Genomic DNA, 121,896 nt, shown 5'->3' on the forward strand with positions numbered 1-121,896 from the left:
ATGATGTTGTTATTCAGTGGAAAGTTGGAAATTGAGATTTCGCTTATTGTTTTATCAGTCACAATTGACGTAAGAATCATGGATTGACCATTGTCATAAAATATTGCATTATGAGATGTGAATAGTTTTTACTTGCAGTTATGCGTGGCTTGAGGCAGTCACAACTAGCGTGCTATTGATGAAGAAATTGCGTTATCATCTTTCTAATTACTTCATGATTGTAGATACGATCATACCCGGTTGTGAAGTTATTGTTATGACAAAACGATTTCCTAAGGGACCAGAAAGTTCTTAAGGGCGCAAAAACAACTGTAACATCACACAAAAGGGAAATTCAATATTAAAGCTGATGCAAGATGACGATAAAACAGTTTTCTTTTTATCAATGTAACACGCACATTGGACTGCTGATCTCGGCGTCTGTAATCTTAGCAAAATGCATAATTAAAATCAAAATAATACTGAGGAGATGATAGGAATGAGCCCTGCTAAATGATTCAGTATTCCCAGAACAAATATTTATTATAACTAAAGCATATACTGTACCTTAAGCTTAGTACTACAATGACAGTAGATTTTCATGTCCGTATCATGTCCACTGAGCGCTCTTTTATGTATCCATTGTGCTTTTGAGTCACCCATGCGTCGTCACGATAAGTCATAACAGTTCTTCTTACACTTCACTCAAACTTAGACGGAACACGTTTTTATTTATTTGGTAAAAAACTAGATCAGACCGCCACAAATCTGCGTCCGTCTCACTTAAGAAAAAAACAGTACAAGACTTTAGCGCTCAAGGTTTCATTTGTTCTCCAGCGAACAAAATAGTGAAGGATCGCATATCTATCCGTATTTTTCTGTTTATATTGCCGCCCAAAGACGACGAATTACATTATTTAGAAAATTCCACCTTCGCTATGCGACGCCTTATTGTACGTTAATCATTATTTATAAACAAGTATTTGCCTTATGGCTGAAAGTATTAACTACTTGTATTTGCTGTTTTAATGAAGTAAAAAACAGCAAATATCACAACACAAAAATGGTTCAAATGGCTCTGAGCACTATGGGACTCAACTGCTTAGGTCATCAGTCCCCTAGAACTTAGAACTCTTAGAACTACTTAAACTTAAGTAACCTAAGGACATCACACACATCCATGCCCGAGGCAGGATTTGAACCTGTGACCATAGCAGCCACACGGTATCACAACACACACATTGTTAAATCAATAAGCAGTATATATATATATATTTTGGGAAAGAAGTATTTGCTTATGTTGACAAACTGACAGCTGTTCAGCAACCATATGTTTTGATGTGGCTTGGCAAACACTGGTCTCGACATGATGACTATAATGTTGACTAACTACTAATGACTATTACACACTGCTGCCAGCCACTACTAATCTTGATACACATGTTACACATCAAATTTTGACAGAATTGCATATACACAGTTAACACTGTTCAATTACACAATAGTACTTAGTACTGTTGGAACTGCTAATATTGATGTGAGTTTACTCATTCCTGCTTGCATCTGCTTGCCATTGCTGGGTGCCACTGTTGGAGCTGATCAAATACTGCTGATGAAATGTTATGGGACTGGTATTTGCACCCGTTGACCATTGCTGGGTGCTACTGTTGGAACTGTCAACTACTCTGAGGAGTGCTACTAGTTGATTGAACTATTGAAAAGATTTTAAGTGAATATTTCTGTAAACTTATTTATTGTGTATTTACTGTTTACAAAATGTTATAAGACTCTTATCTGAACCTATTCGTCATTGCTGGTGCCATTGATTGAATTGATTAACTACTCTGGGAAGTGATACTTGCGTAAACTATTATGTAAAATCAAATATATGTAAGCATATGTATTCCTTACTGTATTTATATATATTAAGTTATTGAATTGTCAGTGCAAAGCAAAAATTTATTTAGTTATATGATATTTACTTATTAATATCATTTTTTATTTTTGTCTGTGTTTTTTTGGACGAATTTGATGGTATTTTCACCACCAGTGCTGGCAAAAATACCACCAAATTCTAGCATGAGGGGGAGGGGATTATGAAAGGTGGCTGCACTGAGTTACAGCGCCAGAGATTGAGCCAAAGATTATTATTCCGCCACCTCCACTGGCACAGTAGTAGTTCAGAGGATGTTGAGAGCAGTCGTTGTTCTGTTGTGTGAGAGAGTAAAATATCTGAGTGTTGACTGAGATGTTGTACTGTTCGGTTGCTGTAATGTATAGATGGAAGAAGATACAATTGTCAGAACATATTTAAGAAAGGAGACAGGCTTTTGATTTATGATGCTGGTGTAATGGAATATTTTCGTCAATATATAATGAGATAAAAAGGTATTACAGTTTTCTTTAATAACAAATCCTCTTGCTCACAGGTACAGTCAACAAAGTATCTGGCTCTTGTTTATTTATTAGACTTGTAATTCTGATTTCTATGTGCAATTATAGTATTTCTGGTTTTTATCAATTAGTTCATTGTAAATGGTGTTTAAAATATTTTGTCGCAGCCAGATACATGTATGTTGAGTCACACTACCACACACAGAACAGTTACACTTGTGCTTTGTTGTTTTGTGGCTTTTATAGTTGCAGGGGAATTAATTAATCAATTGTGTTAATGGAATTTCCTTGTCATTCTTTATTTTAATTTTATGCAGTCATATTGAGTGCTAATAATAGTCAATGCCAACAGGTTACGAGACTTTGTAACTGGTCACAATCTAGTAAAATTATTGCATTTATTCATTAATATTAGTCTTTTCTTTTTAATTAAGTCCCCATGCAACTTGTACTACTGTTGTAGGGGTGGGCTTCATGGCTAACACGCATTAAGTATGCTGTTCGTAGTAGCTTATCTGCGCTCCTACTTTTTTTTCATTAGTAAGTGAACCTACTGCTGCCTTATCTCTATTTCTTTTTGTATTTATAACCCTTTATCACCCGACCAGAAGTCCTGTTCCTCCTGCTACCGAACTTCACTGCTTCCCACTGTATCTAACTTTAATCTATCTGTCTTTAAACTTTTGAAGCTACATACGCAATTAAGGGATCTGACATTTCGCAGAATAGAAGTTTTTTTTCTCCTGATAACGACGTCCTTCTGAGTAGTACCTGCTCAGCGATCCAAATGGGGGACTGTTTTATCTCCGGAATAGTTTACGCAAGAGGACGCCATCATCATTTAACTATACAGCAAAGCTGCATGGCCTCGGGAAAAGTTATGGCTTTCAGCCAGTCACAGTACCAGCACAACAAGATCGTTTTGGTTAATGATACAAGGCCAGATCGGTCAGTCATCCAGACTGTTGCCCCTGCAACTACTGAAAAGGCTGCAGCCCCTCTTGAGGAACCACATGTTTGTCTAGCCTTCTAACACATACCACTCTGTTGAGGTTGCACCTATGGTATGGCCACCTGTATCACTGAGGCACGCAAGCCTCCCCACTAACAGAAAGGTCCATGGTTCATAGGGGAATATGTATATATACTTTGTTGAGGAACATAATGCTTAGCTTTTTTTACTGTGTATACAAGCTATGTAAAAAAATGTATGCACCATGTTCATCAACAAAAAACCATACTTGTAATATATCTATACACCATGTACACTGACAAAAGAAACGGTATGTCAGAAAGACATATATTCACCTTACACTTCATGTAAATGGAATATTTTTTTGAAGTTTCATCTTGTTCTGTCAGACCAACTCTGATTAGTTTTTAGAAACTCCCAGAATTGTAGATGTATATCACAATGTAACTGCTACTATTGGAACTGTGGAATTTAATTATAGTAAAAGAATAAATGTATCTGTGCTTTACTTCTTAGCATAGACTTAGGTACCTGAAAATTTTATATATTTCCACTAGTGAATTTTGTTGTTGGTGTCTTATAGCAGAGGTATCACTCCACTGAATAGTTCAACCAAACTGAACTTCAAAAAAGCAAATTTTATCTCAAGAATCAAATTTTATCTGTGAGAACTGAATAAATAAAAAAAAAATCATTACCATACATCAGTCTTTGTGTATATTGAGCACAATAACAAGAACCATACATCTTTGTTGTTGTTATATACAAAAAGCCCATCCCAGTTATTTACAAAAAGGGTGTGAAAGACACAAATGACATTACTCTCAACCATGAAGATTATGTTTAACATGGAAGATAACAAGGTATATACTCAGAAGCACAAAAGAAATGGGTATGGGCAGCCGTAGACAAATACAGAGATATGTAAACAGGTGAATACGGCACTGTAGTCGGCAATGCCTGTGTAATACAACACGTTGCACAGTTGTTAGATCAGTTATTGCTGCTACAATGGTAGGTTATCAAGATTCAAGAGAGTCTGAACATGGTGTTTTAGTCAGTGAGCGAACGATGACACTGCCGCTCCAAGGTAGCAATGAATTAGGGATTTTCCTTTGCTACCATATCTGGAGCATACTGTGAATATCAAGAATCTGGTAAAACATCAAATCTCCGACATCGCTGGAAAGATCCTGGAAGAATGGGACCAGTGATGAGTGAAGAGAATCCTTCAGCATGACAGAAGTGCAACCGTTCAGCCAGTAGCTGCAGTTTTCAACACCGGGCCATCAACAAGTGTCAGTGTGCGAACCGTTTAACGAAACATCATCGATATAGGTTTTCAGAGCTGAAGGCCCACTCGTGTACCCTTGATGGCAGCATGACACAAAGCTTTATGTCTCGCCTGGGCCTGTCAACACTGACATTGGACTGTTGATGACTGGAAACATGTTGCCTGATCAGAAAAGTCTTTCAAATTGTATCGAGCAGATGGATGTGTACAGGGATGGAGACAACCTGATAAGCCCATGGGCCCTACATGTCACCAGGGGACTGTTCAAGATGGTGTGGGGCATGTGCAGTGTGAGTGATATGGGACAACTGATACGTCTAGATACGACTCTGACAGTGACATGCCATAAGCATCCTGCCTCAGCACTTGCTTTCATTCATGTCCATTGTGCATTCTGATGGACTTGGGCAATTCCAATAGGACAATGCGACACCCCACATGTCCAGAATTGCTACATACTGGGTCCAGGAACACTCTTGTGAGTTTATACACTTCCGCTGGCCACCAGACATCCCAGAAATGAACATTATTGGGCATATGTGGGATGCCTTGCAATGTGCTGTTAAAAAGAGATCTCCACACCCTTCTACTCCTACGGATTTATGCACAACCCTGTAGAATTCATGGTGTCAGTTCCCTCCATTACTACTTCTGAAATAAGTCGAATGTATGCTGCGTCATGTTGTGGCACTTCTGAGTAGATATGTTTTGTATGTTTTGCCGCACTAACGCAATTTTAAATTAAATTCTGTATTTTATAAGTAAAACAACTGATTTAAAAAAATCAGTATCTTTAATTAACTAAACTGGGTTTATAACATTAACTAAATATATATTTTTTAGAATAACTTCATTATTTCATTTACAACATGATTGTAACACAATAACATATGTTAGTTAACAAAGGTGAGTTTTTAAAAAAATTACACTGTGAATGTAAGTAAATTAATTAAAATGTATTAGTTAACAGATTACATTATTTTAAAAAAACACATTGTGAATGTATGTAAATTAATGAAAATTTGTATTAGTTAACAAGAGGAAATTATTTTTAAAAAATCATCTTGTGAACATAAGAACAATAATTAAAATATATTAGTTAACAAAGTACATTATTTTAAAGAATTGCATTGTGAAATGAGTTAATTAATTAAATTGTATTTGTTAACGTAAGTAACTTATTTTAAATAATTCATACTGTGAACATAAGTAAATAAATTAAATGTAATAGTTAACAAAGTACACTATTTTACAACATCACATTGTAAATGCAAGTAAATAAATAAAATGTATTAATTAATAAATTAAATTATATTGAAAGCTTACATTGTTGATGTAAGTAAATTATTTTAAATGTATTAGTTAAGAAGGCACATTATTTTAAAAAATCACATTGTGAATAAAGTAAATTAATTAAAATGTATTAGTTAACTAAGTACATTATTTTAAAAATTTTACATTGTGAATGTAAGTAAATAATTAAAATACATTACTTTACAAAAGTAGAGTATATATTGAAATTTTCAGTTTTTAGTTTTTCTATCTTTCTTTAAATGGTTCAGAAATGTATATAAGCATGAAGTTAACACTTTTATAAATTTGTAAATTTTACATTCATTTATATAAAAGCAAAAGTAAATAATGCAAAATTTTCAGTAAGTAATCTATGTTGCATATCATATGTAAGATTTTTTCCATACATAATTACATAAGCAAGTGTATCATTTGAAATTTTATCATTAAAAGTAGTACAATATTTCATTATTGTTTTTTGTCTGGCTATAACATTCTTTCTGTGTGTCATATTGATTACATAAATTGGATAATTAGTTATAAAACTAAATGGATTAATATCAGTATCTGATTTTTCCAAAGAAATTGTTTTACAACGTAGAAATTCGTCATATGCTTTTTGAATATTTTAGGGTGTTTTAATATTCCACATATCTTGAGGAAAAACTTCATTTTTACAACTTTTTAAATATATATTCTGTAGTTTAACATGATCAAATAATGATGAATCAACTAACTGATCATTTTTACGATTCCTCTGAAATACAACAACAACTAAATATGCCATATCAAATACTGTAGAGTTATAGTAATTTGTTTTATCTAGTTCAAAATTGTTTTTACTAAATAATCCAGCAACTCCTTCTGTTTGAAGTTCATAAAAAGAACTAGGTATTTCCGGATTTTTGGAATATTTTCATGTTGTTCAAGTTCGTAATTTGTACAACTAGTACATGTATTTCCATTGATTCTATAACTATTTTGTTTTCTTTAGGAAGTGTATCTTTTATTTCAACACCAGCATCATGAAACCAACATAGAATTGTAACTCCAGAAGATGAGCTGCGTGTAAAAACTACAGTTGAGTTTCCTTCAAACATCAGTATAACCCTTAAGAAACCCACAAGTAATGACAATGGATAAAGTACTTCATTTCTTTTACTATTTATTTTCCATTTTTTAATATCCTTCTAAACTAATTTTGTCAGTAACAGATGAAATTAGATTTAGTAAAAATATTGATGAAATAAAAGTACCTTCAATTCCAGATAATATATTTTTTCCTTTTTTATTGTTACAAAGACAATCAATTTAATTACTTAACTATGAATGAACTTTATGTTTGATTTTCCATCATAGGTTGGAAAACCGGTACCATCATTTCCGGTAATACTAAAATTCATGTATAATTCTGCATGATTTGTGTGAAGCCAATCATCACCAATATTTATTTCAATTTCTGTATCTTTGTTAGGAACATTTAAATTATTGTTAGTTTATTCATTAACAGGAAACGATCAATACTGATAACTTTCAATTTTATTCATGATTGTCTTAGCAGTAACTTATTTATTAACACATTACTGGCAAAAGCTCTATCAGATCCTTTCTTGCAAACTTTTATATATAAATAAGTCACATTGAGTGATTAATTGAATAAAAAGTTGTTTTGAAAATTTTCAGTTTACTAGAACAAAAACTACAGACTGTCCCATTTTTGGGACATTGGCCAAATGCGCTATCCAGATTCACAACCTTATTCTCCATGCACAATATTGTAAGAAACAACACAAACAATAAATAAGGAATCTTTTAATATTATTGAATATCTATTCAGTATGAAATGAAGCAAAACACTTGTCGTGTACACCAACATTGCACCTATCAAAAATTTTTGTTGTTTTTTTCTTGCAGTAAGCACATCTCTTCTGTGTTTTACTTGGCGCAATGAAATGATTTCCTGGATCTAGTCATACATCTGTGATCACCCATCCTCCCATCAATTTCCTTCCTTGTGGTCCTCTGCGTTTTGGTACTGATTCTGTTTCCTTTGATAGGTAAAACATCACTATTCTCCGTCTTACATGCAAAAGTGAGAGCTTCTCATTAGAGTTATCAATTTGTTATGCTCGCCATGTGTTTACCACAGAGATATCTATCATCTGTGTGAATAATGGCCACCACCATTTCTTTGACCTTATCCTCGTCCTGTAAAGTGATATCTGCTTGTCCAGTAGATCTATGCTACCCATATGGGCATTGTATTCTTCAACGAGATGTGGCGTTGTAACAGATATTTCCTTTTTCTTTGCCTATGAGTATCTTTTAGTAGAACTCAGAGAAGTACTGTAATTTGTCATTACACATACTGCTTTGTTGTCACTCCATTTCACAACCAGAATTTCGTTCTCTTTGTCAAACATGTAGTCATAGAAACCTCGTTCCTTTCCTTTTGCCGTTCTTTTCGAGTCAATCAAAGGACATGCATTAGTTCGGATCTCTCCTACTGTAGCTTTCATTTTACTCTTTCGAAGTGTGATGAGTGTGTAAACACTGGTGAAAAAGTTGTAAAATAAGAGCTTATAATTCGGATACTCTAATTCTGGAATAATGCTGGTTAGTTCATTTATTACCCTTCCATCTAAAGACTCCTGTTTGTTGTCAGTCTTGCTACAGTATGGCGAAAAATTTTAAATAAAGCCAATGGAACGTGTAAGACACCAAATTTTATATCCAAATTTGATAGGCTTTCCCCTCAGAAACAGTTTAGCTAAATGTTTGCCATATTAACGGACCATCATTTCATCAATTGAGAGTTCTGAATGAAATACACCAAATTTACCAAATTCCTGTTTCAGCATTTCAAAGTACAACCTCAAATTGTACAACTTGTCGTTTCTGTCTATTTTGGAGTTGTCATTGAGATGAATGAATCTCTTTATTTCCTGAAACCTATTTTTTGACATGGAGTTAAAGACTAAAGGAACACCGACATCAGGAACCTGTTCCCAGTACATCATCTCATGGGGAAGCTTATGACAACCATTCAGAAGTTGTATACCAATAAATGGTTTTCCTTCTTCTTTTGTTAGCAGAAAATTTAATTTGTTATGTTGGCAAGCATAGATTTCGCTTCGTTCAATAACAGTATCCATTAGTTTTTCAGAACAAAAATCCTCAAACACCTGGGGCACTGTCTTCTTTGCTAGACATTCCGCAACATAATGTTCATTGCTCTTCCCTGGTTCACCAGTGTTGTTGTACATTGGTTGACATTTATATCACTTACATTTATATTTTTTGTAGATAACGTACCACTTTCTACTCCTTCTCCCAATGCTTTCCTCCTTTTGGCTTCTGGAGGAACAATTGTAGCATTAGCTTCATCTTGGCTGGTTGTGAGCTCTAAAGTACCAGCTACATATTGTACAACAGACTCATTGTTCAGTATATTTTCGTCAATGTCTTCTTCATCTGTTATTACATCTGCATTGGGTGGAATAATCCCAAATTCTACGTCATCATTTTCATCGTCACTCTCTTGATGGTTCTCTAGTCCTGCTTAGAATTTCTTCAAGTGTAAGTCCACACAGCATGTTTTTATCTGCTTGTGAATCATAAAATTAGCGTATAATTTGAACAAAAGCAAATATAAAGAAAGTAAAATGCAATTCTTCTCTGTATAATACGTGTATACAAGAATAGGTCACATCAACAATAAATGATGGTGTAACATGCCATTGTCCCATTATTGGGATGCATAAAAATATCGATATTGCACTTACTTGAAAAAATCTTGAAAAAATAACAAACACGCCCAGACAACAAAACCACATCTGATTGTCGTCCAGTAACTACCAGAAGACCTACAGTGCTGCCAAGAACAAAATATCGGCAAGTTTATAATTTTCCTGACGTGGAGAGCTTAGAAAAAAGTTATTTATTTTACATTTACAGGCATTATAGCAGTTCGCTGAATCTACAGGTGCAACAATAAAGGCTAAAAGCTCCGTTGCTTATGTAGAAATAAGTAAAATATACACATCCGAAACAAAGGGACAATGGCCAGTAATGGGTTAAGGAAAAAATTTACTAAGATATTTCTAAAATAACTGTTACAGTAGCACCATTAAAGTCAATTAAATTATCATTTACATCAGTTATAGTAACTTCTAAATCTTGAATTGTATTAAAAATAGAAACATTCATAGTATAATTTGAAACATAAATTATTGGTCTACCAAACTCGGCATTATGTTTAAATGAAGCAATAATATTAGTTTCTTTATGAAAAAGACATTATGTTTTACATATAATCCTTGAACAAGATTCAAATTTATATTGGTTAGTTAAAAAGGAATTATTTTAGGAACATCTTTACCTACAGCTCTATCATTAGTTTCAACAACTTACTTACTAAAACCAAGTAAACTTCCAATGTTGTTGTTGTTGTGGTCTTCAGTCCTGAGACAGGTTTGATGCAGTCCTCCATGCTACTCTATCCTGTGCAAGCTTCTTCATCTCCCAGTACCTACTGCAACCTACATCCTTCTAAATCTGCTCAGTGTATTCATCTCTTGGTCTCCCTCTACGATTTCTACCCTCCACACTGCCCTCCAATGCTAAATTTGTGATCCCTTGATGCCTCAAAACATGTCCTACCAACCGATCCCTTCTTCTAGTCAAGTTGTGCCACAAACTTCTCTTCTCCCCAATTCTATTCAATACACTGCCATAAATATTATTCTAAAACTTCACAATACATCACTTAACAATAGTACATTAGTTTTAAGAAACAAATCATGATATTCACCAAGATTTTTTTAATATTGAATTTATAATCTTCATCAGTTATGTTACAATCATTTAATTTATAGCAGAATTTTTCTTTTGTTGGTAATTCTGTTTCTTCAAATTTTCTCAAGAATCCATGTAATCATATGGATAAACACCTTTTCTATTCGTCATCATCCTTTAAGACTGATTACGCCTTTCATCGTTCTGTCTGGAGCATAGTCCCCCTTATAAAATTCCTCCATGATCCCCTATTTAGTGCTAACATTGGTGCCTCTTCTGATGTTAAACCCATTACTTCAAAATCATTCTTAACCGAATCCAGCTACCTTCTCCTTGGTTTGCACCGACTCCTCCTACCGTCTATTGCTGAACCCATGACTCTCTTGGGTAACTGTGCTTCTCCCAAGCATGTGACATGACCCCACCATCTAAGCCTGTTCGCCCTGACTGCTACATCAACAGAGTTCATTCCCAGTTTTTCTTTGATTTCCTCATTGTGGACAACCTCCTGCCATTGTTCCCATCTACTAGTACCTGCAATCATCCTAGCTACTTTCATATCTGTAACCTCAACCTTATTGATGTTGTTGTGGTCTTCAGTCCTGAGACAGGTTTGATGCAGTCCTCCATGCTTGGTCTCCCTCTACGATTTTTACCCTCCACGCTGCCCCCCTCCCCCAATACTAAATTGATGCTCCCTTAATGCCTCAGAACATGTCCTACCAACCTATCCCTTCTCCTAGTCAAGTTGTGCCCCAAACTTCGCTTCTCCCCAATCCTATTCAGTACTTCCTCATTAGATATGTGATCCACACATCTAATCTTAAGCATTCTTCTGTTGCACCACATTTAGAAAGCTTCTATTCTCTTCTTGTCCAAACTATTTATCGTCCATGTTTCACTTCCATACATGGCTACACTCCATACAAATACTTTCAGAAACGACTTCCTGACACTTAAATCTATACACGATGTTAAGAAATTTCTCGTCTTCAGAAAAGCTTTCCTTGTCATTGACGGCCTACATTTTATATCCTCTCTACTTCGACCATCATCAGTTATTTTGCTCCCCAAATAGCAAAAAGCCTTTACTACTTTAAGTGTCTCATTTCCTAATCTAATACCTTCGGCATCACCCAACTTTATTCGACTACATTCTATTATCCTCGTTTTGCTTTTGTTGATGTTCATCTTATACCCTCCTTTCAAGACTCTGTCTATTCCGTTCAACTGCACTTCGAAGTCCATTGGTGTCTCTGACAGAATTACAATGTCATCGACAAACCTCAAAGTTTCTACTTGTTCTCCATGAATTTTAGTAACTACTCCAAATTTTTCTTTTGTTTCCTTTACTGCTTGCTCAATATACAGATTGAATAACATCGGGGTGAGGCTACAACCCTGTCTCACTCCTTCCGCAACCACTGCTTCCCTTTCATACCCCTCGACTCTTATGACTGCCGTCTGGTTTCTGTACAAATTGTAAATAGCCTTTCGCTCCCTGTACTTTAGCCCTGCCACCTTCAGAATTTGAAAGAGAGTGTTCCAGTCAACATTGTCAAAAGCTTTCTCCAAGTCTGCAAATGCTAGAAACTTAGGTTTCCCTTTTCTTAATCTTTCTTCTAAGATAAGTCGTAAGGTCAGTATTGCCTCACGTGTTCGAACATTTCTACGGAATCCAAACTGATCCTCCGCATATACCAGTTTTTCCATTTGTCTGTAGAGAGTTCGCCTTAGTATTTTGCAGCTGTGACTTATTAAACTGATAGTTCGGTAATTTTCACATCTGTCAGCACCTGCTTTCTTTGGGATTGGAATTATTATATTCTTCTTGAAATGTGAGCGTATTTCGCGTGTCTCATACATCTTGCTCACCAGCTGGTAGAGTTTTGTCATGACTGGCTCTCCCAACGTCTTCAGTAGTTCTAACGGAATGTTGTCTACTCCCGGGGCCTTGTTTTGACTCAGGTCTTTCAGTACTCTGTCAAACTCTTCGCGCAGTATCTTATCTCCCATTTTGTCTTCATCTACATCCTCTTCCCTTTCAATAGTATTGTCCTCAAGTACATCGTCCTTGTATAAACCCTCTATATACTCCTTCCATCTTTCTGCTTTCCCTTCTCTGCTTAGAACTGGGTTGCCATCTGAGCTCTTGATAATCATACAAGTGGTTCTCTTCTCTCCAAAGTTCTCTTTAATTTTCCTGTAGGCAGTATCTATCCTACCCCTAGTGAGATAAGCTTCTATATCCTTACATTTGTCCTCTAGCCATCCCTGCTTAGCCATTTTGCACTTCCTGTCGATCTCATTTTAGAGACGTTTGTATTCCTTTTTGCCTGCTTCATTTACTGCATTTTTATATTTTTCCCTTTCATTAATTAAATTCAGTATTTCTTCTGTTACTTTATCCTCTGCTGCCTTCACTACTTCATTCCTCAGAGCTACCCATTCTTCTTCTACTGTGTTTCTTTCCCTCATTCCTAACAATTTTCCCTTATGCTCTCCCTGAAACTCTCTACAACCTCTGGTTCTTTCAGTCTATCCAGATCCCATCTCCTTAATTTAGCACCTTTTTGTAGTTTCTTCAGTTTTAATCTACAGTTCATAACCAATAGATTGTGGTCAGAGTCCACATCTGCCCCTGGAAATGTCTTACAATTTAAAACTTGATTCCTAAATCTCTGTCTTACCATTATGTAATCTATCTGATACCTTTTGGTATCTCCAGGATTCTCCATGTATACACCCTTCTTTTATGATTCTTGAACCAAGTGTTATCTATGATTAAGTTGTGCTCTGTGCAAAATTCTACCAGACGGCTTCCTCTTTCATTTCTTCCCCCTAATCCATATTCACCTACTGTGTTTCCTTCTCTCCCTTTTCGTACTGACGAATTCCAGTCACCCATGACTATTAAATTTCCGTCTCCCCTCACTACCTGAATAATTTCTTTTATCCCATCATACATGTCATCAATTTCTTCATCATGTGCAGAGCTAGTTGGCATATAAACTTGTACTACTGTAGTAGGCATAGGCTTTGTGTCTATCTTCGTCACAATAATGTGTTCACTATGCTGTTTGTAGTAGCTTACCTGCACTCCTATTCTTTTATTTATTATTAAACCTACTCCTGCATTAGCCCTATTTGATTTTGCATTTACAACCCTGTATTCACCAGACCAAAAGTCTTATTCCTCCTGCCACCGAACTTCACTAATTCCCACTATATCTAACTTTAACCTATCCATTTCCCTTTTTAAATTTTCTAACCTACCTGCCCGATTAAGGGATCTGACATTCCACGCTCCGATCCGTAGAACGCCAGATATCAACGTCCTCCTGAGTAGTCCCCGCCTGGAGATCGGAATGGGAGACTATTTTACCTCCGGAATATTTTACCCAAGAGGACGCCATCATCATTTAATCATACAGTAAAGCTGCATATCCTTGGGAAAAATTAGGCCTGTAGTTTCCCCTTGTTTTCAGCCGTTTGCAGTACCAGCACAGCAAGGTTGTATTGGTTAATGTTGCAAAGCCAGATCAGTCAATCATCCAGACTGTTGCCCCTGCAACTACTGAAAAGGCTGCTGCCACTCTTTAGGAACCACACATTTGTCTGGCCTCTCAACAGATACCCCTCCGTTGTGGTTGCACCTATGGTACAGCCATCTGTATCGCTGAGGCACATAAGCCTCCCCACCAACGGCAAGGTCCATGGTTCATGGGGGGAGGAAACTTGCAATACTATCTGCTATTTCCAAATACAATTTTACATTACTTTCAATAGATATTCTGTTTAAAATATCATTTGCTTGAATGTGTATGTGTAGATTTAGAAAAAAAAGACATATAGCTGATAAAGAACTTCAGTTAGGTCCAAAAGAAAAGATGTATGGAAATGATGCTTCATTTGGTGAAAGAAATGCAGCAACAGCAGTTAGAGGAATAATGTATGGAAAACGAATAAAGGTAAGAAAATTAATGTTGATATTGATGAAAATGTTAAGGGATTATAGAAAACTTTACAAATTTTTAAACTATATAAGAATCTTAAAACATTTTTAAAGTATACAAAAATCTCTACAAAAGTTTATATATATATACATTTTTAAATCTAAATAAAGATCTGTATACATTTTTAACTATTTAAAAAATCTTTATACATTTTTAAACTATATAAAATAGCATTTAAATTTTTAAATCTATATAAAAATGTTCATAAATTTTTAACTATAAAAAATCTTTTTAAAATTTATTACTGTATCAAAATCTTTATAAAATTTACAAACTATAAAAGAAATCTTCATACATTTTTAAACTATTAAAAATATATCTATAAATTTTCTTATAAATTAAAAACTTTTTACATTTTTGACTTTTTAAAAATTCTTTATTAAATTTTTAACTATATCAATGAATATGGTTACAATTGATTCTATCTGGCTACACAGTGGTAGCAAAGCTAATTCAATTGAATTAAAGTAAAATAATGAACAATGAAATGTAATTGAACCACTTTTAACTGACCCACAAAATGTAAGAAAGAGAAAAATCTAGAAATTTTCTATTTACGTTAGGTACTCGGGTTGTAAAATTTTTCTTTGAATATTTAACAAAAAGGAATTTTGTAAAGGATTAAAAGAACAGGAAGGTGGATATGTTCCTTTATTATTCGCTGCATTACCATTTTTAGCAACAATTGGTTCATTAGCTGGAGGATCTGAAGCAATTGCAAATGCAGTATTAAACGAAAATAAAAATGATGAAGAATTAGAAGAACAAAAATGACATAATCAAGCAATGGAAAATAGTTGGTAATGGAATGAAGAAAACAAAAGAAAATTTCACAAAGTAATTGACAAATATCCTAAGTCATGAAGTAGATTTTTATGTAGAACAACTTACTAAATAATAAAAAATTAAACACTTTGGTGCAATACCAAATATACCATTTAAAACTGAAAATGGTATAGTAAATTTAGATACATGTGATAATCCTGGTACTCATTGGATTTGTTCCAATAAAAATAATTTTAAAAACTTGGTTTGATTCATTTGGTGGTAATATAAGAAAACAATTAGTTAACTATTTAGGAAAAAAGAACTATACTACAATACAGAAAGGATACAAAATTTTGATGAATTAATATGTGGTCATTTATGTCTATTTGTTTCAAGATTTCTATGTGTGAATTATAATTATGATGATATTTTAGATTTAATAAACGGACATTTATGGAAATAAGATACATTTAACTAAACAAACTGAACAAGTATATAATACACAAACATTAAATTTAGAAAATATTAAAAATATTATTAAACAACTTCAATCATCAATAGATCTAAAGATAAGTGATGCAATTAAACAATTTAAAAAAGAATTAATACTATTTTTAAAGAAACTAAGGATTATATTGCTTTGAAAGATATGAACCTTGACAACGTTATGACATGCAAAAGACGGAAAAAATGTTGTTACCAATCAATAGCTGTTTATCAAAAAAGAAGTAGAAAAAGCTTTTTGGGATTTAGAGCAAATAAATAAAGAATTGGTATTACCGATGCTATGTTGGAAATTTTAATGAAGCTATAAGTGAAATGCATAGAAATTTCCTTAATGCCTTTTTTATAATAGATTCACTCGAAAGTAAACTAAGACCATTAGAAGCACAGATTAATGAAGGTACACAAAACAAAGAAGGTGACAATATAGAGTGAACAGAAGATATATTAATTTGAACTTTATTAAATTTTTTAAAGTATATATATATATATATATATATATATATATATATATATATATATATATATATATATATATATATATGATTATCATAATTAACATTTACTTCTTAAAAAATATCATATTGATTGTTTGAAATGTAAAACGTTTACAGAAACACATAATCCACATGATGTAACAACTATAAGTGGAATGAAATATTTGAAGGTATGTCTAAAAAAAGAGCAAATTCATTAAAAGAATTTGTAAAAGGTGAAAATATAATTATTGAAGTACAGAAACTAAATCTAACGAATTGTAAGAGAAGAATTGTTGTTTTACTTGGTATAGATGATCTATGGAAAGCTGATCTAGTTGAAATGGAATCTCAAAATAAATAAAGGTTATAAATATATATTAACTAAAAAGTAGAGGTTTTTTCAAAATATGCATGTGCTGTTCCTATTAAAGATGAAATATCTAAAAATATTGTTGATGTTTTTCAAAAACTTTTAATAGTTATACAGTCAACTAATTTACAAACAGAGAATGGTAAGGAATTCTATCACAAAAATTACAAAGAATTAATGAAAACTTTTGTTAAACGATTTAACAGAACTCTTAAGGAAAAATGTTTTAGAAATTTGATTTACAAGCAAATTATGAATGTTAAATTTAGTTATAAATCTAATTGATGAATGCATAACACAAAACATTCTAAAATAAAAATGAAATTGAAAAAATTTAATAATAACTAACATTGTATCTAATGAAATAGCTAAATTTAGAAGGTGATAAATTAAGAATTACTGAAATTAAAGGTCTTTTTGAAAAAGGGTATACTACTAATTTTTCAAGAGAAATATTTCAAATTGCAGATGCTATTCCTTGTAAACTTATTACATATAAATTAAAAGATAAAAGAGGAAATTTTTATGAAAAAACAGAAAACGAAATATCCAGATGTATACTTAGCTGAAAAAATTTTGAGATAGAAAGGAAATCAAGCAAATGTTAAACGGTTAGGTTTTTATAAGTCATATTACAGTTTGAATAAATAAAGATAAAGTAATTTTATAAAGTATTTGTTTAGTATTTTTTTAAACATGCAATTAGTTTTTAACAATTATTTTTTATTAAACAATTAATTTTTAAAACAATTAGTTTAGTATTTAGTTTACACATCATTTAGTTTATAAAAGGTAGTTTTTAAAATGAATTAGTATTCTATATAGTTTAAAAATTACTTCGTTTTTCATAATTATTTTTTTAAAAGAATGACTTCACAATTTAGTGTTGCAATTAGTTTGTTTTTAAACAGTTAATTTTAACAATCAATTAGATAATAAACAATTAGTTTTGAAAATCATTGGTTTTCTATATATTTTAACATACAATTACTTTTGAAACCATTAGTGTTAAGAGATTTAATTTACTATTTATTTAACAATCAAGTAGCATTTAAGGAATTCCCTCTTTAAAATAATTAGTTTACTATTTAGATTTAAAATCAATCAGTTTTTTAACAATTATTTTTTAACAGTATTGTTGTTGTTGATGTTGTCTTCAGACCTGAGACTGGTTTGATTCAGCTCTCCATGTTACTCTATGCAAGCTTCTTCATCTCCCAGTACTTACTACAACCTACATTCATCTGAATCTGCTTAGAATATTTATCACTTGGTCTCCTTCTACGATTTTTACCCCCCACTCTTCCCTCCAATGCTAACTTTCTGATCCCTTGATGCCTCAGAACATGTCCTACCAACTGGTCTCTTCTCCTAGCCAAGTTTTTCCACAAACTCCTCTTCTCCCCAATTCTATTCAATAGCTCCTCATTAGTTATGTGATCTACCCATCTAATCTTCAGCATTCTTCTGTAGCACCACATTTCGAAAGCTTCTATTCTCTTCTTGTCCAAACTATTTATCGTCCTTTCCCAACCACTGCTTCCCTTTCATGCCCCTCAACTGTTATAACTGTCATCATGTTGCTGCACAAATTGTAAATAGCCTTTCGCTCCCCGTATTTTACCCCTGCCACCTTTAGAATTTGAAAGAGAGTATTCCAGTCAACATTTCAAAAGCTTTCGCTAAGTCTACAAATGATAGAAACGTAGGTTTGCCTTTCCGTAATCTTTTTTCTAAGATAAGTCGTAGGGTCAGTATTGCCTAACGTGTTCCAACATTTCTGCAGAATCCAAACTAATCTTCGCCAAGGTCGGCTTCTACTACTTTTTCCATTTGTCTGTAAAGAATTCGTGTTAGTGTTTTGCAGCTGTGACTTATTAAACTGATAGTTCGATAATTTTCACATCTGTCAACACCTTCTTTCTTTGGGATTGGAATTATTATATTATTTTTGAAGTCTGAGGGTATTTCGCCTCTCTCATATATGTTGCTCACCAGATGGTAGAGTTTTGTCTGGACTGGCTCTCCCAAGGCCGTCAGACTGTCGTCTACTCCCGGGGCGTTGTGTCGACTCAGGTCTTTCAGTGCACTGTCAAACTCTTCACGCAGTATCGTATCTCCCATTTCATCTTGAACATCCTCTTCCATTTCCATAATATTGTCCTCAAGTACATCATCCTTGTATAGACCCTCTATATACTCCTTCCATTTTGCTGCTTTCCCTTCTTTGCTTAGAACTGGGTTCTCATCTGAGTTCTTGACATTCATACAAGTGGCTCCCTTTTCTCCACAGGTCTCTTTAATTTTCCTGTAGGCAGTATCTCTCTTACCCCTAGTGACATAAGCCTCTACATCCTTACATTTGTCTTATAGCCATCCCTGCTTAGCCATTTTGCACTGCCTGTCGGTCTCATTTTTGAGACGTTTCTATTTTGTTTTGCCTGCTTCATTTACGGCGTTTTTATACTTACTACTTTCATCAATCAAATTCAAGATATCGTCTGTTACCCAAGGATTACTACTAGCCCTCGTCTTTCTACCTACTTGATCCTCTGCTGCCTTCACTACTTCATCCCTCAGAGCAACCCATTCTTCTTCTACTGTATTTCTTTCCCCCATTTCTGTCAACTGTTCGCTTGTGCTCTCCCTGAAACTCTGTTCAACCTCTGGTTTAGTTAGGTTATCCATGTCCCATCTCCTTAAATTACCACCTTTTTCCAGTTTCTTCAGTTTTAATCTACAGCTCATAACCACATCTGCCCCTGGAAATGTCTTACAATTTAAAACCTGGTTCCTAAATCTCCGTCTTACCATTATATAATCGATATGAAGCCTGTCAGTATCTCCAGGCTCCTTCCATGTATACAACCTCCTTTTATGATTCTTGAACGAAGTGTTAGCTATGATTAAATTACGCTCTGTGGAAAATTCTACCAGACAACTTCTTCTTTGAGTTCTCTCCCCCAGTCCATATTCACCCACTATGGTTCCTTCTACATTTACATCTACATGACTACTGTGCGATTCACATTTAAGTGCTTGGCAGAGGGTTCATCGAACCACAATCATACTATCTCTCTACTATTCCACTCCCGAACAGCGAGCGGGAAAAACGAACACCTAAACCTTTCTGTTCGAGCTCTGATTTCTCTTATTTTATTTTGATGATCATTCCTACCTATGTAGGTTGGGCTCAACAAAATATTTTCGCATTCGGAAGAGAAAGTTGGTGACTGAAATTTTCGTAAAAAGGTCTCGCCGCGACTCAAAACGTCTATGCTGTAATGACTTCCATCCCAACTCGTGTATCATATCTGCCACACTCTCTCCCCTATTACATGAAAATGCAAAACGACCTGCCCTTTTTTGCACCCTTTCGATGTCCTTCGTCAGTCCCACCTGGTAAGCATCGAACAACACGGAGCAATATTCTAACAGAGGACGAACGAGTGTAGTGTAAGCTGTCTCTTTAGTGGACTTGTTGCATCTTCTAAGTGTCCTGCCAATGAAAAGCAACTTTTGGCTCGCCTTCCCTTCAATATTATCTATGTGGTCTTTCCAACTGAAGTTGTTCGTAATTTTAACACCCAGATACTTGGTTGAATTGACAACCTTGAGAATTGTACTATTTATCGAGTAATCGAGTTCCAACGGATTTCTTTTGGAACTTATGTAGATCACCTCACACTTTTTGTCATTATGCGTCAACTGCCACTTGCCACACCATACAGCAATCTTCTCTAAATCGCTTTGCAACTGATACTTCTTCAACCAATTAATTTGTTTAAATTTTAAAGCTTTATCTATTTTTGTAAGTTGCAATACAAGAGATTCTAAATCTACTCCAAATATATAACAATTTTCACAATTGTTTGGAATTTCACTTATTTTTGTATGATTAAAGATACTTGGTTCATTACTTTTAAATCCACCACATTGTAAACATTGGTTCATATAATAACTATACAAGTTTTTTGCATCTAGATATATTTTAGAATTTGATATTTTTCTATGAATAAAATCTTTTAAATTTTTATTATTTGCTTTTATGTATATTTTACAACATTGTGGTTTACCTTCTCTTATTCCATTTTAAACCATCAGAAGCATATCATAATCATATAATAATTCAAGTTGTTGATCAGTAATTTTTAACATTGCATCACAAGATAAACCTTGTTGTTGTAAAATACCAAGAAAGATCTAGATTTTATGACCGTATAAATGTTATTCTAAAATTCACAATACATCACTTAACAATAGTACATTTGTTTTAGGATATAAATCATGATAGTCACCAAGATTTTTTTAATGTAGAATTTCTCCAAGGTATTTTTTCACGTTTATAATCTTCATCAGTTATGTTACAATCAGTTAATTTATTGCAAAATTTTTCTTTTGTTGGTAATTCTCTTTCTTCAAATTTTTCTCAAGAATCCATGTAATCATGTGCATAAACACCTTTTCTATTCGTCATCATCATTTAAGACTGATTATGCCTTTCATCGTTCAGTCTGGAGCATAGTCCCCCTTATATAATTCCTCCAACATCCCCTATTTAGCGCTAACATTGGTGCCTCTTCTGATGTTAAACCCATTACTTCAAAATCATTCTTAACCGAATCCAGGTACCATCTCCTTCGTCTGTGCCGACTCCTCCTACCCTCTACTGCTGAACCCATGAGTCTCTTCGGTAACCCTGCTTCTCCTTGGGTAACCCTACTTCTCCCAAGCATGTGACATGACCCCACCATCTAAGCCTGTTCGCCCTGACTGCTACATCAATAGAGTTCATTCCCAGTTTTTCTTTGATTTCCTCATTGTGGGCACCCTCCTGCCATTGTTCCCATCTACTAGTACCTGCAATCATGCTAGCTACCTTCATATCTGTAACCTCAACCTTATTGATGTTGTTGTGATCTTCAGTCCTGAGACTGGTTTGATACAGTCCTCCATGCTACTCTATCCTGTGCAAGCTTCTTCAGTTCCCAGTACCTACTGCAACCTACATCCTTCTGAATCTGCTTAGTATATTCATCTCTTGGTCTCCCTCTACGATATTTACCCTCCACGCTGCCCCCCCCCAATACTAAATTGATGCTCCCTCAATGCCTCAGAACATGTCCTACCAACCTATCCCTTCTTCTAGTCAAGTTGTGCCCCGAACTTCGCTTCTCCCCAATCCTATTCAGTACTTCCTCATTAGTTATGTGATCTACACATCTAATCTTAAGCATTCTTCTGTAGCACCACATTTCGAAAGCTTCTATTCTCTTCTTGTCCAAACTATTTATCGTCCATGTTTCACTTCCATACATGGCTACGCTCCATACAAATACTTTCAGAAACGAATTCCTTGTTTTGCTTTTGTTGATGTTCATCTTATACCCTCCTTTCAAGGCTCTGTCCATTCCGTTGATGGTCATCTTATACCCTCCTTTCAAGACTCTGTCCATTCCATTCAACTGCACTTCGAAGTCCATTGCTGTCTCTGACAGAGTTACAATGTCATCGGCGAACATCAAAGTTTTTATTTCTTCACCATGGACTTTAATACCTACTCAGAATTTATCTTTTGTTTCCTTAACTGCTTGCTCAATATAGAGATTGAATAACATCGGGGAGAGGCTACAACCCTGTCCTTTCCCAACCACTGCTTCCCATCCATGTGCCTCGACTCTTACAACTGCCATCTGGTTTCTGTACAAATTGTAAATAGCTTTTCGCTCCCTGTATTTTACCCCTGCCACCTTCAGAATTTGAAACAGAGTATTCCAGTCAACATTGTCAAAAGCTTTCTCTAAGGCTACAAATGATAGAAACGTAGGTTTGCCTTTCCTTAATCTTTCTTCTAAGATAAGACGCAGGGTCAGTATTGCATCATGTGTTCCAACATTTCTACGGAATCCAAACTGATCTTCCCCGAGGTCGGCCTCTACTAGTTTTACCATTCGTCTGTAAAGAATTCGCGTTAGTATTTAGCGGCTGTGACTTATTAAACTGATAGTTCGGTAGTTTTCATATCTGTCAACATCTGCTACCTTTGGGATTGGAATTATTATATTCTTTTTGAAGTCTGAGGGTATTTCGCCTGTCTCATACATCTTGCTCACCTGATGGTACAGTTTTGTCAGGACTGGCTCTGCCAAGGGTGTCAGTAGTTGTAATGGAATGCTATCTACTCCCGGGGCCTTGTTTCGATTCAGGTCTTTCAGTGCTCTGTCAAACTCTTCACACAGTATCGTATCTCCCATTTCGTCTTCATCTACATCCTCTTCCATTTCCATAATATTGTCGTCAAGTACGTCGCCATTGTATAGACTCTCTATATACTCCTTCCTCATTTATGCTTTCCTTTCTTTGCTTAGATCTGGGTTTCCTTCTGAGCTCTTTTCTGCAAAGGTCTCTTTAGTGTTCCTGAGGGCAGTATCTATCTTACCCCTAGTGAGATAAGCCTCTACATCCTTACATTTGTCCTCTAGCCATCCATGCTTAGCCATTGTGCACTTCCTGTCGATCTCATTTTTGAGACGTTTTTGTTCCTTTTTCCCTGCTTCATCTAGTGCATTTTTATATGTTCTCATTTCGTCAATTAAATTCAATATATCTTTTGTTACCCAAGTATTTCTACTAGCTCTCGTCTTTTTACCTACTTGATCCTCTGCTGCCTTCACTACTTCATCCCTCAGAGCTACCCATTCTTCTTCTACTGTATTTCTTTCCCCCATTTGTGACAATTGTTCCGTTATGCTCTCCCTAAAACTATGTACATCCTCTGGTTTCATCAGTTTGTCCAGATCCAATCTCCTTAAATTCTTACCTTTTTGCAGTTTCTTCAGTTTTAATCTACAGGTCATAACCAATATCAAGTCAGGTCAGACCCCACATCTGCCTCTGGAAATCTATTACAATTTAAAACCTGATTCCTAAATCTCTGTCTTACTATTATATAATCTATCTGAAGCCTGTCAGTATCTCCAGGATTCTTACATGTATAAAACCTTGTTTTATGATTCTTGAACGAAGTGTTAGCTATGATTGAGTCGTGCTCTGTGCAAAATTCTAGCAGAAGACTTCCTCTTTCATTTCTTAGCCCCAATCCATATTCACCTACTACTTTTCCTACTCTCCCTTTTCCTACTGCCGAATTCCAGTCACCCATGACTATTAAATTTTCGTCTCCCTTCACTGTCTGAATAATTTCTTTTATTTCATCATATATTTCTTCAATTTCTTCGTCATCTGCAGAGCTAGTTGGCATATAAACTTGTACTACTGTGGAAGGCATGGGCTTCATGTCTATCTTGGCCACAATAATGCATTCACTATGCTGTTGGTGGTAACTTACGCGTACTCCTATTTTCCTATTCATTATTAAACCTACTCCTTTATTACCCCTATTTGATTTTGTGTTTATAACCCTGTATTCACCTGACCAGAAGTCTTGTTCCTCCTGCCACCGAACTTCACTAATTCCCACTACATCTAACTTTAACCTATCCATTTCCTTTTTTAAATTTTCTAACCTACCTTCTCGTTAAGGGATCTGACATTCCACGCTCCAATCTGTAGAACGCCAATGTTCTTTCTCCTGATAATGATATCCACTAGAGTAGTCCCTGCCCGGAGATACGAATAGGGGACTATTTTACTTTTGGAATATTTTACCCAAGAGGACGCCATCGTCATTTAACCATACAGTAAAGCTGCATGCCATCGGGAAAAATTGCGACTGTAGTTTCCCCTTGCTTTCAGCCATTCGCTGTGTTACAAGGCCAGATCAGTCAGTCATCCAGACTGTTGCCCCTGCAACTACTGAAACGCTTTCTGCCCCTCTTCAGGAACCACACATTTGTCTGGCCTCTCAACAGATACCCTTTGGTACGGCTATCTGTATGGCTGAGGCCCGCAAACCTCCCCACCAATGGCAAGGTCCATAGTTCAAGGTTGAGACGTTATTGATAAGGCAACCTGAACCCACCCAGCTTTCGCTCCCATACAACAAATTTGGTCGAAAGATTGAATGGTGCACAGATAGTCTTGATGCTGACTTCCTTTTTGCAGAAGAGAGTAGATCATAGCTGAACGCTCACTGCATTAACTTTGCTACACCTCGCTTCAGTTCCTTCACTATGTTGCCATCCTGTGAGGATATGCATCCTAAGTACTTGAATCTGTCCACCAGTTCTAACTTTGTTCCTCCTATTTGGCGCTCAATACGTTTTTATCTCTTTCCCACTGACATTACTTTTGTTTTGGAGATGGTAATCTTCATACCATAGTCCTTACATTTCTGATCTAGCTCTGAAATATTACTTTGCAAACTTTCTATCGAATCAGCCATCATAACTAAGTCATCCGCATATACGAGACTGCTTATCTTAATCTCACCCAGCCAGTCTATTTTAACATGTGATCCAAAATCATATGAACAACAGTGGAGACAGGTTGCAGCCTTGTCTTACACCTGAAACTACTCTCAACCATGAACACAATTTACCATTAACTCTAGCTCCTTTCTGACTATCTATATAAAGGCCTTGCAAAAGTTATACTTCTATTCCGTAATCTCCTAGAACAGACAATAATTTCCTCCTAAGACTGGCCATATGCTTTTTCTAGTTCTATAAAGCATAGATACCTTTTCTGTTCCACTTGTAACACTTCTCCATTATATGCCGTGAGCTAAAGATTTTGACCTGACAACCTATAAGAGGCCTAAACCCACACTGATTTTCATTCAATTTGTCCTCAACCAATACTCACACTTTCCTTTCAACAATATCTGAGAAAACTGTACCCACAATGCTGATTAAAGAGATACCTCTGTAGTTGTTACAATCTTTTCTGTTTCCTTGTTTAAAGATTGGTGGGATTACTGCTTTCGTCCAGTCTGATGAAACCTGTCTCGACTCCCACGCCATTTCGATTATCCTGTGTAGCCATTTAAGACCTGACATTCCACTGTATTTGTTGAGTTCCGACTTAATTTCATCTACCCCAGCTGCTTTATTGCACTGCAGTCTATTGGCCATTTTCTCCACTTCCTCAAATGTGATCCTATTTCCATCATCATTCCTGTCCCATTGTACATCGAAATCTGAAACATTAATTATCGTATTTTCACCTACACTGAGCAACTCGCCTTCTGCCCAAGTCATCAACAGGATTCACCAGCAGTTTTCCTGACCTGTCCAAAATACTTGTCATTTCCTTCTTACCTCCCTTTCGAAGACTGCTAATTGCACTCCACAATGGTTTACCAACAACTTGACACAAAGTCTCCAACCTGTTTCCAAAGTCTTCCCAAGATTTCTTCTTGGATGCTGCAGTTATCTTCAACATAAATTTCTCTGTAAACTGAGTTCTAGTATGTAGCCATTTTTGATACGCCTAATTTTTCCTTTTACGAGCTGCGTTGACTGTGTCATTCCACCAAGCTGTTTGCTTCATCCTACCTTTACACACTACTGTTACAAGACGTTCTTTAGCCACTTCTAGTACTGTGTCCCTGTACCTTGTCCATTCCTTTTCCAATGACTGTAATTGACTACATTCAACTAACTGGTACCTTTATGAGATCGCTGTTATGTACTTGTGCCTGATTTCCTTATCCTGAAGTTTCTCCACTCTTATCCTCCTACATAAGGACCTGACCTCCTGCACTATTGGCTTCACAATCCCAATTTCACTGCAGATTAAATAATGATCAGTGTCATCAAAGAATCCCCTGAATACACGTGTGTCCCTCACAGCCTTCCTCAATTCCTGATCTGTTATTATGTAGTCAATGACAGATCTGGTTCCCCGGCTTTCCCAAGTATACCGGTGAATGTTCTTATGTTTATAAAAGGAGTTTGTGATTACTAAGCCCATACTGGCACAGAAATCCAAGAGTTGTTTCCCTTTCCTGTTGGCCCCCATATCCTCCCCCAATTTACCCATAACATTGTCATACCCTTCTATTCAATTTCCAATCCTGGCATTAAAATCACCCATGAACAGAACACTGTCCTTGTCCTTTACTCTAGCAACTACATCACTGAGTGCGTCATAAAAACTTTCCATCTTATCTTGACCTGTCCTTGTACAATCCGAATATACTGACACATTCCTAATTTTCTTGTTAGACACTGTCAAAATTATCCACATCAGTCGTTCGGGTTCCATTTCTTTCCTGATGTAAAGCCCTACACCCCATTGTGTTATTCCTGCTTTGACTCCTGACAGGTGGACCTTGTATTCTTCCACTTCCTCTACTTCCTCGTCCCTTACCCAAATGTCACTAACAGCTAAAACGTCCAACCCTATCTTACTTGCAGCCTCTGCCAGCTCTACCTTCTTCCCAGAGTAGCGCCCATTGATATCAATAGCTCCCCATCTCGTTACCATTTGTTTTTCGAGTCATATCTTAGGAGTCCTTGGCTTCTCAATTAGAGGTCGGACTCCATCACCTCCAAAGGTCTGAGGCATTTTGCTCTAATTGTTGGCAGCATCATATTTAAATTACCAGGGAAGCAGGTTGATAGCCTTACTTGCCCCAGATCCCATTGAGTTTTACCCCTAATGGTTGAGGGACCAAGAGGTGGATTTGTTAGTCATCGGCGTCTGAACACAAAGGTGACCGCGATTCAGAATATGTCTGAGATGTCCAGCCTTATTCCAAAGTAACTGGTATCCTGACTCTCAGGACCACTTACTTGGCCACTCATATGTTGTCCATGGTTCATGAACTAGTTTGTGACAACAGGAACCCGTACCATGAACCACTCCTTTTCTATTTACTAAATTAAATAATTCTGGTGAAAAATAATGTTTAATATTTCTTAATACAGTTTTGTTTGAATTTATTAAAGTTTAACAAGTGAAGAAGCTATAAATGTAAATGTATCAACAAATCTCATTTTTAAATTTTTTGTTCATTTACCAAAACTAATATATTTATTTTCATTACATGGCATTAATTCCATTTCTTCTTTATCATAACAAAGTTCTTTTGCAAAAAGAAATGAATCATAACCAGATAAATTATGTAAATAAATAGGTACAAATCAGGTTGTTGTAGTTTTAAATTACAATTATAGCACAATGGTGCAATATATTTTCCAGTTACATGATCGTGATGATGAACTTTCTTATTACTTTCAGTGTAATGATATTTACACGATGTGCAAAGTATAGAATTATTATGTATTTTGTTTTCTTCAAATGTAAGTGGTTTCATTTCTTCAATTGCAGAATAAAATTTTCCATTTTTTAACTTCTTATTTTGTACTTACAGCTAATTTTTTTGTGAAATCGGTTCTCTAAAAATACACAATGTTTATAATTTCCATACATATATTTTATGCAGTAACAAAATCCACTTGGTTCATGTTTTTGATATTTCGTTGTATATGGTGTTTCTGGATTTGGTTCACAATTGCCCATATTTAAAAGTAATTTTGATAATTTTTAAATACACTTTTTAAAATACACTTATTTTCCTTCACTTGGCATTTCAACTTTTACTGGTTTTTTAGTTAAACATTTTTGCTATGGAACTGTAGTAAACTAAAATCACAAATAAATTTTCTTCACTATGTTTAGTCATTTGACTTGATAAAAGTCCAGATAAATTTATATGTTACAATAGTGTGACTTATCATTTTTCTTGAAAAAAGTAGATTTAAATGATTACCTGTTTTACATTTTGTAATTTTTAATGGATACACATCCTTTATCATTAAATGAATAAACATTAATAGATACATTAATTTTATTTTCAAGTTTATAATCGAAAGCAAGGCATTGTTGTTCTTTCAGCATATTTATCTACAGGAAACAAAGCTTTTTTGGTAGATCTTAGTAAACCTTTTTCATCATTATTTCTTACACTAATACAAGCTTTCTTGTTTCTTATTTTACATAAATTACTGTAAGATGATGGTTTTTAGTGGAACTTATTTATTAACTGCTAATAATAAACCAATAATTCGTTTTAATGACCACCCTGATTCTTGTGCTTGAAAGTTAGATATTTTTTGAGACTATCTCTTTTACCTTGTTCAAATTTTTTACTGTTGTCTATTTGTGTCATAATTGTGTAGTTTTGTGTTTGTTGTCCAAATTCCTGAACTTTTTCATTTATTTCATTCGTTTGTAGTTTACATTCATATTGTAAATTAAAATTGATCCTTAAACCACTCTGTAGTTACAAACAGTTTTTAACAATACAATATTTAGCTTTGCTGTAGTTAAAAATGATTAGGATCAAGTATATCTAAACTATTTTCAAAATTTATAGACTCTAATCCGTTTTCAAAGTTTTTTCAACTAAGTAATCTTTTAATTGTATTTCTATCTCTTGGTTTTGAAATAAATCTTTATAAAAATATATAATACTTCTTTAAAAGTTCTAGTTTCTGTTTTACAAATATATCTGTAGAAAATGGACATGTTCTTATTAAAGTTTTATCTTCTTTAGTTAGCAAAACATCATCAAAATATGTAATATGTTCACTGTTTCCAAAAATTATCATTTACTTCAGATGTATAATTTCTTAAACATTTGTATGGTTTTCACTTACTTCAAATGTGTAATTAAAACAATATTTCTATGATTTTTACTTACATGAGGTGTATAATTACTAACAATATTTTCATGATTTTCACTTACATCAGGTGTATAATTTCTAACAATATTTGTATGATTTTCTCTTACTTCAGATGTATAATTTCTAACAATATTTGTATGGTTTTCACTAACTTCTGTTGGTAATTTCTAATAATAGTCGTATGACTTTCACTTACTTCAAGTGTATAATTTCTGACAATAATTGAACCGTTTCTAATAATAAATTTATTTAAATCAGCTTTATGTTAATTTGAATAATTCTCATGAAGACTTGCAACAGTTAATTGTTAAAGTTCATTAGCAATATATGTTTTTAGTTTGCTCTTTTATTTATTACAAAAAAATCGTTAGATTTGTAAAAGATATTTTTTAAGAAAATGATTTTTTTGTAGATGTATAAGGACTATTATTTAATAGATACTTAATCAAAAAGAGAATCAATTATTATTTAGTTTACCAAACAAATTTATAAACATTGGTCAATCATAGTAAAAAATAAAAAAAATTAATTTACTATTTAGTTTATCAATCAATTAGTTAAACAATCAATTACTTTTCAAAAATTTGTTTTTGCGATCTATGTAATTAATCAAAAAGGATTATTATTTATTGAATAATAAATTAATTACTTAAAGTTTTCTTATTCTTAAAGTAATCTAAAGTACACTTCTTACATTTATTAATATGTTTACCTTTATTTGAAGTGTTGATGTAAAAACAATTTCAATCTTTAATTTCTTAACAAGTTTTTACATATCTTTGTAGATGTAGATGTTTCTTCAGTCACCACGTTTTCGTTATACATTGTAGATGTTTCTCGATTTACAACTTCTTTGCTGCTCATTGTTAATAATATTTTTTATATCTTCACTTGGATTTACTTGTATATGTACCTTGAAATAATATTTAGCAATGCTTTCCCATATACACAATGAATTTCTATGTATATTGTAATTTTTTTACAAGACATTTATTTATAACTTGTCTACATATAGTTCTATAACCATCTTTTTTACGTTTCTGTAAAGTAAAATAATCAATTGATTTCGTTATAATTCAATATTTACAAAATATAGATTTCACAGAAGACTCTTATTGAACTTGTTCCATTTATATATAAAAATTTGTGAAAAAGTAAATTTTTTATAATTTTTATAATTTTACAATTTAAATATATAAATAATCACCATACTATGCTGCTTCATCTTGATCATCAAAGATAGCACAAATATCAATTATTTTAAGTGTTTCTGGTAGTTTATTTATAATAATAATGCTACAAATTGAACAATTTTCTCTTTCCTTTAACGAATCATCAATACATTTTTTATGACATGTATGATTGCAATTTGTTTTAACAAATTAATTATTATTTTCATTACTGAAACAAACAGGACAATCAAAATCTGCTCCAGATTCCTCAGTTAGTTCATATGTTAGTTTAATTTGCATTTCATTTAGGTTTTCAATTTCTAAAAATAATATTTATTAGATTTTTAAAACAATAGAAAAAGGAATAATTTTTAATGAATTGTTTAGCTATAAGTTCAAAATTACAATTTTTTAAAAAAATATGGTGAATACTAATTTATCTTTGTAAAACTATTAAAAATTTTTTCCTACGTAAATGGAAACTACTTTAATGAAGAAGGGCAACAATGTAAGTATTTCTAAAGAAATGAAAAAGTAAGTGAGGTAGAGATAAATGTTTTATATAATATTACAAACTGTGAATATTTAAATATTAGATATGGAGAACAACTTTGTCTAGAACTCAATAATGATTTTAAATTTATTTTACCAAACAAATTTTATAAAATAATTGATGATTTTGATTCTGAAATATTTAAAAAGGACAAATGAAAAACCTTAGAAATAGAAATATCGAATTTCATGATATAGAATTCACAATTTAAAATGTTTAAATAATGTACTTTTATTGTAATTAATTTATTTTATTTATTTGGTTATGTCACAATGTAAAAGTTTTGAAATAAATTACTTTTGTCAACTGATACATTACATTTTTTACTCACTTCACAATGTGACTCTTAAAATAATGTACTTTGTTAACTAATACATTTTAATTGATTTACTTACATTCAAAATGTGTCACCATACCTTAATAGAGTAATTGGGGATCTTCCTAGTAAATTCTGTTTCAGAAACGTGTTAACCACGTCTTACTCCTCTGTGTTTTAGCATACTTCACATCTGTGAAAGTCCTCAGCCATGCAATGTTTGTTTAGAATATCTATATTATTCTGGCATCTGCTGTGTATGCTGTGAATGCAACATCTTCAAATATGAACTGTCTATACTCATCATCATAGAAACACTTAGCACCTGCAATAATGTTCACACCTTGAGATACCATTGGGAAATAATTTGCTTAAGGTGCAGCACCTGTTCATTTATATAGTTCGTTGCACAACACCAGTCAGGGAGCATATAGAACTAGAGCATACTCTGCAGTTTGTTCTCAGAACTTTACCAGGGATTTAAATTCAATTAATACATTTATAGATTTAACTATCTGGTTCTGTTTCGAGCAGTCTGTTACAATGATTGGCACCAGATTTTTGAATTTCTGTGAGCTGAGTAGATATCCTTCCTGTTCATAGTAACAAGCATGGAGTGTTGCATACATGTCATATGTATAGACTGTACACATTTTCATTCCAGTGCATGTGTAAAACATCATGCAAATAGAATTCAGAGTTCATATTCTAGTGTTAGTTAACCTGTAGTCAAATTTGGTGGAATCATGTGCTACATCCCCGCTTCTGTTGTTCTGACACCCAATATGATGAACCAGGGAGTCTACAATTGAGACGAGGCTTTAATAAGTCGCGTTTATCTTTGCAGTGGGTAGCAGTGGGTGCTCAAAAACCTCCCGTAAACAGAAATATAGCGGTAGAAATACATCGCCATTCAGAACTTTTAAAAGCTTCAAACACTGCTCATCTGATAGAGTGATGTGTAATATTATCCATATTATTTTATTGATAATGATTTCGTTCTCCTCTTGAGCATCTTGAATGTTGTTGTGGGCCAGGATAATCTACAGTTGTTACCTGTTGTACTTTGTACTAAGGTAAGTTCTGGTTTAGCATTCATGACAATTTGCCACATGTCCTCAAGGTATCCCATAAGCAGTTTTAAAGGTATACATGCAGTAAATCCTTGCACTCTTCCACTGTTCTACCCACTGGCTGGTCTATGAACCATACAGCATTTTCTAAATCGTTCAAATCTCAGAGAGAAGCAGAGACATACGTTTTAAGAGTTGGTGATATGCCTACATTGCATGTAAGCTCAGACTCGCCCCTATTAAGCTCGTATCATATCTAATGAAACAAGAACACATAATTTGGGTTGCCACTGTAGCAGTACCATCCCTTTTTGTAAGTGACCCATCAAGGTATAAGAAACTCGTGCATGGGATGGTGTAGGATACCTATTCTAATCTCATAGTTCTTGTTAAATGTGGTTGATACATAAAATTTGTGTGAGAAGTTTGCCTGGTGTATAGTACACTCATCACATTTTATCATGTAAGTTATATCTAACGACGTAATTGCAAGGTTTAAGAGCCGGCCGCAGTGGTCTCGCGGTTCTAGGCACGCAGTCTGGAGCTGTATGACTGCTACGGTCGCAGGTTCGAATCCTGTCTCGGGCATGGATGTGTGTGATGTCCTTAGGTTAGTTAGTTTTAAGTAGTTCTAAGTTCTAGGGGACTAATGACCAAAGCAGTTGAATCCCATAGTGCTCAGAGCCATTTGAACCATTTTGAGCAATGTTTAAGACCTATTGATTTAAGGAACTTATAGTCTGCACACGTCATCACTTTACTGTCTGTTGTGAAGTGCAACAATGTGATTTGTAAATTGATTTTATACCTTATGACCATCCTATCTTCGTTGTCAATACGAGGACGCTGAGGGCTGTTGCGATCCCTGACTGGTTAAGGCTTGTCACTGATGCTTCCAGTCTGGCAAGATAAAGGTCGTCACTTCTGCTTTCAAGAGGTCCTGGCTGGTTAAAGATTGCCGCTCTCTCTCCCCTACCCATCCCCCTTACGGGTTTCTGCAAGTTTGAAGTCACTGCTGGTTCAACTTTAGATGTAGCTGTACAGTGATTTTCTTTCCACGAAAGTCAACAAATTGATTTTCCTGGCCCACAACAAGCAGCATCAGATAGTCCAATGTTCGAACGATTACTGGTCGGTAAATAGCGTTCGTAGGGGTCTCAACGATCTTGCAGCCTGTTCCCACTGATGGGAAGCATCCATAAATTGCATAAATCGATCTGTTATTAAGATAAGAGTTTGTTGTGATGTTACACTCAAGCCAGATTATACTCACAGGAAGTACATTCAGTGACTGGCCGGATATGAAAATTAATTAGGATCTTTCTTCAAAACCAGTCCTTTGGTGGAGTTCAAAGGCTGTCATATTGAATCTTTCTGGTTGAAGCCAGTCATTGCACTCGTTCTGTTTATTTCAGATTTAAGTGTATTGATGTTTGCACAAACCACAATCTCTTTTCCAGACCATTTTAAAACTTCTTCTAAATCGTCAGGTTCTGTTTCCACAATTTCTTTTTCGCCATTAATTTCCAGATGCGTTCAATGCATGCTCCCCTCACTATTACCTATATCAACTGGCAATTCACGCGTTATATACTTTTAAAGTATACTATGTTGTATGTGCATTCTACTGAAGAGTGGATGTTTAATGCACTTTCTTATATATCCTTCTTCGTAAACACTAGGAGGAATATGATGCACAAGTGCCAACATAAGTAGGTACTTAAGTACTGGTAGCGATGAAAATTGTAGAAAGCATGTCTTCTGGTGGCTGCAGATCTCCAAATGAGTCGAAATAGTAACTGTTACTTGTATTTTTCTTAACATGTGCCACCCAGTGGGTTCCTGCAGCATCAAAATTCACAATATCACACTCACCTGATCTCCACATAGTCTTCAGTAATGTATCCTGCATAAACACACCACAGAATGCTGATTTTTTTCCTAACGAACTTGAGCTGATCTTTACATACAGAGTGTTACAAAAAGGTACGGCCAAACTTTCAGGAAACATTCCTCACACACAAATAAAGAAAAGATAATGTGTGGACATGTGTCCGGAAATGCTTAATTTCCATGTTAGAGCTCATTTTAGTTTCGTCAGTATGTACTGTACTTCCTCGATTCACCGCCAGTTGGCCCAATTGAAAGAAGGTAATGTTGACTTCGGTGCTAGTTATGACATGCGACTCATTGCTCTACACTACTAGCATCAAGCACACCAGTACGTAGCATCAACAGGTTAGTGTTCATCACGAACGTGGTTTTGCAGTCAGTGCAATGTTTACAAATGTGGAATTGGCAGATGCCCATTTGATGTATGGATTAGCCCGGGGCAATAGCCAGGGTGCGGTACTTTTGTATCGAGACAGATTTCCAGAACGAAAGTGTCCCGACAGGAAGACGTTCGAAGCAATTGATCGGCGTCTTAGGGAGCATGAAACATTTCACCCTATGACTCACGACTGGGGAAGACCTATAACGACGAGGACACCTGCAATGGACGAGGCAATTCTTTGTGCAGTTGACGATAACCCTAATGTCAGCGTCAGAGAAGTTGTTGCTGTACAAGGTAACGTTGACCACAGCACTGTATGGAGAGTGCTTCGGGAGAACCAGTTGGTTCCGTACCATGTACAGCGTGCAGGCACTATCAGCAGCTGATTGGCCTCCACGGGTACACTTCTGCGAATGGTTCATCCAACAATGTGTCAATCCTCATTTCAGTGCAAATGTTCTCTTTACTGATGAGGCTTCACTCCAACGTGATCAGATCGTGAATTTTTACAATCAACATGTGTGGGATGACGAGAACCCGCACGCAATTGTGCAATCATGTCATCAACACAGATGTTCTGTGAACGTTTGGGCAGGCATTGTTGGTGATGTCTTGATTGGTCCCCATGTTCTTTCACCTACGCTCAATGGAGCACATTATGATGATTTCATACGGGATACTCTACCTGTTTTGCTAGAACATGTGCCTTTACAAGTACGACTCAACATGTAGTGCATGGACGATGAAGCTCCTGCACATTTCAGTCGAAGTGTTCGTACGCTTCTCAACAACAGATTTGGTGTCCGATGGATTGGTAGAGGTGGACCAATTCCATGGCCTCCACGCTCTCCTGACCTCAACCCTCTTGACTTTCATTTATGGGGGCATTTGATAGATCTTATCTATGGAACCCCAGTACCAAATGTAGAGACCTTCGTGCTCGTATTGTGGAAGGCTGTGATACAGTACGCCATTCTCCAGGGCTGCATCAGCGCATCAGGGATTCCATGCGACGGAGTATGGATGCATGTATCCTCGCTAATGGAGGACATTTTGAACATTTCCTGTAACAAAGTGTTTGAAGCCACGCTGGTACATTCTGTTGCTGTGTGTTTCCATTCCATGATTAATGTGATTTGAAGAGAAATAATAAAATGAGCTCTAACATAGTAAGTAAACGTTTCCGGACACATGTCCACATAACATATTTTCTTTCTTTGTGTGTGAGGAATGTTTCCTGAAAGCTTGGCTGTACCTTTTTGTAACACCCTGTATAAGCAACCTGTTGAGCGTTGGCTAACCGCTTTTTTTAAATTTATTTATGGAGAGACCTAGTCCTTTCTTGAATGGTTCTAGGTACAGTCCTTTTCTGATGGCTGCTGCGTCCTTCATGTGGTTATGTTTTCTTGCTTTGTCTGGGAGTTTTGTGCATTATTGACTGTTATAGCAACAGCTGCAGCACTTCCAGCCTGAGAACCAATCAACTGAGAGACCCATGAAGGCAGGAATGAGGAAGGGTATAATTCTGCCTGTCTTGGGTATCTGCGAATCCTTGTCTGCTTTAACCAATCCTTTACACTTCACGAGGATTTCAACTGCGTATGTCACTGTTGGGATACAGTTCCTTAATCACCTCTGCCAAAGCTTCTTCTTCATCGTTGTCTTATTCTTTAAATGCATAATGTGCAGCATGCAATACACACCCAAGACCAACTCAGTCTTAACATGCCTAGTTCTATCAACTTCAAATTCTGAAATGCACTGCCCTATATCATTATCATTCCTCGCACTTATTGATTTGGCTTTATCAGCTAAAATTCGATTAGTAGACGTCCTTTATGTTTTGTGTATGCAGTGTTGTTTTCCAAACATGCCTCATCAAGGAGGTTGATCCCTTTAACACTACAAGCAAAATGTTTTTTAAGCTTTGTACTAAGTCCGCAGGAAGTATAACCCAGAATGTGCAATGCCACTGGAATTATGTCGATAATACCATCACCTATATTGTGTCACCTATCATGCACGTTATGCTACTGTGCTGGTTTTACTCTGTGCACCCCATTGTATAGCAATCTGTCAGCCTCAGTCCAGCTCTTTTGTGCTGCAGGAAACTCAAGCCATTTAACTAGTGCTCTATCCTCCTGATGTCCTATGTCACGCTGTATGAGAAACACACGTTTTTCTGAGCTGTTCTGCATTTCCTCTATGTGAAAACATCCTAAAATTTCAGTGCCACTGCTATTATTTAACATGTAAGTTCTGAGATTGGTTTTCTGCACTTTGGAGCTGTGAACATCTCACTCGACCAGCATGGGACGCATGACTACTCAAATGCTGTCTTGTGTTTCAAGATACATACCAAATCACCTGCATTAAATTTTTGTTTACGTGAATCCAACATTTCATTGTGACAGCGTACTGTATCCATGGCTCCATTATCATGAACAACGACTGGGGTCATTTTTATTGTGCTACGTTTGTTTCAATTACACTGTGCATTTATTTCTGGAAAGACGTCCATCCATTTGTATCAGCTGTGAAGATTAAAATGAATCCACATCTGACATTTCATTGTTCTGTTTAGACGACCCATTATACTCACCTTCAGATAGTTGAATGTTGAGTAGTGATATATTCCATGCCACTGCACCACACTCTTGAAATACATATTGTAAAACTTTCCACTATGCTCGGTTTGGATCTTGTCTAGACATCTATTCGTCCCTGTCTGAAACAAATGCTCAAACACATCAGTGACATATCTCCCCGTTTTGGTTTTACCAGGTAATGCACAGAAAATTTGGAGTATGTAGTAATAACAATTATTTGCATGTTAATATTCCTGCAAACCTACAAGATCAGATATCACAAGTCTTCAAAACCTTTAATCATAATGTGCCTACCAGGGTATGTTTCGTGTGTTCGTTTGTGCGTTTGTTGTAGTACTATCTCCATAATTATTGAATTATACCTCTCTCTCCAAGCTTTGAGAGTACTGAAACAACTTCATTCGAATGAGCAGTATTACCCGCAGCATCTGAAGCCACGAGCAGTCGCAGTTCATCTATTAGGTGATGGGGATCGTTGTAGTATACACACTGTGGGGGTTTAGGGCTGACTCTTTTATGCTAATGTCAATACCATAATCAATGCTCTATCGAGATTCTTAATTGGTTTTATAATGTTTCTATATTTCGTGTTCTGCTTTTTTCCCACTTTCCTATGTGCAACAGTCAAGTTCTGTATTTTGCCATACATCACCATATATTTGGAGAAATAATTTAAAGTTTTTGTGGGATTTAGGAATATGGGGTTCATTAGACCACTAGTTTTTTGAAATTTTCTATTGCCTACCGGTATTGTTTTTTCTTTTAAACTTATAGGCTGCATGACCAATAAGTACGGTGTTTCTCCACTGGCACTGAGTTTTTAGTCTATCCTATTATAGTTGTGACAGTTAATGAAATCAGGAACGCCGTCGTCGTGTAATTTCGCTGAGAGTTAATTGAAAGGTCAGTAACAGGTTTGAAGGTTTCTCTTAGTGCGTGCTCTCGATCCAAATGTCCTAATCTTATTAGTAGTAACTTCTCTCAAACCGCCTTCTGGGCAAAAATAACGTGCTTTGTCGACATCTTATCATACTCTAAGCAGACTCTTTTGAAGGGTGCACCTCATATACATTCCATACAATTCAATCAATCTTTACAATTAAGTCATATACTGTCTTTTCACTTCAATCAACGTTTGCGCCTAAGTCATCTGCGTCTTTCTCAGTACGATCTGGGTTTATGTCTCTAGTTCCTTAACCCTAGGATTTAAGTCGTTGATTAGAGTCAGAAGGGTTAGGGCATACATTTATACGTCCTTAACTTTATGTTTGAGAGGCTGAAATTTTCCAACTATGTATACACACTGTCTGACTATGCACACTGAGGCTGAGTGCCTGACATACCTGTGAACTTGTGCATAGTGTCATTAGACCTAATCTACTCATAACTCTTTTCATATCTGTATATAAAGTAATACTTGGAAGTTTCAACTATAACTACCATCACTTCAGTTTTTTTTTGGTTAATAGATAACGAAAATCTCATACTGTGTGTGATTCTAGCAATCTGCATACATCTTTATAAAGACATTTATTGATGTATCAATTCCTATATGCATCTGGAAAGTGAACTCAAACTGTCTTGTTTGAAAGCTATAGTCAGATTTGCATTATCCCTCATGAGTTGTTTTGCGATGCTGGAGTAATTTTGATGCAAATAAGATACAACAACATGTAGATGACAACCAAAACAGAAATATCACAGACTTTTATCCTGCTTTTCCTCAGAAACATCATCAAATATGAATATGGTGCTTTGCTTTACTTTTTCTTGTGGAGGCATTTGACTGTTTTAACTGAAAGTTTTGTTTATTACAACATATAATCCCAGCAGTGTCTTTACAGTAACTGGTACTTAGACCAAAACACCATTTATGAAAATACATGCTCAAAGTGAACTGCATCTAGGTGTGTTAGCAGTGGTATGAGAACATTAGTCTCGTCAAAGTTGGATGGATGTACACTCATTGCTCGTGTATTGTCAGGTAGGAGTATCCCATTCCTTTATTTTTCTGTGGTATACTTCTGCACCATCACAGGACCTGTCACTTACAATAAACTCCTGATGTTTCACCTGCCCCCATGATAATTACTGTATCAAGTTCTGGAGTGGAATGGGATTTCATAATGAGCACTTGTAGTATTATTAATAATAATAATAACAGTTTCTTTAGGCACTATAGTGCAATCATATTACCAAAGAGCTACAATGACTACACCTTACATTACATAATGATAAGGTAGTTAAATAAGAAAAGCAAAAAAGAGTTGTAATATATTTTTAAATTCACACAGAAGCAATGGCACAGATATCAGTAAGAATTCACTAGTTCTGTCTTCACAACAGTACAGTAAATAAATCTTTCTGGTATACACAAAATTCAGAATGTATTTCTCACTAACTGATTGGTGCTCCTTCAGCTTCTTTTTTGACACTGTATTGATGCAGTGTTCTAAATCGTCTGCATGTTGTCTATATATAGAGGGACCATTCTTAGAATTTTTATATGGAAGCCCATCGTTCAGGCGTTCCAACACAAGGGATAGCACCATCCATAGAGCAAACAAGTTTGTAACAGTGGAGCATTGTATATAAATGGTTGAACCTTCACATCTCACCATGAGTGTCGTGCTGTCCTACAGCTATGTTATAGATAGCATCAGGGGACAGCATAGTAAATTTCTGGGGGTGGACGAAATGGAGACTACTCTGAGATGATCTTTTGATCGATGTAGGGTTCTGAATGACGCAGTTCATCCCATTACAACTCTGTAAATCACACATTAACACTTATCGATTCATTTAAAATCTGTAATACAACATGCCAATCACTGTAAACCGATGCCTTTATACTAATATTGAAACGTTTTGAAGCACTAGCTGTTAAATTATAATTTGAAGTGAAAAGCAGTGGGGGCACTGGGAGGAATTCGTAGCTTCCTATCCAGCACATCAGCACTCTGCCCTTGCATTAACACCAGAATTGTCTGGGATGGCGTTAGAGAGCAGTACTGCACTGACCTATGTGGTGTAGGGCCCCCACCACATTTCTTCATAGAGCTGTAGACTGGATGGGTGTCTTCGTTACACAATTGAAAGAGCATAATTGAAAGTAGCAGCTTGTTGTCCTGCTCCAACATGCTAACCAGATGTGCTACAAGATACAACAGTGCTGCCCACTGCAGGTCCCAACGAGTCAGCAGTAGCTACTGCTTGCCTGGACATGCTTAAGGTTTGGACACACTAGAGGGTGCTGCCAGTATGCACAGTCGGAGGTAACTGATCAAAGAGGAAGAAACAACAAGCATCCACAGGCAAAGATATGTAGTTGAATAAAGACATGGAACTAAACCGAGTGTTTATATTTTTATGCCTCTGCGAGATAGTGGCAGGTGAGAATCTTGGCTACTGTTGACATTTCTTAGTTCTTCTACAGACTGACTATAACTGAGCCCAAATATGCTTTATATCTCCCAACAGGATGATCACATGACCAGATATAGTGTTCCCACACTCCTATTGGTTTCTGCCAATTTTCATGTGGGGGAAAGGCCGTGCATTCCCATTAGTTACTGAGGGAAGTAATGGGGGAACAAAACCCATATCAAATGCACTCTAATATTGTGAACTAGTACATTCAAGGCCCATACACCAAGGTGAACACCTCTGGTTCATTCTGTCTGGGATAGTGTAATAGGATCAAGTTGTCTTCTGCACTGTGAGTTAACCAGACATTTCAAAAAACATGATAGCTCCAGATCAGTTGGTAGTCTCTGTGAGGTGTGAAACATATCTTCAGCCCTTCCCACTGTGTCACAGCTATTTGTATTGACTCCATACTCATCGAATATCACCTTCTTCCATTCCTCATGCAATAGGCTTTGGACAGAGTCCTTAGCTGTATACTTACATGTAATACACTTATTAAACTTCTTCCTGTGCAACACCTACATCTCATCAATTGAACACATTTTGACACTATCTTCCCAGGAGGAAATTAAATGCTGAGGCACTGCAGTAATGTAGTTCTGAACTGAGCTAAAATATCTGGCAAAACGTGCGCTATACCACAACATCTCTAATTTTTTTCATCATCATCACCTGAGCTCTCCATATTCAGATACTTCCTGTCTGACAGCTCATCACAGGTGAGGATTTAGGTGTGGGACCCAACTGGAACGCTAAAACCACCTGGCATTGATGCATGGAACTAAGCCTTCAGTAGGAGTCTGACCTGTGCAGCACATAGGTACAGTGCACAGACCAATGATACACCTTTGAGTGACCCAAAATGGCGACTAATATATGGCACTTCATTTCATTCCTCAGTGTTTACAGTTATTACATCATGAAAAGTGTGAGTAGGGGATGCAGACTTGAGCTGTACCTGTTGGGGGAGGCATGTCTTCCACAAACTGATACAATAAAGAATGTACCACAAAATATGATCGACAATGTAATATTATTCCATGCCATGACATACTACCACTCCTACACAGACTGAGTCTTTTTCCCACCAATTTGCAGTTGGGGGAGGGGAGCGAAGTTGATGATGTGAGGAGAGGGCCAGGGATTTTTGCAGAGGGGGAGGGAGTAGTTAATTTATCACTATAATTAATTAGTCTAACAGTTTGATATCAAAAGTGTGGTTGTATCAGGGAGAAGGAGGGGGAGGGGGGACAGTTGGGGATTTCCAAGAGAGGTGGGAAAGGAGAGTGAAGGGTGGTGGTTCCTCACAAGGATTATCCCCAGGCAGTCTTAAATCAACCCATAGGAGGTGATGAATGACTGTGCATAACAATAGATTAAAGGAAGAGTGGTAATTTGCCCCTGACTGTATACTTGCCTGTGAATGTATGCAACCTGCACAAACAAAGTCGTCCAAAAATCTCTTTGATGCACTATTGCCTTAGAGACAATTACAAAATTGTTTAACTTAATTAATCGTCTTGCAGCAACTCAGCTGTAGGTATACCAACTCTGGACACTTCTTCCACAAGTACTTCCTCGCTATGGGGTACAGAAGCCATGGCCTGATGTGTTCATCTCCACTGACAGAAGGTAAGAGGCTTGAAAAATTAGCATAGACGCCGAAAACCAACTTTGGACGTTGGCAGCAAGAAGGAATGTCATCTCAACTGATGAGCTGTACCTCTACACCTAGGTACAAACTCATATGATATTAATATATTGAAAACTCCTTGGCCGCATGGTATTGCTCTGAGTGAGAAGTTAAGACAGCATGAAGTTGTGTCCTACTATCACTGCCATTGTCTCTCAGAAATCAATGGTAAAAGAACCAACGACCCAGTTGTGCATTTCCTTCTCACAAATTTTAAACCACCACACTAGCGCTCCCAATTTGAGTCTGACTTGTCTGTCCTATATTCAGCCTACCCACTCTGTTGACTGTACATTTAGCTGATTGTTCACAGTTCACATTAGTCAACTGCTTCAGGCCCTATGTGGAGAAAAATGACATAAGCTTTGAGAAGTATAGCAAGAAATTAATGCACTGTTTGTCATACAAGCAGAGATTCAAACTTCATTACTACTTAGTGCTAATGGCGAAATTTGTGTACTGAAAACATATAGTACTGCTTTCTATGAAGACGACACTTACTGTGACAAATATTCAGGATTCAATTGTACTGAGATACTGACTATATGGAATCGTTTAGAAGATTATTATTACTGACTGCAGTTTCAAAGACCATTTCATGTAAATTGTTTTGAATCACACATTTTATTAATAGATTTCGAGAAACTACATGTGCTAAGTATAATTTAAATTACAGACCTAATTTTACAGAGCTGGTAGCGTTTCTCAGTCTGTCGAATCATGTTTCTCATTTATGCATTATGAAACTATGCCAACGAGTGGAAGAAACTGAAAGTAATAAAGTGATGAAAATAAATCCATTACATATTTCAGTGATTGTGACAAATACTAGAAATTCTAAAACGTTTACTAAAACTATTGCAGCAAAACATCATTGCGACATAAAATTTCAGTATATAGATGTCTTCAGTTTTCTAGCATTCTCTCTAGAAAAATATTTCTCATTTCAAAAGCTGCTGACTTGAAAGTAAAATTAGTGTACTTCCCCAAGAGCAAGCAGTTTAATGTGTTTAATAAAAAAGTGGTGTTTCCATGTGAGTGTATGATTGGTGAATCCGTTTTGTTGGATTAAGGTGTTCAGAACAGTGAAACAACAGTTAACGAATTTCAGTACCAAAAAGCGGGCAACCTGTGGCGTTTTTTAAATGAATGACTTTAAAAAATCATTCTGGCTTATTGTTCGAAACTGTCTTGTTATTAGCCGATGTCTTAAAATGTATATCCGCACTCTGTCTCGAAACATACAGGCTGGATCATGTCCTTTATGTGACACCACCCAGTTAACCATGGGAGATTTTGTTGAAAGTTACTGCTGTAAAACTGCAGCTTATTACAGACATAGAACAATTGAAATTTGTTGAATGTGGTTGCAGATGTGGTAGAGTTCACTGTTCTCATGGATATACTGCTGCAGACAAAAGCTTCATGGCGGATTACAAGGAAAATAACGACAAATCCCTCTATTTTATATATTTCAATGTTGATGGTCTCCATAGCAGGTCAACGATGTGATATCTTCCGGTCTCTGATATTTCACGGCTACCTGTGGATAGTTTTAATGCACTGAGCATGCCAAGTGATTCAGACATAAGTGTTACATTATCTAACTGAATCTTGAGAATGCAAAATATGTCCATGAACTTCACTCCACTGTACCATTCTGCCCACATAAAACGCTACCACCTCCAAGCATCAACAAACATGTGTTCCAAACTGACTGATTTCCGTATTAGACGATAAGAAAACTCTGTGATTAACCACCTTCATCTGAGTAATAAAAGAGGAAGAACAAATTAGATGAGCATCTTGTAGAAAGACTAAGGGGAGCCACAATACACAAGTAAAATACCTGTGGTTGCAGGAGACAGAAAGGCTCATTTTCTAGGTTGCAGTAAGGTTATAGACACATGGGCTGAAAAAAGTTAAAACAGAAGAAGATTATAATATACATAACATTTTTCAGAAAAGTAACATTAAGTTATTTCTCTAGAACATTAGGGGATGGAAACATGGTAGATGGCATAGTTGTAGCCTACAAGATGTGAAAAAGTTTGAAGTGACAGATGTCCTTTTCTCTCTGAGCACATTACAATCAAAAGTACAGAGAAATTAAATATAATGGATTATAAAGTGGTATCATTTGCGTGTAGAATGACCATTGAAAAAGGAGTCGCAACATATGTAAAAGGTGCGCAAAAAATCAAGAATATTGATAGAATCAGTTGCTTGTATATCAGAAAGTAGAATTATGTGTTTGTGAGTTATTAGTATAGAATACTTCTCTTGCAGTTGTAACAGTCTACAGACTCCCTCTAGCAAGCTTTCATCTATTAATGACAAATCTAGATGCATGACTGAGCTATCTGTCAGATATAAATGAACAGTTAGTAGATGTTGGATGTTGGAATGTAGATTTTTTAAAAGAGATGGATAGTGAAAGTGAACTGTAATCATTATTCAGTGGCTAATTTTCCAACTTATATGGGGCAAGGTAGTAGGACCTTGATTCATAACATTTTTATAGGCAGTGCTCATGCTGAAGCAATTAATATGTACCTAGTAGGTAGTGGACTACCTGATCATTTGTGCAAGTAATGGAAATAAACAATACACCCTACACCCATGATGCAGGTTCATACAAAGCAGTGAGGTTTATTAACCAGTACAGGATACAGTGTTTAAAGAATAAGTTAAAATAAGTGGTGAGGGATGATATATATCTACAGAAAGAGATGCTAATGTCAAATTAAACTTATTTCTTAGTAAATATGTATCAATATAACTCACGAATGACTTAAGAAATTAAAGCCTCATGTATGAGGAAGTGAGAAATTTACATAAAGGTCTAAGAAAGTAAAGGAGGAAAATTTATATTAAGATCAGAATAAGTCAAGAGCTGATGTTACTTGAATATTTAAAAAGGGGGATATATTGTAAGGGAGGTCATTAATATGTCCAGAAGCATGCATGTCCTGACAGAAATTAATAATGCAGATAATAATGATAATGTGGCGACCGATAATTCACAAGCTGCAAGTACTTTTCACAATCACTTTCTGTGTACAGCAGTAAAAGTAGGATTAAATGGTTTAGATGAAGCAGCAAGGGAAAATACTAAAAGGTCATTCCACAAAACTGTAAGTAACTAGAAGTAGCACCAGAAGCCTTTACAGAAATTAAAAAATGATAAAAATTGTAAAATAAGGCTCACATTGTGTTGATGGAATGTGAAACAGAATTTTATTTATTTTTTTATTTGTGGTAAGGTTTTATGGAACCAAGCTGCTTAGTCCTAGGTCCGTAAGTTTACATATTACTTAATCTAACTTACACTAACTTACACTAAGGACGACACACAAGCCCATGCGCAAGGGAGGACTCGAATTTCCGACGGGGGAGCCATGTGGACTGTGACAAGGTGCTTGACACCACGTGGCTACCCTGCAAGGCTCAAACAGAATTCAGGTATGTTTTTCTAGCTTAGCAAGTAATGTCCTTAGTAACATACATAATGCGTCACTGGTACAGGGAATTTTTCCAGACAGGTTAAAATATGCGATTGTTATGGCTTTTTCTGAAAAAGGTGACAAGAAATACTTAAAATAATTCTCATACAGTATCTCTATTAATATCTTTCTCTTATATATTGGAAAAAGTGTGTAGTCGAAATTAGTCTCACATATCAGTAGAAAAGATTACTTAGCTTATCACAGTTTGGATCCAGAAGAGTTAACCAACTGAGCATGCTGTTTGCACATTCAGTCACCAAATATTAAAAGCCTTAAATAATAAATTATTACCATTTGGTTTTTGTGATTTTTCTGAGGCATTTGATTGTGCAGGTTATGTCACTCTCAGAAAAACTTAAATTTTGTGGAATTTATTTCTTTACACACAACTGGTTTGAATCTTACTTGACAAACAGAATGCAAAACGTTGTATAAGGGACACCAGTGGGGTTCAGCTTTTGGTCCACTCCTGTTCATTATGTATGTCAATGACCTACCACTTAACATTCAACAAGCAAAAGTGGTTCCATTTGGAGATGATACTAGTGTTGTAAAACATACCATGATAGAGAAAGCTACAGAATAGATTGCTAGTGATGTTTGACAGAGTGGTTATCTTTAAACTGACTACCCTAAATTTTGAGAAGGTACACTACATTCAGTTCTCTTCAAGAAACAGAGTCATACCATCAGTTTATGTACCACATGAGCAAGTGTCAGTACATAGTGTATAATGCTCCCAATTTTTAGGTGTACCTATTGACGAATACTCGAAATGGAAGAAGCATATTACAGGGCTTGTCAAAAAATTAATTTCAGATCACTTTGTTTCTGTATTTTTATTAGTCTTGGAAACAAGCGAATGAATCTCCTAACATACCCTGCATATTTGTAATCAGTCATGTCTTTTGGAATAATTTTCTGGAGTAACTCATTAGTTAGAAAGTAGGTACTGATTGCACAAATGCGAGCAGTAAGAATGATATGGGGTGTTCGATGGTCATCATGTAGATACCTCTTCAAGAAGATGAGTTTCATAATTGTGGCACCACAATATGTATATTCGTTAATAAAATTCATCGTCAATAACAATTGAAATCTTAGAAGAATAGTGATATTCATACCTGTAACATTAGAGGAAGAAATGGCCTAATACCCTTTACTAAAGCCATCAGGCATTCATAAAGCAGTTCAACATGCAGCAACAAAAATTTTTGATCATTTGTCCAATATAATAAAATGTTTGACATGTAGTAAACCAAGTTTTAATGCTAATGGTTTCTCCTGGACAACTCCTTCCACTCCATTGCATTTAAAAATTGATAATATGGAAAAAATACTAGTTTTTAGATTTTAAGTATAGTGGCATGAGTAGGACTACAAAAATCTCTTGTTTAGTGTTAACAATATAGTCTAAGAAATGACAGTTTGCAATGTAGGAAATACTACAACCAGCCACACATTTCAAAAATGATTTTATTGTACCATTACTAGTTTCTGATCTGAGCCCATCATCAGATGGTAGCGTTGACTGCTTTGCAAGTTTAACATATCTAAACAAATGTATACACCATCTTGTATTTAGTTCATTTCACTTTCAGCATGAACTGTAAAAGAAAATAAGATCTCTGTGTTGCAATATGTAAAGGAGGGCTTTTCTTGAGGGTACAAATATAAACATTACAAAGAAGTCAACGCTACCATCTGACTTTTGGATCAGGGCCGAAACTAGTAACTGTACAACAAAATTATTTCAGGAAACTTGTGACTTGTTGCAGCATTTTCTGTAGAGTAATTTACGAAAACAGCTGCGATGTTCTCTAACCAAAATATAAGTTACACTTTATTTTCTACTATAGATAATTCTTTGTTTATTTCATCTTCACCACTAACCGTCGAGAAAAGTTATTGGGAGCTTCTTTGTGGTCAAGAGTTTCCTTTTTTTGCTCACCATGGACACCATACCGCAGTTGAGGGAGATATGCATGGCGTAAAGCTAGGGTTAAGTGGAACTGTGGACGTCCTGATGAAAGGCCACAGCAAGCAGTAATTCTCGAGAGCCACAACTCTTCAAAATCTGGAATTATTGGATATGAAAATAGAGCTTATTTTGGAACAGCTGGAGAGAGGTTCAGGTCTCGTCAGTATGTAGCTGAAATGGTTAAACCTATTGTCATATACTTCGTGACAGGGATATCAAAGGATATATATCCTTCCAGGACAATCAAGACCCCACATTGTAGTTCATACAACCAAAGGCTCAAGGTGTGCAGGGAGCCATGATTAATCTGCTCAGCATCTTATTTGCCACTCACAGAACATGTGTTTGATGCAATCGAAAAACATTTACTTTCATACGTTCCTCCAGCTATCAGTTTTCATGAAGTGACGCAACATGTGCTAGAATAAAATGTGCGGAGGCTAGTTGTTTCCTCAACACAACAAGTAAAAGAATGCCCTGACTGCCGGCCACACTGAATGTTGACATTGATGATCTATGTGAATTCCAAATGGAATGAAAGGTTAATCATATGATACCTGTTAGGAAACCAACATTTCCATATAGCTACGACAAATTTCTGAATGGGTCTTGATGGTGTAAAATTTTCTATTTCCCAAAATGTGAATTACCGAGAGTTTGACAGTGTGAGTCCATTTATCAGTATGACGTTGCGCTCCCTCTGGCCAGGATACATGCACTGATTTCAGTTGGGACTTGTGTGATAAAATAATTTGTATCTTGAAGCTATCCAAAACGGTTGTAAATGGTCCTTGATGCCTCAATACTGCCAGCGGAATGGAGGTTACTTCCGAACACTTGTTTTATTGGGGAGAGATTGGAGGATCTTGTCAGCCATAGGAGGATCTCAGCATCAGGTGTTATGAGTGGACGAGCATTGTCTTGTTGAAAAGTGGCATCACTAAACTGTCGCATGAGGGGTAACACTAGAGGACGCAGGATATCCATATCGTACCTGCGTACTGTCACAGTTCCATCAATCACAACCAGCTGTAATGCAATGATATACCCGATTGCTTCCGACGCCAGGAGTAACACTGCTGTGCTTCTTCAGAACACTATAAGAACGGGACCTCACCTCATGTTCCAGCGAAACTGCGATTCATCACTAGACACAAAGCTACACCAGTAATGAGCAGCTCATGCTTCCCTTTCTTGGCACCAATCCAAACGCAGTCTTTTGCTCTGTGATGTTAACGGTAGCCTGTGCGTGGGATTCCCTGAGTAATGGTGCTGGATGACACAAAATGTTGGAGAGAGTCCTATATCCAGTATCTTTGTCCGGTGCAGATGTGAAGGGCCACTTGGTGGACAATACTGCGATCCTTTCATGAGGGTTTCAGGCAACATCGACTGGAACCTCGACTACGAGTTTCCCTGCCATCACGTTCCCACGTAGCACAAAATCGAGACAATGCCATATCCTGATGTCCCATAAATGTGGATATTGCGTGATTCTACCAGGCGGCACATACAGACACACAATGATGCCCCATTTAAACAATGATTAGTGCTGATAACGTTGTACCACACGTGTATAAGGGACCTCAGGATCCTTCGCAGTGATCTCTGATCAGCTGTCCTCGTACGCGCCCTTATGTTCCCTACCAGGCCTGGTAGTAACACTAAACACGAACAACACTAGAGCACTCTGGTGGTCGTTCTACTTGTCAGAGGAATTGAAAGTCTAACCATTTACATGCCTGCTGATAGTGTGTACATGTACGGGTTGCCGTCGACATCCGACGATGCCTTCTAGATGTTTCACTTTTTTTGTCGGGCACTGTACATGTGAGGCTGACTGAGTGCAGAAAAAGTCGAAATATCGGCGTAACCAAATTCGGCTATAAAAGCCTTCACTGAAGCGTTTAATGTAGGAACATTCAGCAGTGACACAAGAGGCCTTCACATTGTAGTGAGCATGCTTGGACAGAGGAAATTGCTCTTACAGACAGGAAAGGATGGATAGACTTTGCAATTAATTGAAACTGCGGGCTAAGACCGAAGTATATTAAAAGCGATGCATTGTTCGTTTTAAGTACTTTCCTGTGGGAATTGGTGAATGATTCCTCAACAAATAAATGTAATGAATAGCCGATAGTTATTTAATTCAAACCCTCCGTCACGTATTCAGGATAAAGCAACCAACTTTCACCACATCAAGTGGAATTTTGTTCATGAATCGCAGAGAGCCATGACTTTTCCCTTATTCAGATGGGAAGAATTTGATTTAGTTATAAGCAGTTCAGTAGGTGCCATGGTCGCAACGGGTCAGCGAGAACAAATTCAATTCCTACAAAGAAAAGCGCAAGATCAGCACGATCTTATGGAGACTGACTAAGCAATGAACTTATTGATTAGTTAATTTGCTGAGCTTAAGGTTTAATGGGAGGTAGCAAGCTGCTCTTATGAGAAAGGGGAGTTTCATTGAATTGATGAATGCAGATAGATGTTAGTATGACATTTTTATTACAAAAAGAGCGTTAACGAGAAATTGCATAAATTCAGAGAAAATGAGGTCGTTATTTACGCTCATTCAGAACCAACTGAACATAATTTTGCGGAGGACGGAAAGATTGATACAGCAGTCTGCCCTCACTACAATGGAGAAGAACAGGAGGAGTACGGACGAGGAACAAGGGGTCTGATCGTTGTGCTTAAATGGTTACGCTACCACTTTTACATGAGAGTAGAATTACCGTCATGCATGCGCCACTACCGTAGAATAAACAGAGTAAGAGATAAATACGAGAATAAGGAAGTGTCATAGTGGCCTCCCCACCCAAAACCAAGTAACTCACGTGAATGTTCGTCACAGCAACACTCGTGTAAGCGAAGAAAATAAAATCACTGCAAAGCTTCGAAGTTACTATGGAATTAGCAGTACGCAAGACCAACTGCTCGCCACATGGTCTCGTGTCCTAGCACAGAGGACCAGGAGTCCCATCTAGAAGCTTAACACCACACATGTATCAGAAGAAAAATACTAAAGAGTGATGCTGAAGGCGATACTGCAACTCTGAGGACAAGAATCTTTTATCTAGGTATGGGCCATAGCTGACCTGGCTCTCGTAACGGACAGAGGTCAGACGTCAAGTCCTACATCACACACGAATTATCGAAATTACGAAACAAAATTTATGAGAAACGAATCCCGAGAGCTCAAAGTGCATTATGACCAAGTTGGCATTCACTGAGTACACACATGCTTACCGATGTCAGCATCGCGACCTCAGGCATCCACCTGCGAGCGGCAACAGGACAAAACTGACCGTGGTTCCACGTCTCCAAAGCGTAGCTGGGAACGTCGTGTCACAAGTATTGGTGCACCCCTAATCCGGCCAACCACAGGCCACGGGATTAGGGCGAAAAACGATACCGTTATGGCTAGCCGCTCAAGCACCAGAAAAGGTCTGGTGATTCGTCAGAAGAAGTTTCGCCAGGGAGTCTCCTTAGCAGCGTTAAAAGGGAGTAAGAAGTTAAGCTTCAGCATTGGTACTACATGTAAGACTAGGAAGGGCACAACTTTGGCAACTACACAGCATTCAAATTGGTCCCACATGCTCCCTACAGCAACGATCAACTAAGAAAAAGGAAAGCCATCATGGCCACTCCAAGGAGACTACTACATTGGATTCCCAAATAACGAAAAATATTCTGACCCCGTCCTCTCTCACTGACCAGAAAATTGCCATAGAATATTGTAAAATGCTGAAAGAATGCAAATGAAATAAAATACGTAAAATGTGAAAGGCGTGAGTAGCGATAAGAATGAAATGCACGTCTTTCAGTATCATGATTGGGAAGATTATTGACAAATACTTTCACAGAGAGGAAAACGCTGTTGCGACGACAGACAGATGATGTTATCAGTGATTGCGACAGTGCTATTTCTTTCTGTCTAGAGTTCATTCAGGCTAAGTGTGTGTTTCCGGTGTGAGAGTGCGCTTGAAGATCAATGAATGTAAAGTGACTCTCAGTGTACAATAAGCAGTTATTCTCTTCTGAAGGATTTATACTTTGCATAGTGATTGTTAAGCGGCTGACACTGTCGTGTTTCGAGCAACTATGAATACGACACGGAAGTTTTACTGCTTACAGTCTTACGTGTATGATCACGGAGTACAGTGCTAAGCCCATACACTCACACCTAGAAGTATTACAGCAGAAAGTGGTGTACATCTTTTCCTACGGTGGGGACATTTCTTCTATCTTACAGTAAGAATTGGTAGAATTCAAGCGTATTTTTGTCCTACGCACACTCAGCAGCGCATTTTAGTGGTCTATGCTCTCGTCATCAAATTATAAAACTTAGTCTCATGAAATCAATACACTAATTAGTCTACCACCATAATTGCAGCGTTCACAGAGTTAAAATAAAAGAAACCATTATACTGTGTTGATCTGATGCCTTCACACTGGGTAAATATGACAAATCAGCTGTTTCGAATCATCTATACGAAACGGGTCGTGCCTCGTGGCAATGGAAGAAGACTGAAAACATTGTACACAGAAAAGAATGGGAGTAAATTTGACTTGCTTGAAGAATATGAGATCGACATCCATGAAACGAAACACGACAATATTCTGAATCCTGAAGGTAATGATTAGGATTTCTTAACGCCTTTCAAGAATTATTTTAAAGCAGATACATAATTAAAGCTTTAGAAAATGGATTTAAGTATCAGATGTTTTATTTAACCCTTATATCACCCAATGGTTCGGTCAAAGACAATTGTCATTGGATGTAAGATAAAACACATCTGTTAAAACCATATCCCATTTTGCTATTAAGTTGATGTGAAACCAAGATTCTCACAATGAAACCACCCAAACAACTATCGTAACCTCTCCTCCAAATACCAATGAACGTATCACACATTTCAAGTCAAATAGTTACTGGCTATTGGTATTAGCTATTTAACTTGAAGCACTGTGAGATATGTTCATTAGTATTTCAAGGTCTGGTTACGATAGTTGTTTGGGAGGTTTCACTGTCAAAACTTCGATGTTGCATCAGCTTAGACGGAAAATGGGATATGGTTTTAACTGATCCATTTTTATCGTACATCCACTGATGAATGTCTGTGATCGAAAGCGGTAGATGATATATAGGTTAAATGAAACAACTGGCTGGTAATATGCATTTTCACCTGATCAAAACATTTAACATTGCTTTAAATCTGCAGAGGCTCTTTAACGAAGTAGCTAGAGGGTGTCTGACCGTAGACTTCGGAAATGAGGAAAATGTAGGCGACCAATAAAACAGCTCTATGGTTGATCCAGTAGCTACGTTTACGCAAAATGAGGAGGCAGCTGTCATTTCACAACCCCTGGAGCTCAGCATAAGTACCAACGCGGCGCTCTTGGAATGCACAGCTGATCTGCAGGTCAGGGGCACGTGCAATGTGAGATATGACAGCCACTGACAGAAGCCAACGATTTTAATGTAAGGTGTTGACTCGTAGCCCAATGCGTTTTTTGTAACATTTTTTGAAAGCTGCAGTTATGGTGGCAGAGGTTTTAGTATTTTAACCTCGTGAACTAAGTTTTACAACGTGATGTCATTGTTCCTCAAAACGCGTTGCTGAGTTGTGTGTAGGATAAAAATTACTATTGAACACTATCAATTACTGCTCCAAAAACTTAACAGCAGTTGCCTCACAAGCGTAATAGGTAATATTAAATCTTCTGTCTTAGTGGCTCATCATAGAGAGATGACTGGTTATTTATCATCCCAATATTCCGTTACGTAGGGTCGGGAAGGGGACTAATACAGAATTGACATTTCCTAAAACATGGAAAGCAAAGAGCCTGCAGTAGAAGAGATTTCTTTCACATTATCGAAGATTAAAAATTGCTCGTAGCTTTTGCTTCTAGTATCGTGTATGTTCAACTTTGCGCCGGGCACGGTGGTCTCGCGGTTCTAGACGCGCAGTCCGGAACCGCGCTACTGCTACGGTCGCAGGTGCGAATCCTGCCTCGGGCATGGATGTGTGTGATGTCCTTAGGTTGGTTAGGTTTAAGTAGTTCTAAGTTCTAGGGGACTAATGACCACAGCTGTTAAGTCCCATAGTGCTCAGAGCCATTTGCACCATTTGAACCAACTTTGCATTTAGGCCATTAATTATAGGACACCCTGCATATTTGATAGACAAAGGCTATACAAAAATTCTGTAAGGCGGGAATGTGCTCTCTGTCAGGCCATTGAATGTGCTCATAATTAGAGGAATTTTGATCTGCAAATGAGATTTATATATGGCAGAATCAGTCATCACCTCTCGATTGTGCAATTTCAAAACTAATTTGTTTATTTTAAAGTAGGCACAATAAGGTACGTTTGTCGTGCAGAATGATTATGTGTGAATAATAACTTAGTGATCGCAAAATGAAAAAAAAATTTGAAAACACGGTCCAAAAAGAAAAAAAGACACAGAAATTTCATTCGTAAAAATATTTCGTTGTTTGATGAACCATTGATTTTCTGCAGATCATAGCTTCAAATTTCTCCTTTTTTGGGAAACTTTTACTTTGGCATGCTAGAAAGACATTTCACAATCCAGCCATAGCAAAGTTCATTAAAACAGAAACTCGGTAATGCGATTAAGTGGTGTACATAAAGCTGAAATTGGTACTGGCTGTCACTCCTTGTCCTATAGCTAAAAATTTGAGACGTCCTAGTTGTGACACTAATCGCAAATAAACGAAATTCCCTTGCTATAAAATGTTAGAGGTCTCAAATCATGTTAGTAGGAATACTATGTGGCTGCTAGCCCACGGTTTACAGGTTTAGTGCCGTGTCGTTATAACGTACTTGCTGTTACTTAATCTGTCTCTCTGAGGCAAGTATAACAAGCACTACCGTTATCTCACGGAATCGTGGCACGATCGACCTTCAAATTAAGTGACGCAAACTTATTTACATATCTAAGTTATCTGTCTTATTTTTCGTAATACGGCAAGGTATTGGCAATACTGGTGCAACTTACAGGTTAAGGTACGTTTGATACTCAAACTGTTGTTCGATCTTTGAACCCACTCGATGCGAGTCACAACGGACCTTCAAATGAAATGCCACTGGGTCATCTCTATGTAAAAATTTTATGTATTATTTGTCAAAATAAATAAAGATTTGTTCTGCGCCAAACGAGATTGCGGCTCGATCTTTAAGACTTATTAAAATATTCTGGGCTGTTTCGCAGTGGTCAGGTGAATTTGTTGTTGAAACCCAAAGTTTTGTCGTTTTCTGTAGATGACAACTTCTAAGCAGCTTGCATCTAGGAACTTTCCGGCGGATGAACCTGTGTGCCGGCTCGAGACTTTAAGTCGGATCCTTTGCCTTTCGCGGGAAAAAGTGCTCGAGCAATTGAGCTACCCAAACACGAATCACGACCCGTCCTCACAATTTTACTCCTACAATTACCTCACCTCCCACGTACCTCACTTCACAGAAGCTCTCCTGTGAAACTTGCAAGGCTAGCACTCCTTAAGAAAGCATACGGCGGGATATGGCTTAGCCACGGCTGGGGAATGTTTCCAGAATGAAGTTTTCAGTCTGTAGTGATGTGTACACTGTTATGAAATGTTTTGACAGATTAAAACTGGCAGAAGGAAAGCTGTGAGACGAATCGTGAGTCCTTCTTTTGTAGCTCAGTCGGTAGAGCATTTAACTGCGAGGGTAAAGGTCCTGAGTTCGAGTCTCAGTCCTACACACAACATAAATCTGCCAGGAAGTTTCATGTCAGCGCACACTCAACTGCAGATTGGAACTCTTATTCGGGTTGTGGCTTTTTTGAAAGTCCAATGCACTTCCTGGCTTGTTATTAACATAGTAGTTACTACCATTTTAGTGAGCTAGGACGTGCATCGGACCTTCGAATAACCTACAACACTCTCCCCTTACCCCCTCGAAGATTTACTTTGCAAAATTGGATGAAAGACGGCATTTCGACAAGAAATCATCTGGCCACTGCTTCATAGCCCGAAATATTTTAATAAATGTGATATTTGCGGTCGTGAAAGTTTTATTTACAGTCAGCTTATCATATTGGAAGATATTTCTGAGAAAGTACGTTTTGAACAGAGCTCTGTATGGTAGTGAAAGATGGACTATAGGAAAACGAGAGAAGAAGAGAATCGAAGAACTTGAGATGTGGTGTTACAGAAGAATGTTGAAAGTTGTGTGGACTGATAAAGCAAGGAATGAGGAGGTTCTCTGTAGAATCGGCGAGGAAAGGAATACATGGAAAATACTGTCAAGAAGAAGGAACAGGATGGTAGGAGGTGTGTTAAGACATCACGGAGTAACTTCCATGGTACTAGAGGGAGCTGCAGAAGGTAAAGTTTTTAGACGAAGACACAGATTGGAATACTCCCAGCAAATAACTGAGGGCATAGGTTGCAAGCGTTGGTCTGAGGTGAAGAGGTAAGCACAGGAGAGAAGTTCACGGCGGGCAACTGATGACTAAGAAGAATGCCCTTTAAAGAAACCAAAAGTTGTTTGCTTAACATGTCACCCTGAAACGTTCCTTCCAAGGCCAATTCGAGGCTGATGCTCCAAGCCACAAACCTTGGAAAGCGCGGGAGACAAGTTGTGTGGCGCATTGCTGCACAGATTTAGCCGGTAAGGTCACTGGCGGAATCATAGTCTGCACTGCAAGTGTAGTTATTTACAGTAAGAATCTACCTGAGTTACTGTTACCCTCCCTTCCCTACCTTATTTATGGAGTACTTATTTGGAATTCTTTACTCTGAATATTTTGAATCCATTAAGGCGGTAAGAAATACAATTGATACGTAATAACTGCAATAAAACTAATAATTCAGAATTTCGTTGTGAAGTAAATAATTCTTTATTTTAGGTACAAAAAGTTTTGTTGACAGATGTCGTATGTAACAGAGATGCACAAGCAGCGTTTGAGTGCGAAAATGTGCATCAGGATTTAATTAACATTTGATAAACTTGTCTTGATTGACCTCTACTGTAACAAACTTAGAAGACATGTGTCTGCCACTGATAGGCTTCATGTCATTGCTGAGAAATTGCAAAGATTCCAGGTCAGGCCCAGCGGAAAGTGGAAGCAGATGCAAAGAACAAACAGGAGAAAATTGGAAATTTGTGGTAAGTTCCTATGGGACCAAACTGCTAGGGTCATCGGTCCCTAGGCTTACACACTACTTAATCTAACTTAAATTAACTTTACGTTAAGGACAGCACAAACACCCACGCCCGAGGGAGGACTGGAGCGTCCGACGGGCGGAGCCGCGAGGACCGTAGCAAGACGCTCTAGGTCGCGCGGCTACCGTGCGCGCCAACAAACTGGAGAACGTCACGAACACGAATGCAGACTACTGATTCTTTTGTTCCGTGAAGAAAGAATTTTGTGGTGAAAGTCTGTCGGTTGGATTCGTCTGTTCTGTACACTGGAGACTTGTGTACGTGTGGAATATTCATTCCCTTTTTGTTTGTAAATTTCACTGCTTAGTTTCTCTGTCGGAGTCGGGGTAGACCAAGGAGAAGGTACCTGGATTCGGTTAAGAATGATTTTGAAGTAATAGGCTTAACATCAGAAGAGGCACCAATGTTAGCACTGAATCGGGGATCATGGAGGAATTTTATAAGGGGGACTATGCTCCAGACTGAACGCTGAAAGGCATGATCAGTCTTAAATGATGATGATGATGATGAGTTTCTCTGTCATGTGAGTGTTGTAACTATTCTCCTCTGATATTTGTTATGTTATTTTTAAGACCTGGGTGTAGTTCTGCTTGTTTATGGGCGCACGAATCTGAAGCTTTTCTGTTAGCGTGCCAATGTTTGGTTTGATTCCTTGTAAACAGTGCTTATGGTTGTGGGTTTTGTGTATATTGCGAAATAAAGTCTGTCAGTTATCTTTCGTAGCTTGAGATCCTCAGTATTTGCTTCGTTGTCTGTTTATGTTCCTACTGTGAAATGAATTTTAGGATGTGGAATTTGTGTTATTACAAAACTTTCGTGGCAATAAAAATTTTATATGTGGAAAGAATAGTTCGCAGACCAGAATCAACTGTAGATTACGTGCCATAACTAAATATTCGTTTCGTCGTTCGAAAATTTCTCAATTGCGCACCAGAAAAAAATCTGAGGCTTCTGTACTTGAGAAACTACTGCAATTTTTTTACTTTTAGACAGTGAAAGGCGGATGTTACAGTGTCTGATATTAGAAAGTACTCGAGGATGACCTTGAAACCTAGCCACTGAATAAGGGCTAAATCGGTTACTCAATGAGACGCAATTACTGATTCAAGCGGGTTGCAATTGTCTTCACAAATGCCAAAAGGTTTAGGGATATTCCAGTGGGTGAATATCTCGTACCTGGAGCCAAATCAAGGTGGGGATGAGGGGTTTACGAAAGTCATAATGCACGACCTCCCACACGGCCGCCCAAATGCATACCAATGTAAATGTTTATATTTTTACATACCTAAATTTCTTAATTTCTGTGCTATCTTTCGGAGAATAAAGTAAAGCGAGAATTATGAGTATCCAAAGTAGCGATAAGTTGTAGAAATTACATGCTATGTTTAACACTGGATACTATTAACCTGCTTTCTTCAGGACTTATCTATGTAAATGAGCAGGTTGCCTGACATGACCGGCCACAGAGAACATTCCAAGTAGGAAAGGGCGCATATTCTCAGGCTAACTGTGCCCGCTTCCAGACACAGATCGAAGTGGTTCATTAATGCACAGTTGGAAACATCAAAATTACAGGATGGCAGGATACCAAGGGAAAGACTATCCTCCATATTTAGAACAAAATTTCTATGAAGTTATGGTGAAAACGATCGGAAATTCGACGACGAGTATGCCGGCCCCCATGTTCTCACGCAGTCCAAGATGGGCCCACTGTCACATCCTAATGCCCACAAATGTGGATATTACACAGTTCGACTGGCCGGCCAAAGGGAGACAGACAGTGAGGAACCTTTCAAACTATGTCATATACTTGATGTGCGTTTTCAACTTCTTGCGGCCGCTCGGCTTGTTGTCGCCAGTCTTGTGACTCACTCGGAGGATGACCGGACGATACGTAGCCGAAATACCAGTGTAGGAAATTTTATTCGCGCTGCTGCATGTCCGAAATTTAACGGACTATGTCACATACTGATAACGCAGTCATTCAACATCTGACACTGTACACGCCCCTTATATAGTCCACCAGGCCTGTTAACAGTACTGTACACGAACGAGACTAATACAGTCTGGTGGCCATTTCACCTATCACAAAGAATTTCTCCTTTAATTATTTACCTACCTCCCTTTTGTATGTACGCGTACGATGTTACATTCACACACAACCACGTATACGCATACTTCACTTTTTTGTCAGACAGTGTGTTTTGCACACCTCTGGTTTATTAGTTTCATCCTCATTCAAGATAAGTGTACTATGGTAAACACCAACATTCCGCCGTGATACCTGTTCCATAATTCACGATGAAGTTGTAATTGCGTTCTGAGAGCTATTTATTTTCTTCGTGTAACGCATTGATTTAACCTCGTGGTTTCTAATCTTTCTGAAACCATTAGCCCTGAGTGTAATCAGATGTTAACTGGAACTCAACCCCGTGCCCCCCCCCCCCCCCCCCTCAATCCGCCAATTGCACCCATCATTATTGACATTAGCGCGTAACTAAACAGTAGAATGGGAAAGAATTTTCTTTGAACAATTTAATTCGTAAAATACCAAAAGATTAATGGTATTTAGTTTTTGCACGTGTTTTATTAGACAACGAAGTAATGACTCGTTTGATCCATTGGTACTGCTTACTTCTAGCAACTTTTTGTTTTGTTTTTTGTTTTGTACAGAAAGATGCAATTCTGAGTGGATAGCGAGTGCTGCCTACAACACCTTCTGAGGGAAGAAAGCTTTGCATTCAGGGTAGACAACTGTTAAAAAACATGCTTGCTCTGCAGCACTCCTCTCCATAATGAGGCCTGCTTCATCCCGACCCTGAAACCACATTTAAAAAGTTACAATGAGCGTCTACACTTTTTGTTTGTAAATCACTTGATTCATGGACTATATACTGCTGAAACGGCGGAAATTGGAAGACTTCTGGCTGGCACCAATGTTTCTGTCTCCACCATTGCCATCAGTAATAATAATAGTAATAATAGTGATAATACTATGCAGGCCCCCAGAGCAATGTAGTAGGTACGCTCTACAATTACTTCGTTTATCTATTGCGAAGTAAATAACGACACAATTTCTGATCCATTTCTGGACCTATGTACAGCTCGGAGAAACCATTTTCATGAGATATTTAAGCATTCACGACGCGCGTGTCTCCATTTCACTGTCATGGAATGATAATATAGCGTGTAAGTAGGCTGTTTAGGTTTTTATGTTGGTAACACCACGTAGCGCTCTGTATGAAAATCACTGACTGTGCTGTGTGCAGTCTGTGGCTGGTTGGCATTGTTGGAATATTCGCGGGCAGGGGTGGCCGAGCGGTTCTAGGGGTTACAGTCTGGAACCGCGTGACCGCTACGGTCGCAGGTTCGAATCCTACCTCGGGCATGGATGTGTGTGATGTCCTTAGGTTAGTTAGGTTTAAGTAGTTCTAAGTTTTAGGGGACTAATGACCTCAGAAGTTAAGTCCCATAGTGCTCAGAGCCATTTTGTTTTTGGAATATTCGCTGTTTGGACAGATGGATGTGAACAGCGTGTAGCGTTGTGCAGTTGGAGGTGAGCCTCCAGCAGTGGTGAATCTGGGGAGACAGATGGCAGAGTTTTGAGAGCGGACGATCTGGATGTGTGTCCGTCCGAAAAAGGAAATTTTTAAGAGTGGATGTCATGACCTGATATATGTATTATGACTTCTGAACACTATTAAGGTAAATATATTGTATGTTCTCCATCAAAATCTTTGACTTGCCAACTATGCCTATGAGTAGTTAGTGCCTTCAGTAGTTAGACTCTTTTATTTTTAGCTGGCAGTATTGGCACCCGCTGTATTGCAGTAGTTTGAGCAAGGAAGATTTTTGTGAGGTAAGTGATTCATGAAAAGTATAGGTTATTGTTAGTGAGGGCCATTCTTTTGTAGGGATTATTGGAAGTCAGATTGCGTTGCGCTAAAAAAAAAAAAAAATTATTGTGTCAGTTTATGGTTGATCAGAATAAGTAAAGAGTGAAATGTCTGAGTACGTTCAGTTTTGCTCAGCTGTTTGAAAATCTGAAAATCAAATAACGTAGAGGTTTACCAGCACAGTCTTTCATAATTAGGGAATGTTTGTAGTGGGGGCACTATGTGAAGAAGATATTATTTGTACATTCATTTCGCAAGATGTAACAGCCACTGCATTGAGTCACTTGTTAATGGTAGTATCTGAAACTAAAAATTAGTTATTGGGACCTTATGAAAGGTGATGATAGTATTAATCTTTTAAAAATTATTAAGTTTCGTGACCGATACACAACTGAAACCATTTTTACCCCCCAGAAAATTTCATTTTATCCTTCAGGTGGTAACTATCCACAACCTAACCACTACTTTAACCTGATATACATCAGTACTTTGCAGTATTGTCTGAAGTGAAATTCTGATGCCGGAGTGTGACTGCCCTTCATGTTATGAGGCAACTACCACATTCTCGTAGATGACATTGTAGACCCTAATGCCATTAGTAACCTAAATCGGTTGCTTATTGCTAGTAATGGGATATAAAAGAAGGCGACAAAAGGTATAAAAATATTTTACATTCATTGTTCAAGCTGTCCTTATTGTAGACTTCTTGGCAAGTTTTCCCTTCCAGATTGGCTTCAAATATTTATTTCAAGTGGATTCGTATCTCTTTGACTTTTTTTCACTGCTTTGGGATATGACTCTGCTTCAAATCCTCCCAGTATTACTACATGTGTATCGTGTTATTACAGGCGGTTACTGACTTCTCATACTGCGCTCTTAAACTAGAAAACCATCTATGACTACACTGTCTACGATCATTCCGAACCCTGCATCTGCTTCCTGCGTCTTTGATGGTACCGCTGCCTCTCTTGTTTCCCTAATTGCTAATTGGCATTTGCTTTTTCGGAGGCATCCCATAGCTGGTCCTAAGACTCCTCTACGGAGTTATTATCGTTTCAACATTTGTTCTACCGAACGTTGTACGTGGTGTACAAATGTGACGTAATCGTGCACTCGTCAGGGAGAATCGTATCTGGCGATTGTTGCACAGACTAGTGTCTGTTCCTTGCTACTCTACTGAAAAAAGGAAGTATTACTATTGTAAACAGGACTAACCGGTACGTTAATGAATTACTGGTAGTATGTTGACGTCTGGATACACTGCACTCGTAATCTGAAATACACTATTCTTTACTTCACGTTATCCTTCCAAGGACAATGTGATCTGCTGCGATTTCGTATTGCAGGTGGTAGCCATTCAAATATATGCGTAAGCTTCGTACATAATTTATCTATATGTAAAATACTGAATATCGTTTTTTTCAAAAACTTGCTCCTCGTGTAACATAAGCTTTAGCTATCGAATTCAACTGCTGAACAAAACTGACTCTTGTTTGGTCCTGTGCGGCGCGTGTGAGCCGAGTCGTGAAACAAAACTTAAATCTTAATGAAGTACTGAATGTGAAATAATGAAAATGAATCTAATTAAATCCCAAAAGAAACTAATTATGTACTCAGTGAAAAATATTTAACTGAAGCTGTATATTGAAGTACGTTATGAAAGTTACGTGAAATGAAGTGCAATATCTGACTTGAAATGTCCACAAAATAAAATACTATTCAACAACGAAAAAATTAACTATTTAATATTCCCTTCACTGTTCACTGTAAATTAATCCGCTTAGTTAGTACGACACTTGACAATTCTGACGACGTACTGTTTGCCCACAAGACAGCAAAGTGATATCCCCCTTGAAAGCAAGGAACCTACTTCTTGCTCAGTATACAATTTCGGGTCTGATGGACTGAGGTTCTAGAAAGCGAATTGAAATCAGCAAACGCAGCACCTAAACAAAAACAATCTACTCCAATTTTTTCCTTGCTTGTCAGAAATAATAAGCGAGTGTAGTAAGGTACGATACACACATGACAAATTACTATATTTAAAACTTCACAAGGGATGATGGAGAAGAGCTTTGCTTCAAAGAAAATAGTTCTCGAAAAGTTAAACGCTGGTTATTGTCAAAAAAGACGGAACAACATAAGAAGAGTCTAAAAATTACGAAATTATCTCATTACAAACATTTCAACCAATTACGTAATTGGTGACGTAACGGAAACAAAGAGATCTAATTAAAACAAATCTTGAATATTATTACTTATCTAAGGAACAAAGATTTCCTTGTGTTGATAGTTCTGACAAACACTTCATTCTTGCGCGTACATGAGTGACCTTGAAATAGTACTCCAACAACCTTTACCGTCAGTACAATCAATAAAATAGCTTTATAAACTGGTTTTCATCTCCGTAATAAAGTATTTCAGATAATTTCTCCCAGACCTACAAACATTAGAGTTCCTTCTCTAATACTCAACTGCAGGCTACTATGCCTCAAATAAGAATGTCTCAGCCCTGTACAATTGACGGACAAGCAAGCGCACTTTAAAAACAGAGCCAAGGATCTTATCCCCTACTCGTGCAGCGCGGTCTTGTATCTTTGTCCCAGTGCCGTAAAGCTGAATAATTATTTACAATGGCACGAAACAAATGAAAACCACAGATATGGAACACAGACTTAACGACCATCTTTCAGTTCTGTCCATCACCGTTTAGCCCTTCCTCACTCTAGCAGTTTCTTCTTAATTAGGCTTTTCTCGATTCTAGGCATTGTCTCACGCAAAAAGTACTCCATTGTCACACAATTCTTGAAAGAGGTTTGGTGTTTTAAAAACTAATAATCGTGTCATCCTTACAATAAAACCAGTCGTTTTGTATCTAGCACGTATATTTTGTGAACTGATTTCGCAATGAATGGGCAAGTGACTCCCAGGTATTGATTAGCTAGCACTTGAAGATATCAGGAGAACGTGCGCGAATGACCCTGTGGCCTATTGGCTGCTGAAGTGACGATAAGACGTCCGGTCCACTATAAAAATACCACGGAGCCGAGATTTCGCAAGCACACGGACCTGCTGCTACAGTAAGTATGAACTTCCTTCACCGTATCATTATATGTCTGCAAAATGATTAGATTTACGAGAACTGAGTTTCTACTTTTGCATTGAAATACCTAATTTACTGATGATAGTGACCGTATTCGGCAGAATAATAGTATCTCTTCTCAAAAAGTGAATTTTTTAAAATTTCTAATAGAACTGTCAGAAGATGTAAGTTTTCGTAGGTCTGATACTCTTCATTGCGGGCACTATTTGTAGCGAGATTCTCTGCGCACAATGTTTTGTTTCTGTTGGTGATATTGAGTCGTGTAGGATACAACTGTAACAACAGTTCAGAAAGAAACTTGATTAATTGTATCCACTTTGTGATAAAGAGCAATTAGAGCATGAGTATTTATCTACCACTCTAAGCACGATCTTAGTCACCTCGCATTTCTCCCTGATATCAACTTTGAGACACATTTCAAGTTTTCAGAGCCGTTGTCATGGAAGATAAATTTATCAGTGAAAATCACGCCTCTTAATAACGTTTCCCGCAGCAAGTCCACTACTGGTTCGGGCAAATAAAAGAGGCCTGGAGAACAGGGTTTCAGGATACAAAGAAACACAGCAGAGGAAAGGTAATACAGTACTAACCTGACTACAGGAGACGTTGAAAATGACCACGATTCATCTCTTTGCGCTTCTGGGACCTAGTCAGCAAGCTGTTGGAGGCGGATCGAAGTTGGACTGCTGGAATTGCTGCAGTCTCATCCGAAATGATCAGTTGCAGTTCTTGAAGTCTCCGAGGGTTGTTGTGGTACACCTTAGACTGCTAAACGTATACGGACAAATCAGGTGACCTGGGTGGCCAGGGTGACCTCTGTTAACAACCCTGCCTCAATGAAGAGTGTGCAAATGTACTCCAAGGTTCGGTGGGCTAGCTGTATGGGTAGTTGCTCCAGTCTGTTGGAAGAAGCTGTTTTTTTCCTCCTCCGCTAATGCCACTACAAATGGTTTCAAAATATATGCAATGTAACGCGCCGAAGTCAACGTATGATGAAAGAAATTGGAACCAATAATGCAACATGGACACTGTACACCAAACACCAACCTTTCGATCATGCAGTTGTGTTTCGTGTAAGTTACACGGATTCTCCGCTGTCCGAAACTTGTGATTCTGTGACTTGACGTAACCAATCAGGTGAAACCAGATAGAAATAACAGGTTCATATCCAAGCCATTCATTGTTATCTCACTGAAGAGGCGCTTTCGAAACTGGAGGCGCTGAGCAGCATCTGCTGGTTCTAATGCATGAACAACAGACACTCGCTAGGGATGCATATGCAGGTCCAGGTGGAGTTTTTGTCCGTATGATCGCCGTGATATACCGGTCTCTTCCGGCAGGCTTCGGGATGATTTAATAGGACTCTGAAGCATCTTCTGGTGAACTACAAGCAGATTTTGTGGTGTGCGGGCACGTTTCGGAATGTTTCTTGACTTGCTGAAAACAGATCCCGTCTGAAGCCATTTTCGAATCAATTGTTGAATGGCACTATTCGCTGGCACTTTGAGACCCTGACCACACCGTTTCCACGACTTTTTTTGCCATGTAACTTCCCACAGCGAACACCTGCTGCTTCGCTGTGAGTACCATCGCCACTTTTGTACTGATCCACTCACATTGACACAGTCCACACTATCGAGTGTGGTGGCGTACTGGTTAGCACACTGGACTCGCATTCGGCAGGACGATAGTTCAATCCCGCGTCCGGCCATCCTGATTTAGGTTTTCCGCGGTTTCCCTAATTCGCTCCAGGCAAATGCCGGTATGGTTCCTTTGAAAGGGCACGGCCGACTTCCTTTCCCGTCATTCCATAATCCGATGAGACCGATGATCTCGCTGTTTGGTCTCTACCCCCTAACAACCCAGCCCAACCTCAACAGTCCACACTACGCTCTGAACCGGAATGGCTCTTGACCACCTAGCAACAAGTAGTCCGGAGACAATAACGAACGTAAAAATGGATATAGGAATTAGTGAACACAGGGTTGTTGTAGCAGACTGAATACAATCCTCATAAACAAAAGAAAAATATATCTATTCAAGATACCAGATGAAAATTCCCTCGAAGCCTTCCTGAGAGACAATCTCTACCCCTCCAAATTAATAATTTATGTGCAGATCAGATGTAGCTTGAATTCAAAGAAATAGTATCTACAGCAACTGAGGGACTTATACCAAATAAATTAACAATCGGCGAAGCTAATACCCATGGTACATAAAACAGGTCAGAACACTGTTGCAGAAACAACGAAAAAAGTATGCCAAATTTATACCAACGTGAAATCCCCAAGATTGGCGATCATCTACAGAAGCTCGGAATGTAGCACGGACTTCAACGCGTGACCCTTATAATACCTTTCGCAACGAAACTTTATTTCGAAACCTGGCACAAAACCGGAAGAGATTCTGGTCGTATATAAAGTATGCTAGCGGCCAGCTAAAATCAGTGTCGTCTCTGCACGATAGCCAAAGAAATGCATTCGTGTCATTGCTGTCAAGGCAGAGTTACTAAACACAGCTTTCCGAAATTCCTTCACCAATGAGAAGGAAGTACATATTCCAGGAATCAAATCAAGAACAGATGCCAGCATGAGTAACTCAAAAGTAGATGTTCTCAGAGTAGTGAAGAAACTTAAATCATTTAACAAAAGCAAGTCTTTCGGTTCAGAATGTGCACCAATTAGGTTCCTTTCATAGTGTGCTGGAGCAATAGCTCCATAATAACGATCATATATAACCGCTCGCTCCACGAAAGATCCGTACCCAACGACTGGAAACTTGTACAGCTCGCACCAATATTCAAGAAAGGCAATAGCAGTAATGTACTAAATTACATGCTCATAATATTAACGTCAATATGCAGCTGAAGTTTCAACATATGTTGTTCTTGAACACTGACAATTATCTCGAAGAAAACGCTCTACTAAAACTCAAAATGGTTCAAATGGCTATGAGCACTGTGGGACTTAACATCTACATCTACATCTTCGTGATTACTCTGTTAATCACAATAAAGTGCCTGGCAGAAGGTTCAATGAACCACCTTCAAGCTGTCTCTCTATCGCTCCACTCACGAACGGCACACGGGAAAAACGAGCACTTAAATTTTTCTGTGCGAGCCCTGATTTGTGTTATTTTATCGTGATGACCATTTCTCCCTATGTAGGTGGGTGCCAATAGAATGTTTTCGCAATCGCAGTTAAAAACTGGTGATTGAAATTTCCTGAGAAGACCCCGTTGCAACGAAAAACGCCTTTGTTTTAATGATTGCCACTCCAATTGACGTATCGTGTCTGTGATACTATCTCCCCTATTTTGCAATGATACAAAACGAGCTGCCCTTGTTTGTACTTGTTCGCTGTCATCCGTCAGTCCTAACTGATGCGGATCCCACACCGCACAGCAATACTCCAGAACAGGGCGGACAAGCGTGGTGTAAGCAGTCTCTTTAGTAGATATGTTGCACCTTCGAAGTGTTCTTCCAATGGATCGCAGTCTTTGGTTCGCTCCACCCACAATATTATATATGTGATCGTTCCAATTTAGGTTATTTGTAATTGTAATCCCTAAGTATTTAGTTGAATTTAGCCATCAGATTTGTGTAACTTATCGCGTAATCGAATTTTAGCTGATTTCCTCTAGTACTCATGTGAATAACTTCACACTTTTCCTTACTCAGGGTCAACTGCCACTTGTCGCGACATACAGATATCTTATCTAAATCATTTTGCCAGTCTTTTTGATCATCTGATGACTTTACAAGACGGTAAATGAAAGCAACATCTAAAAACAATGTAACACAGCTACTCAAATTGTCTCCTACGTCGTTAATATAGATCAGGAACAATGGAGGGCCTAAAACACTTCCTTGGGGAACGTTGGATATTACTTCAGTTTTACTCGGTGACTTTCCGTTTATTACTACGAACTGTGACACTTCTGACAGGAAATCACGAATCCAGTCATGCAACTGAGGCGTTATTCCGTAGGCACGCAGTTTGCTTAGAAGACGCTTGTGAGGAACGGTGTCGAAAGCCTTCTGGAAATCTAAAAATATGGAATCAATTTGACATACCCTGTCGATAGCACTTACTACTTCATGAGTATAAAGACCCACTTGTGTTTCACTAGAATGTTATTTACTGGAACCTTGCTGACTATGTGTCAATAAATAGTTTTCTTCGAGTTACTTCATAATGTTCGAGTACAGTATATGTTCCAAAACCGTGCAGCAAATCGAGTTAATGGTATAGACCTGTAATTCAGCGGATTACTCCTACTTCCCTTTTTGGGTATTGGTGTGACTTGAGCAATTATCCAGTCTTTAAGTACGGATATTTGTGTGAGCGAGTGGTTGTATATAATTGCTAAATATGGAGCTATTTTATCAGCATACTGACTGATATACTATCTGGACCGGAGGCCTTGCCTTTATTAAGTGATGTAAGCTGCTTCGTTACACCGAGGATATGTACTTCTATGTTTCTCATCTTGACAGTTGTTCTCGATTGGAATTAGGGAATATTTACTTCGTCTTGTTTGGTGAATGTGTTTCGGAAAACCGTGTTTAATAATTCTGCTTTAGTGGCACTGTCGTCAGTGACATCACCGTTGTTTTCGAGCAGTGCAGGTATTGATTGCGTCTTGCCACTGGCGTGTTTTATGTATGAGCAGAATTTCTTTGGGTTTTCTGCCAGATTTCGAGACAGTTTTACATTAGGGAAATTATTAAAAGCATTTCGCATAGAAGTAATCGCCATATATCGTAGTTCTGTAAAACTTCGCCAATCTTGTGGATTTTGCGTTCTTTTAAATTTCACATGCTTTTTTTCGTCGTTTCTGCAGCAGCGATTTGTATACCATGGGGAATCAGTACCATCACTTATTAATTTTGAAAAGCGTCAAAGCTTTTCATGTTTATAATTAAAGGAGATAATTGCTTTTAAAATCAGCCATTAGTTTATTGCAATGTATGAAGTGTGATGGAGGAGGTGAATTATTGTGTCATTAAGCATCGGTATAGGGCTATGAGTCTTCTCTTTGCAAACTTGGTACATTTTGTGCAGGAAAGGAGTTCTTTTGATGCGTTCCTAGCTGGGAAGCCCGGCGGCCAGGTGGACACAGGTAGTGCGCCCACGGGCGAGCGGCGGTTTCGCGCCCATGTCGGCACACTTCACAGAGGGCAGGCCTCCAGAGGATTAGCGACAGGCGAAGACGCTGCATACATCAACACGCTGCCAAGGGAAGCCGTGGACATTCACACGTGTGCCCGAGGCAGCGGAAACTACAAACATAGAGCGAAAAACAGTTTTGTCACGATTCTAGGTAACGCGGACAGAGCAGCAAGTTGAATAGCAAAAGCACGACTTGGGTGCCCAAGAATCTCAAGTGGCCAGGCGAATTTTGGCCGTTTCCCGCGAGCAGAACACCTGAGAACGTATCGTCAATACTCAAAGGGAGAAGTCTTGGTTTATTTGTATACTCTGTCTCACACAGAGTAGCGCTCTCTTTCCCTCGCGGAATGCGATCGCAAGGAGGGAGGAAATTTTGAAAGGAACTTCTTCATTGGCAAGAATCTAATGTTCGCTTTGAAAAATGGTACGAGCTACGTAATTTGCGGAAGGGCGGAGACAAGACGTTGGAGGGGAGCGCACTAGTATGGGGATTCTCAATGTTGCCTCTGAGGAGGCAGGAATTCACTCTTGACTGCTTCCGATAAGTCGCAAGGATTCTCTTATCGCTTGTCATGAGACAATGCACTTTGCATTCGTCGCAAACAGCGTAGAGAGCAAAGTTTGTTAGATCCAAGTAGGCGAGCTTCACTCACTGTGAGCGTTATCAAGAGCTTCTTAACTCAGGATCACATTTTGATTTACTACATGTCCGATGACGGTAGTACTGTTAGAACAGTTTTGAGCTTTGTTTAATGCAGTTTCACGTAGGTTTGCAATTGAAGATGGACGCATACCGTTGTGCAGTAATGATAACTTGCAGTAGCAGGTTTCGGTCACTATTTTCAGGGTAGGGCATGTTAGACGCTATCAACTGCGACGCCGGCAGAGTCTTGATGCAGCCGCACGCAATCAGCGGACTCCACCGCCACGCCGACCACGCTATGAACATGGTAATAAAGGAAACGCCCGCCTTCCTAGCTGCGCATTCTTCTTTCGCTTTCCTCAATTTCTTTGCAACGTGTTAGATACTCATACAGACCAAGGCACAGTATTCACCGATTGTCCATTAAGAGAGTCATATGTTGAGCTGTTATTTTTTTTATTCCTTCCTCAGTTAATACACGAGGTCAACCCATCTCGCGTAATTTATTTCTATGTTAAATTAGAATGAAGTCATATAATGCTCATGTTAAAAGGCAAATACCAGGACAGGCACCTTATATAATTGACTTGTTGTGAGCTCTTGGTGCCAATTCATTTCTATTTTTTTTTTGATACTTTCTACAATATCTGCCGACCCAAACTTTTTATTGTTGTTTATCATTATTTGATTATTTTGTGAATGATTGTTAAATGAATTTGATAAAATTTCAATAATTACTGCATGTGTCGTTTAATGCAGTTTCAGTGAATAAACCACTTATATGTTGAACAGCACTTCTTGCATTTCATTTATAGAATTTAAATCAAAATTCACACCTCTTTCTGCCTCCCACACGAGGTATATTACAATTTATGTGGTATATATCTCAATTGCTGTCGATACTACCTCTTTAAAAACATTCCACAACTTTTCTACACTTACATGATCAGATCGGAAGGAGTGAATACAGTCTCTTAAAAAGGCGTTAACAGCATTTTATCAGTTTTTTAAATAGATATACTTCGCGTTTCTTTTTCATGGTTTACGTGTTACGGTATTCGTAATCACAGTACTCATTATTTGTCCAGGCTTATTTGTTGGTAAAAGATCAAGTATGCTTTCGCTACCATTTACGCTTCGAGTGGGCTCATGAACTAATTGTTCAAAATAATTTTCTTAGAAAGCATTCAGTACAATTTCGGATGACGTTGTATGCCTGCCGCCGGCTTTAAGCGTATAATTTTTCCAGTATATCGGGGGTAGATTGAAGTCACCACAGACTATAATTGTATGAGCGGGGTACTAATTTGAAATGAGGCTCAAGTTTTCTTTGAACCGTTCAGCAACTATATCTTCTGAGTCGGGAGATCGGTAAAACGATCCAATTAATACTTTAGTCCGATTGTCGGGTATAAGCTCTACCCATACTAATTTACACGAACTATCTAATTTCGCTTCAGTTTCGAATCTGAGGTCATCAGTCCGCTAGATTTAGAACTACTTAAATCTAACTAACCTAAGGACATAGCACACATACATGCCCGAGACAGGATTCGAACCTGCGACTGTAGCAGCAGCGCGGTTCCGGACTGAAGTGCCTAGAACCGCTGGGTCTCAACGAGCGGCATTTAGGAGACAGTCTGAGCTGCCATCTCTGGTTGATTGCAGATGACGCTGTCATTTATCGTCTCTAAAGTCACCACAAGATCAAGGCCAATTGCAGAACATACCTGCAAGGTGCGACAGTTGGCAATTTAATCTAAGTAATGAAAAGTGTGAGGTCATCCACATGAGTGATAAAAGGAATCCATTAAATATCGGTTACACAATAAATCAATCAAATCTAAAGGCAGTAAATTAAACTAATTACCTGGGAATTACTGTTACGAACAACTTAAATTGGAACACATCGAAAATACTGTGGGGAAGGGGGATCGAAGAGTGCGTTTTGTTGACAGAATACTTAGAAGATGAAACAGATCTACTTAAGAGACTGCCTACACCACCCTTGTCCGTCCTTCTTTGGAGTACTGCAGCCCGGTGTGGATCCTCACCAAACAGGGTTAACGGGCTACATCAAGAAAGTTCAAAGAAGGGCAGGACGTTTTATATGATCGAGAAACACGAGAAGCGGGAGAGAGAGTGTCACGGACATGATACAGGATTTGGGGTGAACATCATTAGAACAAAGGCGTTTCTCGTTGAGGCGGGATACTCTTTACAAAGTTTCAATCAGCATCTTTCTCCTCCGAAAGTAAAAATATTTTCTTGATGCCGATCTGCAGAGGGAGAAACTATCATGAAACAAAAAAAAAAAAAAAAAAAAAAAAAAAAAAAAAAAAAAAAAAAAAATCATAGCTCACGCGGAAAGATATAGATGTTCATTTTTCCGCTCACTCAGGCAATTCATTTTGGGGTTTACTGGGCTCTTTAACATTTAGTTCCTTTCATTTACCGTGTTGTTCGTTAAGGCTTCTCTGACAGGTGTTCGCCTGCTGAACTGAAACAGCAGACTTAATTTCGAAAAGCACAAAACACACTGTGCTTTTTCTGCCAATATAGTGTTTAGCAACTTCCTACTGATATGCTAAACATAAAAACAGTATAGCCAGTGTTCTCCGATGAGCGGAAACCTTATGACCACGGTCCTGGGGGAGACAGTCACTCGTGGCGTTATCGACACGTAACCTGATAAGGGAAGCACACGGATTGTCTCAGGAGGAAAGGCCAGTAGTCAGGGATGTGACAGGACCGATAATTTGAAACAAAAAAATCTTATGGTCTTATTCCCTGGTCCAAATTGCTTCCAACATAGAATGAAACTCGTGTCTATAGTTATTTAGATTCTGTAGAATTGAATACAACGACAGGTTTACGCATGTACACACCGGCAACAGTTGATAAACATTACATCAAGCGTTTCTCAGAGTATTAATTGAAAAATAAATATTTTTAACACATTCACTTCTAAGCATTATCGTACACGTCACATTACATGTTATACCGTTCACAATAGACGTTCAAATCTCCCAGAGTGTTACCGCTCTCTTCGAAGAACATGTTGCCTTGCTTGTTTGAGTGCCTCCGCACGTTCCCTGTTGAGGGTAGCAACGTCCATGATGCGACCAGTCAGCTCACCTTGAGAATTCAGTTTTCGTTTCTACATTTCAAACCATCCAACTCCATAAGCAAAAGTCTAATAGCTTAATATCTGTCGGTCTTGCTGAACAGTTACTTGTACTATCACGACAAATCCAGTGATTAAGGTGAAGTCCTCCCCCCATGAACCATGGACCTTGCCGTTGGTGACGAGGCTTGCGTGCCTCAGCGATACAGATGGCCGTACCGTAGGTGCAACCACAACGGAGGGGTATCTGTTGAGAGGCCAGACAAACATATGGTTCCTGAAGAGGACCAGCAGCCTTTTCAGTAGTTGCAGGGGCAACAGTCTGGATGATTGACATCTGGCCTTGTAACACTAACCAAATCAGCCTTGCTGTGCTGGTACTACGACCGGCTGAAAGCAAGGGGAAACTACAGGCGTAATTTTTCCCGAGGGCATGGAGCTTTACTGTATGATTAAATGATGATGGCGTCCTCTTGGGTAAAATATTCCGGAGGTAAAATAGAACCCTATTCGGATCTCTGGGCGGGGACTACTCAAGAAGACGTCGTTATCAGGAGAAAGAAAACTGGCGTTCTACTAATCGGAGCGTAGAATGTCAGATCCCTTAATTGGACAGGTAGGTTAGAAAATTTAAAAAGGGAAATGGATAGGTTAAAGTTAGATATAGTGGTAATTAGTGAAGTTCGGTTGCAGGAGGAACAAGACTTTGGTCAAGTGAATACAGGCTTATAAATAAAAATCAAATAGGGGTAATGAAGGAGTGGGTTTAAGAATGAATAAAAAATAGGACTACGGGTAAGCTACTACAAGCAGCATAGTGAACGCATTATTGTGGCCAAGATAGATACGACGCCAACGCCTACTACAGTAGTACAAGTTTAAATGCCAACTAGCTCTGCAGATGATGAAAAAACTGATGAAATGTATGATGAGACAAAAGAAATTATTCATGTAGTGAAGGGAGACAAAAATTTAATAGTCATGGGTGACTGGAATTCGAGAGTAGGAAAAGGGAGAGAAAGAAACATAGTAGGTGAATATGGTTTGGGAGTAAGAAATGAAAGAGGAAGTCGTCTGGTAGGATTTTGCACAGAGCATAACTTAATGATAGCTAACACTTGGTTCAAGAATCATAAAAGAAGGCTGTACACATGGAAGAATCCTGGAGATACTAGAAGGTATCAGATATATGGCAAGACAGAGATTTAGGAACCAAGTTTTAAATTGTAAGACATTTCCAGGGGCAGATGTGGACTCTGACCACAATCTATTGGTTATGAATTGTAGATTAAAATTGAAGAAACATCAAAAAGGTGGGAATTTAAGAAGATGGGATCTGGATAAACTGACTAAAGCAGAGGTTGTACAGAGTTTCTGGGAGAGCATAAGGGAATAATTGTCACGAATGGGAGAAAGAAATACAGTAGAATAAGAATGGGTAGCTCTGAGGGATGAAGTAGTGAAGGCAGCAGAGGCTCAAGTAGGTAAAAAGACGAGGGCTAATAGAAAACCTTGCGTAACAGAAGAAATATTGAATATAATTGATGCAAGGAGAAAATATAAAAATGCAGTAATGAAGCAGACCAAAAGGAATACAAACGTCTCAAAAATGAGATCGACAGGAAGTGCAAAATAGCTAAGCAGGGATGGCTAGAGGACAAATGTAAGGATGTAGAGGCTTATCTCACTAGGGGTAAGATAGATACTGCCCACAGGAAAATTAAAGAGACCTTTCGACAAAAGAGAGCCACTTGTATGAGTATCAAGACCTCAGATGGAAACCCAGTTCTAAGCAAAGAAGGGCAAGCAGAAAGGTGGAAGGAGTATATAGAAAGTCCATACAAGGGCGATGTACTTGAGGACAATATTATGGAGATGGAAGAGGAGGTAGATGAAGCTGAAATGGTAGATGTGATACTGCGTGTAGAGTTTGACAGAGCACTGAAAGACATGGGTAGAAACAAGGCCCCGCGAGTGGACAACATTCCATTGGAACTACTGACGGCCTTGGGAGAGTCAGTCATGACAAAACTCTACCATCTGGTGAGAAAGATGTATGAGACAGGCGAAATACCCTCAGACTTCAAGAAGTATATAATAATTCCATGCCCAAAGAAAGCAGGTGTTGACAGATGTGAAAATTACCGAACTAACAGTTAAATAAGTCACAGCTGCAAAATACTAAGGCGAATTCTTTACAGACGAATGGAAAAACTGGTAGAAGCCGACCTCGGGGAAGTTCAGTTTGGATTTCCATAGAAATGTTGGAACACGTGAGGCAATACTGACCTTACGACCTATTTTAGGAGAAAGATTAAGGAAAGGCAAACCTACGTTTCTAGAATTTGTAAACTTAGAGAAAGCGATTGACAAATTTGACTGGAATACTCTCTTTCAAATTCTAACGGTGGCAGGGGTAGAATACAGGGAGCGAAAGGCTATTTACAATTTGTACAGAAACCAGATGGCAGTTATAAGAGTCGAGGGGCATGAAAGGGAAGCAATGGTTGGGAGGGGAGTGGGACAGGGTTGTAGCCTCTCCTCGATGTTATTCAATCTGTATATTGAGCAAGCAGTAAAGGAAACAAAAGAAAAATTCGTAGTAGGTACTAAAATCAATGGTGAAGAAATAAAAACTTTGTGGTTCGCCGATGGCATTGTAATTCTGTCATAGACAGCAAAGGACTTGGAAGAGCAGTTGAACGGAATGGACAGTGCCTTGAAAGGACGACATAAGATGAACACCAACAAAAGCAAAACGAGGATAATGGAATGTAGTCGAATTAAGTCTCGTGATGCTGAGGGTATTAGATTAGGAAATGAGACACTTAAAGTAGTAAAGGAGTTTTGCTATTTGGGGAGCAAAATAACAGATGATGGTCGAAGTAGAGAGGATATAAAATGTAGACTGGCAATGGCAAGGAAAGCGGTTCTGAAGAAGAGAAATTTGTTAACATCGAGTATAGGTTTAAGTGTCAGGAATTCGTTTCTGAAAGTATTTGTATGGAGTGTAGCCATGTATGGAATTGAAACATGGACAATGAATAGTTTGGACAAGAAGAGAATTGAAGCTTTAGAAACGTGGCGCTGTAGAAGAATGCTGAAGATTAGATGGGTAGATCACATAACTAATGAGGAGGTATTGAATAGAAGTGGGGAGAAGAGTAGTTTGTGGCACAACTTGACTAGAAGAAGGGACCGGTTGCTAGGACATGTTCTGAGGCATGAAGGGATCACAAATTTAGCATTGGAGGGCAGCGTGGTGGGTAAAAATCGTACAGGGAGACCAAGAGATGAATACACTAAGCAGATTCAAAAGGATGTAGGTTGCAGTAGGTACTGGGAGATGAAGAAGCTTGCACAGGAGAGAATAGCATGGAGAACTGCATCAAACCAATGTCAGGACCGAAAACCACAACAACAACAAGGTGATTTACATAAGTGTGCCCCATTGGTCCAAAAATAAATGGTAATTAAATGAAACTATTTCGAATAGGGCATATGACCAAATGGAGTTTATTTTGCTTCAAATGAGCGTTTCTGTCACATCCCTGAATATTGATGATTCCTCTTGGGACATATTACGTAAGAGGAAACGAGACAAGTGGGGATTTGTGATAGCAACGATAAAACTGGCAGTTGATGAAATCCATTGACGTAAGTAAATGTTAAAGGACAGATTGCTGTGGACCTACGAATGGGATCAAGTATCATGGAAACGGCGAAGGTTGTGGGCTGCTAGCGTGCTACTAATGTGAGAATCCATGGATAGTGGCTGAAGAACGTTGAAATCACAAGTAGCAGACAAAGTGTTGGACGGCCACGTCTCATCACAGAACATGTTCGCAACTTCTGCGCTGTGCAAAGTAGGGTCGGCGGCGATCTGTGGCAGATTTGACGCCAGAGTACAATCGTGGTACAGGAACTGTTCAGCGCTCACTGTTGAGCCTGGGGCTCCGCTTCAGAGGACTCCTGTGTTTTCGCATGTTGACTCAAAGACAACTTCAGTTGCGGTTCCAGTTGGCATGGCATCACTGAAATTGAAGGCAGATCAAAGGAAACGGGTCGCCTCGTCAGTGGAATGAAATTTATTTTTACACTAGGCCACCATTCATACGAAAGGCTGCTCGAAACATGCACTGCGCCTACGAGGCAGTCCCTGTCGACGACGGTATCATGCTATGGGAGACATTCGCCTGGCTTTCCATGGTACCACAGGTGATACGCATTATTCATTTCTTTGGCTCAAATGTTATACAGCAATATTTCTGATCTGACGGAATCTGTAGTCGAGGTTTGGATTCGAAGACTACTTTACTGGGCTGCAGGAAATATTACTCGAGGATGCAGAAAACTGTATTTCATAGCTTTCAGTAACCGCTATATACAGTGTGATGCATGTTGCTTCCTCATAACAGTTACGAGATGTGCCCAATGTATGCTCGTCATTTCAGATATTTTACTAAACTGCGAACCTACGTTTCAGTATTGCTGATGGAGTCCATGTATTTTGATCAACAATATAAAAAATATTGTAACATCACAAGTAGACACCTTCATAAAGGCTGCCTGCCGAGGTAGTAAAAACAATCGTTAGCAGTGTGCATCGTGACACGGATAGATATTTATGAGGATTGCTTAGTATTGTCTTTCTTGTTATTAGGGCTACCTTCGTATTTATTAAAAAAAAAGGAGAGAAAAACATGCTCTTCATAGAAATAGCTTTATTGCTTGGCCAAAATATTCTTCATTAAAAGTTATACTTCTTCCATTCGTTTAAATCTATTCTGGAAATATTCATTCCACTCTGATATTAATAGGTCGATTAGGCGATTAGTAAAGCAAAAGACACATCAATTCCATGTTTTTCTCTGTTAAACAATAAACTGTTCGACCTGGTGCGTAGCAGCTATCATTGTCATGATGAAGACTGATGGGACGTTTTCGGTTGTTTCCCAGTTTTCGTCCATGGCGTGTGGCAAACGAATTGTTGTATACGAGTCAGAGTGAACTGTTTGTTGTGAGCCTAAAGCAGTGCTCGTGATGGACATAGATGTGTGATGTCCTTAGGTTAGTTAGGTTTAATTAGTTCTAAGTTCTAGGCGACTAATGACCTCAGCAGTTAAGTCGCATAGTGCTCAGAGCCATTTTCTCCCACTCAAACGAATATAACGAATTTATTCTCCTGCTACATTGACGTATATGTATTTGCATTCCCTCGGCAGAATTTTCTGTGTGTTTCTTTACACCAATTGGCACGGCCCGGATTCTGAGCTACAATGAAGTTGTACGGACCCAACTGCTAACTGAAATAAATTGAGTTATGATTTCTTTGTCAGTTATTGAAGCCGAGTTGAGGGAGACACCAAGCAACAGACTATTCGACACTTAATCTATACTGATATCACATAAATTCCGCTTTTTATACATATGATATGTTTGTGACAACAGCACAAGACTATCGATTTATTGCGGATTCCATAGGTACCACACAGTCCTTTGTAAATTGTATTTTAGGACTCTTGCAAGAAATATTTCGAATGCTGAATTGAATAAATTCGTCACCTCATTTTTTGCTACGAGGAATTGATAAAACTAAAGATACAATAACAACTACAGATCTTACTAGCCTAATGGGTTTCGTAGGTGATCTGCTCATTTAGCTAAATTCAAAATTTATCACATATTTGCAAAGGTTAAGGCGATGCAGTATTATAATTCAATGAAACGACTGTTTTCTAAAATAACATTTGTTCAACAGACGCTGGAGGACAAAGATACACAACTGTAACTGAAATGAATCAGTTAAATTAATATTACTAAAACTTCAATCATAAAATTAAATCCTCCATAACTGCGGCAATATTAAACATCTAAGACCAGTTTAGGAGTCAGAACAAGAATTCCTTTAAGACGAGACATTTTAGACATCAGTTTGCAGTTGTTTTAAATCGTGAAAAAATCCTTTTTTTTTAATGGCACAACAAATTCTCGAAAAAAAATAGTCACTTAGATATTGTTGCTACCACAGTAAAATACATTCCGACCAATCTAATATACGAAGGAAAAACTCTTTTAAGCTAATACTAATGTATTTTAAAACACCACTAGAAGTCATGCAGCTTAGTTCTACTATAAATTACGTATTTATATTTAATATTGGTGATCCAACTTCATTTAAACAGGTGGGGAGATGCATGTTTGCAAATAAATTTTAGAGAGACTCCAGAAGGTAGCTCAAATTGAATATTTGTAGTTGTGTGGTAGGTTGTATAGACTAACAGTAGTTTTATTTCTGTATAGCTTCCAAGAGTAGGTTGACAACAGTGGCAAAATATGGTCGATGCTTGTTGTTACTGTGAACTTGTATTGTGAACTGTGTTTATGAAATAAATACTATGGTATGGTTACATGGATCTGAATAATTAACTTTCCATAGCTTGTAGCACATAGTATAAGTTAACTCTAGACATATACTCCTGGAATAGACTACAGATAGTTTAATTCATCATACGTTATTGATACAATCCATAAGATAGATTTGGGCAGCATTGAATAAGGGCTGTGACTTTATTTTTTGTCAACTCCGAGTATAGAAAAGTCACAAAATGATTAAGAAAAATCGAATAAACCTCAGTCTTGAACCTGACTAAGGATTTATCTTTATGAAAGTTCCTCTCCACCGAATTTCTGCTAAGAATTGTAAACAACCTTTTCTGAAGGTGATTGATTACTATAATCTGAATAAAGCTATTCGAATCGTTGCTGCTGAGTTACACCGCTGCAAAACTCATTAAAAATTATGCAACTAAAGGATTCGAGTGAAATTTCAACTTTTCCAGAACAATGTTTTTCGAAATACTGCGTATTATCATATTATATGGCTAATTTCCTGACAGCCATCGTTTAAAAATGTAACAAATGACAAATTTTAAAACAATAGTAGCTGAAAAACTTTAAGATAATAGTAATGTCAAATCTGTCTAGTGTTTGTTTTAAAAGCATAAAATAGGACCCCCGAGTGTTTCTTTGCTTCCTACGGGTTCATTACTGTTAGTTGCTTGTCCAGCATCACAAAGATTGCTGCAGCGTAGCGAAGGACACTGGTTCCAGTTTCAGGATGCTGTGGAGAGTTGCGTTGCTGGTGTTGGCGGCCCTGTCGCTTGCAGCTGGGGAACCCCGGCGATTCGACGGCCACCGCGTGTACCGCGTGGAGCCCACCAACAAGCACCACGTTCAGTTTCTCAACGAGCTCACCAGCAAGTACTACAATGACGTAAGTACCCTCTGCTGACGGTAGTTCCAAATACACTGACTGTTCTCGCATATTTTTTAATCTATCCCTGCTCCTGCTTCTTTTCGCTCTCATTTACAAGATCGTGATGTAGGATTTTTGATTGACTGACTTCCTTCTACGAATCACTCGTGAAATATGTTCGATAAAGAGGATCTAATACTAGGTTTAGCATATATCCAATACACAGAGCCATTTCTTTGAAAGAATGGTATTCGGTTGTTTTTTTGTGTTGCATTATGCGGAAAGTTGCTTTCCGGTTGTTATCTTTGGCTCTATGAAAGCAACAGTAAGGTACTAATATCTTACAAGTAATGTCAATAGTATAGCAATGATATTAAAATACGCAACTGCCAGTTTTTTCTGCATCCCATTGCCCTGAACTCCGAGAAAACATGGCTTTGTTCATGAAACTATTTTTACATGTAATTGTCACAATTGTTTTAATGGAAACAGAGGACAAGTCTACTAGAATGTGAATATCACATGAAATACCATTGACCAGTTCGTTACATTGAAGAAATTGTCGGTCAAGCTGATGCTTGAGGTGGATTGTTCAAATATTTATGACGTTTGACAAAGTTTCGGATAGGAATCGTATGTTGCGACTGTTGTGAACAAAGAAAACCAGGTATCTACTCAAGTTAGAAATATAACGAAATCGCAGCGGTTTGGTATATAGCTGTCGCTATAAATAGCTGTGCACAAAATTACTGAAACATTAACTACAAAGAATAGGGGAATAAATCTTACAGAGACGGAAGAAGGCGATTGAGTACCAGAGGATACACTACAGAGTCCCTGTGATCCGATTGTGAAGTAAGCAGAAACATTTATTACGACAGAAATAGAACGACTGTAATAATTTACATAAATGTCCCCAACAGAGCTGACATGATGGTCTGTACCAACTGAAGAGCTGAATAACTGCGCTCATAGATGTAGAAAAACTATAATACTCCACAGACTAGAACGTGAAAACACATTCAAAACTATAGGCGAAGGTAACATAAAAGGGATATGACGTGTAACTGTTAACACTTCGAGAATGTATGACGCGGGAGATCACAAAAAACAAAACAAAAAAAAAACAAAAAACAAAGGAGTTTTAGAGATAAAAATACAGTACTTAGAGTTAGTACTGTTACGTAAATATGTTTTACTCGCTGTCAGTTAGCACTTTGCACAGAATTCGAATGAATGAACTGTTTTCCTCGTAAATATTTTCGAGGCCAACGAAGTAAAACAGTGTGCATAAGGTTCTTCATTTGTGCGGCCATATTGTCCGTAGTTGCTCTACAGTCACTGAGGGAATTTTAATTCCACCTCTGCATCTACAAGATGCGTGTTTTTAGGGCTTCTCTTGCTGTCACAAATGACGTCAGTTGAACAACAAATCGTTCTGACAATTAAGAATTATGAAAAATGTGAAAGTGCTGAAAACAACGAGAACGCAAGCGACACTGTAATATCATTGAACGCACAGTTTGAGAGCTATGACCAATTGCTCATCTTGGCTAGTGTTAAACACATCTCTTCTACCGAACAATTCTCATACCTCTTAAGGTATGCAGTTTAGAGCCCATGTTTACAAGATATTTTTTGTTGTTCTTGTAGATTCTGCATCCTCCCAAAACATGAGAAGCAAAGAGCTTTCAGTATAAGAAAAGTGTTTCGTAGTATCGAAAGTGAACAAGTGTTCATATCTCTTAAGATATGCACTTTCAATCCCTTGTTCACTAGGCATTTTTTTCTTGCTTTGAGGTAAGGAACCTGTCTCTAAAGTTTGTTCGTGGTTTTTTTGGGGGGGACTCTCTGTTTACAAGATGAATCACAATTCCTTGAACCGGCTTCTAAAGGTTGCAGAAGACACGTAGTAGACGAAGGTTTGGTCAGGAAAACCGTCTCACGATACGCACATAGCGGGGACTATGAGCTATGAGGTGTGTGTTACAGGAGCACATGGCACGGGAAATTATTCGAATACTTGTCCTCGGCTTCTGTTCTACCTGAGGAAGGACGTGCAGCGCGCCCATGGAGCACCACAGCCAACCCTCCTAGCTTCGGACGTCCCAGCTATCTCGCAGCCGTTGTTGTAGTCGGACGAAGGAGCTGTGTATCGTCATAATTACAGCAGGGACTGACGACGACGTCCTCTTATCAGATTGTGAAGTGGGAAATTTGAAAGTGATCCAGTATTCGAACGGTGCATTTCCGGACACGGTTCCCTTTCAATACTTCATCTTCTAAGTCCCCTCTACAGCCCCTAGAAGCCTGTAAGAGGGATTTTGAATCACCTTATATATTTGGTACGACTGTATTTAACTGAAAATTCCGAAGGAAGAGTCGCGTAACTGTACCAGATATAGGTTGCGGCCTATGAGCAAACGTAATTAGTGTGCAACGTGCTCTGTAGTTCTTGACTACATTGATCAGCCACTGGTGCTGGTTTTTCTTCAATGAAAGCACGTCCAATTGTCGTTAACGAACTATGGACTTACAGTGTGCACATCGAATTCAGCGCTCACTGAAATTTCATAATAAAACTTCTTTGCTACAGTGATAACGAACCTGTCTCTGGATAACCTCTACCACATACGTACTCCAGAATGTGTACAACAAACACGCCTCAATGGGCACACGCAGTTGGCACGAAAGCGCGGAACAAAACACGTTCTCTTCCCTTTCTTCTTCCGAAAGCTAATTGTTCCGGCTTTTTCTGTGTTCTGTCGACGTAACCAGTTTTTATGCTTCGTCGTTAAATATTTTCGTTTTTACGTATTACTTTTCTCATTAGTACTATTGCATGAAATTTAAATAAGGAAGAACAAACACATAAACTTACTAAGAAACTTATCAAAATTCGACAACATAAAGGAAACTGCTTAGTGCTGAATTAAGTATTTGTTAGAGAAAAAACGTGCACAAAACGTAACATATGAAAAACAAAACATCTGTAACTGGGTACAGAAAATAAATTCACAACTTATAGAACACAATGTTGGTAGAGGTAAAACAAAATTTTTTTGTGATGACAGAGTCAACTTGTACAAGCTGTCTCTTAAATTTTGCAATGTGATTCGTCTGCCTTTAGTTTCTAAAGAATTCTTAATAGCATTGTATGTGTGTTCCAAACCATAATGATAAAGTAATGATTTTAAACGGTGCCTTAGTAGCCTTCCTGTAACATTGTGAGCCTGCTGGTGATCCGCCGATTTTTTTTCCACTTCCAAAACCGTTCGCCCCTTGTCTAGTCTAGAAGTGAGGCAGCTGCCAGCAGTATATCTCCCACAATATAAACAACACTAAATTTCATGGTGAAAGCTACTCTGATGCCTATAGTTTCTAAAATGAGTTACAAGAGCGGAAATTTTTGTTTCCAAAACAGATCCTGTTCTGGAAGGACGCCAGTGTCGCCAACAGAACGGCAGACGTGATGGTATCTCCGGAATTGCAAAACAGCTTTCTGGAGGCCCTCGAAAAGAAGGGTATGAAGTCTTCTGTCTACGTAGAAGACGTGCAAAAGTAAGTCTCTTTATTTAACAGTATTAGTTTTCTTACTTTGTGTTAGGGGTCGCAGCACATATACAGTAGAAAACCACGAGCACACCGGTGGCGCTCCTCTTAATATATCCGATCACTGTCACTCCTAAAACGACGTCGATGTCATCGCAACGGCCGTGTAAATGGAAGCTTTGCGACGGCTGGAGAGAAGTGATTAGATGACTTAACTCAAGAAGCTCTTTGTGCTACAGCAAGTGTTCCGGTTCGAGTTTCATTCGTAAAGATTAGCCTCGGACGAACAGTGAAAAACAGACATTTTCTTTCCAGAGAAATTATTAATTTCTGAGTTGTGATCGATATCAGTCGCTTTAAATATTTAATTCCGGACTTGTAGCATTCCTAGCGTAACTAAGCAATTGGAAATCGTTGCTAATCAAATTTTCACTGGCGTTAATAAATGGTTTGGGGCTAATTCACTGTCATTAAACTTTTAAAAGACCCACTATATGCAGTTCGGAAGCTGTAAGAGATTTCCTTCCAGGATTTGTATAACATATGAAGAAATGCAAATCGAAGAGGTTGAGATTGTTAAATTTCTGGGCTACAACTCGATAATATATTCAGTTGGGAAGGCAATACCAAAAAATTGCTGAAGCGCCTAAACAGGTCCGTATCTGCAGGAGGCAGCATATACAATTTGCTTACTTTCGTTTATTACTTACTTTATGTCATATGGGATCATATTCTGGGGTAACTCGTCAAACCGAGCAGAAGGTGCAAAAGCGTGTAAAAAGACTCATCTGTGGTGCAAATTCAAGAGTGTCATGTAGAAACCTGTTCAAGGAACTGGGTATTCTAACCACTGTTTCTCAGTGTATTTATTCCCTAACGAACCTCTGTTTCCAGCCAATAACTCAATAAATAATGTCAATATTGGGGATACGAACAATTTACATAAAGACCTAAAACCACTTAACTTGGTTCGAAAAGGGTCCAATATTCAGGAACACGTATTTTCAATACATTCCCAGCAGCTATTAAAAACTTGGTTTCAGAATGACAAAGTGCAGTTCAAACGCAGTTTTAAAGACTTTTTGACAGGCAGTTCCTTCTACTCTGTAGATGAATATCTTAAGAGGGAATATTAGACAAGCTTAAGTAAAAAAGTCTGTTAGATTTCTGTTTTGACAGCACTTAGTTACAACAGTCAAGATAAAATGTTTTGTGTATGATACATTTATTTAATGCGCATGACTATGTTACATTTTGACAGTGTATTAATTCTGTAAATATTAACAGTTCCAGTTTACTGTTATGTATTCACCTATTGTGACTATCTCCTGACAATTGATGTGGGTAGTGAGTATTATATTTGAAAGTTTTATGTTTTTTATTTTGGCTTTCTGACTTGTTGTACACACACGAGAATCGTCACATTATTGGGTTAGTGTGACGAAAAAGAAAAGAGAATTAACATAGTAATAGTGCTGTTAGAATGAACATACAGGAGAGGCATTAGACCAGTGTGGTCTGAATTCGTTCCAGAGCTTACACACGATATGGGAAAGAGTATCTGTATTACGAGGGGTCTTCGAAAAGTAAGTTACAGGTTGTTACGGCAGAGCAAGTAAGGTTTATTAAAAGCTGCAATACTTTTGAAATTGACATAGGTGATTGACAATATTTTTCACCATACTGACCAAACTTTTGTAAACAAAGGGCGGAACGTTCTACTTTACCCCTGACACCTTCAGAATTTGAAAGAGAGTATTCCAATTAACATTGTCAAAAGCTTTCTCTAAGTCTACAAATGCTAGAAATGTAGGATTGCCTTTCCTTAAACTTTCTTCTAAGATAAGTCGCAGTTTGTCCGTTCGTCTGTAAAGAATTCGTGTTAGTATTTTGCAGCCTTGACTTATGAAAGTGATAGTTTGGTAATTTTCTCACCTGTCAACACCTGCTTTCTTTGGAATTGAAATTATTGTATTTCTCTTGAAGACTGAGGGTATTTCGCCTGTCTCGAACATTTTGCTTATCAGATGGTAGAGTTTTGTCATGGCCGGCTCTCCCAAGACTATCAGTAGCTCTAACGGAATGTTATCTACTCTTGGGGTCTTTTTTCGCCTTAGGTCTTTCTGTGCTCTGTCAATTTCTTCACGCAGTATCATGTCTCCCATTTCATCTTTATCTACGACCTCTTCCATTTCCATAATATTCCCCTCAAGTATATCGCTCTTGTCTAGATCCTCTATATACTCCTTCCACTTTCGGCTTTCCCTTCTTTGCTGGGGACTGGTTTTCCATCTGAGCTCTTGATAATCACACAGGTGGTTCTCTTTCCTGCAAAGGTCTCTTTATCTTTTCTGTAGGCAGCATCTACCTTAAGCCTAGTGATATGTGCTTCTACATCCTTACATTTGTCTTCTAGCCATTCCCGCTTGGCCATTTTGCACTTCCTATCGATCTAATTTTTGAGACGTTTGTATTCCTTTTCGAATGCTTCATTTACTGCATTTTGTATTTTCCCCTTTCATCAAATAAATTCAGTATCTCTCCTGATACCCACTCATTCATACTAGCCCTCGACCTTTTACTACATGATCCTCTGCTGCTTTCACTATTTCATTTCTCAAAGCTACCCATTCTTCTTCTACTGTATTCCCTTTCCCTGTTCTTGTCAATCGTTCTCTAATGCTCCCTCTGCACCTCTCTACAGCCACTAGTTATTTCAGTTTATCCGGGTCCCATCTCCTTAAATTTCCACCTTTCTACAGTTTCTTCAGTTTTGATCTACAGTTCATAACAAATAGATTGTGGTCAGAGTCCACATCTGCCCCTGGAAATATCTTACAACTTAAAACTTGGTTTCTAAATCTATGTCTTACGATTATAGAGTCAATATGAAACCTTCCGGTGTCCCCAGTTCTCTTCCAGGTGCACAACCTTCTTTCCTGATTGTTAAACCAAGTGTTAGCGGTGATTAAGTTACGCTGTGTGCAAAATTCTACCACACGGCATCCTCTTTCATTCCTTATCCCTAGTCCGTATTGACGTACTATTTTTCCTTCTCTTCAATTTCCTACTATCGAGTTCCAGTCCCCCATAACTACTAAATTGTCATCTCCCTTAACTACACTCCTGGAAATTGAGATAAGAACACCGTGATTCATTGTCCCAGGAAGGGGAAACTTTATTGACACATTCCTGGGGTCAGATACATCACATGATCACACTGACAGAACCACAGGCACATAGACACAGGCAACATAGCATGCACAATGTCGGCACTAGTACAGTGTATATCCACCTTTCGCAGCAATGCAGGCTGCTATTCTCCCATAGAGACGATCGTAGAGATGCTGGATGTAGTCCTGTGGAACGGCTTGCCATGCCATTTCCACCTGGCGCCTCAGTTGGACCAGCGTTCGTGCTGGACGTGCAGACCGCGTGAGACGACGCTTCATCCAGTCCCAAACGTGCTCAATGGGGGACAGATCCGGAGATCTTGCTGGCCAGGGTAGTTGACTTACACCTTCTAGAGCACGTTGGGTGGCACGGGATACATGCGGACGTGCATTGTCCTGTTGGAACAGCAAGTTCCCTTGCCGGTCTAGGAATGGTAGAACGATGGGTTCGATGACGGTTTGGATGTACCGTGCACTATTCAGTGTCCCCTCGACGATCACCAGAGGTGTATGGCCAGTATGGGAGATCGCTCCCCACACCATGATGCCGGGTGTTGACCCTGTGTGCCTCGGTCATATGCAGTCCTGATTGTGGCGCTCACCTGCACGGCGCCAAACACGCATATGACCATCATTGGCACCAAGGCAGAAGCGACTCTCATCGCTGAAGACGACACGTCTCCATTCGTCCCTCCATTCACGCCTGTCGCGACACCACTGGAGGCGGGCTGCACGATGTTAGGGCGTGAGCGGAAGACGGCCTAACGGTGTGCGGGACCGTAGCCCAGCTTCATGGAGACGGTTGCGAATGGTCCTCGCTGATACCCCAGGAGCAACAGTGTCCCTAATTTGCTGGGAAGTGGCGGTGCGGTCCCCTACGGCACTGCGTAGGATCCTACAGTCTTGCATCCGTGCGTCGCTGCGGTCCGGTCCCAGGTCGACGGGCACGTGCACCTTCCGCCGACCACTGGCGACAACATCGATGTACTGTAGAGACCTCACGCCTCACATGCAATTCGGCGGTACGTCCACTATACGTGCTCGCTCAAAGTCCGTCAACTGCACATACGGTTCACGCCCACGCTGTCTCGGCATGCTACCAGTGTTAAAGACTGCAATGGAGCTCCGTATGCCACGGCAAACTGGCTGACACTGACGGCGGCGGTGCACAAATGCTGCGCAGCTAGCGCCATTCGACGGCCAACACCACGGTTCCTGGTGTGTCCGCTGTGCCGTGCGTGTGATCATTGCTTGTACAGCCCTCTCGCAGTGTCCGGAGCAAGTATGGTGGGTCTGACACACCGGTGTCAATGTGTTCTTATTTCCATTTCCAGGAGTGTATTTGAATTATTTCTTTTATCTCATCATACATTTCTTCAATCACTTCGTTATCTGCGGAGCTAGTTGGCATATAAACTTGTTCAACTGTGGAGGGCTTGATGTTCGAGTCAATCTTGGCTACAATAGTGGGTTCACTGTACTATTCGTAGTAGCTTATCTGCGTTCCTATTTTTTATTCATTATTAGACCTACTCCTGCAATACCCCTATTTGATTTTGTAGTTATTACCTGACCGGAAGTCCTGTTCCTCCTGGCATCAAACTTCACTATTTCCCACTATATCTAATTTTAACCCATCCGTTTTCCTTTTTAAATTTTCTAACCTACCTGATCGATTAAGGGATCTGACTTTCCACACTCCGATCCGTAGAACGCCAGTTTTGTTTCTCCTGATAACTACTTCCTCCTGAGTATTCGCCGAACGGAATATTGTACGCAATAGCAAGACATCATCATTTAATCATACAATAAACCTGCATCCCGTCGGGAAAAATTACGGTTGTAGTTTCTCCTTACTTTCAGCCGTTCCTAGTACCAGCTAAGCAATGCTGTTTTGCTGTTTTGGTTGATGTTACAAGGCTACTTCAGTCAATGATCCCGACTACTGTCCCTACTGAAAAGACTGCTGCCCCTCTTCAGGAACCACATGTTAGTCTGTCCGCCTCAACAGATAGGCCTCCGTTGTGGCTGTACCTACGGTATGGCTAACTGCCTCGCTGACGCACGGAAGCCTCTCCACCAACGGCAAGGTCCATGGTTCACAGGGCGGCTGTTATCTGTAACGCAGCAGAACGTGAGGTGTGTGTGTGAAGGAAAACGGCAACATGGAAATGCACAACTCTTGTTGTGCAAAGGTCCTAGAATGGATCGACATGTGTAATTTACATTTCGACGTTCTCTCGTTGTTTCGTATATGGTAGAGAGGTGGAAGAACGAAGAACAGTTTCTGATAATATACAGTGAAGTCTATTTTTATTAATCATAAAATACACTAACACTTCCTTCTATAATACATCCTTAGTACTGACAATGTTCTTAACTGAGAGACTCTGGTTTTGCACGTACTAATCTGATGTCAGGCCGGTAAGATTGAGATACGAGTGTCATTCGCAAAGTAGATAACGGTTTGACCACACAGTTTAATCTTTCACTGCTGGTACTGACATCACTTAAAACTGCCACTTTACCGCTGAATATGTGTCCTGCAGTCGGAGGGGAAACGGTAGGAGAATGTTTTATAAATCGACCACGGGCTGTTAGCCAGGAAATTTTAAATGTTTAAAATAACGTTTTGTTCTGCAGAAATTTTTATTTTATATAATTAAACGAAACTTTATTTTACAAACAATTTTATACCCAAGCTACTTTTCTACGCAATTACTGTTCAAATTTAAGCACTTGTCGTACAGTTTTATCAGGTTTGCTACACCTTCTCCATACCCGGTTGTCGCCAAGTTGTTGAACCACTGATAACGGCTTCTTTACGTTCGTCATCATTTCCGTAGCATTTTCTACACCAAAGCCTTTTAATTTGAGGAATAATCACATGGGGTTAAGTCCGGACTGTATGGCGGATGTTGAAATATTTTCCACTGAAATCGCTGAAGCAAGAATTGTCTCTCTCCCACTCCGTCAGACGTGCATTATCGTGAAGGAGGTGACTCCGCTGGTTACCATTCGGAGGCTGTTGTTTCTAATAGCGCGGCGAAGTCATTGAAGAGTCTGACAGTAAGACACTGCATTTACGAAACGCCTATCTTCGAGTTTTGTTTCAGTCCTTGCTCTATCAGTCACCAATGAGGGCCAGCTCGAGCGATCTTCGTCTTGAACCATATTTCGGTCCGCCATTAAAGATGATACGCCACTTCTAAGCTGGCGCTTCATTATACGTCACATTGCCTAGAACTCATTTATCTGTCTATAAATTTCGGTAGGTCAGACTTGTGGGTTTAAAAAGCGGATAATACTACGCCCTTCATACTTTACAGGATCGCAATTTTTTCTCACGTTTTAAAGTGGCACAGCTAAGGAGTAAGCGAACGCATTGAATCGCAGCTGCTGTCAAAGTGAAGCGGATGAGAACCAACATCAGTGGTCGGGCGGCGGTGGTGGGGTAGAGGACACGACGACGTGTCAAAACAAAACATTCTTAACTTTCCGGATGACCCTGGTATAGGCGAATAATTTGTAAACTCACCTTTTTGGTAGTTTTACAATGGCTGGTAACACAAGCAAAACCGTCGCATACTGAAGGTACAGAGCTACTGGAAAATTTTGAGATAGAGATGCATCTTATATTTTCAGCTATGTGAAAATAGGGGACAGCGGCAGAGTACGATTGAATGACAAATAGCTATGAGTAAGCTTACTCTACCGTAAAATATGCAGCAGAAGCCTAAATTGGAATGAACACATAAAATATACATTAGGAAAAGAAGATGAACTCAACCGTGAAAGGAGTGGGTTATAAAGCACTTGTTCCGCCGGGTATAGGGTATTGCCCATCAGTCTGCGACTCTAATCAGATTGGCTAGAAAACCGGAGATGGACAAGATCCAAAGAAAATCATCTCGTTTCGTCACGGGATCGTTTAGGTGGAGCGGTAGCTTTACAGAGATGCTCAACAAACTCCAGTGGCTGAAGGTGCACGATAGTTATTGTGCACCACGGATACGACTGTTACGAAAATTCTGACAAAGTGCTTTCCAGATAGAGACAGGCAACATGTTACTTCCTCCTACATACGTCTCCCGAAATGACCACAACGACAAAATTCGAGCAATCAGAGCTAATACAGAGGTTTACCGAAGGTTATTGCCCCAACGCGCCATTCACGAATGGAACTGGATAGGGGAATCTGTTAGTGGTAGTAGAAGTGCCTTCCACCACACATCGTCGGGTGGACTTCGGAGTGTGGATGTATATGTAGCTGTAGGTGTAGATATTAGCCGTTATTCATATTCTGGTTTTCTTCAAACTGACACTGATTCATACGTCTGTCTTTGCGGCGGAGCAGGACGCGACTTGAGTTTGGAAAGATTATATGAGCCTTAAATACTACACAGAATGTTCTGTGGAGATGCCTTCTATGACCGTTCCGTTCAGTTTGTATTTAGATGATTTATTCAATAAATAGATGATCTAAGGGCACGAAGGTGTTGAGCTACACTGACATATATCGGTTAATACTATTCGTTTTGTTGAGAGTAAAATCATATTAACCTAGTCTAAAAATTTCCCAAAAACCTTTAGTCACGTAGTCGTTAATCTCACCGCAATCTGTAGTTGTGAATATCAAAAATGAAAGCTGGAGTTATGGTACCATAAGGCAAAGTTACTACAAGATCTAAAATATGATTGGAAAATGTTCCATTAGAACAAATAATGCGCTTTATATACCTCTGACGCTACGGTATACGCGACTGCAACAGAAAAACTTAAAAAAAGTTCGATAGATATTCAAGAACGTGGGTAGCAATAAGAAGAACTCTCGGTCTCCACTGTAGAAAAGATATACAAATAAAATTCTGTAAGATCGTACCGTTTCATCACACCGTATGAGTGGGAGTCCACCATTTGCCGAAGTTAGCATTCTCGTGTAAACCACAGCGAACAAGACCAGTAAAGTGACCAACGAAAATATGGATCAGTCAACCGGAAAAGGCAGCAGTGTCTAATTGTAGAGGGGATGATGGAAAATAAATTTTGCATTAATGTTCGCAATGTTCATCCAGCACTGATCTGCTTCCAGAATTCGATGGCGATAAACCTGTAGTTCACGCACATGAACTTAAAGAGTCTCGCAGAAATGATCGATCAAGAAATTGGACTATTGTTGACACAATTTTTCTAGAAATAATTAATTTGGGAAAATGGATCACATTTCAATTACAGCTAGGTTTATCGTTCATACACCTCTTTAGTCATTATAAGTTGATCCCGAGTAACGTTTTCTCCCTTATTGCAGGCTTATCGACAATGAACGTCCGGCAAAGAAATCGAGGGCATCCTTTGGTTGGGACGACTACCACACATTGGACGAGGTGAGTCGATACTTTCGGTACACTAGTTGCAAAGTAAACGACAGATAGGAAATTAAATATTTAAAAATTTATCGAGAAATGCTTAGTTTAATACTTTGTAGACTTTTAAGCAGACTTGTACTTTAGTAGTCTCCATAAAGGTACTTGTAACTATGAAATTACTTTAAATAACTTCTTCATTTTGTTTCCAAATTTTATTGGCTTACACATAACTGCTTCAGTGACTTGGTTCACGTTTGGGAAGGTGCCAATGGCGTGGAATCGGCGTTTAAACATGACTGCTATATTTTACTATTGCTTCATTTGCGTTAGGGTATGAACAATAAAAATATGATACATTAGAAGTTAATTGATGTTTCTTATGAAGCTGAATACGTAAAGCAAATACAATAGGAAGTACTAATTATGGATAATACACCTAGACATCCTGGACAGGACAGACACTGTGAAATTGGAATGGCCAGGGCATGTTACCAGAAGATATGATGACCAACGGGCAAAGGGAGTGCTGGATTGGAGTCTAAGAGACGGAGACCGACCACGAGGAAAACCACCGGACCGATGTACGAAGACCTGCGGAAAATCATTGAGATCAACTGGCTGCATATCACCAAAGATCGTTGCTCACGAACGAAAAAGTTACCGACATATCTGAGCTCAATACTTGGAGAGATCACTTCATTTAATGATAGAAATGACTGATAACGATGACGTTCAGTGGATTTGTATTAGAGGTAATTAGGAAATTACTTCCAAAACCTTCTCCGTAATGTCGATCATGTGATTCGGTTCCCATATATTCATAAAGAAGGAGGGAGGTAACAAAACTCGATATATTAGTATTAAACACATGAGAAATTTATTTCGATACTTATAAAGCTTCAGAATTCTGGCCCATGTGAACACTAGGAGAGAAAAGAGGCTTACCAAGTTATGTGTTCGCATTACAGTTACGTAATCCTGTCACTTTAAACGATTGTCATCATTGTATGGAGTTCAGTACTACGCCATTTTCCAATTCATTCGCTGCTGTCTTCACCTTGTTGTTGACTACCTTGCACCCTAACATCCATGACCACAATGTAAATTCCCCACTATGTGTTTCTGTATGAAATTTAGCCCAAATTAACCTTCCACTCTATAAAAAGTCTATGTATTACCAAAACTTTTTACTCACAAACTGTTAATCGAACCTAAACTCATATGCTAACCTTTGACTAAAGGAACCTAATTTGGATTGAGCTGGAACTGGTCTGAATACAGCTCTTCTTTATATGAAATGCACAACTGAAGTAAAACAATTATTTGGCCCTAACCAAAATTTTTACTAACGCCGCGTCTTGACAAAATTGTTTCAGATTTCTCGAAAGCAAACAGCAACCAGGCAGCGGCTAATCTAGATTTTAAATTTAAAATAAAATTTCCAAACAATATTCAAAATCTTCTATTTGTATAGAAGCGGACAGTGAAAATTTGTAACAAGGCGGAGAACCGAAGCCAGCTCTCCTGCCTCAATTCTGGGCCTTGGTACAAATTTTCATTCAACGCTTCAGTCTATATACATAAAATCATATTTGTATGAGACCAGTAAAGACGCTGAAACTGTGTCATATCATTTATATAAACATTCAGAGTGTTGCATACTACAGTGTATGGTGCAAGATGGTAATGACAAACCTTCTTTAATGGGGAGAGTAACCCTTCCTATGAAATGATGCTCCCAAGACAACGGTTTTAGAATGAAGTTTGTATTCAAGAAGACAGAGTAAACCTTCGTCTTTACACATGATACTGGTCTGGTTAATATTATGCTTGACAAAGTGAACAACGATTTAAAAAGGGTACAATGTTAACAGAATATATTTATAAAAATCAAACAGCTTAAGCAGTTGATATGTTGGTGCATGACCCAGGGAAGTGAGGTGGTCTTTTTCTCAGCTCTGAGCAACTGGCTGAGAGTAATCATTCCGACAAACTAGCTGCGCAGTGCTGCAGAGTTACCTCAGACTTCTTCTCTTCAAAATAATAACATTATTCAAAATTTATATTCTTCTCGCCTTCCGATATGTACGTGATATTCATCCTTTCTGTGCTTTACAATAAATCTGTCTTCATCTAACAGATTCATTCACAAGTCGACACAGCATTACTAAATACGTCCATCACCTACCACACTTCAACTAAGAAAGTAATAGACTGCCACAACAAGACCAAAGATTGTTTAACAGTGACGTAACTTGCTCTCTCTCTGACGTGCACATCGATAACGTACAAAAATCAGACACGTCCACCTTACAACAGGTCCTGCACACTCCCGCCTCTGACTCTGCGCACTCCTGGCTTTGCATTTATTTTATCGTTAGAAGTTTTCTTCTGTAAATGATAATACATATACTTCTCACTTTGCCTTTCCTGACTAACACATTCTAATTGTGTCCTTTTAACTGTATGTTTAATGTCACACATCCTCACTGGCGTCCAGTTTCCCGGTCTTCAGCTTCCCCACATCGCATGCCTCTCGTCAGCACAAGCACGTGTGTTGCTATAAACGTGCATCCTCTTCTGTGCAGATAAACGAGTGGCTTGACTCGCTGGCCGACTCATACTCCGGCGTAGTGACTACAGTTGTGGGCGGCAGCACCTATGAGGGCCGAGAAATCCGCGGAATCAAAATTTCCTACGGCACCGGCAACCCCGCAGTCGTCATCGAGGGAGGTGAGTAAACTAGGGCGCCATCACCGATCTTGCATTCATTATTTGTCAGTCGATCATCACTGCTTAATCAAATTTCCTATCATTTGCGTTAAACAAGATCCTGTTGCCGTTTCTCTTTTATTATGCTTTGCTGAGTCTCTACTCTCCATGAAATCTGGATGGACTAATTGATCAGAAGCAGATGGACCTGCTACATAATACGGAACTGTTCACTAGATGTCACTACATGTGGAGCCATGTCGTATAAAATGGGACGGAAAGTATTCTGATGTCAGTAGAGAAGCAGTCACACTCAGGAGAGCTACCTTACTTCGATGGTGGACTAGTCTTTTCATGTCATCTGAGTAACAAATTCATCAGGACATTTCTACCCCTCTAAAGCTGCCGGTATCGACTGTTCGTGATGTGATTGTGAAGAGGCACGAACAGAGCTAGACCAAGAATTGACAGACCTGATGTACAGACGAACGGGAGCCATCGAGCAAGAGGGAGGACGGTTAAAAAAATCGCATTAAGTCAGCACAAGGAATGACTCTTGAGCTGCAAAGTGCTACCAACAGTCCAGTGAGCACATTGACTGAATGGTGAAGAAAATCCTCACAAGTGGCACATTTCTGTAGCCAGTGGCAGGCGACGCTTGAGGTGCTGCACAGAGCGACGCCACTGGGCAGTGGACGACTGGAGACGAGTGGTCTGCGTTGCACTGTGCTCTGCGGCAATCGGGTGCATCGCTTTGGTTTGAAGAACGCATGAAGATCGTTATCTGCCGTCGTGTGTATTGCCAGCAGTGCAGTGTGCTGGAGATAGTGTAAGAGCAAGCTGTGTTTTTCATGGTTAGGGTGTGGTGCCTTTGATGCATTTAAGAAAATCACTCAGTACGGAAGGTTTAAATGACTCTGAGCACTATGGCACTTAACTTCTGAGGTCATCAGACCCCTACAACTTAGAACTACTTAAACCTAACTAACCTAAGGACATCACACACATCCATGCCCGAGGCAGTATTAGAACGTGCGAACGTAGCGGTCGCATGGTTCCAGACTGTAGCGCCTAGAACCGCTCGGCCACAGCGGCCGGCAGTACGGAAGGATATGAAAACGTTTTGCAGCACCGTGCACTGCGTGAAGTGAAGGAGCAGTTCGGAAACGATGACTGTTTGTGTTAAGATGGCAGTACATCTGTGAGGAAATGATTTGTGGACGGTAACTTTCCTGAAATGAACTGGCCTGCCCAAAGTCCCTGCTGGAACTCTGAGATGAATTGGGAAGTCGACTTCACTTCAGACTTCAATGCTTAACAACCTGACTTTCGCTGATTTCTCCTCCGCGGACATTCAGACACCTGATTAAAAGTGTCCCTGGCTTTTAAACCGTCATAAGGGCAGAATATGGACACACCACATATTAATGTCCAGTAGAAGCGCTGCGGATATAGTGCAATTCATCAGTTGAATGTTACCTTTGGATGAGTTGACTGAAGTGTACTAGAACAGTTATAAATATTAACTTTTACATATGACTTGAGACCACAACCCGGTGGCACATGTTTCCGCCGAGAGTGGCGTACATTTTCATTCGGACCGCCGAACAATACTACGAAAGCACAATATGGTTTTATTTCATAATTTGTTTTCGGTTCTACAGAAGCGTTATATGACTGAAATCGTCTCATAAAGATCTCGTCGAAAAAAATATCACAGTTATATTAAACGAAAAGTCTGATTATTAAGGATGATGTGAGGACGTATTAGTCATTACTTATGAGTCTCTAGTCTCTGTCTAAATAAAAAGACATCAAAGACGTCTTTTAGGACTCAAAAGTTGATGTGCAAAAGTTGAGCGATTCATTCTCTCTACAAGGTGTCACTAAAACACCGACAAAGCTTAGTATATAGCGAGGGACCGCATGTTGTTTATTTTTCAAGAAAGAACTATTGTCTGGAAATGCATAGTTACGATACTGTCGTACGCTGGAGAAGGTACATGACCAAACAACTTCGGGTTTTGTTTGGTATCATGATTTACTACGCAACGCCTTAACTATCAGCGTAAAGAGAATTGCCCCTAACAAATAACATTCCTTCTCACTTCCGGAGCAAAGTTCCATAATTAAAATGATCAGTTCATCCTCCAGCTACAAACACTAAAATTTCCGCAGGCAGTGTTATTCCTCAATTTTACACACAAGCCAAATTATTTGTTAGCCAAACAGTTTACCGAAAACAATTGAAGAATCTTTGACGCCATCGTTCTCAAAACTCGACGCCCCACGGCATCACAACCCTGCATTGCGCGTCGTGCAATATACTAAGTGTTGTCGACGTTATTTTTTATACATCATGCATAAAAGAGCTAAAGAGCTGCCCTTTCTCTAATGATTTCATTAGAATGTCGTTGAGAGTCTGAAAAGCGCGCTGTTTGCAGGCATCCACGCGAGGGAGTGGATCAGCCCTGCCAGCGTGACATGGTTCATCAACGAGATCCTCACCTCGACCGACGCCAGCGTGAGGAGCATCGTTGAGAGCTTCGACTTCTACATCTTCCCTAACACCAACCCGGACGGTTACGTGTACACCTGGACGGACGTAAGTGGCTGCCTGCTAAATGTGGCCAAAACTGTTTTCCCAAAAAATTCTTGAGATTCGTAGACCGCACCGTTGTGTACGACTTCGTATACAATGGTTAGGAGACGTGGGTTACAGGGTGCTGCGCAGAGTCGTCGTAGGAAAGCTGGAAAGAAGTACAAATGATTGGCGAACAAGTTAACACAGTAAACAGAAGATTTACTTAACTTTTATTTGTCGCTACAAATAATGCAACAAGAAATACAGTCCTGCTCTCAGTGTTAACAAGAGGCTCTCTGAACTAAGGCAAGAGTGATGGTGTCGTAGTCGCGACTAGGCGGCGTCTGCGTAGCGTCAGTTGGCGAAGGGGCTCCAGGTATGAGTGGGCTGTCTGGCTGCCACCGGCTGCCTCATACTGCGGCGGCAGAGGGCGCTGGCGCTGGTCAAACGCAGCCGCTGTAGGTGAGACCCAGTAGGTGGGCACGACTGATGTGGGGGTCTGACAGAAAGCTGCGATTCTGTTGTCAACTCAGGTGATATCGAATACACGTCAGCATATGCATCATATTGCTGTTGTGCCTTGCACGCTAGTGTAATCCAGTCTGTCAAGGCTTCATCTTCTCTTCATAACTATTGTAACCTACATCCAGTTGAACGTCCTACTGTAGTCGAGCTGTGGTGTCACACTGCTGTTTTTAACCCTTACACTATACTCTACATGCAGATTAGTTATTTCTTGATTCCTCAGGATATGCTCTCTCACCCCCAGGGTTTCACAGGTCTCCTTGCAAATTGGTTATTTCTCGATGTCTCAGAATGTGTTCCGTCAACCTTACCATTTCACAGGTGTGTACGCTTCAGCTAACCGAGCTCCCAACATTAGAACTTGACAACGCAAGGCAACTTTTATCATACTCTGTATTGACAAAAGTCATGGGATAGCTATAGGCACACATGCAGATGGCGGTAGTATAATGTATAAAAGGTATTAATGGGCAAAGAGTTGGCGATGATGTCATTTGTACTCAGATGATTCATGTCAAACGTTTTCCGATGTGGTTATGGCCGCAGGAAGGGAATTAATGGAGTCTGAAACCGAAATGGTAGTTGGAGCTAGTTGCATAGAATATTTTCGATAATCGTTAGATACTTCAGTATTCAGAGATCTACAGTGTTAAAAGTGTGCTGAGAATACCAAATTTCAGGCATTTTCTCTCACTACGGACAATGCAGTTGTCGACGATCTTCACTTAATGACCGAGAGCGGTGACATTTGCATAGAGTTATCAGTGCTATCAAAGAACCAACACTGCGTGAAGTAACCGCTGAAGCCAGTGTTGATCGTACGACGAACGTACCCGTTAGGACAGTGTGCCGTAATCTGTCGTTAGTGGGCTATGGCAGCAGCCGACTGACCCGAGTCCCTTTTCTAACAGCACGACATCGCCTGCCATGCCTCCTTTGGGCTCGTGACCGAATCGATTTGACCCTAGACAACTGGAAAACCGTCGCCTGCTCAGATGAGTCCCGATTTTAGATGGTACGTTCTGAGTACGATTAGAGTGTAGTGCTGACGCCACGAAGCCACACAACGAGGTTGTTGAAAAGGCACTGTTCAAGCTGATGGTGGCTTCATGATGATGTGGGCTGTGTTAACACGAAATGGACTGGGTCCTATAGTCCTACTGAAACGATCATTTCGTGGAAATGGTTATGTTCGACTACTTGGAGACCATTTGTAGCCATTCATGGACTTCATGTTCTCAAAAAACGATGGAATTCTTGTGAATGACAAAGCTCCATGTCACTGGGGCACAACTGTTTGGGATTGGTTTGAAGAACATTCTGGACAATTCTAGCGAAAGATTTGGTCACCCAGATCGCCAGATTATGGGACATAATCGAGAGGTTAGATCGTGGACAAACTCATGCATCCGCAACATAGCCGCAGTTATGGACAGCTATAGAGGGAGCATGGCTCAATATTTCTGCAGAGGACATCCGACGCTTGTTTAGTCCATGCCACGTCAAGTTAGAGAACTGCGACGGGCAAAAGGAAGGCCGACACGATATTAGAAGGTATTGCACGACTTTTATCATCTAGGCGTACGATACCTAACTATACTGTTGTGTTCACCAGCTACATCTACATCTACATCTACATCCATACTCCGCAAGCCACCTGACGGTGTGTGGCGGAGGGTACCCTGAGTACCTCTATCGGTTCTCCCTTCTATTCCAGTCTCGTATTGTACGTGGAAAGAAGGATTGTCAGTATGCTTCTGTGTGGGCTCTAATCTTTCTGATTTTATCCTCATGGTCTCTTCGCGAGATATACGTAGGAGGGAGCAATATACTGCTTGACTCTTCTGTGAAAGTATGTTCTCGAAACTTTAACAAAAGCCCATACCGAGCTACTGAGCGTCTCTCCTGCAGAGTCTTCCACTGGAGTTTATCTATCATCTCCGTAACGCTTTCGCAATTACTAAATGATTCTGTAACGAAGCGCGCTGCTCTCCGTTGGATCTTCTCTATCTCTTCTATCAACCCTACCTGGTGCGGATCCCACACTGCTGAGCAGTATTCAAGCAGTGGGCGAACAAACGTACTGTAACCTACTTCCTTTGTTGTCGGATTGCATTTCCTTAGGATTCTTCCAATGAATCTCAGTCTGGCATCTGCTTTACCGACGATCAACTTTATATGATCATTCCATTTTAAATCACTCCTAATGCGTACTCCCAGATAATTTATGGAATTAACTGCTTCCAGTTGCTGACCTGCTATTTTGTAGCTAAATGATAAGGGACCTATCTTTCTATGTATTCGCATCACATTACACTTGTCTACATTGAGATTCAATTGCCATTCCGTGCACCATGCGTCAATTCGCAGCAGATCCTCCTGCATTTCAGTACAATTTTCCATTGTTGCAACCTCTCGATACACCACAGCATCATCTGCAAAAAGCCTCAGGGAACTTCCGATGTCATCCACCAGGTCATTTATGTATATTGTGAATAGCAACGGTCCTATGACACTCCCCTGCGGCACACCTGAAATCACTCTTACTTCGGAAGCCTTCTCTCCATTGAGAATGACATGCTGCGTTCTGTTATCTAGGAACTCCTCAATCCAATCACACAATTGATCTGATAGTCCGTATGCTCTTACTTTGTTCATTAAACGACTGTGGGGAACTGTGTCAAACGCCTTGCGGAAGTCAAGAAACACGGCATCTACCTGTGAACCCGTGTCTAAGGCCCTCTGAGTCTCGTGGACGAATAGCGCAAGGCGAAACCCATGCTGATTCCTACAGGGTAGATTTCTAGTCTCTAGAAAAGACATCATACTCGAACATAATACGTGTTCCAAAATTCTACAACTGATCGACGTTAGAGGTATCTGCACATCTGTTCGACGTCCCTTCTTGAAAACGGGGATGACCTGTGCCCTTTTCCAATCCTTTGGAACGCTTCGCTCTCCTAGAGACCTACGGTACACCGCTGCAAGAAGTGGGGCAAGTTCCTTCGCGTACTCTGTGTAAAATCGAACTGGTATCCCATCAGGACCAGCGGCCTTTCCTCTTTTGAGCGATTTTAATTGTTTCTCTATCCCTCTGTCGTCTACTTCGATATCTACCATTTTGTCAACTGTGCGACAATCTAGAGAAGGAAGCACAGTGCAGTCTTCCTCTGTGAAACAGCTTTGGAAGAAGACATTTAGTATTTCGGCCTTTAGTCTGTCATCCTCTGTTTCAGTACCATTTTGGTCACAGAGTGTCTGGACATTTTGTTTTGATCCACCTACCGCTTTGACATAGGACCAAAATTTCTTAGGATTTTCTGCCAAGTCAGTACATAGAACAGCTGAAGGAGATGCTGAAATAGCTAGACTTACGTTGTTCGCCTGTTTGTTTCGCCTTTGTAGTATTCTTAGCTTATCTGTCTGACGTTCTGCACAGACACCACTCAAAACTTTGGCATCAGTCTTTTTCTCGAATAAAGTACGAAAATGCATTGATATATTTTTACTATACAAGATTCCCCATAAGCACTGTCGAGAAATCAAGTCATGTACACTCGTTGTTCTCAAGTACAGGTGCAATTCTATGGGTAGATGGAAAAAGATTTTTCCGATCCTGTCAGAATTCTGAATCAGTTCCCGATCACTCCCTAGTTTTGAATCACTGGAGTCGTAGATAGTGAAGCACGTTCATGATATATTTCTTAACAGCACTGTTGATGAACAAAACTCACGTAGCTCAATTTTGCTAGGTTTCTCTACTTCTTACCCTTAAACCGACTGTTTGCACATTCGCAAAGATAAGTCATTTACGAACTAAAACTTGTTTAAAGTGAGGCACGTTTTCACCACACATTGTCTCACCCGCATCTCTTGGAAAGAAAATCTTCTTTCCTTGTACCATCACCAAGCTCTAAACACAGACTGTTTACTGAGGTATGATAAGAGAAGTGTTTCTCACGCCTTTTTAGCGATAGTCAGCGGCTGGTTAAGCTGGTCAGTCACATGTACGTCTATTTTTCAACTTTCGTAGAGTATCTTTCTGCATATCTTAATGTCCTTGATGTTCTAAACCGGATTACGAACTACTTCTGCGTTAGTGAATATAGTAAACACTGTTTTTTTTTATTTGGTAGATTTCGGAGGTATCTCTCTACAGCTGAAATTCAACCAATATTACCAAGGAAAAATTATTTCTGAAGTAGGTTATGTATTGAAGTTCTCTGAAATGTTCTACGCGCATAAAAAAACCTTTACATTTGCAGTTTTTGATATACGGCCTTTAAATATGTGTGCATGTATAAAAATGTCTTTAATGTTACTAACTTTCAGCCTCAAAATACTGAGAACATTTTGTTACGATTTTCATTAAATTACATGGAAAGTATTCAGTTCAAATTAGGTAAATACCACTCTCTAAACATAGTGTACATCAAAATAAAATAAAATTTACAAGTTGTCTCAAAACCCAAAAATACGTATGGGTGAAAACTGCAAGTAATTAATAACTGGTTTCCTTTATCATCTTCCTAATTTAGTTGATGAAAAGTTGGGTGAAAATTTTAATTTCATTTCAGATAGCTACCACATACATACAACTATACAGGTATTAGTTGTGACTTTAATCCACCCTCGAAATACCGGCGAAAATTCATGTTTAAAGTTGGTGGTGACATAAAATATCTTCCTAAATTCTATAAGTGCTTACTACTAAAATTATTTGAGCAATAATTTCGGGAGCCCACGCGAAGTAAAAATGATTACGAAAACGTACTTGAACACTTAACAACAAAAAATCATGAGCAAACAGGGAGCTTATTGAACGACGCATGGATTAGTGACCATTAGGTCGCTATATCGAGACTGGATACTGTAACGTCAAAATCCACCAAAGAAAAAGGCAAAATATATCTTTTTAGAAAAGGAGATAATAATTCGCTTGAAACCTTTCTAAGTGACACTCTCCACTTCTTCCAAAGTAACAATGGAAGCGTAGAACTGATGTGGCTTACAATCACAGAAAAACAATCGACGTGAGTTGAGGGTTATGGTATACAAAACACGTTTTAACAGAACAGTGTTACTTTTACATTCAGGCAGTGTATTGTCCATGTCTGACATGATTTAGTACTGCATATTTAAAGACGATTATGAGGGTGAGATGTTTTCGAACCATTGCAAAAGTAAATTGTAATTGGTAACTGCACATATATTTTGTTATTATCTATCTGAGGGTTTAAAACAGTCAGTTTTCTAAACTGTCAGTTCTTCCACAGGATGCTATATATTACTGATACGAAAAGAGCAGTTTTCTTCGGAAGAAATAAGGATGCCATTAGGCATGGGGACGGCCAAGTTTTTTTCTTTCTCCGAGGGAGAAATTTGCAGTAAACTAATTCAGAGGATAGCGTCTACACAGGGTTGCCAGGTGTGTCTTTCCGTTTCCATTCTGTGAAAGCTTTATGTGTGGAACAAAGTATATCACAAACAAACTGAAATGTAAGAAGTAGCTAGCTATCAGTGGTTGAGTGAGGTCACGTATTGGTGCGCTGTTCAACATATTAAATATTTTGCCTAACTTTGTTACAATTTCTGGAATGAGTTGCTAATTAGCTCTTCTGCAATAATAAGTCGTCTCCCGTAAATCGTTGCAGACTTTTTCAGGCCAGAATATGGCGTTGCAAGAATCACACAATCTTACTTCAAAAATTTTTTCAAATGGAGACATTACGGAGACTTTGGTAGAATTAATAAGGAACGTGAAGAATCGCTGTAAGTATTTATGTTCGACATTTTCAAGTCTCCTACATCTGATAACGCAGAGTACAGACAATTTATTTCATTGTTCATACGCAGGAAGCCAGGCTTCTGTTAACGTAATCTATTATAAAAAGTGCCTTTGGTTCAATATATTGACAGTTAATTTAACAAGTTTCACAATCTTATTTGAAGTACGGTACGTGTCATTACTTTACTTAAATCCTGTCGTAAAAGTACTATTTACTCTGTGGAAAAGTAACAGCAGTGAATGAAATGTTTATACGATTTATTATAGTAAGAACATGGGGACGCACAACATGGATTGATCACTGGAATCTGATTAAATTCCTGTTTCTTTAACTCCATTTAGCAAAAATATAAAGATTAAAGTAGCTCCAGTCTGGAAACAATTACCAATTGCATTTTTGGTTTGCCAAGTCCGTGTAAAAGTAATTAAAAAAGGAATCCTTTAAGATCTTTTAACTTTAGTTCTGTTACGGAAAACAATAATTCCATTTATTAAAATATAAATTCTTTAAAAACTCTAAGTTTAATGAACAGACTTTCATTCCAAATTCGTCCCTTCAGGATACAGAAACTGGTATTACCAAGCAGAATTACTGATTTTCAAAAGAGAAATTCTCGAGGAGATTTAGTATTGGTTCCTGACCCAGTGGTGAATGCTGACACTGTGCTTTAGCGGAAAACATTAATTATAAGAAAGATAATTTTAGGTAAGAAGTTAACATCTCGGACATATTCCGAGTCGTGGCCACCTTTGTGCTCAGACGGCAAAGACTACCAAATCCACCGGTTAGTCCCTCAACCGTTAGGGGTAAAACTCAATGTGACCCGGGGCAAGTAACGCTAGCAACCTGCTTCCCTGATACTATAAATTTGATGCTGGCAACAATCAGAGCAAAATACCTCGGACCTTTGGAGAAGACGGAGTCCTACCTGTAATTGACAAACAAGGGACTCCTAAGATACGACTCGGCAAACGAATGGTAACGAGATGGGGAGCTATTAATATCAATGGGGGCTACTCTGGGAAGAAGGTAGAGCTGGCAGAGGCTGCAAGTAAGATGGGGTTGGACGTTTTAGCTCTTAGTGACATTCGGGTAAGGGGTGAGAAAGAAGAGGAAGTGGGAGAATACAAGGTCTACATGTCAGGAGTCAAAGCAGGAATAGCACAATGGGGTGTAAGGCTTTTCATCAGGAAAGAAATGGAACCCAGCGTAGTTGCAATAAGGTATGTAAACGAATGACTGATGTGGATAGATTTGCCGGTGTCTAGCAAGAAAATTAGGACTGTGTCAGTATATTCGCATTGTGAAGGGACAGATGAAGATAAAATGGATAGTTTTTATGACGCACTCAGTGACGTAATTTTTAGAGTAAAGGACAAGGACAGTGTTCTGCTCATGGGTGATTTTAATGCCAGGATTGGAAATCAAACAGAAGGGTATGAAAAGGTTATGGGTAAATTTAGAGAGGATATGGAGCCCAACAGGAACGGGAAACAACTCTTGGATTTCTGTGCCGGTATGGGCTTAGTAATCACAAACTCTTTTTTTAAACATAAGAAAATTCACCGGTATACTTGGGAAGGCAGGGGAACCAGATCTGTCATTGACTATATAATAACAGATCAGGAATTCAGGAAGGCTGTGAGGGCCACACGTGTATTCAGGGGATTCTTTGATGACACTGATCACTATTTAATCTGCAGTGAAATTGGTATTGTGAGGCCGAAATTGCAGGAGGTCAGGTCAATGTGTAGGAGGATAAGAGTGGAGAAACTTCAGGATAAGGAAATCAGGCACAAGTACATAACAGTGATCTCAGAAAGGTACCAGTTAGTTGAATGTAGTCAATTGCAGTCACTGGAAAAGGAATAGACAAGGTACAGGGACACAGTGCTAGAAGTGACCAGAGAATGTCTTTCTAGCGGTTCAGGCGCTCAGTCCGGAACCGCGCGACTGCTAAGGTCGCAGGTTCGAATCCTGCCTCGGGCATGGATGTGTGTGATGTCCTTAGGTTAGTTAGGTTTAATTAGTTCTAAGTTCTAGGGGACTCAGAAGTTAAGTCCCATAGTGCTCAGAGCCATTTGTACCATTTGAAAGAATGTCTTGGAACAGTAGTGTGTAAAGGTAGGATGAAGCAAACAGCTTGGTGGAATGACACAGTCAAGACAGCCTGTAAAAGGAAAAAGAAGGCATATCAAAAATGGCTACATACTAGAACTCAGGTAGACAGAGAAAGTTATGTTGAAGAAAGAAACAAAGACAAACAGATAATTACAGCATCCAAGAAGAAATCTTGGGAAGACTTTGGAAACAGGTTGGAGACTTTGGGTCAAGCTTCTGGAAAACCATTCTGGAGTGTTATTAGCAGTCTTCGAAAGGGAGGTAAGAAGGAAATGACAAGTATTTTGGACAGGTCAGGAAAACTGTTCGTGAATCCTGTTGATGCCTTGGGCAGATGGAGGGAATATTTTGAAGAGTTGCTCAATGTAGGTGAAAATACGATCAGTAATGTTTCAGATTTCGATGTACAATGGGACAGGAATGATGATGGAAATAGGATCACATTGGAGGAAGTGGAGAAAATAGTCAATAGATTGCAATGCAATAAAGCAGCTGGGGTGGATGAAATTAAGTCGGAACTCATCAAATACAGTGGAATGTGAGGTCTTAAATGGCTACACAGGATAACTGAAATGGCGTGGGAGTCGGGACAGGTTCCATCAGACTGGACGAAAGCAGTAATCACACCAATCTTTAAACATGGAAACAGAAAAGATTGTAACAACTACAGAGGTATCTCTTTGATCAGCGTTGTGGGTAAAATCTTCTCAGGTATTGTTGAAAGGAAAGTGCGAGTCTTAGTTGAGGACAAATTGGATGAAAATCAGTGTGGATTTAGGCCTATTACAGGTTGTCAGGACCAGACCTTTAGCTTACGGCATATAATGGAGAAGTGTTACGTGTGGAATAGGGAATTGTATCTATGTTTTATAGATCTAGAAAAGGCATATGACCGGGTTCCTAGGAGGAGGTTATTATATGTTCTACGTGATTATGGAATAGGAGGCAAACTTTTGCAAGCTATTAAAAGTCTTTACGTAGATAGTCAGGCAGCAGTTAGAGTTGACAGTAAATTGAGTCCATAGTTTAGAGTAGTTTCTGGGGTAAGACAAGGCTGCAACCTGTCTCCACTGTTGTTCATATTATTCATGGATCATTTGATGAAAACAATAGACTGGCTGGGTGAGATTAAGATAGGTGAACACAAAATAAGCAGTCTCGCATATGCGGATGACTTAGTTGTGATGACAGATTCGATTGAAGTTTGCAAAGTAATATTTCAGAGCTAGATCAGAAATGTAAGGACTATGGTATGAAGATTAGCATCTACAAAACAAAAGTAATGTAATTGGGAAAGAGATATAAACGGATTGAGTGCCAAATAGGAGGAACAAAGTTAGAACAGGTAGACAGTTTCAAGTACTAAGGATGCATACTCTCACAGGATGGCAACATAGTGAAAGAACTGGAAGCGAGGTGTAGCAAAGCTAATGCAGTGAGCGCTCAGCTACGATCTACTCTCTTCTGCAAGAAGGAAGTCAGTACCAAGACTAAGTTGTCTGTGCACCGTTCAATCTTTCGAGCAACTTTGTTGTATGGGAGTGAAAGCTGGGTGGATGCAGGTTACCTTATCCATAAGGTTGAGGTTACGAATATGAAAGTAGCTAGGATGATTGCAGGTACTAGTAGATGAGAACAATGGAAGGAGGGTGTGCACAACGAGGAAATCAAAGAAAAACTGGGAATGCACTCTATAGATGTAGCAGTCTGGGCGAACAGGCTTAGATGGTGGGGTCATGTTACAATCATGGGAGAAGCAAGGTTACTCAAGAGACTCATGGGTTCAGCAGTAGAGGGTAGGAGGAGTCGGGGCAGACCAAGGAGAAGGTACCTGGATTCGGTTAAGAATGATTTTGAAGTAATAGGTTTAACATCAAAACAGCAGCAATGTTAGCACTGAATAGGGGATCATGGAGGACTTTTATAAGGGGGCTATGCTCCAGACTGAACGCTGAAAGGCATAATCAGTCTTAAATGATGATGATGATGATTTTAAGTGTATACTTTGTTTCTGGATAGTACGTGCACCTAAGTTGTCCGCTAGACTTTGTGGAAGATTTACGATAGCCTATTTAATATACAGAATGATACTAACGTGAGTAAGAGAGTTCAGTATAATCTAAAATAATGTTCAGAATGTTAATATTACTTTTATTCCCGAGTCCAAAATTAGATGTTACGAAAAACAAGCAAAGGTTGTAGCAAGGCCATGCTGTTTAAGAGGCGTGACCGGACACTTGCAATAAAAGGCGTTACGAGAACACTATATTTACGAATAAATAAGAGGGCGTAGGCTTGTTATAAGTTCGGAATACTGTTGCAGAAGCAGAAGAAAGCATCCAAAAGAAACCAAATTCTCGCAGTTGGGCGAAGTTTTACAGAAGCACGAAATTTAGCTCGGACTTGAATGCCAAATGCTTTAATAGTATCGTCAGGGAAACTTTGTTTCGAAATCTGCTAAATATCGAAACTGTTTCTATCGTATGTAAAGGACACCATCGCCAAGACACAATCAATGCCTTCACTGGGTGATTTCAGTGGTGATGTTACTCCTCAGGGAAACTTTGCTTCGAAATTTCTGAATATCGAAAAGGTTTCTATCGTATGTAACGGACACCATCGCTAAGATACAATCAATACCTTGACTGGGTGATTTCAATGGTGATGTTAAAAAAAAATGGTTCAAATGGCTCTGAGCACTGTGAGACTTAACATCTGTGGTCATCAGTCCTCTAGAACTTAGAACTACTTAAACCTAACTAACCTAAGGACATCACACACATCCATACCCGAGGCAGGATTCGAACCTGCGACCGTAGCAGTCGCGCGGTTCCAGACTGAGCGCCTAGAACCGCGAGACCACCGCGGCCGGCAATGGTGATGTTACTGATGACAGTACCAGTAAAGGAGAGTTACTAAACACAGTATTCTGAAGTTCATTCACCAAAAAGAAAACGAAGTAAATATTCCAGAATTCGAATTAGGAACAGCTCCCAGCATAAGTTACAAGTGACCCTCTTAGTTTAGCGAAGCATCTTGAATCATAAAATAAAGGCAAGTATTCCAGACCAGATTGTACACCTGTTATCTTCCTTCCTGAGTGTGTTGATATAACAGCTCCATACTGAGCAGTCATATCCAGCAGAAAGACTGGAAAGATGCACAGGTCACGCCATTTACTCAAGGAAGAGAATAGCGGTAATCCGCCACGGTTTCAACTACCAGTTACAAATGATCATTTTAACCTACGTGATTTTCACACTATAACTTAATAATCGAAAGTGCTTAATATTCCAGAGCGATGCTTTATAAGGCGCATTCTTGCGCCATTTCAGTCAGTCTACGTTAAGTATTAGCTTTGAGTTCATTTCGGTGGGTGAGTCACAGATTTGTTTTCACAAATGTTGGCATTTCATCGATCGCTTCATTCGATGACATTTGTCATTCCTGCGATACCACGTTTCATTTATAGAAAAGTATGTATTGCGTCTCGTATTTGAGTTCATTTGTGTCTATCAGCCTAAGGAACCCTTATACTGCAACATAATGTTGAAAAGGCAGTACCATGTAGACTCACCAGCAGCTTTTGAGCAGTATGTTAGAATGTGAGTAAAAAAATTTGAGTATATGTACAATTACTGCCACTGTATGTTGTGGAAAGATTGTTAATACTTCGTGTACCAGCAATAAACTTCAAGAACGCTTAATGTACTGTTATTGACACTATGACTAATGATTTGTAATAGGCGTTTGTGTAAAGACTACCAGAAAACGTAACATTTATCTTCTTTTGTCGAAAATATCTCTTTCCCTCACCTGTCAGAAACTTCTAAACTGTTTGAAATCTTCTCATCATCTGTCGGAAATGACAGTAGGAAGAATTTGACTTTGAAACTATGAAGAAATTGTTTGATCTCTCATTTACTTGGCCATAGAATTATGTTACATAAGTTTTCAGGTAGTGAACCAGCTTGTTTGGGCCGCTACCGAGTGCAGAAACATCGAAGTAGGTGCCGATACGTGAGACATCGTCAGTTATTCTGTTGCCCAAATAACAATGCGTGAATGCCATTGTTGGAAAATGGGACAAGAAAATTTGTTGAACTTGTATTGCAGGACGAAAGTCTAAACAGTCTTCAAGATACAACATTTTCTCCTAGCGTTTTGTTATATAACTCCAGAGACTCTTTGAGTTACTTTTGTACGATCATACTAAACAAAACAAGCACTGCAGAGGAGCTGTTTGACCACAGCAAAGGCTTTTGTTTACGTAAGGCACATACATTTATTTGAACTGAACAGCTACGTTTTACTTTAACATGGAACAGCATATTAAAAGCTAAATTCAGCTTACTTTCAACATAAATGATTTACTGCAATCCCTTGTACTTAAATGCTTGATCAGTGGCTTCCTATACAGGTCCTTCTCAGAAACTCCATTCTGTTCTTAAGTCTTGTTTCTGTCGTCTCTAACTGTAATTTCTGATAAAACGGATTATGATGATTTCTTAATAGTAATAATTTTTTATGCATGTAACATGTCAAGTAAGTGTTCTTTTTTATTATTTGAATTTGGTCCCACAATGAAAACGTTTTGACTGTTTGTGTCACATTTTAATCTCTCACATTCATTGTTCTGTATAGATATTCTCAATGAGCAGCAACAGCGAATTATATCTTCGCTGATGATTTCAGTATGCTGGCCGTTTATTGTTAAACCGATGTATATAATATTGCAGAAGAGTGGTAAGTGTTTCACCATTCACCATACATGTTGTTGAGTGCCTATGTCTTGCGTAAAATCCTACGTTCGATTCATATCGTGTCGCTCAATGCACAGAATTTGCCTGTTACGTAATGTACACTCACCTGGAGCCAACGAGATATACGGATGTCTGGGCGACCTTCTCCAGCGGTCAGCAAGTTGTTATCTGAGACCACTTTACCACTTGGTAGATGAACGGTTAAATACGCTCCCACTCTCAATCACTAATGACAACGTGAAGACTTTATTGGGAATCTTATCACTGACATCCTGATTTCTTGCCTGGCCCTCGATGTAGAAGAGTGTTCGCGAAGTATGTCGGGCAAGGCGACTAGTTTGATGTCGCAGGTCCGTTGCAGGGCCCAAACTTCCCGTGGCTCCAACACTAGCAATACGCACCGAATGCTTTGTCCCATAAACAACGCCGGCCGCTAGTCGGTTTGTACGGCACGGCCTAACGCACACCCGTACGGCGCGGCCTAATGAATGCATTCCCATGGTAAACTGTGCAGTGAACAGTGGGCAATGGGAACGCGACGTTACAGGGTAGAACATTATGGAGTCTGACAGTGATGTTGGTCACTACTTGCTGGGTTCTTGAATGGCTAATGTATGTATGTAATTTATGCCCAGTGTATGTATGTAATACAATGGTATTAATTTCTTCTCGTTGTTTATTTCTTTTTCAGAACCGAATGTGGCGCAAGACGCGTAAGCCGTACAATCTGTGCGTCGGTGCCGACCCTAACCGCAACTGGGACTTCCACTGGGCAGGTAAGCGGACGGAGGAGCAGCTGATGCGTGGGTGCAAAATTTTTACACCGTTATCGGCAGGGTATAACTTCTTTTGATAATTATTAATCATTTACTATGTTTTTTTGCAGTCTTATCAGTCTCTATAGAAAAAAACTTGAGCGCAGCCAGTTTGAATCCTAGTCCGACAGTTTCCTGAACGCGTTCATCAGTGTTATAATCGCTGAACGATAAATCCTATACAGCAATGTCGTTTCTGATAAAGGAAACCAAAAAATTAAAAGTGGGGTGTGTAGGATGTAGTACGCAGCTTAGATATTAGGCTTGTAGAAGTTTTTATTGTGTTACTGCAGTTTCTACATTATGCTTCTGTCAAACGTAATTAATGCCGTGCAAGTTATAAGTAATATGAGTGGTCACAGCTGGTGCTACCGTTGCTGCAAAGTGGAGCACGACCCTATACGGTGTCGCTACAAATAACTTGATAACTTACGTCTGTGGCGTGACATGGCGTCTTATTACTTATGTCTGACAATAGGGTAACGCCGAAACTGTAACAGTAGAATAAAAAGTTCTCGAGCTATAAGCTGAATATGCGTCTTTTAAACGGTTCAAACGAGCTGCAGATATGCGTTGCAAGAAGTTAATAGACGGATGAGCCAAAACATTATGACCACTGCCTACCGCGAGGTTGTATGCTGCCTGGTGCCACTGAGGGCACGTGACGCGGTAAGAGAAGTACACTACGTGATCTAAAGTATCCGGACACTTGGCTGAAAATGACTGACAAGTTCGTGGCGCCCTCCATCGGTAATGCTGGAATTCAATATGTTGTTGGTCCACCCTTAGTCTTGATGACAGCTTCCACTCTCGCAGGCATACGTTAAATCAGGTTCTGGAAGGTTTCTTGGGGAACGGCAGCCCATTCTTCACGGAATGCTGCACTCAGGAGTGGTATCTATGTCGGTCGGTGAGGCCTGGCAGGAATCCGCTTTCCAAAACATCCCAGAGATATTCTATAGTCTACAGGTCAGGACTCTGTGGAGGTCTAGTCCACTACAGGGACGTTATCGTCGTGTAACCATTCCGTCACATCCCGCCCACAGATTCGATCGTATTGGAAGATGCAATCGCCATCCCCGAATTGCTCTTCAACAGTGCGAAGCGGTAATCTGCTTCAAACGTTAATGTAGGCCTGTGCTGTGAAAGTGCCACGCAAAACAACAAGGGGTGCAAGAGCCCTCCATGAAAAACACGACTACACTATAACACCACCGCCTCCGAATTTTACTGTTGGCACTACACACGCTGTCATATGACGTTTACCGGACATTCTCCATACCCACACCCTGCAATCGGACCGCCACATTGTGTAACGTGATTCGTCAGTCCACACAACGTTTTTCCACTGTTTACGCTCCTTACACGAAGCAAGGCGTCGTTTAGCATTTACAGGCGTGATGAGTGGCTTATGAGCAGCCGCTCGAGCAGGAAATCCAAGTTTTCTCAACTCCCCCCCTAACTTTAGTAGTACTTGCAGTGGATCCTGATGCAGTTTGGTATTCCTGTGTGATGGTCTAGATATACGTCTGCCTATTATACTTTACGACACTCTTCAATTGTCAGCGGTCTCAGTCTGTCAACAGACGACGTCGGCCTGTACGCCTTTGTGATGTACGCGTCTGTTCACGTCTCCACTTCACTATCACATCGGACACTATGGACCTTGGGGTGTTCAGGAGCGTGAAAATCTCGTGTACAGACTTGTGAGACAAGTGATACCTAATCACATGACCACTTTTAAAGTCCGTGAATTCCGAGGAGCGCTTCATTCTGCTCTCTCTCGATATATATTGACTACTGAGGTTGCTGATATGGAGTACCTGGCAGTAATGGTTCAAATGGCTCTGAGCAGTATGGGACTTAACTTCTGAGGTCATCAGTCCCCTAGAACGTAGAACTACTTAAATGTAACTAACCTAAGGACATCACACACATCCATGTCCAAGGCAGGATTCGGACCTGCGACCGTACGGTCGCTCGGCTTCAGACTAGCGTATAGATCCACACGGCCTCTCCGGCCGGCACCTGACTGTAAGTGGTAGCACACTGCACCTAATACGAAAAACGAATGTTTTTGGGGGCATCTGGATACTTTTGATCACATAGTGTATATAAGCGGAGCGGACACGAATGGAGCGTCACTCTTGCGACGATAAGTGGTGCAGTTGCGGAATTCCTCCGACTTTGTCGAAAGCCAGATTACTGTGGCCCTGCGTCTAGGAGCGAACATCTCGGGAACCACGAAGAAGATCGGCTGTTCGCGTGCTGCTGTCGGGAGCATATATAGAAAGTGGTTGAAGAACGCAGAAATTACGAGTAGCCGACAAGAAGTTGGATATCCGTCCCTCATCACAGAACATAGGGACCAGAGGCTTGCCCGGTCCCTAAAAGACCTGACGTCAGGACACAGTGCTGATGCAGGAACAAGTGTTTTGGAGCACACTTTTCAGGGTACGGTGTTGAAAACGATGTTCCGCAGTGGAGGATCCCTACGTGCTCCCATGTTGGCCCAACAACATCGTCAGTTATGATTATAGTGGGATGAACGGAATCGTATCGCCTGTTTAGATGTATCTAGTTTATTTTTACGCCAGGCCGATGGTGGTGTCCAGGTGAATGGCTGGTCTAAATATGTGGCGCGCCAGCGACACAGACCGGTGGGAGCAGTATTATGCTATGGATGACATTCACCTGGGCCTCCATGGGACCTATGGTGGTATTAGAAGGCATCGTCACAGTTGCGGACTATGTGAACATTTTTAGGGACCACTTGTAACCGCTTATGATTGATGTCTTCCTCAACAGCGATGGAATCTTCCAGGACGATAACAGTCAATGTCACAAGGCCAGAATCGTGCTGCAATGGTTTGAGGAGCGTGGTAGTGAACTCACGTTAATGTTTTGGCCAGCAGATTCGGCTTATCTGAATTCTATGAAACCCAACTGTGACGCTATAGGGCGCCAGCTCCGCGCCCACAAACCAACCGCTCTTAAATTACGGGGAGCGTGTGAGCTGCGCGTAGGCATCTGGTGCCACAAACCTCTGTAAAGCTTTTAAGTACTTGTCGAAACCGTGACATGCACAATCACCGCTGAATTGCTTTCCAGAGACAGACCTACATGCTTTTAAGTCGGTGGTCGTAATGTTTTGACTCATCAGTTTATACATTATACAGTCATGTACACTGATTGAATGTATAATTCTGCACAGTACATCATAATAAGCACAACTGAACAAAAATAATCCCTCAAACACGTCATTACACTTGACATTGCATCTGGTCCCTCTAACAGCCATAAGAAGGATCTCGTTATTCGAAAATGTTGTTGCAAACGGGCCAGTTGGTATTTTAAAAATGACAGGTGTACTGGCCAATTGGAAGGCACAACACTTTCGTCCGCGTCATCACAGCAGCAATTTTGCTAAAGTGTCTCACGTTCTTTCTTGACACGTCCACACTTACGAACTAACAACAATAAAATGCGAAATGCTCAGTTCTGGAACACAAAAAGCTAAAGAAGCTATGTAAAACATGTGTACTCCAATCTGTATGCGGTTACCACTTCATTCTTGGGGGAGGGGGGGGGGAGGAATTAATGGAATGGCCTATGCTTTTAATTTCGTGATCTCATTCACAGCCCCATATATCAAAATACGAGAATAAAGTCTTGCGTTGCGAGAGCTAATTTGCGGAAAAGTGTAACACGAATACAAATGCCTGCTGAAGGCAATAAACTCGTATGAACAGTTGCAAACTCACTATAACATTTCACACCTGGCTCATTAAATAACGAACTTAAGGAGTGGACAAAACGCAAGAAATTATTCATATCCAAAAACAGCTTAGAGAAATTTAATGTCGTACACTATTATCAAGTTAAACACGGAACATAATAGACCAAGAGGAAGTCCATCGTTGACGGCACATGGTCTTGTTCAGCATGAACAAAACCAAAGTGCCTCTCCAGATATTTAGCACCAAAAATTGACTAAAGCAATTCAATAGAATGAAACGAAAACACTTCGGATTGTTCTAAGAATGGAATGTTATTTCCTCATGCTTAATCAATACCTAACTGCATGAACAGTAACAAAATCATCTAAGGCAATCATCAATGAAAGTTAGCATGTACAGCTACTTTTCACTGTCCCGGTTGTATAGGAATCAAGGGGAAAATGACTTTCTCAATGTCTCGATATTTGCCCAAACGTTTCTTATCGTATGCTCATGGTACCTACATCCGATACACGATAGGGGTAGCTCATTATTGCACAGTCACGGTTTCCCGAGAACGAAGTTACGTTTCTTCCACAGATTCCCGTTCCTATATTGCACAGGCTGTGCTGACCTGTTACGATAATATACACTATCTGATCAAAAGTATCCAGACACCACAAAAACATACGTTTTTCGTATTAGCTGCAGTGTGCTGCCACCTATTACCAGATACTCCATATCAGCGACCTCAGTAGTCATTAGACAACGTGAGAAAGCAGACTGGGCCGGCCGCGGTGGTCTCGCGGTTCTAGGCGCGCAGTCCGGAACCGTGAGACTGCTACGGTCGCAGGTTCGAATCCTGCCTCGGGCATGGATGTGTGTGATGTCCTCAGGTTAGTTAGGTTTAAGTAGTTCTAAGTTCTAGGGGATGATGACCACAGCAGTTGAGTCCTAAAGTGCTCAGAGCCATTTGAGCCAAAGCAGATTGGGGCGCTCCACGGAACTCACGGACTCCAAACGTGGTCAGGTGATAGGGTGGCACTTGTCTCATACGTCTGTACGCGAGATTTCCACACTCCTAAACATCCCTAGAAAGAGCGTACAGGCCAACCTAGTCTGTTGACTGACAGAGACCGCCGACAGTTGAAGGTCGTAATGTGTAATAGGCAGACATATATCCAGACCACCACACAGGAATTCCAAACTGAACAGGATCCATTGCAAGCACTATGACAGTTAGGTGGGAGGTGATAAAACTTGGATTTCATGGTCGAGCGGCTGCTAATAAGCTACACATCACGCTGGTAAGTGCCAAACGACGTCTCGCTTGGTGTAAGGAGTTAAACATTGGACGACTGAACAGTGGAAAAACGTTGTGTGGAGTGACAAATCACGGGACACAATGTGGTGATACGATAGCACGGTGTGGACATGGATAATTTCCGGTGAACGTCATCTGCCAGCGTGTGTAGCGCCAACAGTAAAATTCGGAGGCGTTGGTGTTATGGTGTGGTCGTGTTTTTGATGAAGTGGACTTGCACCCCTTATTGTTTTGCGTGGTATTACCACAGCACAGGCCTACATAAGTGTTTTAAATACCTTCTTGCTTCCCACTGTTAAAGAGTAAGTCGGGGATGGCGACTGCATCTTTCAACACGATCGAGCACCTTTTCATAGTGCACGGCATGTGGCGGAGTGTTACTCTACATTAACATCCCTGGAATGGACTGGCCTGATTGGAATCCTATACAACATCTTTAGAATGTTTTGGAACGCCGACTTCGTGCCAGGTCTTACCGACCGACATTGATATGTCTCCTCAGTGCAGCACTCTGTGTAGAATGAGCTTCCATTGCCCATAAATCCTGATTGAACGTATGCCTGCGAGAGTGGAAGCTATCATTAAGGCTGTGGTTAGGCCAACACCATACTGAATGCCAGCATTGCCGATGGAGGGCACCACGAATTTGTAAGTAATTTTCAGCCAGGTGTCCGGATACTTTTGATCACATAGTGTAACTAAGCAAAAGGTCTAGTGGATCAAGAGATGATGAGGAGTGTGGAAATCACGAGTACAGACGTAGAAAATAGCGATACCCAATCACCAGATCACGTTCGAAGTCCGTGATATGGGATAAATATCGAATATTTTATCATCCGATCACCAAACTATCAAGTTTGGATGCGGCATCACAACCGGCTACAGTTAAACTAAGATTTCATAGGAATGCCAGAGTAGTTTCGGTGTGACCATTGGTGATGCCGGATCCCGGGCTTACGTTTTGGCCGATGGCAGAAATGACTGCGTGAGAATGTGGATGCGGCCCCGCAACCAGTCACGAAGAATGACAGATAAGAATAGCTTTGGCGAGTCTATTTCCAAAACAAATGCTTTGCTCAATTAGCTATGGCGAGTCTATTTCCAAAACAAATGCTTTGCTTAATTAGCAATGCTCTGTAGTGCCGAAGACTGAGGAACCGTTGGATGTCCACAGAGGAGGGCGCCAGCTCCATCTCGTGCTCCGAGGCGTTCGCCGGGTCGGAGGCTTTCTCCGAGGTGGAGACCAAGACCCTGTCTGAGTTCCTCACCGGGCTGGGCAGCGACCTGCAGGTCTACCTGAGTTTCCACAGCTACTCGCAGCTGCTCATGTACCCCTACGGTGTGTCCAGCGTCGTCGCCGACAACGCCGCCGAACTGGTGAGTGGCGCTGCATCTTTTGTTAACTTAAAAAGCTGTCTCAATCGGCACTAGACCTACGCTCACACCAGTTACAGTATGACACTCAAGGCGATGGATATTTTAGTACGTTCGGCCGAAGTGCAGAAACACTTAATTCAGTGAAGGGATAGTATGTTGATACATTCGTCTGCATGGCAATCCACAGCAGCAGCTGGTATGATAATTTTTTTCCAACTTAAATTTATTACAATTAAAGAGTATTTTTCGACAGACAAATTTCTCTTTTATTTATAAAGACTGTTTTGTTGTCATTCTGGAAGTATGGATACTTAACGAACCTCTACATTTGTGTATTTATTAGATAAAAAACCACATTTCTTTAACAAAATGGCGCACAATATACTTACGTTGCTTTTCCCTCTTGTTTGCTTACTCTGCAAACCACTGCAATTTCGGTCGTTTTTAGTTTGGTTGCACATTTACTTTTGGCGAAGAGAAGGCGAAAACTCTAGACAAGAGGCACAAACATCGTAAGTATATTGGTTGACCATTCTATAAGGATATACTATATAAATACTTAAATATACAGACATATTTAATGTGTCTCTCTCTTTTCAGAATGACAACAGAAAATACTTTATAATGAAAAGTGAAACGCATCTGTTCAATAATACTATTTAATTGTAGTAACCTACAAGTGAAAAACGAATAACACAGCTGGAGATTTCTGTTGTAATATCTCTAAAATAGTACGTCAACACCAAGCAGACATTATTCTCTGTTACAGCAACAAATTGTTGAGAAAGCAGCCCAGGTTCTGGCAACCAGATACGGTACCCAGTACACTGTCGGCAGCATCGTCGACGCCATCTGTAAGTATCGCACAGTGAGGTGACTACTATGTCCAATGAAACCAACCATGTATAAAGTACTTCATGAATTTAACAATGCTGTCTCTAGACGGAGGTGATTTTCTCCGCCGCGTTGATGGAAGACAAAAATGATTCATACCAAGAGAATGTATTCTCTCTCTATCTGTCTGTCTTTATTTCATACTTTTCGTAGACAGACGACTTTAGTCAGAACAAATGTTTTTATTTCTTGAATCTGGACATAAGAAATTTATTTCTCGAACGAGATGCAGTGGCGCCTGGCATAATAGTATTAGAAACGGTTTTCCCTTAACGGACGCTCCGTTCGAGAAAGAGCAAACCACACCAAGCAGTCTCAAACTAATGAGAAGTAACTGACATGTTTAGTCAGCGACCAGTACAAGTGTTTCGTTTGTATGTTTCGCCAATGTAGGTGATACTATTTTAATAAGGCAGTACTTATTAACGTTGTGGCATCTACAGTAATTTGAGTAGATTAGTGCAAAATCAGATGTCGGTACCAAAGGTGGATTTGTAGGTTTCATAGTGCAGTCAAAGATCTTGTTACGTACGAAGTGTTCCATTTATCTGAGACCACACGTACAGCGAAGTAGATGGCGGATAACAAGCGCTCCGTCGCTCGGCGAATTAGATGCGTCTACAAACGCAGTACTAAATTTAAAATATACTTAAATAAATTCTGTACTGGTCTATGTAATTCAAGGAAATGCTCGGCCGGTCTGTCATTATTTTCCACGAATTTCTAATATCTACTTAAGAAATTATCCATCACAAGATGTAATTCTCTTTTAGAAACTGAATTACTTGACTCGCGGATATTATCCTTGAATTCCTGTAGCTTATGTGGCTTTGAGGTGTACACTTTATTGTTTAGTGGTCCGTAAAAATAGAAATCACACGAGATTAAATCGGAATTTCGAGCAGGCCAAATATCGTTGCAAATCAATCTATCACGGAACACATCATGAGATGCGTGCAAAGAAACATTGGCCGTATGAGCTTTGCCAAATCCTGTTGAAAACACGCGAAGTTTCGTTTACTTTCACTCAATCCATTAAAAAACGGTTGCAGAATGTCTTGCACATATCTTTCACTATTAACTTATTTATTATACAAAACTGAACCTATTATTCAGTCATCATGAACTGCACATCAATCCTTAAAACAGCATTTACAAACTTCATTCGCACAGCATTTACAATAATTATTACTAAACATACGTTGGAAAAGAGCTATGTACATAAAAGGAAATTTTTGATTTGGTGAATGAAGGCATCAAGCTTGTTCTTCTATGTAGGAGTCGCAATGTTGTCTACGAGTGGTGAAAAACAATTGACTTGACTTTATTCATTCAGTCTACGTATTTCGTGATTCTAGAATATGTAACTGTTTGAGCTTCACACTCTTTCTTTCTATATGTAGGACTTCCAAATCTACTGTGTGTGTGTGTGTGTGTGTGTGTGGATTTCATTCATGCAATGTTTGTCGAAGGCTGAATCTGCATTCTTTAATCTCCAAATTCTGTTGTGTTTTCTGAGCCTAGAGCAGACTGGCCTTCCACTCTGTCCAATACTGCTACACTGATGCTCTCTGGTGATGATCTTACAAGCTTTTCATGATTTCAATTGAATAGGCATATTTCCTACTGTCTGTGGGACGTAGGAAGGTACAGAGAAACCCTATGGTTTTAAAATATTGCTTAGGTTGTTTGAAATTTTTCCCACAAAAGGTAAACTGCACCGTTTCCTTTTCAGTCAATCCATGTTGTTCACTAGGTGCAGTAGGGTTCTGATTTGCTTCTTCATTTTTTTTTACTTAGAACTTCATCAACGACTTTGGAATATTGTTTGCGGTATTGCTTTTACTTGTATTGAGTTTCTGTTCGTAGTCTTTATGGGATACCATGTGAATGCCTTGTAAATATAGCTACCTACGATTGTCTACAAGACGCTCAGTGCAGAAACGATGGACTGCCGACCACTAAGTAGAAGGGCAGAAAGGCAAATGTCTGACTGTGTCTCTCTCTGGATGGCAGACCCGGCAGCTGGCACCAGCATCGACTGGTCGATGGGTGCGCTGGGCCTGCGCTATTCGTTCGTGTGGGAGCTGAGGGACACTGGCCTTTACGGCTTCATTCTGCCTGCGGACCAGATCATCCCCACCAGTGAGGAGACCTTCGACAGCGTCCTGTCCGTCCTCGAGGATGTGCTGGCCGCTTCCCGCAGCAAGAAACAGCTCCACTAGAGACCCTTCTCCACTGACTGTAACCAACGAAAAATAAACTACGTTCCCACTAAACATTTGTGTTCGTACTCCTCTACTGCTACCTTTCCATCTCTTAACGATCTCGACGAGATCTGATGACGTCTCTACTGTGATGTAATGCAGTAGACACCAATACGTGACAGTGATGCATCACTCGTTTGCTTACATCTTTACGGCGAAATAAGAGCCCTGGCAGTCAAAGCGGTTTTGGGGGTAGGTGTTTCACGAATTACAGTCAACAACATAATATTATTTTGTGTACGCCTCTTTGACAACACCTCAGTGTTGTTACAGCCCTATAGAAGATTTACGTTTCATAATCAGATTCTGGTAACAACGTTACCAACTGTCAGGGGTCTTCTTTCGCCGTGCAAAGTACAGTATGTGTACCCATTTCAAGAGCGAAACATCGAAGATCATCGGTCTGCTCAGGAGATGAGTAGAA

At 39.1% G+C, this 121,896-nt stretch overlaps 2 protein-coding genes across 2 annotated transcripts; one reads left to right on the forward strand and one right to left on the reverse strand.

Moving 5' to 3' along the window:
* Positions 1-7,762: 7,762 nt before the first annotated feature.
* On the reverse strand, positions 7,763-39,544 carry LOC126355477 (piggyBac transposable element-derived protein 2-like). The gene is made up of 10 exons (XM_050005794.1): positions 39,514-39,544; positions 33,448-33,613; positions 30,676-30,759; positions 9,719-9,807; positions 9,249-9,491; positions 8,729-9,174; positions 8,303-8,584; positions 8,078-8,245; positions 7,873-8,012; positions 7,763-7,814 (listed from the first exon to the last, which is right to left on the reverse strand). Exons 1-10 carry the CDS (start codon positions 39,542-39,544, stop codon positions 7,763-7,765), a joined length of 1,701 nt encoding a protein of 566 aa, XP_049861751.1.
* A 24,694-nt stretch (positions 39,545-64,238) lies between these two features.
* Positions 64,239-121,484, forward strand: LOC126354196 (zinc carboxypeptidase-like). Its single transcript, XM_050003649.1, has 10 exons — positions 64,239-64,266; positions 80,347-80,509; positions 83,916-84,052; positions 92,525-92,600; positions 95,171-95,315; positions 97,739-97,899; positions 111,768-111,852; positions 118,109-118,311; positions 119,081-119,165; positions 121,222-121,484. The coding sequence occupies exons 2-10, from the start codon at positions 80,354-80,356 to the stop codon at positions 121,428-121,430; spliced, it is 1,257 nt and encodes a 418-aa protein (XP_049859606.1). The 5' UTR covers positions 64,239-64,266; positions 80,347-80,353; the 3' UTR covers positions 121,431-121,484.
* The last annotated feature ends 412 nt before the right edge of the window (positions 121,485-121,896 follow it).

This window comes from Schistocerca gregaria, chromosome 3, assembly GCF_023897955.1.
Source record: "Schistocerca gregaria isolate iqSchGreg1 chromosome 3, iqSchGreg1.2, whole genome shotgun sequence".
NCBI classification, from domain to species: domain Eukaryota; kingdom Metazoa; phylum Arthropoda; class Insecta; order Orthoptera; family Acrididae; genus Schistocerca; species Schistocerca gregaria.

Excerpts from the sequence above, each read along its gene's own strand:
- LOC126355477 (XM_050005794.1), bottom strand. The coding sequence starts at position 39,544 with ATGGGGGCAGGTGAAACATCAGGAGTTTATT. Across the intron at positions 33,614-39,513 it reads TGAAACATCAGGAGTTTATT|CTACATCTAAAGTTGAACCA; the intron begins GTAAGTGACAGG and ends ATCACTGTACAG. Across the intron at positions 30,760-33,447 it reads TCAGTGACAAGCCTTAACCA|CATTATTATTATAAATAAAC; the intron begins GTCAGGGATCGC and ends TTCAATTTGTAG.
- LOC126354196 (XM_050003649.1), top strand. The coding sequence starts at position 80,354 with ATGCTGTGGAGAGTTGCGTTGCTGGTGTTGGCGGCCCTGTCGCTTGCA. Across the intron at positions 92,601-95,170 it reads ACTACCACACATTGGACGAG|ATAAACGAGTGGCTTGACTC; the intron begins GTGAGTCGATAC and ends TCTTCTGTGCAG. Across the intron at positions 95,316-97,738 it reads CGCAGTCGTCATCGAGGGAG|GCATCCACGCGAGGGAGTGG; the intron begins GTGAGTAAACTA and ends CGCTGTTTGCAG.